A 144179-nucleotide genomic window follows, 5' to 3' on the forward strand; every position below is an offset into this window, starting at 1 on the left:
ACAGTAATAACTGGACATAATGAGGCTGCTAGTGGCTGCAATGCTGGAGAGTCACAGTAATAACTGGACATAATGAGGCTGCTAGTGGCTGCACTGCTGGAGAGTCACAGTAATAACCGGACATAATGAGGCTGTTAGTGGCTGCAATGCTGGAGAGTCACAGTAATAACTGGACATAATGAGGCTGTTAGAGGCTGCAATGCCGGAGAGTCACAGTAATAACTGGACATAATGAGGCTGCTAGTGGCTGCAATGCTGGAGAGTCACTGTAATAACTGGACATAATGAGGCTGTTAGAGGCTGCAATGCTGGAGAGTCACTGTAATAACTGGACATAATGAGGCTGTTAGTGGCTGCAATGCTGGAGAGTCACTGTAATAACCGGACATAATTAGGCTGTTAGTGGCTGCAATGCCGGAGAGTCACAGTAATAACTGGACATAATTAGGCTGTTAGTGGCTGCAATGCTGGAGAGTCACAGTAATAACCGGACATAATGAGGCTGCTAGTGGCTGCAACGCTGGAGAGTCACTGTAATAACTGGACATAATTAGGCTGTTAGTGGCTGCAATGCTGGAGAGTCACAGTAATAGCAAAAGGGAAAAAAAACAAAAAAACAACTCCACTACACTCCAAGAAAAATCTTACAAACTTGCTCATAAAATTCAAAAAACGGCAAATAACAAAAGTTAAAATGACAATACATGACCCCAAGGGGCTAGAAAATATTACAGAATAAATGGCCGCGCGTTTCAGGCGTTTCATGGTCTTTTGTCAGAGCTGAATATAAGCTTTCTGCCTGATTCTTATAGACCAGGATAGGTTTTGCCAGTCGTGATGAGCCTGCTGGAGTCAGACGCTCCTGGTTCATGGCTCTGCAGCATCTGGTACATGCAGTCCAGGTCCCGGAGGGAGATTTCTGGAGAACAGAGCGCCACAGCTCCATCCTATTCCCGCCACAGCTGTCACACTAGGTACGGGGAAAGACCAAGTGCATGGCAAAAGGGAAGGGAAACCCTGCATTTAGGGAGAGGGAAGATGGTGACTCCTGACCAAACCTACTGCTGGTCCCTTGGGTCCCTCACCACCCTAGATAGGTCCCACACCTATTCGCCGAGCCGGATACCCGACCCTAGGTATTCCTAGTACTGAGCCCTAAATAGGGAATGGATGGGATGAGCTCTTTGTCAACCTCACTAAAAGCTAAAGGAAGACACAATCATGAACTACTTATCATTGAATGACTCAGGAGAAGTTCAGCAGAGCCTTCAGTAACAATGCTACAGAGGAGTACAAGCCACCTGCTTGCAACCTCAGCTTGAAAGAACTGAAAATATCACCAGCACCAGTCCAAAGGAAGGAAGGGGTATTTAAACACAAAGGGTATACTGACAATCAACAGCTGGGTGGAAATCGAACTCTTGCTGGGTCCAAAAGGGAGAGAGAGGAATCCAGCAGGAAAGCAGCTACCTATACCAATGAATACTGACAGCAGGAACAATGGAAAGTCAAATCTGTGCAGCCAGACGCTGTGACCTTCTATGGCCAGAAACCATATGACTGTCACCCGTGACATCAGCTCTGGACATTTTGTTGGTGGTGAAGAAATTGGGGCTGAAAACATCAAAACTCGCTAAATGTAGACACAACTCCAAGTTGCACTTACATTTTTCAGATTTTCAAAGCTTTTATGCCAGAGTTCTGCTGTGAAAGCTTCAGAAATTGGGCCCATAGCTTCTTCTGGCAACAAGTGAAAAAGTGGAAACAGTGGAAGGAATTTTTCAGATTGGATCTGCACCAGTCTCCGATATCAATCTGCAGTGTTCTGTGACTTCATTGCTCTCCTGGGCGCCCTCTTCAGCCAGGACTCTGCCGCTGCCTGCACTTGGTGAACTCGCTGATCTGCCCGGTCAGAGATCCTTCGAGGTCGCACAGAATTCCAGCTCCGTGATGATGAAACGCCCAAGCCGGGGCTTGCAGGGCTCGCACGGTCACTGGGCCGGTGGTATTCGGGGTCAGGCTGTGAGTGGCCCGACCCCGGCTTCCGTGACCCCGGGTGGGTTTCAATAAAAGGAAAGTCCGACCGTCAGTCCGGTGTTACAAGGGGGATGGAAGGAGGGTAACGGGGTCCCTGGGGGGGGGGGCTTGCCATCGCTCTTCCCCAGGAAACGGTACGGGACGGGGACGGGGGGTGCTTGCAGCGCCACCAGTGGTTTGCGGCCAGGTGTTAAGCCGCCGCTGCGCGGTCTCTCTCCGGGGCAGGTGTTACGGGCAGCCGGATGGAATCACTCCCCACGGGTGGAGTGGGGGAGCCCCGGGAGGTTAATGAGACCCAGGGCAACAGTCCTCAGGGACACCGGGGGCACAGGGCGGCGGCATTACTCACAGCAGTCACGGTGTGCGGTTCCAGTGGTTCTTTATTTAAAGTCCGTTTCACATCGCACCCGGGTGCTGGTCCTCGGCGCCTGTAGCCTTTGGTCGGTCCCGGGCAGGTAGGAGGAAGGGGTGTCCGGTGAGGTGTTCTGGGGGTCTCTCCCTTTCGGTGCGTTAGTGCCGTCCCCGTGGCATAGAGCATCTTGGGAACTCGCCGCCTGTCTGTCTCTCTCATCCCCGGTAGCGTACATTACCAACCGCCACCGGGTACAACTTTCTCCAGGGAACCCCAGTCCTCAGCTCCATTCCCCTCCTCTAGGTGTTATCAGCCCTGGTCTCGTGGCATCTCCTCAACAGGAGCTGTTCTCTGGACGTCTGCACTCCTCTGCAGCCTCTGACGTTCTGCCCAAAACTTCTGTGTGCTCTGCACTAAGCTCACTCCTTCAGGCCCCTCCCCTTGGTTGTCATGGCGACCTGCCTGTGTCCAGCCACCTGCTCATTAAGGAGACGGGATGAGTCATGGACTCAAAACTACATGCTGCAAAAGCTGTTAACTCCTTCCTGCCAGTGTGATGTTAGTGTGTGTTGTGGGGACCCTTCTTCCTCCTGCCCGGGAAAAATGGGGTAACATTTAATACCCTGTAACGACCCGTTTACAGGGGCGTTACAATGATGTTATAGGAAAGTTTCTCCTGCGGTAGCTGCAGTTCAGACTAGAGACAAGGAGGTAGCTCGGGTAAGCCTGGCCCCTGGTATACATCCGTATGCATGGCATAACCTAAGCCTGGCCCCTGGCATACATCCATATGCATGGCATAACCTAAGCCTGGCCCCTGGCATACATCTGTATGCATGGCATAACCTAAGCCTGGCCCCTGGCATACATCCGTATGCATGGCATAACCTAAGCCTGGCCCCTGGCATACATCCGTATGCATGGCATAACCTAAGCCTGGCCCCTGGCATACATCCGTATGCATGGCATAACCTAAGCCTGGCCCCTGGCATACATCCATATGCATGGCATAACCTAAGCCTGGCCCCTGGCATACATCCATATGCATGGCATAACCTAAGCCTGGCCCCTGGCATACATCCATATGCATGGCATAACCTAAGCCTGGCCCCTGGCATACATCCGTATGCATGGCATAACCTAAGCCTGGCCCCTGGCATACATCCGTATGCATGGCATAACCTAAGCCTGGCCCCTGGCATACATCCATATGCATGGCATAACCTAAGCCTGGCCCCTGGCATACATCCATATGCATGGCATAACCTAAGCCTGGCCCCTGGCATACATCCGTATGCATGGCATAACCTAAGCCTGGCCCCTGGCATACATCCATATGCATGGCATAACCTAAGCCTGGCCCCTGGCATACATCTGTATGCATGGCATAGGGTAAGCCTGGCCCGTAGGGCAATGGGTCCACACCCACATACTTAGCAAAGGGTAAGCCTGGCCCGTGTAATCGCCTCTCTTGTGACTAGTGGGGTCAGGGGGTGAGACTCTACATTGGTTATCGTCACTATAAAGAGGTGATAAATGTTGTTTATGGATTAACCCTTTGAATAACTTGCTTTCTGACAGTCGTGTGTTGGCAGGTTTTGATGGTCAGATATCAGCGGACGTATGCTGGGTATCTGCCGCAGACTGATATGTGTATGGTATTCTGCGCTTCTAAAAATACAATAAGACAAAAGCAGAATGTCGTCCTGCCAGTCACCGCTGTCATATATACAGATCAGCCGCTGATGACGGACGCTTCCAGGACTTTGTGTTTCCTTCCTGGTGCTTTCACCATTAGATAAGTCTTCAGTATTGGAGTCATTGAGTCGTACATCTTCCATCATTACTGGCCCCGAGCAGCAGCATCCAGCAAAGGTAAGACAAGGCGCGGTGCGATCGGATCCGCCATCATCTGCGCCTGGGATTGCTCCGTCCTCCTCATTACTCTGTTTATTAGATGACGGTTACAGAATGGGATATCCAGTTATCTGCCCGGTGTAACTGCGGGGACTCGCAGGGAGCAAAAAATGACAATTCCCATGAAATCCCAGCCCCTGCGATGATGAGGAAGAGACGCACAATGATTCATGTTTCATTATGTAAATGACTTTAGTGGCCGAGACCCGGAATATCGGCTGCGAAATGTAATATTCAGCATTTAGAGACGCGTGACCCCGTCACTGAGATAAATACCCGCCTGATGGTGGAAACAGATCAGAGAAAAACGGAAATAATCTGCAATTATACGTGTATCTGTGCGACAGCGAGCACACGCCACCATTACCATGCCACATATACACACCGTGTGCAGAATTATTAGGCAAGTTGTATTTTAGAGGATTTTTTTATTATTGATCAACAACTATGTTCTCAATCACCCAAAAGACTCATAAATATCGAAGCTTAATATTTTGGCAGTTGGAGGGGTTAATATTTTGGCAGTTGGAGGGGTTTTAGATTTGGCTTCTTAGGAGGATCTGTTTGTGCAGGTGACTATTACTGTGCAGAATTATTAGGCAACTTAATAAAAACCAAATCTATTCCCATCTCACTTGTTTATTGTCACCAGGAAACCAATATAACTGCACAAAATATAGAAATAAACATTTCTGACATGCAAAAACAAAACCCCAAAAATGAGTGCCCAATATCGCCCCCTTTCTTTCTGATGACACTCAGCAGCCTCCATCCATAGATTCTGTCATTGCTTGATCTGTTTACCATCAACATTGCGTGCAGCAGCCACCGCAGACTCCAGCCACCGCAGCCCCCAGCCACCACAGCCCCCAGCTACCACAGCCCCCAGCCACCACAGCCTCCAGCCACCACAGCCTCCAAACACTGCTCCCAGAGGTGGACTGTTTTCCCTCACTGTAGATCTCACATTTTATGAGGGACCACAGGTTCTCTATGGGGTTCAGATCAGGGGAACAAGGGGGCCATGTCATTATTTTTCATCTTTTAGACCTTTACTGGCCAGCCACGCTGTGGAGTAGTTGGATGCATGTGATGGAGCATTGTCCTGCATGAAAATCATGTTTTTCTTGATCGATAGCGACTTCTTCCTGTACCACTGCTTGAAGAAGTTGTCTTCCAGAAACTGGCAGTAGGTCTGGAAGTTGAGCTTCACTCCATCCTCAACCCGGAAAGGTCCCACAAGTTGATCTTTGCTGATCCCAGCCCATACCAGTGCCCACCTCCACCTTGCTGGCGTCTGAGTCGGAGTGGAGCTCTCTGCCCTTTACTGATCCAGCCTCTGGCCCATCCATCTGCCCCATCAAGAGTCACTCTCATTTCATCAGTCCATAAAACCTGTGAAGAATCAGTCTTCAGATATTTCTTGGCCCAGTCTTGAGGTTTTATCTTATGTCTCTTGGTCAGAGGTGGTGGTTTTCAGCCTTCCTTACCTTGGCCTGTCCCCGAGTATGGCGCACCTTGTGCTTTTTGATACTCCAGTAACGTTGCAGCTCTGAAATATGGCCAAACTGGTGGCAAATGGCATCTTGGCAGCTTCACGCTTGATTTTCCTCAATTCATGGGCAGTTATTTTGCGTCTTTTTGGCCCAGCACGCGTCTTGCGACCCTGTTGGCTATTTGCATTGAAACGCTTGATTGTTCGGTGATCACGCTTCAAAAGTTTGGCAATTTCAAGACCGCTGCATCCCTCTGCAAGACATCTCACAATATGGACTTTTCAGAGCCCGTCACATCTCTCTTCTGACCTATTTTGCCAAAGGAAAGGAAGTTGCCTAATAATTAAGCCCCCCTTATACAGGGTGTTGTGTCATTACACCGCACCCCTCCTCATTACACCGCACCCCTCCTCATTACACCGCACCCCTCCTCATTACACCGCACCCCTCCTCATTACACCGCACCCCCCCTCATTACACCGCACCCCTCCTCATTACACCGCACCCCTCCTCATTACACCGCACCCCTCCTCATTACACCGCACCCCTCCTCATTACAGAGAGGCACATCACCGGCGTTACTTCATTGGTAGTTGGCTCTCACTATACAGCTTGGAGTAGGACGACATGTATAAAAGTATCATGTGACCACAACACTCATCTGCCAAATAATTCTGCACACAGTGTATACACAGGATATAGTTTCCTAGATGGATTTTGCTCCGTCCTTTCTTAGTTCCTCTGGTTTTTGTAAATGTGAATCTCAGGGTCATAAACAATAATTCATCTAGAAATGAACCTGCAAATTTGGAAAGATTCATTTATAACATTAGGATCGGCGGTCAGCGGTGGAGACACCACGATCTTCTCAGTCTGGTTTCTTCACCTTCTGTTTCTTATTTTCTTCGCTTTTCTTCGATCTTTTACCTCTTTTAATGAGGTTCATTCTTAATCGCTTCTTATGGTGTGAATGGTTTTGGATAGTCGCCTCGTTTGCTCCCGGAGTCGTTTGTAGTATCAGTAATGGCCTCGTGTTATGTCAGACGGCGGCTTCACACGGGGCGTCCTAATAATGGACTTCACTATTATAGAGGCGATCACTCTGCGGGATCCACTGTGGGTTTATTTTACAAAAGTGTCTTTTGTTTTTTTAAAATCTACAAATGATTGGAAAACATATAATAAAGATAGAAAATAATCAACCCGCGCCGTGACTAATGCAAAAATACTCAATAAACAGCGGCCGACACTTCCCATCCGCCCAATAGACAATCGTCCTCCTTAGTGAAAAATAAAGATTATCAATAAATTATATGAAGCCAAAAATATTATTAAAAAATTCAACTAATGCTGCAAAAAATAAGTCACCCCACCAATCCCACCAATCCCGGGATGGGAGAAATGGCTGTCCAAAAGGGCGATGCCCAGAGAATGACTGTATGGGGCGACCACCATACACCCTGCGCACATAGTAATGGCGGCACAGTGCTGTCTGTCTCGGGGTCACTGCAATGTATGGGGCAGGATAGAGAAAGCAATGAGATCATAAAACAGCAACAGCAATGACAAAATGAAGGGTGATACTGCCACTGTGTCCCCAATACCCAGATATAAAGTCCTACCCCAGACCCCACAATCATTTATAAGTCCTACCCCAGACCCCACAATTATCTATGTGACATACACCAGACCCCACAATCATCTATATGACATATTCCAGACCCCACAATCATCTATATGACATATTCCAGACCCCACAATCATCTATAAGTCCTACCCCAGACCCCACAATTATCTATATGACATATCCCAGACCCCATAATTATCTAGAAGACATACAGTCAGGGCCAGAAATATTTGGACAGTGACACAAGTTTTGTTATTTTAGCTGTTTACAAAAACATGTTCAGAAATACAATTCTATATATAATATGGGCTGAAAGTGCACACTCCCAGCTGCAATATGAGAGTATTCACATCCAAATCGGAGAAAGGGTTTAGGATTCATAGCTCTGTAATGCATAACCTCCTCTTTTTCAAGGGACCAAAAGTAATTGGACAAGGGACTCTAAGGGCTGCAATTAACTCTGAAGGTGTCTCCCTCGTTAACCTGTAATCAATGAAGTAGTTAAAAGGTCTGGGGTTGATTACAGGTGTGTGGTTTTGCATTTGGAAGCTGTTGCTGTGACCAGACAACATGCGGTCTAAGGAACTCTCAATTGAGGTGAAGCAGAACATCCTGAGGCTGAAAAAAAAGAAAAAATCCATCAGAGAGATAGCAGACATGCTTGGAGTAGCAAAATCAACAGTCGGGTACATTCTGAGAAAAAAGGAATTGACTGGTGAGCTTGGGAACTCAAAAGGGCCTGGGCGTCCACGGATGACAACAGTGGTGGATGATCGCCGCATACTTTCTTTGGTGAAGAAGAACCCGTTCACAACATCAACTGAAGTCCAGAACACTCTCAGTGAAGTAGGTGTATCTGTCTCTAAGTCACCAGTAAAGAGAAGACTCCATGAAAGTAAATACAAAGGGTTCACATCTAGATGCAAACCATTCATCAATTCCAAAAATAGACAGGCCAGAGTTACATTTGCTGAAAAACACCTCATGAAGCCAGCTCAGTTCTGGAAAAGTATTCTATGGACAGATGAGACAAAGATCAACCTGTACCAGAATGATGGGAAGAAAAAAGACTGGAGAAGAAAGGGAACGGCACATGATCCAAGGCACACCACATCCTCTGTAAAACATGGTGGAGGCAACGTGATGGCATGGGCATGCATGGCTTTCAATGGCACTGGGTCACTTGTGTTTATTGATGACATAACAGCAGACAAGAGTAGCCGGATGAATTCTGAAGTGTACCGGGATATACTTTCAGCCCAGATTCAGCCAAATGCCGCAAAGTTGATCGGACGGCGCTTCATAGTACAGATGGACAATGACCCCAAGCATACAGCCAAAGCTACCCAGGAGTTCATGAGTGCAAAAAGTGGAACATTCTGCAATGGCCAAGTCAATCACCAGATCTTAACCCAATTGAGCATGCATTTCACTTGCTCAAATCCAGACTTAAGACAGAAAGACCCACAAACAAGCAAGACCTGAAGGCTGCGGCTGTAAAGGCCTGGCAAAGCATTAAGAAGGAGGAAACCCAGCGTTTGGTGATGTCCATGGGTTCCAGACTTAAGGCAGTGATTGCCTCCAAAGGATTCGCAACAAAATATTGAAAATAAAAATATTTTGTTTGGGTTTGGTTTATTTGTCCAATTACTTTTGACCTCCTAAAATGTGGAGTGTTTGTAAAGAAATGTGACAATTCCTACAATTTCTATCAGATATTTTTGTTCAAACCTTCAAATTAAACGTTACAATCTGCACTTGAATTCTGTTGTAGAGGTTTCATTTCAAATCCAATGTGGTGGCATGCAGAGCCCAACTCGCCAAAATTGTGTCACTGGCCAAAGATTTCTGGACCTAACTGTACACCAGACCCCACAATTATCTATAACCTTCTTGTCAATAGGTGATAAATGTTGGTGAGTAAACAGCTTTCAAGCATTTTGGCCAGTGTGAAATCAGACATTTTCAGATTTTTTTTATGCACGGTAGCATGGAGAATGAAAATGAGATAAAACACAAACAATCATCAGCCCAAAAAAATCTTCAAAGGGTACTGCCATCTCCAAGAACCTCTCCCAATATGTAGTAGGTATAATAATAACATTAGCAAATGTCTCCAATTAGAAATGTAGTATAGTTCTCCTGATTAGCTATGTCTCTTACCTCATGTGCAGGGCATTGCAGCTCGGGTATCCATGGTTACATGCACTAATATAGTGAGTTAGTTGCTCATTGTGGTAACCATGGATACCTATGCTGCAATGCCCTGCACATGAGGTAACAGACAATCAGTAGGGCTACACTACATTTCTAATTGGCTGTATTTGCTAATATTATTACATGTACTACATATTGGGATAGGATCTTGGAGATGGGAGTACCCCTTAATGTAACGAATTAGTAAAGAGTCTCCGCTATAATGAACATATTGTCCGTCTTATTTTGTACAATTATTGATACGTCCGGTCTAGATGGAAACGGTAAAATCCTCATCCAAGTATAAACCTATTTTTCATAAATGATTGTAGTGCAGGTGCTGCCCCCGATGGCGGCACACGTACAGCCGCCATAACCCGCCGCTCTTGGCTTCTCTTGTTTCTTAACGTCTGTGATGCAGAAACCTAATTGCGACATTTCCACAATTACGTTTCAGTTTTAATATTTAATTTCTCTTTGGATTTTCCCAATGGAAATGATCGTAGCCGGATACGGCATTAAAGTTACCGCGTTACTGACATTAATTTACAGACTGGCGACATTTCGTGCTGTGAACATCCAGAGTTTAACCCCATATTTTCTCCACACGGAGCTCAAATTCAGGACAACATCCTTCCATTTGCTCCACTAGAGTAGTTTTACACATTGCGCTTTTTGCAAACAATGCTGTTTAGGGTTTTTCTTTGATGACCAAAAAAAAAATCCACTGTAACTACATGTGAGCGGTCCGTGGTAAAGTATGAAATGCATGATATACTTTGCTTTTCTGTGCCGTTTCCACACTTTGGCTTGGAGTTGTTTCTTCTGTGAGGCTGCACTCACTGAATGTAACGGGGGATACTCGCTTGCCTACTAGATTGAGGTGCACAGGAACAGTTTCTATTTAAACAGTCCAGTTGGTTTCATAAACCAGTAAACCATCTTTCAGGTGAAGGAGGCGCCAGGGGTTCCACCTAGGGCCGAAAGAGTAGTCGCGCCCCTGACCGTCTCTTTCTCCATGAAACAGGAATTGGTTGAATACTGAATTTAGCGTAGGGCCTGATCTAGATACCGCGTTCTTGTTACCTTTAGTGTAGTTCCTTGTCCCACTAAATCAGAGACAGACTGCCGGTTTTAATCCAACATTTGGTCTTTAATAACTTTAAGTACATCTTCTTTTCCAGAGGAAAGGCACAATTTCTTCACCGGGCGAGACATACATTCCTTCATGATCCCCACTATCATAGCTGCCAGAGATCCCTACTGGTTTCCTGGATTTCCAGCCCTTCTCCCTGCGGGTTTGGACATTTCGGCCATGCTGATCCCCACTTCAGGAGTCCCTCAGCAATCACCACACAGTGGTGGTCCATAGGACTTAGCCTCACTCTTTCTGCGTCTGTCGTTTTCCACGGCAGTCCTCAAGCCACAGAAGCAGCCTTCTATTCCTCTGGAACCGGAGTCTCTCCCACTCAGTCTGCACAGCCTCTCTCAACCTTGCCTTCTTCACTACTCCCTCCTGAATGACACCTCATCCTATTTCTACTCTCTGCCGGGCTCATCCACTTCCCCCCAACCGAACTATGGGGGTACTGTGCTATCTTGTGGTGGATGGCGAAATTACACCCCAACCCAGCCATTGCATTCTGTTACTTAACCAGTACCCTATATATCCCTTACATCAACAAGGCCAGGAGAGATTAAAGGGGCTCCTGTCACCCCTTTACACAGGAGCAAAACATGAGCCTTCCTTCGGCTTTACAGAAACGTATATGACCTACAGTCTGCTTCATCTGCGGGTACGCCGCATGGCTTCAGATACAATCCCTCATATCAGTATCCCAGTGGAGGTGCCGCAGTGTCCACTCACTGACCTCGGCCAGTATATGACTCCCTTTTGTGAGGTTACCTCTTTGAAGCTATGGCGGCTACACTCGCTTACTCCTGTCAGCACTGACGATTAGGAAACTGCCTTAGGTCTAAAACACATTTCCGCATAAAAAAAACGTACGTGTCTCCCGTTCCATTTTTCGGGTCCATGTTCCATTTTTTATGGGCGTTTCTCCGGTATGTATGACATCCGTGTGATGGCGTATGCTTGCCGTGTGTGCGTGTGGAATGGCTGTGTATGCGTATGTGTAATGTCCTTGTGAAATGATCCGTGTGTGATGCTCAATGTCGTTGATACATGTCGGCTGACAGCAGACAGAGTTGCACGATGAGAATGAACTCGGGTGAACTGTACCCGACTTCATTATCATCCCGCAGCTCTGTCTGTGTCACGTACTGATTAGCGGTCACCCGTGAAGGACTCACCGGTGACCGCTAATCCCCTGAGTGACTGAATTGAGCAGCGCGATTAGCGCTGCTGTCACTCATGCTATCCGCGGCTAGCTGGATCCTCCCCCCGAGACCGCAACTCACCTGTGACTTCATCACTGTCACTCGGGCAACTTGCTGTCACAGGTGGAGGATCCAGCGGTGGCCGCGAGTGACCTGAGTGTCATCATCGCTGATCGCGCTACTCACCTCAGTTGCTGCGTGAAGCTGACAGGAGCGGCGGTGTTCTTCTGCAGCTCTTGTCACCTTCATGTAGCAGAGCTGGAAGCGACGCGGGACCTCCGTGGATTACGCCGGTCATGGATGGGTTTTTGGGGCTTAATAAAGTGGTGAACGAGGGAATTTGTTAGTGTTTTTTATTGCAAATAAAGGATTTTTCGTTGTGTGTGTTTATTAACTTTAAATTACAGGTTAAGCATTGGGGGTGTCTCATAGATGCCTGCAATGATTAATCTAGGACTTAGTGGCAGCTATGAGCTGCTGCCATTAACTCCGTATTACCCCGATTGCCAACGCACCAGGGCAAATCGGGAAGAGCCGGGTAGAGTCCCAGAACTGTTGCATCTAATGGATGCGGCAATTCTGAGCGGCTGCTGGCTGATATTTTTAGGCTGCGGGGCTCCCCATAACGTGGAGCTCCCCATCCTGAGAATACCAGCCTTCAGCCGTATGGCTTTACCCTGGCTGGTATCAAAATTGGGGGGACCGCACTAAGTTTTTTTTTAATTAATTAATTATTTATTTTACTGCACAGTATATACCCGCCCACCAGCGGCTGTGATTGGGTGCAGTGAGACAGCTGTCACTCAGTGTGTGGGCGTGTCTAACTACAACCAATCATAGGCGCCTGTGGGCAGGGGAAGCAGGGGATAGTAGATTGATTAATGAGCGGCCGGCATTTTCAAATTAATTGAAGCCGCGTATCTTTGGCACAGCTGTTCTTCGCCGCGCTGATGATCGGGGATCGGTGAGTATGCGACAGGGGAAGATACAGACCGAGCGCCAAAGGGATGATGACTGAGAACAACAGAAAATAAGGTAAGTAGACTGACATTTAACAAAAAAAAACCCCGACATCGCTCGTTTAAAAACGCACACGGACGGTACGTGCTGAACACGGACATGCTACCAGTGCCGTCCGTGCAGGCACGGACCCATTGACTTTAGCGGGTCCGTGCCTGCGTGCTGACTGCCAAAAACGGACATGTCGGCCGTGTGGGAAAACGCACACACGTACTTACCACATGGACACACGTTCCGTGTGATTTTACGTGTGTGTGCCATCTACCATAGGGCAACATTGGTCAACGTGTCTCCGGTAAGTGCAAAAACGTACCAAACAGGTACCGGAGACACGGATGTGTGTTGTAGGCCTTACTGGAATCACTGACCAGGATCTGTGTCTGGCTCCACACACTGATGCCTGACAGTCCAGATCCTCAGAAGGTCACACAAAGCGGCCACAGGCTCCTTACACCTGGCCTCCTAGCCAGCCGGCCGCTTCCTAAACACAGAGCCACCGCAGGCTCCTTACACCTGGCCTCCTAGCCAGCCGGCCACTTCCTAAACACAGAGCCACCGCAGGCTCCATACACCTGGCCTCCTAGCCAGCCGGCCGCTTCCTGAGCACAGAGTCACCGCAGGCTCCATACACCTGGCCTCCTAGCCAGCCGGCCGCTTCCTGAGCACAGAGTCACCGCAGGCTCCATACACCTGGCCTCCTAGCCAGCCGGCCACTTCCTAAACACAGAGCCACCGCAGGCTCCATACACCTGGTCTCCTAGCCAGCCGGCCGCTTCCTGAGCACAGAGCCATCGCATGCGCTATACACCTGGCGTGGAGTGAAATCTAAGCAGTTAGTAAAGTATATTTTAATAAACACATTACAACCTGGCAAAACACGTGGCATCAGTATGAGGTCCTGGAAATCCTGCATTGTGCAACCGGAGGTGACCGCTCTATAGAGGGTGAAAACCTCCCGCTCTGATATCTGCTCAGTAATGACCGGTCTGATGGCGGCTCGCCGGCAGCGTGATCATACATGATAGATTTTTTCCACTTTCTTTGCGGCCACTGAACTTGGCACAAAGTGGCGATATCTGTACGGGCAGGTGGATAAATCAGGATCCTCAGATGGAGAATTGATACTGAAGCGGAAAATGAGACAAGTCAGCAGCTAAAATCCGATGTACAGCGATAATGTGTTACTGCGGGGTGATAACGTACTGAGGGTAATTCACTGCCGGGAGAAGCCGGAATAATGTGACGGAAAGTGGAGCCAGTGAAGGAGCGGCCGGCCAGCGCCGAGGCCAGGCTGATAAATGTGCTGGTGATCAGAGGCGGCAGATCCTCAGAGCACTACAGGCACCAGCATGACGAGTCGCCATCAGCAGCCGTCCGTGTCTGACGAACGAGTCCATCACAAGCCGCAACATCTACACGGTTCAAACCTCTGGCTGCACCAAGAAACACAAAGCAGAAACAAAGCAGAAATGAAACAGAAATGCGGCAAAAGTTCCATCTAAATCTGCAGAAAACCACAGGGAAATACAACAGCGGCAACGGAAGAGATGACGTAGAGAAAAGACGCATCCGCCGGATGTCAGTCCTTACTGCAGATGTGGGCGGAGATTTCCGCACTGTGCTTACGGCTCCGTCCCACACGCAGATTTTGGGGAGTTTTGGATTTTTGCAGAATTTCTGCACCTATTATGTAAACGAGGTCACTTGCATTTTTTATTGTGTTTTTCTCGTGTTTTGCTGCTGCTGTTTTTGTCCCTTGTCGGTGCGTTATGCTGTACAGCTGCTTTGTTTTTATACTTTCTGGTATTTGGCTTTTACACAACTTTATTGATATATTTATGTGCAGGTCGCGTATTTGATGTGTGATGCCCCCTGCGGTAACCAGGTGTCACAAAATGAGGTAACATCACTGTAACAGCTCGGGTCCTACATGACGGTGCCAGTCACTACACACACTAGCACACCAGGACACATGCACTCACAACTAGGGCGGGAGACCCCCCTTACAACCAGGTGACAGGGCTGGGCACTGTGAGCTAACAGGCAGCCAACTTGGAAAGGAGGGACCAGGCCTGGGGGAGGAGAGAGGGACCTGGGAAGTGCGGCTAGTCAGCGGAAGACAGAGAGAAGGAGAAAGGACCTGAGAGGAGAGGAGTCAGAAGTGAGCGGTAGTAAAAGGAAAGGTGTCCTGACAGACAACGAAATCTTGAGACACAGTGAAAGTAGCAAAGACCCCGCCAAGACCTGAGTACAAGGATCAACCACTCAGAGGAGAAAGTAGCTCGAAACCGAGAGAGCAAGCTCCAGGGACAGAGGAATCCTGTGGGAGTAGAAATCCAGGGCTCACAGTACTTTGCACGCACGGGGTGCAGATCCCAGAATAGACCAGGACTTCAAGCCATCCGTTAACTCTGCCAGGCGGGTGGGTTTTCAGGACTCATCTACCACCACTAACGTCCGAGGCAACAGCAGCAAAGGGACATATTCCCTTAAATAGTCCAAGCTGCCTGCGACAGGACCCAGACACAGACGGACCTCCAGGAGCTCCACGCCAGGGAGGACGACAAATACACCAGAGTGCATCGGTGAGAGAGTCGCACCGGGTTGGCTGGCACAGTTGTAGAGGACTCGGGCGCACCTGGGATCCAGCACGTCACCAGGGTGCGAACCCAGTAGTAAGTAAAGACAACCAAACTGCACTCCCTGTCTGGACTGATTTATTGCCCTGCGCCTTCACATTAACCCCTCACCTACCCCTGGGGAAAAGCCCTGCTCGCGGAGGGCTCCACCATCCACGCTGGCCCCATCCATTATCCCCAGCGGGAACCCGCAGAGGCGGCCCTACCATCCCTGGCCGCAAACTGCGAGTGGCGTAGTCAGACAATATTTTTTTTAATTTATTTTTCTTTACTTTTTATTTAGTACTAATAATAATAATCTTTATTTCTATAGCGCCAACATATTCCGCAGCGCTTTACAATTCAGGAGGATCATATACAAACAAGTAACAGTTATAGAAAATACAATATTTAGAGGGAAAAAAGGCAACCCTTCTCGTGAGAGCTTACAATCTACAATGAGATGGGGGGAGGGGCAAGGTACAAGTGCTTATTTACAGTGACAATCCAGCCATCTCAAGGAAATGGGGGATAGATAATGGCTGCCTGGACCAATTGGCCAGATCTTTGAGATGCATTTGGGTGCCATGGAGTTTGACGTGGAGTTATGTTGTGAGAAGTTGTAGAGGGACTATGTGATTTGGATTTGATTAGGGAGTGTGATAGGCCGCCCTAAAAAGATGCGTTTTTAGGGTGCGTCTAAAGCTGCGTAAGTTGTGATTCGTCCTAACTTCTTGGGGTAGAGCGTTCCAGAGGGTTGGTGCAGCTCGGAAGAAGTCTTAGATCCGGGAGTGGGAGGTTCGGAGTAGTGTGGATGTTAGTCGAAAGTCATTTTGCAGAGCGTAGAGAATGAGTGGGGTGACAGAGAGGAGGGTGGAGATGTAGGGGGTGCTGCACTGTGGAGAGCTTTGTGGTGATAGACAGAGAGGAGGGTGGAGATGTAGGGCTGCCGCCCTGTGGAGAGATTTGTGGTGATAGAGAGGAGGGTGGAGATGTAGGGGGTGCTGCACTGTGGAGAGCTTTGTGGTGATAGAGAGGAGGGTGGAGATGTAGGGGGTGCTGCACTGTGGAGAGCTTTGTGGTGATAGAGAGGAGGGTGGAGATGTAGGGGGTGCTGCACTGTGGAGAGCTATGTGGTGATAGAGAGGAGGGTGGAGATGTAGGGGGTGCTGCACTGTGGAGAGCTTTGTGGTGATAGAGAGGAGGGTGGAGATGTAGGGGGTGCTGCACTGTGGAGAGCTATGTGGTGATAGAGAGGAGGGTGGAGATGTAGGGGGTGCCGCACTGTGGAGAGCTTTGTGGGTGAGAACAAGCAGTGTGAATTGGATCCTGTGATATATGGGCAGCCAGTGCAATGGCTGGCACAGAGCAGAGGCATCCGAGTAGCGGTTAGCCAGATAGGTGACCCTGGCTGCTGCATTAAGGATGGACTGTAGAGGAGAGAGTCTAGTTAGGGGGAGACCAATTAATAGAGAGTAAAGGTGGTATCACACACAGCGACGACGACAACGACGTCGCTGCTATGTCACCATTTTCTGTCGCTGTCGCTGTGTGTGACATCCAGCAACGAGCTGGCCCCTGCTGTGAGGTCGCCGGTCGTTGCTGAATGTCCTGCTTCATTTTTTCGTCGTCGCTCTCCCGCTGTGAAGCGCACATCGCTGTGTGTGACAGCGAGAGAGCGACGAAATGAAGCGAGCAGAGAGCAGGAGCCGGCATCTGGCAGCTACGGTAAGCTGTAACCACTGTAAACATCGGGTAACCAAGGGAAGACCTTTCCCTGGTTACCCGATATTTACCTTCGTTACCAGCCTCCGCCCTTGCTGCTAGTGCCGGCTCCTGCTCTCTGCACATGTAGCTGCAGGACACATCGGGTAATTAACCCGATGTATACTGTAGCTAGGAGAGCAAGGAGCCAGCGCTAAGCAGTGTGCGCGGCTCCCTGCTCTCTGCACATGTAGCGTCGTTATGATCGCTGCTGCGTCGCTGTGTTTGACAGCTAAGCAGCGATCATAACAGAGACTTACAAGGTCGCTGTTACGTCACAGAAAATGGTGACATAACAACAATGTCGTTGTCGCTATGTGTGAACCCAGCTTTACAGTAGTCCAGGCGAGAGTGGATCATGGCAACAGTGAGGGTTTTTGTCGTTTCCATTGTGAGAAAGGGGCGGATTCTAGAGATGTTCTTGAGGTGCAAGCGGCAGGAGCGGGCAAGAGATTGTATGTGGGGGGTGAAGGAGAGATCGGTGTCAAGTATAACCCCCAGACAGCGGGCCTGCGGCCTAGGACTTATCGTTGTGCCACACACAGAGAGGGAGATGTGAGGTTTAGGAAGGTTGGGAGATGGAGGGAAAAGAAGAAGTTCAGTTTTTGAAAGGTTAAGTTTCAGATAGAGCAGACATGACATTGCAAACTGCAGTCAGGCAGTCACTTGTGTTCTGTAGTACAGCGGGGGTGAGCTCAGGGGAGGAGGTGTATAGCGGTGTGTCATCAGCATAAAGATGGTACTGAAAGCCAAATCTGCTGATGGTCAGTCCAATTGGGGCAGTGTAGAGGGAGAAATGAAGAGGGCCAAGGACTGAACCTTGAGGGACCCCAACAGTGAGAGGAAGAGGAGAAGATGTGGAGCCAGCAAATGATACACTGAATGAGCGGCCAGAAAGATAGGAAGAGAACCAGGAGAGCACAGTGTCCTTTAGGCCGATAGAATGGAGCAAAGAGAGAAGGAGATGGTGGTCAACAGTGTCGAAGGCTGCAGAAAGGTCAAGAAGAATAAGCAGAGAGTGGTCACCGTTACGTTTTGCTATCAATAGGTCATTGGTCACTTTGACAAAGGGCAGTTTCTGTTGAGTGTAAAGGGCGGAAGCCAGACTGTAAAGGATCTAGAAGAGAGTGAGAGGACAGGTAGCGGGTGAGGCGAGAGTAGACCAGGCGCTCCAAGAGTTTGGAGATGAAGGGGAGATTGGAGACTGGTCTGTAGTTGCTTGTGCAGGATGGATCAAGAGAAGGTTTTTTTTAATAATGGAGTAATGGAGTGTTTGAGGGAGGAGGGGAAGATACCAGAAGAGAGAGAGAGATTGAAGATTTTAGTTAGGTGAGTGGTGACAACCGGAGAGAGGGACTGGAGTAGGTGTGAGGGGAAGGGATCAGTAGGACATGTGGTAGGACGAGATGAGGAGAGGAGCCTGGAGACTTCCTCCTCTGTGACTGGGTCAAATGTGGAAAGTGAGCTGGATGGGATATGGGGAGGGATGGGATTCACAACGCTTGGTGGCTGGGAGCTGATCTCTTGGCGGATGTTTTCTATTTTCTCTGTGAAAATCGAGGCCAGATCATCAGCATGAAGGTCTGTGATGGGGGTCTGTGCTTTGGGACTGAGGAGAAGTGGAAGGTGTCAAAGAGCTTTTTTGGATTGTTGGATAGTGAGGAGATAAGGGTGGTTAAGTAGGTCTGTTTGGCGAGATGAAGGGAAGAGTTGTAGGTCCTTAACATGAACTTGTAGTGGATGAAGTTGCGGGATTTCCTCCATAGGCGTTCGGCACTCCTAGAGCATCGCTGGAGAAATCGAGTTTGTGATGTGAGCCATGGCTGTTTTACTCTGTGTTTGGAGGTGCTTAGGGTGAGGGGTGCTGCTTGGTCTAGGGTACTTCTGAGTGTGTCATTGTAGTGCTTTACAGCCAGATCAGAACAGGAAAGTGAGGAGATGGGGGACAGTGATGAGTGTAAGGAGTTTGTAAGTGTCTGAGAGTCAATGGCCTGTAGGTGTCTGAATGTGTGATAGGTGGGAGTGTGCGGTGGTGGACAAGGGATTGTGAGCTTGAAGGAGAGGATGTTGTGGTCAGAGAGGGGAAGAGGTGAGTTGTAAAAGTGAGAGATTGAGCAGAGGCGGATAAAGACCAGGTCAAGAGTGTTACCATCTTCATGTGTCTCAGAGGATGAGAGCTGTGAGAGGCCAGGAGAGGTGGTGAGAGATAGAAGCTGGGATGCAGATGGGGAGGAGGGGCTGGTCATGAGTATGTTGAATTCTCCTAGGATGAGGGTTGGTAATTCTGAGGACATGAAGTGTGGCAGCCAGGCTGAAAAGTGGTCAAGGAACTGGATGGGTAAGCCATGGGGACGGTATATGACAACTACTCTGAGGGGAAGAGCCTGATGGTGTGGACCTCAAAGGATGGGAATGAGAGTGATGGAGCGGGGGGGATGACCTGGAAAGTGCATTGAGGGGACAGGAGTAAACAGACTCCACCACCATGTCTATTCTCAGGTCTTGGAAAATGGGAAAAGTGTAAACCACCGTGAGAGATGGCAGCAGGGGAAGCAGTGTCAGAATCCTGAATCCAGGTTTCAGTGAGGGCTAGCAGATTAAGAGAGTTATTGAGAAAGAGGTTGTGGATGTAAGGAAGCTTGTTATATACAGACCGTGGATTCCAGAGAGCACAATTAAAAGAGGGGAGTTAGGGTGTACAACTAAATGTTAATAAGATTATAAGGGTTTATATGGGAGGTGGGGGAGGGGGTAAAGTTGGCATGGGGTGGACCGGGATTAGGAGAGATATCACCTGAAAGAAGTAGCAGTAGAAGGAGAAAGATCAGATGTTTTTTGGACTTGTGGCATGGATTTTTCTGCCAGACCCTGGAGCATGAAGGATTGAGATTAATCAGATAGGTGAAAAGAGCCTGGGAGCCGTACATAGGAGAGGAGAGAGGGACTGATGTGGATGAGTGGTGTTGGAGGGGGGACAGGGCGGTGAAAGTGGGAGCCGTACATAGGAGAGGGGAGGAGAGAGGGGCTGATGTGGATGAGTGGTGATGGAGGGGGGATGGGGCGGTGAATGTGGGAGCCGTACATAGGAGAGGTGAGGAGAGAGGGGCTGATGTGGATGAGTGGTGATGGAGGGGGCACAGGGCGGTGAAAGTGGGAGCCGTACATAGGAGAGGAGAGGAGAGAGGGACTGATGTGGATGAGTGGTGTTGGAGGGGGGACAGGGCGGTGAAAGTGGGAGCCGTACATAGGAGAGGGGAGGAGAGAGGGGCTGATGTGGATGAGTGGTGATGGAGGGGGGATGGGGCGGTGAATGTGGGAGCCGTACATAGGAGAGGTGAGGAGAGAGGGGCTGATGTGGATGAGTGGTGATGGAGGGGGCACAGGGCGGTGAAAGTGGGAGCCGTACATAGGAGAGGAGAGGAGAGAGGGACTGATGTGGATGAGTGGTGTTGGAGGGGGGACAGGGCGGTGAAAGTGGGAGCCGTACATAGGAGAGGGGAGGAGAGAGGGGCTGATGTGGATGAGTGGTGATGGAGGGGGACAGGGCGGTGAATGTGGGAGCTGTACATAGGAGAGGAGAGGACAGAGGGACTGATGTGGATGAGTGGTGTTGGAGGGGGCACAGGGCGGTGAAAGTGGGAGCTGTACATAGGAGAGGGGAGGAGAGAGGGGCTGATGTGGATGAGTGGTGTTGGAGGGGGACAGGGTGGTGAAAGTGGGAGCTGTACATAGGAGAGGGGAGGAGAGAGGGACTGATGTGGATGAGTGGTGTTGGAGGGGGACAGGGTGGTGAAAGTGGGAGCTGTACATAGGAGAGGAGAGGAAAGAGGGACTGATGTGGATCAGTGGTGTTGGAGGGGACAGGGCAGTGAAGGTGGGAGCTGTACATAGGAGAGGGGAGGAGAGAGGGACTGATGTGGATGAGTGGTGATGGAGGGGGCACAGGGCGGTGAAAGTGGGAGCTGTACATAGGAGAGGGGAGGAGAGAGGGACTGATGTGGATGAGTGGTGTTGGAGGGGGACAGGGTGGTGAAAGTGGGAGCTGTACATAGGAGATGGGAGGAGAGAGGGACTGATGTGGATGAGTGGTGTTGGAGGGGGACAGGGTGGTGAAAGTGGGAGCTGTACATAGGAGATGGGAGGAGAGAGGGGCTGATGTGGATGAGTGGTGTTGGAGGGGGACAGGGTGGTGAAAGTGGGAGCTGTACATAGGAGATGGGAGGAGAGAGGGACTGATGTGGATGAGTGGTGTTGGAGGGGGGACAGGGCGGTGAATGTGGGAGCCGTACATAGGAGAGGGGAGGAGAGAGGGACTGATGTGGATGAGTGGTGTTGGAGGGGGACAGGGTGGTGAAAGTGGGAGCTGTACATAGGAGAGGGGAGGAGAGAGGGGCTGATGTGGATGAGTGGTGATGGAGGGGGACAGGGCGGTGAATGTGGGAGCTGTACATAGGAGAGGAGAGGACAGAGGGACTGATGTGGATGAGTGGTGTTGGAGGGGGCACAGGGCGGTGAAAGTGGGAGCTGTACATAGGAGAGGGGAGGAGAGAGGGGCTGATGTGGATGAGTGGTGTTGGAGGGGGACAGGGTGGTGAAAGTGGGAGCTGTACATAGGAGAGGGGAGGAGAGAGGGACTGATGTGGATGAGTGGTGTTGGAGGGGGGACAGGGCGGTGAAAGTGGGAGCCGTACATAGGAGAGGGGAGGAGAGAGGGACTGATGTGGATGAGTGGTGTTGGAGGGGGACAGGGTGGTGAAAGTGGGAGCTGTACATAGGAGAGGGGAGGAGAGAGGGACTGATGTGGATGAGTGGTGTTGGAGGGGGACAGGGTGGTGAAAGTGGGAGCTGTACATAGGAGAGGGGAGGAGAGAGGGACTGATGTGGATGAGTGGTGTTGGAGGGGGCACAGGGCGGTGAAAGTGGGAGCCGTACATAGGAGAGGGGAGGAGAGAGGGGCTGATGTGGATGAGTGGTGTTGGAGGGGGACAGGGTGGTGAAAGTGGGAGCCGTACATAGGAGAGGGGAGGAGAGAGGGGCTGATGTGGATGAGTGGTGATGGAGGGGGGCAGGGCGGTGAATGTGGGAGCTGTACATAGGAGAGGAGAGGACAGAGGGACTGATGTGGATGAGTGGTGTTGGAGGGGGCACAGGGCGTGTGAAAGTGGGAGCTGTACATAGGAGAGGGGAGGAGAGAGGGACTGATGTGGATGAGTGGTGTTGGAGGGGGACAGGGCAGTGAAGGTGGAATGTAAAGGCATATAGGATAATAGAGATAAAAATAATGGTCATGGTTGAAGCAGAAGGTGTCAAAGAGTAGTTTACCTGCTGCCTCCTGCCCTGACTAACTGCTGTTGAAATAACTGTGCAGCACTTCGCAACGATGGCACGCATGCAGCACCCCACACGCGTGCACCCCTTAAAGCCCCAGATATATAGGGCAGACTAGAGTAATAGGTAAGGGGGATTGTGGGTGCTCAGCTTGTAAAGGAAAATTAACAAATGCTGATCACACCAGGAGATGATTAAGGAATCAAAAGGAACAGGACACTTTTGACACCCGCCTGGACTCCAGTCTACACAGAATCACACCTTTCACCATCAGATAAGATTTACAAAGATGAAGATACAGTCACACATCAGTGAGTATTAAGCATAATGTAAAGATGACATAGCATAAGTCACAGTAAGCAGAGTTATATACCAGGACAGAGAATTCAGCAGGAGAGGGGAGCAGACATTTCACTTCAGTAAGCAGGGTTATATACCAGGACAGAATTCAGCAGGACATTTAAAACTGGTCGACGGTGCCTCCAGATCCGGAACCCCTCGAGCCACGAACCGTCCGGATCCGAGCAGCCCGGCTGCCCAGGGGTGCGACAGATGCATCTCCACAGCGGACATACAATAAAAACACACGTGCGGTTTTTACCTGCAGATTTTCTGCATCTAATGTAACTTTATAGGGAAAATCTGCACAGAAAACTCAGTGTCTCCGCAGGAGAAACCAACAAACTGAGGATTAGAAACCTGAACCGCATGTCAGATTACTGCCAAAGAGAAGAAGCGTAGACCGCGCGAGATTCCTACAAATCCAAGATCTGGATGGAGGAGTGACCTGAAAGATCTGGAGAAGATCTGTATGGAGGAGTGACCTGAAAGATCAGGAGAAGATCTGTATGGAGGAGTGACCTGAAAGATCAGGAGAAGATCTGTATGGAGTGACCTGAAAGATCTGGAGAAGATCTGTATGGAGGAGTGACCTGAAAGATCAGGAGAAGATCTGTATGGAGGAGTGACCTGAAAGATCAGGAGAAGATCTGTATGGAGGAGTGACTTGAAAGATCTGGAGAAGATCTGTATGGAGGAGTGACCTGAAAGATCTGGAGAAGATCTGTATGGAGGAGTGACCTGAAAGATCTGGAGAAGATCTATATGGAGGAGTGACCTGAAAGATCTGGAGAAGATCTGTATGGAGGAGTGACCTGAAAGATCTGGAGAAGATCTGTATGGAGGAGTGACTTGAAAGATCTGGAGAAGATCTGTATGGAGGAGTGACCTGAAAGATCTGGAGAAGATCTGTATGGAGGAGTGACCTGAAAGATCTGGAGAAGATCTGTATGGAGGAGTGACCTGAAAAATCTGGAGAAGATCTATATGGAGGAGTGACCTGAAAAATCTGGAGAAGATCTATATGGAGGAGTGACCTGAAAGATCTGGAGAAGATCTGTATGGAGGAGTGACCTGAAAGATCAGGAGAAGATCTGTATGGAGGAGTGACTTGAAAGATCTGGAGAAGATCTGTATGGAGGAGTGACCTGAAAGATCTGGAGAAGATCTATATGGAGGAGTGACCTGAAAGATCTGGAGAAGATCTGTATGGAGGAGTGACCTGAAAGATCTGGAGAAGATCTGTATGGAGGAGTGACCTGAAAGATCTGGAGAAGATCTGTATGGAGGAGTGACCTGAAAGATCTGGAGAAGATCTGTATGGAGGAGTGACCTGAAAGATCTGGAGAAGATCTGTATGGAGGAGTGCCCTGAAAGATCTGGAGAAGATATGTATGGAGGAGTGCCCTGAAAGATCTGGAGAAGATATGTATGGAGGAGTGACCTGAAAGATCAGGAAAAGATCTGTATGGAGGAGTGACCTGAAAGATCAGGAAAAGATCTGTATGGAGGAGTGACCTGAAGGATCTGGAGAAGATCTGTATGGAGGAGTGACCTGAAAGATCTGGAGAAGATCTGTATGGAGGAGTGACCTGAAGGATCTGGAGAAGATCTGTATGGAGGAGTGACCTGAAGGATCTGGAGAAGATCTGTATGGAGCAGTGACCTGAAAGATCTGGAGAAGATCTGTATGGAGGAGTGACCTGAAAGATCTGGAGAAGATCTGTATGGAGGAGTGACCTGAAAGATCTGGAGAAGATCTGTATGGAGGAGTGACCTGAAAGATCTGGAGAAGATCTGTATGGAGGAGTGACCTGAAGGATCTGGAGAAGATCTGTATGGAGCAGTGACCTGAAAGATCTGGAGAAGATCTGTATGGAGGAGTGACCTGAAAGATCTGGAGAAGATCTGTATGGAGGAGTGACCTGAAAGATCTGGAGAAGATCTGTATGGAGGAGTGACCTGAAAGATCTGGAGAAGATCTGTATGGAGCAGTGACCTGAAAGATCTGGAGAAGATCTGTATGGAGGAGTGACCTGAAAGATCTGGAGAAGATCTGTATGGAGCAGTGACCTGAAAGATCTGGAGAAGATCTGTATGGAGCAGTGACCTGAAAGATCTGGAGAAGATCTGTATGGAGGAGTGACCTGAAAGATCAGGAAAAGATCTGTATGGAGGAGTGACCTGAAAGATCTGGAGAAGATCTGTATGGAGGAGTGGACTGAAACCCCTGTTGCAATGTGTGCAAACCTGGTCAAGAACTACCGGAAACATCCGATCTCTGTAACTGCAAACAAAGGTTTCACCAAATACTAAGTTCTGTTTTTTTTATTGTATCAGATACTTATTTCCTGCAATAAAAATAATTATTTATAAATCATACTATGGGATTCTCTGGATTTTAAGTTTCCTATGATAAATATTACAGATCTCTCCATTCTGTGTAGATGGGAAAACTGCAAAATCAGCAGAGGATAAAATCCTTATTTTCCCCCCTGGAATAATGTAAACTATTTCTAATAATACAATTATTCTGCATTTTCCGATCTATATGATTTCTAGGAATACTTCATTCTACCTACTGTATATACTGTATATACTATCATCGTCTTTATAATGTGTTTTGTCTTCCAGACATAAATGGCGCGGTGGTGGAAAGTCTCTCTGGCCATGCAGCTGATTGTGTTGCTCCAGTTTGGTAATTGCAGCATTGATTCATGCCCGACATCTTGCAGCTGTTTGCCGTTGAAGACGAGGGGACTAATCGTTAACTGCAGCTCGAGGCATCTCAGAGACTTGCCAGATCTCCCGCTGATCACTGTACAGCTTTATTTGCAAAATAACCTAATCAGATCGGTGCCTCCGGGAGCTCTTGATCACTTGGTCAGCCTCCAAGAAGTTGATGTGTCTGGAAATCCTTGGAATTGTGATTGCCAAATTCTGTATTTCAAAAGCTGGTTTGACTCCGTAGCTGATCAGAGGAACCTGGCAAACACGAGATGTGCAACACCAAACACAGTATCAATGAAGCCCTTCCAGACCCTCACCGGTAATGATATGCCTCCATGTGGAAGAACATGGCCAACTAAGTGTAGAAAGTTCTTTATCCGAGATCTGTATATGATCGGCCTCGCAGTGTTGGTCCTGATTTTAATGTCTTATGTGGTCAGAATGTCCAGAAAGCTGGCCTGTCGTGTCGCAGTCACTACCAGCTCTCGTCACATGAAGGCCGCAAATGAAAGCTACAAGTCAAAATAATACAAGTCCAGCTGCAATGATGGATCCGGACACGAAGGATGAGAGCCGGACACGAAGGATGAGAGCCGGACACAAAGGATGAGAGCCGGACACAAAGGATGAGAGCTGGAGACAAAGGATGAGAGCCGGACACAAAGGATGAGACCCGGACACAAAGGATGAGAGCCAAACCCGCAAGACGCTGAATACTACAGCTTTATCCATTTATCCAAAAGCATTTTAGTTTTGTTAACAATAAATGATACTGTTGAGGAGAGCCATTACATCAAATACTTGATTAACCTCTTGACAAGGGATTGTGGGAAATGTGTTAATTTGCCTTACATGAGCCAGTTTTTCAGGTATAACTAAGATGGCCACCGATGACATCACAGACTCTACCATCAGCATGGATCCACCAGATGACGTCCCTCCATCACCATCACCATGGATCCATCCAATGAAGTCATAGACTCGCCTACGATGACGCCCACCAATCAGCTCATGGACTAACACATTGTTCAAACCACTGACCAATGGACACATCCAAGTATGCTCACTGTAGAGCCGACCATGCCCCTTTCCTAGGTTATATAAAGGCATGCTCTTTAATAAATCAGGCAGTTCTGAGCCACCTCTGACCGAGGAAAGATGAATATCTGACTGTGTGTCTGATGTCATTTTCCAAGCATGCACTCGATCCACACCAATTAGGCGAGGCAGTAGGCAACAAGTGATCTCTGGTTAAGAGTTTACCCTAACAGTACACACCAGGCAAAAAATGCAAAAAAACAGGTGCATCTCAGGTAAAAACCCCTATCATGCAATACTTAGAGGCTGAAATTGTAAAATTAAACAGTCAGCTCAAAATTGGGAATAAATAAATATAAATTGAGCCTAATTGTTTTTACTGTATAGTTGGTAATTATAACTGGGGTCGTTAATCACTGCTTACAACGCCTCCCCGCCACTGTACACTTTGTTTACCTGCTACAATAAAAAAAGATGGATTTTATTGACTGGTGACGAGTTATTATTCCTTTAGACAAACATTTGTAACTGGGGTTGTACACGACTAAGGAGCTGGACCCTTATTCCTACAAGGGCCTAAGGGCGTTATCAATGGTAGTGGTAGGTGGGAGGCCTTGTTGGAGAACTTTCAGTAGGTCCCCAGGAGCTCACTGAAACAACTTCGCTTAGAAGTAGACATGGGCGAACCAGCTGATGTTTGGGTCGGGTGGGTCCGGACGGACTTAAAAAATGGAATTGGCCCAGGCCCCTTTGCTCCAGTGAAAGGAAACTTCATTCTTCAGTGTGAGACATTGTGGACAATTGCGGCTTCAGCTTTGCAGGAACAGTTTGGGGAACGGGCCTTTCTGTTCCCCATGACTGAGTCTTGGGCACAAGGTCAATACAGACATGGAGGGGGAGTTTTGTGAAAGAACTCATCTGGCCTCAGCCCCATGCAATACTTTTGGAATGTACCAAATTTCGGATTACCAGCTTCTTGGAGGCTTCTCCCAAACATGAGGGTTTGACCTCACGAATACTCTTTTGCATGATTGCACAAAAATTCCCACAGACGCCTCTAAAACCTTGTAGAAATCCTTCCCAGAGGAGTGGACATCAGGGGACCTCTCCCATCTTACTGGCTATGTCTTTAGACTGGAGGTAGAACACAGGATCCTCTGAGGTTTTTAGCCCAATTAAGACCTCATTGAGTAACGATCCTTGCTCCAGACCTTTACTATGTTGGACTCCTGAGAGCCTGAATATAATAACTGTGTGGAACTTTATAATGAATCTTGTTAAATGACTGTGTGCCTCGGCAGTGATGTTGGGAAAACAAAGGTCTTGTATCCGAGGCCTGTAGGCTGCTGAGTTCATTATGTGAAGCCCTAAGGACCATCCTACAGGGCTTCATTCTGCTCCTACTTTCCATACAAGCAATTACTTGCCTTGGCCCTATGATCATCAATGCGAGACACGTGAAGCCCCAGCCGAGGCTGTTCCCCGAGCAGACGCACGTCCAGGACCGGCTTCTACTTCAGTCGGTTATTACAGTAATGCGCGGCTGTATTGGTTTATTTGTGCTCATGTCCAGGCGCTAATTATACTGTATTCCTCCCGCTGAGCGCTCGTCGCGACACTGGACCAGGATTTGTTATAAGTTACAAGTTAATGGAAAGAAATAAGAGCTCGAAATCTGCTCGATCCCAGATCACAGAGAGATCACCGGGAGCGACAGAAGAAATTGCCAAAGCCGTCACGTCCGGAGATTGATGAATGACACGGTGGTCACACACAGGACACAACACAAACACACAGCGGGGAGGAAGGTCACATGGCTCAGCCTGTCCACCATAACAGGAAGGCTGGCCTGGTTTGTGTTTTGTTTCTAGTAGATTTTGGGGAGAGGGCATCCCCTTTGGGCTGTCCATCTTGTCTATTCAGCGTCAGGCCCAGGTCGTTGTCTATTTTCAGACCTGCAGGCACATAGGGAGGAGAGTTATCAGCATTACGGCCCATCCTGACAGACATCTTGTCACCATAGTATTACATTTATGCTTTTTTGATAAAAAGAAAATATCGACTAATTGCCCAATGTTTTCTCCTTGTGTCACTACAATCTGCAGAGGACCTAGTTATTGTTTTATACTAACAGGTGCGGGGAACCCAGATGGAGGCCACGGGGTGTTTCCAGAAGCTTCATCCATCGGCTTCAGCCCAGTGAACGGCTCCATGAGGACCGAGCATGTCAGGGTTTTCTTCAGAATGTTCTTATTCAGGGATTCTATTAGAAATTCTGGCAGAGTGATCAGTGGCGATCCCTAAATTAATGTGAATCCGGCCTAAGATGCATGAGAGGAGCAGGAGGCCCAGAAGACGCGGAGGTGCAGGAGATGTGTGGCGCCCCTGAGGCTCCAGTCGCCACAGAGTATTGCACCTTATTTAAGAGCATGTGGTTAATCACCGGTGTTCCACATTCACACTTTACATACAGCTTCTCACAGGGGGGGATGGCTCAGGGTAGATAGGGGGGTGGCCATCACAAGGCATGGGACTTCCCCGGTCACTGAAGCCCACTACCTGGGGGGCGGGTTCCACTTGGGGTAGAAGTAGGACCAAACTCACACAATCTTGAGTCAGTCTACCCGGGACACCAGTTCTGGGACACGAACCGTCATCACTAACTTCTCTCCTCCGGATGGGGCCTGCAGCTTGGAGCGGAACGCTCAGCCCAGGTTCCTCACGGCTGGAAGGGCAACTCTGACAAAGTCCTCTATGCCCCCTCTACACCCCCCTCCTGCCTGCCATGTATTTTGTTTGAATAAAATAAAATAAGTTGCATCGCAATGGTGAGTGCCCTCTGCTCATTTCATTGACATGCAACTCTGACAAAGGACTTTCTTTTTTCAAACACCGGTGACTGCTTCTAACTTATTAGAGCTCGACGGGGCCCATCACAGCGGGTGACTGGTACTACCTGGGCGAGCGGCACAAAGAGTGAGTAAAGGTGCCTGGAACCGCAGCATGTGACTTGGACTTTTATTATCAGTGCCACCGCCCTGAGCCTCGGCGCCAAAGGCCATTGCCATCACTACTCCTCTCGACATCATCCCCGGGGCCCGCTCCACCTGTGGGGAGTGATACCATCTTCGGCTGCTATTACCATCCGTCCCGGAGAACAGCGATAGCAGCGGCGGCTAATCTCTGGTGGCGTCACGACAATCATCCTCCCTCCTTATTGGTGTACACCTCGGGGCACGAAGCCGGGCAGGCCACCATGACATCCCAGACCAGCACACCGGCCCAATGACGAGTAACTCAGGTAAGCGATCCCGTGCCTGATTCCCCCTGCCCCCTGGGTGCCACAAATGCAGAGGCACAGGAGATGCAAAGGTGCAGGAGACGCGGAGGTACAGGAGATGCGGAGGCGCAGGAGACATGGAGGCGCAGGAGACACGTAGGAACAGGAGACACGTAGGCGCAGGAGACGCAGGAGGTGTAGAGGTACACGAGACATGGGAGACGCAGGAGGTGCGGAGGCGCAGGATGACCAGGAGACGCGGAGACACAGGAGAGGAAGAAGACACAGAAGCCGCAGGAGATGCAGAGGCGCAGGAGACATAGAGGCGCAGGAAGCCCAGGAGACACAGAGGTGCAGGAGACACGAAGGCATGGAGGCGCAGGAGAAGCAGAGGCACAGGAGGATCAGGTGACACAAGAGGTGTGGAGGTGCAGGAGACGCAGAAGGTGCAGAGTCGCAGGAGGACCAGGAGACATAGGAGGCGTAGGAGACGCAGGAGGCCCAGAAGACGCAGAGGTGCAGGAGATGTGGAGGTGCAAGAGACATAGGAGACACAGAAGGCACATGAGGTGCAGGAGGACCAGGAGGCGCAGAGGCGCAAGAGATGTAGGAGACACTGGAGGCGCAGGAAACGCAGTAGGCCCAGGAGACGAGGGGGTGCAGGAGACGTGGAGTCATAGGAGACACGGAGGCGCAGGATGCCCAGGAGACACGGAGGAGCAGGAGACGCAGAGGTGCAGGAGACTCAGGAGACGCAGAGGCACAAGCGACATGGAGGCGTAGGAGGACCAGGAGACACAGGAGGTGTGGAGGCGCAGGAGGACCAGGAGACACAGGAGACGTAGGAGGTGCGGAGGCACAAGAGGACCAGGAGACGCGGAGGCACAGGAGTGTGAAACTGAGAGGATACTTCCAGGATATAGCGGGTCACGAAACAAGGAACGAAACCAGACTAAGTTTAACTGCAAACTCTTTATACCCTGGTAAGGGAAACAGGAGGTGAACCTCGATATGATAATGAATATATAGACACCAATAAATGTACAAACACCCAGTTACCAAACCAGGATCAGTTCTGCAGCGGTATATGATAGACCTGGTTTGGCGCCAAACCCCTACTGAGTCAGTGTGCACACTTGTCCGCAAAAACAAAAAGATATAGGCCAGGCCTGAGCTCAGGACTCACTGTTACATTGTATTTATCCATGAAGGTCTCCGGGCAAAGCAGTATCCACTCCACGTCCAGCTCTGCAACAGTTCTCTACGGCACGGCAATCACGGGGACAGATCACTTCAAGGCTTCACTGCACAGCAGTGCTCTCTGGCACCGACAATCATGGGGACAGTTCTCAGGCTTAAGTCACCGTCTCAACAGGAAGGCCTCAGATGCAGATCAGCTTCCAGCACAGCTTTGTCTCTCCCTGGCAACAGTCTATGAACATAGGCACTTAGCTGGGTTGCCTTTCTTCACACAGCAATTAGCAGGCTGTCTCCAGCAGTCCGGGGACTTGAGGCCAAGGAAGGGACAAGGCAGCCACCACACTTCATTGTCTCTCTCCCACTACTTCTCACTTCCTGTATTTTTCTCCTCAAAGAATCCTAGGTTTGAGCAGACAGCCCTCTGGTGGACAGGAGGAGACACTGCAGCTGGAGTATCAGCAATATCAGCTCTCTCACAGGAGGACCAGGAGATACAGGAGGTGTGGAGGCGCAGGAGACACAGGAGGTGTAGGAGATGCAGGAACCCCAGGAGATGTGGAGGTGCAGGAGACGTGGAGGCGCAGGAAGCCCAGGAGATGCAGAGGTGCAGGAGACGCAGGAGGTACGGAGGCGCCAGAGACGTAAAAAACCCAAAAGACGCATTAAGCACATGAGGCGTAGGAGACGCAGGTGATGCGGAGGTGTAAGAGACACGCAGGCACAGAAGGCACGGAGGCGAAGGAGACAAAGGACCAGTGCAGCACAAAGGCTTCACCCCTATCACTGACACCATGGCTCCCAGCTTTAGGAGAATAGAAAGAGGTACAAATTATGAGGCTCGCACAGCGCACTGCAACAGTTTGGCCACGCCCCTAGCCACACCCATTTGGCAGTGAGGAATGTAAAGCCATTAAGGAATAACGTTTGGAACTCCATTCTATGTCTGAACTGGGTGCAAAAAACCTAAAAAACATCACTATGGGGAGATAAGGTATGCACACCAGTGACTATGGAAGGGGAATACATGGAATAGCAGAAACTGCTGTGTGAATACTGACATGAAAAATTCAATAGCTATTTGTAAGTATGAAATGTGAAAAATGGAACCTGCATTACTGCCATGAATATATGAATAAAGAGAAATTTAGCTACTGAATTGATCAATGCAGAAGAGCCCCAACACTACGCCAAAGTATTTCTCTACGTTGGGGTCCCTAGCTTGTGTGTGTCCTCTCATGCAGTTAAAAAACTTACCGTGTATGGGACGCTGAGACCCAGGCTATATATGCGTATAATGTGGATTGGCAATAGGTGTGTATGGGGAGGGTTCACAAACGAAAAACTACTAACATTAAGGAATAACGTTTGGAACTCCATTCTATGTCTGAACTGGGTGCAAAAAACCTAAAAAACATCACTATGGGGAGATAAGGTATGCATAAGGTAACTGCATGAGAGGACACACACAAGCTAGGGACCCCAACGTAGAGAAATACTTTGGCGTAGTGTTGGGGCTCTTCTGCATTGATCAATTCAGTAGCTAAATTTCTCTTTATTCATATATTCATGGCAGTAATGCAGGTTCCATTTTTCACATTTCATACTTACAAATAGCTATTGAATTTTTCATGTCAGTATTCACACGGCAGTTTCTGCTATTCCATGTATTCCCCTTCCATAGTCACTGGTGTGCATACCTTATCTCCCCATAGTGATGTTTTTTAGGTTTTTTGCACCCAGTTCAGACATAGAATGGAGTTCCAAACGTTATTCCTTAATGTTAGTAGTTTTTCGTTTGTGAACCCTCCCCATACACACCTATTGCCAATCCACATTATACGCATATATAGCCTGGGTCTCAGCGTCCCATACACGGTAAGTTTTTTAACTGCATGAGAGGACACACACAAGCTAGGGACCCCAACGTAGAGAAATACTTTGGCGTAGTGTTGGGGCTCTTCTGCATTGATCAATTCAGTAGCTAAATTTCTCTTTATTCATATATTCATGGCAGTAATGCAGATTCCATTTTTCACATTTCATACTTACAAATAGCTATTGAATTTTTCATGTCAGTATTCACACAGCAGTTTCTGCTATTCCATGTATTCCCCTTCCATAGTCACTGGTGTGCATACCTTATCTCCCCATAGGAATGTAAAGCCGACGCCTCGGATTGTTCATTCATCATAGTTGTAGCAGCCAGAACTTTCCCATATTTATATAAGCCTCACTATATGACATGTGGCTTTTTAGTGTCTATAAGGCCTTGTTCACACGCTGCATAAATCCTGGGTTTTTTGTTGCTGCACCAAATTACACAATAACAATCTTCTTTGATTATTGCATTTTTTGTGCCTTTTCCCCATTATTTCTTGTGTTTTTGGTGCAAAAGCAGCAAAACTGCATATTTCAGCGTCATCTTTTCATGGAATCACATCCACTTTGTTTGGACAATTAAACACAGCAGAATTTATGATAAAGCAGCAGAAAAAAATGCAGCATTTACACTACATGTGAACACGGGCTAAATGTCCAAGTGGATGTAACGTCATGAAATCTCCGCCCGCTGAGCGTCTTTAGAGGCTTTTGGTGTTTTTTTTCTCTATAGATTTCTTTGTGGAGCCTGAAAAAAACGCAAGCGAAAAAAATAAAGCTTTTCTGTAGAATTAAAATGCATTAAAAAACTAGATTCACATTTGCAACAAACATGGATGAAATATTGGGGAAAACGATTAAAAGACGCCGCAAACAATCAATAATCAGAGAGGATTGCTATTGCGTGATGCGGACAATTGGAGAAAAACCGGCAGCATTTATCGTACGTGTGAACACGGCCTCAACGAGACATTTTTATTACATTTTTTTATGGGTTTAATAGAGAAAAATAATCAAATCACATCATGTTTTTACGCCATTTACTGATCCCCAGACATATCTGATGGCTGTGTTGCAGGAGACGTGGAGTCGTTGGAGACACGGAGGCGCAGGATGCGCAGGAGACACGGAGGAGCAGGAGACGCAGAGGCACAAGCGACATGGAGGCGCAGAAGGACCAGGAGACACAGGAGGTGTGGAGGTGCAGGAGACGTAGGAGACACGGGAGACGTAGGAGGTGCGGAGGCACAAGAGGACCAGGAGACACGGAGGCACAGGAGTGTGAAACTGAGAGATTACTTCCAGGATACAGCGGGTCACGAAACAAGGAACGAAACCAGACTAAAGCCCGCTTTACACGCTGCAATGTATCTTACAATGTGTCGGCGGGGTCACGTCATAAGTGACGCACATCCGGCATCGTAAGGTACATTGCAGTGTGTAACAGCTACGTGCGATTGCGAATGAACGGTAAAATGTTCATCGCACGCACGTCGTTCATTCCTCATGAATTGAACGTCAGATTGTTCATCGTACCCGGGGTAGCGCACATCGCAGTGTGTGACACCCCGGGAACGATGAACAGATCTTACCTGCGTCCTGCGGCTCCCGGCCCACAATGCAGAAGGAAGGAGGTGGGCGGGATGTTTACGTCCCGCTCATCTCCACCCCTCCGCTTCTATTGGCCGACTGCCGCATGACGTCGCTGTGACGCCAAACGTCCCTCCCACGTCAGGAAGTGGACGTTCGCCGCCCACATCGAGGTCGTATGGACGGGTAAGTACGTGTGACGGGGGGTAACTCGTATGTGCGGCACATTCAACAAATTGAACGTGCCGCACATACGATGGGGGCGGTTATGATCGCATACGATATCGTATGCTGGATCGTAAGGTGTAAGGCAGGCTTTAGTTTAACTGCAAACTCTTTATACCCTGGTAAGGGAAACAGGAGGTGAACCTCGATATGATAATGAATATAGACACCAATAAATGTACAAACACCCAGTTACCAAACCAGGATCAGCATGCTGGACCAGATACCGATTCCAGTGGGACAGGAATCAGCAGGAACAATTTACAGTACCTAACCAGGAACTTCCGGAAGCACTAGAAGGTGTAAATCACTGGGTGTATTAAGGAGCTGTCCCTGGACCAGCACACCAATTAACAATCTTAACACAAACTATAATTCCTTGCCCTTAGCCCACACATTTAAGCAACTCAGTAAAGTACCCCAGGGTTATATGTGACGGGGTGTACAGCAGAGCAAGGAGAGACAACAGACCGAGGAGGATCCAACAGGTTTACTAACAGGAATACAGGAACAGCACATGACAAGTCCCAATAACACAGATTCGAGGGCACCTCCCGATAATCCAAAGTGCCAGATCACGACGTAATAGTCCTTTTCAGAGTCCCAGAAATCCCACACAATCCACTGGACGGCGAGATCTGTCCGCAGAATCAGATCTCGCTCCCTTCCTCTTCAAAGCTCAGCTCCCAACTGCACTTAGAAACAGGAGTGTATTGTCTGAGCTCGTGGGCCCGCCCCTCAAGGGTAGGGGTCTATGCAATGGTTGGGCCCACTAGAAGATTCTAGAAGGTTGGCTCCGAGATGTCTACAGGTTTGTGTAGTTGGCGTTATCCACTGCTTACGAAACAATGGGAAGTTCCCCTGGCTGTGTGGACAAGAGATAATTGCATTATGGGCCCAGAGACACAGGAGATGGGGGGAAGGTATGGTTACTTACATCCCAAGACATTTCAAAGTGTTCAGTAAGTACAACCAAAGGAAAGTTACATCACATCCTGACATAGTATTACAGCAAATACAGTGAGAAGGTAAAATACATCACATGGCATCTTATACAAAAAATATGGGATGGAGAAAAGCACATACAGCATGACATTATACACCTGCTAGCAGAAATACACAAACATTAAGATTCAGTACTGCAGCGGTATATAATAGACCTGGTTTGGCGCCAAACCTACAGTAGTAGCCGCCGCTGCCGGGTTCCTTTCCGTGGCAGGTGTTAAGGCAGCCGGGATGGTATCACTCCTCAAAGGCAGAGCGGGCCCCGGGTGGATGATGAGGGTTGTAATGGCCGTTGGCACCTAAGCGCTGGGCGGCGGTGCCGGTAAGGACGAGCCAACACAGTCTCTGCGTGTTCAGGGTGTAGTTTATTCACAACTGCAGCTGCCAGCCCGGTTTCAATGGTCACTGCCGTGATGGGCTCAGGTCAATCCCAGGTCCGGTCAGGGGTCACCACCGGCGTTGTGAAAGGAGAAGGAAAGAGAGAGTGTCCTATCTCTAGGGTGTCCCCCTCAGCAGTTAGTTACCCCGGTAGAGCTCCCGCTCCAAGCCACCGGGCTTAGTAAAGTCCAAGTTTTCCAGAGATGTCTTGCCAGAATTATGGTCCTGACGGGTCTGTTTTTTGATGTGCCTATGTTATGCTTATTTCTACTCCCAGTGGAACCCCCCCCACGGTGGCTGGCTTCAGTGACCGGGAGGTCCATGTTCGTATGGCCACCCCCTGCCTACCCTGAGCCAACCCACCCTGTGTGAAGACTCCTGAGCTGTATGTAGTGTGAATGTGGAACACCGGTCATTAACCCCCCCTCACCTGAGATAGATACCGCACCCTAATTGGGGTGCAGTACCCTATGGCGACCAGAGCCTCAGAGGTGCCACAATAGGGTGATCAGTGCCTTACTCCCCCTAGACTAATGTTGTGGCTTATGGTATTGCATTGTAATTTTATTGTATGGTAATCTCTCCTGTGTAGTACAGCCAGCTGCTACCAGGTGCCATAGGTTCCCGGGTTCCTTAGTGAGAAGGGATGGATAGGGAGTGACAGGGCAGCGAGGGTTAAGTGAGAGGCTGGCTCATCAGCACAGGAGGAGATATAGGGGAAGGAACGTCCTGGTTCAGCAGATGGGGAGACAGGAACAAAGAAAAGTCCAGAAGGACGGAAGTGCAGAGTGGAGTGCAGAAGGGTGGAGGTGGCAGGGCCAGGACTAAGGGGTACTTTGCACACTATGACATCGCAGGTGCGATGTCGGTGGGGTCAAATCGAAGTGATGCACATCCGGCGTCACTGTCGACATCGGAGTATGTGAATCCTTTTTACTACGATTAACGAGCGCAAAAGCATCGAAATCATATGATCGGTGTAGCGTCGGTCATTTCCATAATTTTGGAAGGACCGATGTTACGATGTTGTTACTCGTTCCTGCGGCAGCACACATCGCTGTGTATGAAGCCGCAGGAGCGAGGAGCATCTCCTTACCTGCTTCCCGGCTGCAATGAGGAAGGAAGGAGGTGGGCGGGATGTTTACGTCCCGCTCATCTCCGCCCCTCCGCTTCTATTGGCCGCCTGCCGTGTGACGTCGCTGTGACGCCGCACGGCCTGCCCCCTTAGGAAGGAGGCGGTTCGCCGGCCAGAGTGACGTCGCAGGGCAGGTAAGTGCATGTGAAGCTGCCGTAGCGATAATGTTCACTACGGCAGCTATCAGAAGATATCGTATGTGCGACGGGGGCGGGGACTATCGCACTCGGCATCGCTACAATCGGCTTGCAGTGTCATAGTGTGCAAAGTACCCCTAAGGATTGGAGGAAGCCTAAACCTCCACCATCCCCTGGTCCATGCTACAGGAACAGAAGCTGAAAGGGAAAGAGAGAAGAGAAAAGTGACAGAAAGGACTCCATTGCAGCAGACGTAAGTCCAGGGGTGCTCCTACCTTAAGCGTCATCTGCCGGTACCTGGGGGAAAGCAGTTGCGGTGGTAAGCCGAGTGTCCCACCACCAGGCTGGGAGAGTGTGTCTGAAGAGGAAGGGTCAGTCACTCCACCATGGCCGTCTCCGCAAGGCCGAGCCGGATGTTAGAACTGAAGTGTCTGAAAGATAAGGAGGATGACGATGTTAATGTACTGAAAAGTCGGAAAATGGCTGTTGGACGGTTGTGCAGTAAAACCGTTCAAGTTGTACCCTGCATCCGACTCTTTACTGAGCGCATGGGGCCTGAAGGCAATGGGAGTGAATGGGACCCAGAGAGTGAGTCGACCATCAGGGTTTTCGATAGGGGGGTACTCTGGCGCCGGGACTACGGATACTTTACTCTCAATGGTGTTATCACAGGTAGTCGGTCCCGGCTTCGTGCCCTGGGCGCTCACTCTGCGGCTGTGGAATGGGGTACAGGGATGATTTTGGGGATATACGTGACGCCACCTGTGGTGTCTGGTAAGCAGGATATACCAGCGCTGCCCGCGGCCGACCTCTGAGGATGGTGACGGCAGCTTAAGATCTCTCAGCTCCCCACAGGTGGAGCTATTTTACCTCAGGGCGGAGGGTCGCTGACCAGGAGGGAAGCGACCGAGCAGTGATGGCTGCCTTCTTCTCTGACGTCGCAGGGTCCTGTCGAACGGCGGAGAGATGACACACCGAGTCCACATCAGCTCAAACAAGTCATTTTTACTGGCTTCTGGTTTGTTTTGCACAGTACACAGCAGAAACAGTTTGGTTACCAGAAGGCCGATGGTCACAAGTTTCGGAGGAGATTTGATGACCGAGTCTCTCTCTGAGGTAACCTTTCTTTGTTTCTTTCTCGGTCCCTGCTCTGAGGGCTGTGACTCCCTCTTTAACTCCCTCGTTAGTCTCGTCACTGGTTTTCCCGGGGTCTGATGCTGCACGATTTCTTTATCTATCCCGCAACAGAGTCGTGAACTCGGCTTGGGGTTAGTAGTCAGACTCTTGATGGGTACCGGGACTCCTCTAATTTTAGATCCAAGGTTAATGGTCAATGGTTTGGGGATAAACCTGACAAACCTCCTCAGTTCCGTTATACCGGTGTCGACCTGAACTCTTCAGCCGCCTCTCGCCAGACCTAAAGCGTCCCCTTTCCGTCTGGGTTACCCCTTTTCCAGTGTCTTTCTTTTCTTTTGGGGTACCCACGCTCAGGACGTCGGGCCTATGTTATTTCTAGCCCTTCTTTCAGTTATCAATTTACTCTCGTCTCTTCTTGTCACTCCTTACTGACTGACTGTTAACTAACTAACTGTCACTGAGTTGTCCTGTCAATCACGTCGCGTCTCACGCTCAGCTAGGCTCCACCCCCCTATGGACCTACTATATAAACAGTCCCAGGAATATGAAGGTAGGGGCTGCTGAGGCAATGTTACTCAATCTAATATAAGACTCTGCATTTCTTCTCTCTTTCACCTGTGACCAAAGGGCACTGCACCTTGATGTTAAGGTGCTGTATTCCCATGTAGTGCCTAACCACAGGGGCACCACAAGAGTATTACCTCCACACCACCGCATAACACCTACTCCACTCTGACCCCTGTGTCTGTATTGTGTCGGGGTGGATTCAGGACCTCTGCAAAGACCCTCGCCCACGACTGCCCTTCCCTGGCACTTTACACCCACCCCACAGGGGACCCCGCCCACACAACAGCTGACTGTTGACCCCACCACACTGATCCCGCCCACACCACAGGGGACCCCGACCACACAACAGCTGACTCTGCCCCCACCACACTGATCCCACCCACACCAGTGGACTCCGCCCACACCACAGCTGACTCTGCCCCACCACACTGATCCCGCCCACACCACAGTGGACTCTGCCCACACCACAGGGGACCCTGCCCACACCACAGCTGGCTCTGCCCACACCACACTGATCCTGCCGACACCACAGTGGACTCCGCCCTCAGCACAGGAGACCCCGGACCACACCACAGCTGACTCTGCCCCACCACACTGATCCCGGCCACACCACAGTGGACTCTGCCCACACCACAGCTGACCCTGCCCACACCACAGCTGGCTCTGCCCACACCACACTGATCCCGCCCACACCACAGTGGACTCTGCTCACACAGCTGACCCTGCCCACACCACAGCTGAAGATCTGGGGTTAGTTCTCCAAGATGTTTGGAACAACCTCCTGTTGAGTTTCTTCAGAAAACTGAGTGCAGGTGTGAGTGTCCAGAAGAGTCAATGTTGGCGGACACCACACACTGATGGGAGTCACTTTGCATTTTGCACTTCTATTGCATACAGTCTTCTTCCTCTGCAGCCTCCTGAAGCTTTTCCCTTTGCTGTATTTGTTAGTGATGGATCCGGGTGTCGGCGTCTCGCAGGGTTCGGAGGGGACTGGATCCACAGATTGATATTCGCTGATTCTCTGCACATTCTCTCCTTTCCCACACATGAATATCTGTGCTCTGTGTCTACATTAATCATCCTCCATGATGCTGTGATTCATTATTGAAGTTCTATATTGCACCATTATCCTTTTGCATATATCAGTATGGCTGCCAGGTATTTACTGCGGATGTCAGGCTTGCTAAATGCTAACCTATGATGTAATAAATCACTAGATCAATAAACCATTAAACGCGAAGCTGCTGCACATTTATTACCGCCACATCTTTTCACAGGACTCCGACATTACACCCCTCCGGAGGTATAAGTGGAGATGACACTCAGGACTGTGGTGCAAGGATTGGGGGTGCTCTCATGGACTCGCATCCTGCTCTCGGGGGGTTCACCTCCTACTCTCGGGGACTCGCATCCCGCTCTCGGGGGCTCACATCCCGCTCTCGGGGGTGCGCATCTTGCTCTCGGGGGTTCACATCCCACTCTCGGGGGCTCGCATCCAGCTCTCGGGGGCTCGCATCCCGCTCTCGGGGGTTCCCATCCCGCTCTCAGGTGCTCTCATCCCACTCTTGGGGGTGCACATCCTGCTCTCGGGGGTTCCCATCCCGCTCTCGGGTGCTCGCATCCTGCTCTTGAGGGTTCACATCCCTCTTTCGGGGGCTCACATCCTGCTCTCGGGGGCTCCCATCCCGCTCTCAGGGGCTCGCATCCCACTTTTGGGGGTGCACATCCTGCTCTCGGGGGTTCACATCCCTCTTTCGGGGGCTCACATCCTGCTCTCGGGTGCTCACATCCTGCTCTCGGGGGTTCACATCCCTCTCTCAGGGGCTCACATCCTGCTCTCGGGGGTTCACATCCCGCTCTCGGGTGCTCACATCATGCTCTCGGGGGTTCACATCCCTCTCTCGGGGGCTCACATCCTGCTCTCGGGTGCTCACATCCTGCTCTCGGGGGTTCACATCCCTCTCTCAGGGGCTCACATCCCTCTCTCAGGGGCTCACATCCTGCTCTCGGGGGCTCACATCCTGCTCTCGGGTGCTCACATCCTGCTCTCGGGGGTTCACATAACTCTCTCGGGGGTTCACATCCCTCTCTCGGGGGCTCACATCCTGCTCTCGGGGGTTCACATCCCTCTCTCGGGTGCTCACATCCCGCTCTCGGGGGCTCACATCCCGCTCTCGGGGGCTCACATCCCTCTCTCGGGTGCTCACATCCTGCTCTCGGGGGTTCACATCCCGCTCTCGGGGGCTTGCATCCCACTTATGTCTAATAATGCAGTTTCCTTTGAGCAGATGATGAACGCTGCACTACAGAGTCCAGGAGCATTGCAGTGATGGGAGATTATACAGATGTTTCAAGAGTGCCATCTAGTGGTGAGAACAGCTCTTACACCTCCCAATCTCCACCATCAGGTTTTATTATCTTTGACCATTTGGGGATTCACATTGAAAAATCCATTAATGACTGATGCAGTGTAAAAGCCGCTTGAAACGCAACGACATCGCTAACGCGATGTCGTTGGGGGTCACGGAATTCGTGACGCACATCCGGCCTCGTTAGCGACGTTGTTGCGTGTGAAACGTACGAGCGACCGCTAACGAGCAAAAATACTCACCTTATCGTTGCTCGTTGACACGCTCCTCCATTCCCAAATATCGTTGCTGCTGCAGGTACAATGTAGTTCGTGGTTCCTGCGGCATCACACATCGCTACGTGTGACACCGCAGGAGCGAGGAACATCTCCTTACCTGCCTCCACCGGCAATGAGGAAGGAAGGAGGTGGGCGGGATGTTACGTCCCGCTCATCTCCGCCCTCCTCTGCTATTGGACGCCTGCCGTGTGACATCGCTGTGACGCCGAACAAATCGCCCCCTTAGAAAGGAGGCGGATCGCCGGTCACAGCGACGTCGCTAGGCAGGTAAGTAGTGTGACGGGTCCGTGCGATGTTGTGTGCCACGGACAGCGATTTACCCATGTCGCACAACCGATGAGGGCGGGTACACTCTCTAGCGAGATCGCAGCGTGTAAAGCAGCCTTTAGTCTATGTTCACACAGAGGAAATACAGATTGGAAATGTCCAACATGTCTGTGCTGTAGAATCTGCACAGATCTGAGGCTTCTGAAAACCACTTCAAGAAATTAAATATTTTTGAAGCAGTTTTAAAACCGGTGCTGAGAACTGTTGAGGTGACCCATGGGGGAGGGTCAGCTGGGATATGTAGTTCCACTGGCAGCAGGTAGTTCTGCCACAGTCACTGGACCCCTACACACTTTCCTCGTGTCCACAATCGTCAATAGTGGGGACTCCTCTGGAGGGGGTGTCTGGGGGCAGTAGCGCCCATAATGTTACAAGCAGCCAGACACATGGGTGATCCTGCAGACATCACACTTTACTGATGGAATACCAGCGTACAGTCTGTCTCTTAAAGTTTAAGTGGCGACAGGTCACTGTATAGAGACACTCGGTACTTTGTGTATAAAAGAAGGCCATCTTTCCCTTATGTAACACGAAGGATTGTGGCCTCTCAGGGTGGCTGGAGCACAGTTCTCCTCACTTGGCGGCTGGAGCACAGTTCTCCTCACTTGGCGGCTGGAGCACAGTTCTCCTCACTTGGCGACTGGAGCACAGATCTCCTCACTTGGCGGCTGGAGCACAGTTCTCCTCACTTGGTGGCTGGAGCACAGTTCTCCTCACCTGGTGGCTGGAGCACAGTTCTCCTCACTTGGTGGCTGGAGCACAGATCTCCTCACTTGGTGGCTGGAGCACAGTTCTCCTCACTTGGCGGCTGGAGCACAGATCTCCTCACTTGGCGGCTGGAGCACAGTTCTCCTCACTTGGTGGCTGGAGCACAGTTCTCCTCACTTGGTGGCTGGAGCACAGATCTCCTCACTTGGCGGCTGGAGCACAGATCTCCTCACTTGGCGGCTGGAGCACAGTTCTCCTCACTTGGCGGCTGGAGCACAGTTCTCCTCACTTGGCGGCTGGAGCACAGATCTCCTCACTTGGCGGCTGGAGCACAGTTCTCCTCACTTGGCGGCTGGAGCACAGTTCTCCTCACTTGGCGGCTGGAGCACAGTTCTCCTCACTTGGCGGCTGGAGGACAGTTCTCCTCACTTGGCGGCTGGAGCACAGATCTCCTCACTTGGTGGCTGGAGCACAGTTCTTCTCACTTGGTGGCTGGAGCACAGATCTCCTCACTTGGTGGCTGGAGCACAGTTCTTCTCACTTGGTGGCTGGAGCACAGTTCTTCTCACTTGGTGGCTGGAGCACAGTTCTCCTCACTTGGTGGCTGGAGCACAGTTCTCCTCACTTGGCGGCTGGAGCACAGTTCACCTCACTTGACGGCTGGAGCACAGTTCACCTCACTTGGCGGCTGGAGCACAGATCTCCTCACTTGGCGGCTGGAGCACAGATCTCCTCACTTGGCGGCTGGAGCACAGTTCTCCTCACTTGGCGGCTGGAGCACAGTTCTCCTCACTTGGCGGCTGGAGCACAGTTCTCCTCACTTGGCGGCTGGAGGACAGTTCTCCTCACTTGGCGGCTGGAGCACAGATCTCCTCACTTGGTGGCTGGAGCACAGTTCTTCTCACTTGGTGGCTGGAGCACAGATCTCCTCACTTGGTGGCTGGAGCACAGTTCTTCTCACTTGGTGGCTGGAGCACAGTTCTTCTCACTTGGTGGCTGGAGCACAGTTCTCCTCACTTGGTGGCTGGAGCACAGTTCTCCTCACTTGGCGGCTGGAGCACAGTTCACCTCACTTGACGGCTGGAGCACAGTTCACCTCACTTGGCGGCTGGAGCACAGATCTCCTCACTTGGCGGCTGGAGCACAGATCTCCTCACTTGGTGGCTGGAGCACAGTTCTTCTCACTTGGCGGCTGGAGCACAGATCTCCTCACTTGGTGGCTGGAGCACAGTTCTCACTTGGTGTCTGGAGCACAGTTCTCCTCACTTGGTCGCTGGAGCACAGTTCTCCTCACTTGGTGGCTGGAGCACAGTTCACCTCACTTGACGGCTGGAGCACAGTTCTCCTCACTTGGCGGCTGGAGCACAGTTCTTCTCACTTGGCGGCTGGAGTAAAGTCCTCACTTACTGCTGGAGGTAATATTCTGCCCAGTCCAGGTGATGCTTCCCTGATGGAGGGATCTTCATGGGTCGGCTCCCTGTGGCCATACACTGGTGATAGGGAGCTTCTCACAGTTTTGGCGCTACCGTTCCCTATTGCAGGGGGTTTGGCAGACAGGGTTTGTGGCATAGATGTGACATTACACTAGTTCTGGCTGGAAGCACATAGAAAACCAGTATGGAGGAGAGCACTGTGTTCAGCCTTAGCTCTCCTGGCTGTAGGAAGCTTCACTTCTATGTGGAGGTGATTATATGAAGAGAAAGAGCATGGACTGGGATGGAGATTCTGGAAGCTTCCTCCCGCTCTCCTGACTGGACTGATTTGATCCAGTTTACTGGACGTGTCAGCACTGAGGTGGAGGCTCCTCCCAGTTGTTTCCATGACAGCTTGTTATGAGGAGAATGAACACCTAACTTTCATACGCAAACACTGACCAGTAGATGGCAGCAAAGTACATTTACCAATCCCCAGTGTCCGTACATCACAGCACAATGCATTACACACTGCCTGACTCACAGTGCACACAGTAATCCTGACACACTGCAACAGATCTACTGCCACACAACAACTGTATAACACTGCAGCAGTAGAACGGGTACCGGGATACCACAAAGTGACAGCCAAAGGGTTATTTCCAAAATATTATGCCCAAATCATAGGAAATAACTAACTGATTGCTGGTGTCCAACCACTGGGACCCCCATGATCCCATGCATGAGACTCTGGAACATGGGAACCATTTTGAAAGAGTGATTGTGCGCATAGTGGTGCTCATGGTGGTGCACATTGTATTGCGCATGGTGGTTGACATTGTATTGCACATGGTGGTGTGCATGATGATGCAAATGGTGTTGCACATTGTGGTGTGCATGATGGTGCACATGGTAGTGCGCATGGTGGTGCTCATGATGGTGCAATTTATGGGGCACATGATGTTGCACATGGTGGTGTGCATGCTCAATGTCTCTATTCATTGTCTGCAATAACACAGTGCCCACTCCTTTACCGGGGCTTAAAAGGAACCTGTCACCAGTTTTTTAGTGTATGAGCTAATCCCACCACCTTCCTTAGCACCTATGCTGCATTCTAAAAAGGGGTATTTTATGCCCTGACAACCCCCCTGCATATTCCCCCCCAAAAAAACCCACCTTTTGAATAGCTCATTGATACTGTTTACTTTGTCACTTACCTGTTGGGAGCTCCCTCTAGTGGTAGCTGCTAGAATTATAGTTAAAACAATAGATCATCTCTGCTAGAACACAAGGGAAACTCTACTCTGATCCACACTCTGGGCCGCATGAATCAGTTCCTTCCCTGCCTGATTACAGCCATGTACATTTATCTCTGAAACGCCCCGGAGACAATCCAGCAAGGGACCAGAGCAAGAGACGGGACAGGCAGAACCAGAGACGAGACAGAGAGAGCCAGAGACGAGACAGCTAGAGAAGAGATGGCCAGAGGCACAGACGAGACGGCCAGAGCCAGAGACAATCCAGCCAGAGACCAGAGACGAGACAGCAAGAGTCAGAGACAAGACAGCCAGAGCCAGAGACGAGACAGAGAGAGCCAGAGACGAGACAGACAGAACCAGAGACGTGATGGCCTGAGAAGAGATGGCCAGAGGCACAGACAAGACAGCCAGAGCCAGAGAAAATCCAGCCAGAGTCAGAGACAAGACAGCCAGAGACGAGACAGCCAGAGCCAGAGACGAGACAGCCAGAGCCAGAGACGAGACAGCCAGAGCCAGAGACGAGACAGCCAGAGCCAGAGAAGAGACAGCCAGAGCCAGAGACGAGACAGCCAGAGACCAGAGACGAGACAGCCAGAGAAGAGATGGCCAGAGAAGAGATGGCCAGAGGCACAGACGAGACGGCCAGAGCCAGAGACAATCCAGCCAGAGACCAGAGAGGAGACAGCCAGAGCCAGATACAAGACAGCCAGAGCCAGAGACAAGACAGAGGGAGCCAGAGACGAGACAGACAGAGCCAGAGACGAGACAGAGAGAGCCAGATGAGACAGACAGGGCCAGAGACGAGATGGCCAGAGACGAGATGGCCAGAGGCACAGACCAGACGGCCAGAGCCAGAGACAATCCATCCAGAGTCAGAGACAAGACGGCCAGAGACGAGATGGCCAGAGAAGAGACAGACAGAGACAGAGACGAGACAACCAGAGAAGAGATGGCCAGAGGCACAGACGAGACTGCCAGAGCCAGAGACAATCCAGCCAGAGACCAGAGACGAGACAGCAAGAGTCAGAGACAAGACAGCCAGAGCCAGAGACGAGACAGAGAGAGCCAGATGAGACAGACCGAGCTAGAGATGAGATGGCCAGAGACGAGATGGCCAGAGACGAGACAGGGAGCCAGAGACGAGACAACCAGAGAATAGATGGCCAGAGGCACAGACGAGATGGCCAGAGCCAGAGACAATCCAGCCATAGACCAGAGACGAGACAGCAAGAGTCAGAGACAAGACAGCCAGAGCCAGAGACGAGACAGAGAGAGCCAGATGAGACAGACAGGGCCAGAGACGAGATGGCCAGAAAAGAGATGGCCAGAGGCACAGACCAGACGGCCAGAGCCAGAGACAATCCATCCAGAGTCAGAGACAAGACGGCCAGAGACGAGATGGCCAGAGACGAGACAGACAGAGCCAGAGATGAGACAACCAGAGAAGAGATGGCCAGAGGCACAGACGAGACGGCCAGAGCCAGAGACAATCCAGCCAGAGACCAGAGACGAGACAGCAAGAGTCAGAGACAAGACAGCCAGAGCCAGAGACGAGACAGAGAGAGCCAGATGAGACAGACAGAGCTAGAGACGAGATGGCCAGAGAAGAGATGGCCAGAGGCACAGACGAGACAGGCAAAGCCAGAGACAATCCAGCCAGAGTCAGAGACAAGACGGCCAGAGACGAGATGGCCAGAGATGAGACGGCCAGAGACGAGACAGACAGAGCCAGAGCCGAGATGAGCAGAGAAGAAATGGCCAGAGGCACAGACAAGACGGCTAGTGACAGAGACAATCCAGCCAGAGACGAGACGGCCAGAGCCACACAGAAGACAGACCAGAGTCAGAGAGGGGACGGGGTCTTGTGTTGTGCAGCCAGTTGCTGACTCATGCTGCCCGTGGTTTGGCAGGATATTTCAGTGTTGTCTACACTTTTTCTCCCTGATGCTGCTCTCAGCCACTTTCGCGGTATTTTGCACGGTATTTTACATTGGGTTATCGTCACATAAATTTCAATGTGAAATCATCTGCATGAAATCCGCTCGCAATGTGACTCCGGTGACATGTCAGTCAGTGATGTGTCCGCTCCCTGAAGTGAATTTCCATGCGGATTCAGACTGGAAATAATAGCGTGATGCCAGAAGGCCGGACCTGCAGATCTTTACATTTCTGCCATTATTTGTGGTTGGAGTTTTCTGACTTTTGAAGCTTCTGTTTGGTTGAGCCATTTTTTTTCCTTTGAAAGTCTAAACCAGGAATGGATCCACAGCACAGACGGGTGCAGACGTGAGACATAAAGTTATAGCTTCCATTCTGTTTATTTCCAATTCTGGAGAAGAAATCCTGATCCATAATGCTGAGTAAATTACCGCCGTGTGAGAGTGGATTCCCAGCAGTCTGGTGGAGAAAGAGTTAAGGGGAAGATGCAGAAAGATGTTTTTTTTTCTTTCTTTCTTCAAACTTATTGGCCATCTTATCTTCGGGGAAGTCCTTGTGTGTTTCCTTCTGAGCTTCAGCAATGACATAACTCCCACTAACCTGCAGAAGAAGGACGGAAGAGAATGGAAATGTTCCCTGTGGACGACCCGCGCTAACGCCAGTGCTGTGGACGGCCCGCGCTAACGCCAGCGCTGTGGAAGGCCCTCTCTAACGCCAGCGCTGTGGACGGCCCACGTTAATGCCAGCGCTGTGGAAGGCCCTCTCTAACGCCAGCATTGTGGAAGGCCCATGTTAACGCCAGCGCTGTGGACGGCCCGCTCTAACGCCAGCGCTGTGGAAGGCCCTCTCTAATGCCAGCGCTGTGGAAGGCCCTCTCTAACGCCAGCGCTGTGGACGGCCCTCTCTAATGCCAGCGCTGTGGAAGGCCCTCTCTAATGCCAGCGCTGTGGACAGCCCTCTCTAATGCCAGCGCTGTGGACGGCCCGCTCTAACGCCAGCGCTGTGGACGGCCCTCTCTAATGCCAGCGCTGTGGAAGGCCCTCTCTAACGCCAGCGCTGTGGACAGACCTCTCTAACGCCAGCGCTGTGGACGGCCCATGTTAACGCCAGCGCTGTGGAAGGCCCATGTTAACACCAGCGCTGTGGACGGCCCGCTCTAACGCCAGTGCTGTGGAAGGCCCATGTTAACGCCAGCACTGTGGAAGGCCCTGTCTAACACCATCGCTGTGGAGGGCTCTCTCTAACGCCAGCGCTGTGGACGGCCCTCTCTAACGCCAGCGCTGTGGACGGCCCTCTCTAACGCCAGCGCTGTGGAAGGCCCTCTCTAACGCCAGCGCTGTGGACGGCCCTCTCTAACGCCTGTGCTGTGGACGGCCCTCTCTAACGCCAGTGCTGTGGACGGCCCACGTTAACGCCAGCGCTGTGGAAGGCCCTCTCTAACGCCAGCGCTGTGGAAGGCCTTCTCTAATGCTAGAGCTGTGGACGACCTGCGCTAATGCCAGCACTGTGGACGGCCCTCTCTAGCAGCAGCTCTGTGGATGACCTGCGCTAACGCCAGAACTGTGGATGATCCGCTCTAACGCCAGCGCCGTGGATGACCCGCGCTAACGCTAGCACCATGGACAAATCGCTCCAATGCCAGCGCTGTGGATGATCCACTCTAACGCCAGCACCGTGGACTCATCTAAGGTTGGTACTTTCACTTTTTACGCTTTACCTTCAGGAAAAGCTTTGGTTTTGGTGCCGCTAGACCAGAATAAATCATTGAAAATAACAAATATTATGAACAGATAACTGAAAGCTCTGCTGATAGGGGTACTTTGCACACTGCGACATCGCAAGCCGATGCTGCGATGCCGAGCGCGATAGTCCCCGCTCCGTCGCAGCTGCGATATCATTGTGATAGCTGCCGTAGCGAACATTATCGCTACGGCAGCTTCACATACACTCACCTGTCGTGCGACGTCGCTCTGGCCAGCGAACCGCCTCCTTATTAAGGGGGCGGGTCGTGCGGCGTCACTGTGACGTCACACGGCCAATAGGAGCGGAGGGGTGGAGATGAGCAGGATGTAAACATCCCGCCCACCTCCTTCCTTCCGCATTGCAGCCGGGACGCAGGTAGGAGATGTTCCTCGCTCCTGCGGCTTCACACACAGCGATGTGCGCTGCCGCAGGAACGAGGAACAACATCGGACCGTCGCATCAGCGTAATTATGGAATTCGCCGATGCTACACCAATGATACGATTACGACGCTTTTGCGCTCGTTAATCGTATCATTTAGGATTTACACACTACGATGTCGAGAGCGACGCAGGAAATGCATCACTTTCGATTTGACCCCACCGACATCGCACCTACGATGTCGTAGTGTGCAAAGTACCCCATACAGTTGTAATGGGATCAACAATTCAGACTGCATCATCAATGTAGAAAGGGATTTGAACATTGCTTCAGCACTTGCCCACAAGGGGGCAGTGTCAGACTGTGCAATCACAGACACAGAGGTGGGAAATCCCCTACAGCTCATGTGTTCTAACCAGGAAGAAAAAGAGCGGCAAAAGAGTACAGACCCGGAGCTCAGCCAGGACAGAGCTACGTGTGGTCTCCCTGAACAGCGGGTTCTTTTGCAACCGGATTCTTGGAAGAATCACCCTGTGGAAGTGGTTTCTGCCATCCCCGGTCTGCAGGACTTTGTTTTCACCGAGGATCTAACCGGACTGCAGAGCATCGCGCCCGGAGTGCATATCCAGGGGCTGTGACAACTTGACTGCAGAGCATCACACCCTGAGTGCAAGTGCAGGGGCCGTTATCGACACAAGGGAGCCATCCGTGCAACCGTGACCTCCCTTCTTCTGCTCGGTGTGCCTCGGGACTAAGAGACTGACTAGAATCCGTTACCAGCGGGAGAAGATCAAAGGAGAAGACCGAGGAGCTGCATCCCTTCAGCGCTGCACCGGGACCCATCATCGTGAGACTCCAGGTCTGCGACGTGGGAGCGGCATCTTCTTCTGGGATAGACTGGTACGTGATCGTAGGGAAAGTTAGGGAAAGTTGCCGCCATTTCTTTGTTTTTTTTCTCTTGTTTTTTTTTTCCTTGCTGCGTACCCGGAAGGAGTGAAGATCCGGGGACTCCACCATACACATGTGCGCAGATAGTTCGGTTGACTGTGTTATAAATATGTTTCATAGTAAAGAAATGTTACTACCGGTAAAATCTGAGTATGGGGATTTTGTTGGAATAGAGCATACACACACACCCGCGGCCCTACCACCGGTCGCTTCATGTGGCGTAGTCGGCAGGATGTGTGACCAACAAAATCATCCCCCGGTAGTAACTTATAACCGGACAGCTCCCAGGACGTCTATTGTCAATCAGGTGAGAAAGTTTAATGGACGGAACTATCCTGTAACTGAATGGACTGAACAACTTAAGATAGTGGGGGAAATGTATAACACTGATCCTAAGACCTTAGCAGAAATGGCCATGCTAACATTAGAGGGGGAAGCGTGGACGACAGTCAGGCTGGAGATGGTTAGGGGCCAGCGTACGTTGGATGACTTGGTGCGGGTGCTGGAGAACACCTATGGGCCGACCACATATGCGGGAACATTGCGCTATATGTTCTTCCGGCGTACTCAGCTCGAGTCGGAGGACATTCCTCAATATGCCAATGCCCTTCAAGTGCTGCTAGAACAAGCCTGTAGAAAAGAAGAACAGATAGCTAGTACGGGTACCCGTGACCTGGTGTTGAGAGATCAGTTCGTGACCGGATTGAGAGACCCGTACCTTAACCGCTCATTGCAAGATCTACTCCGGATAAATCCGGCCTTTACGTTCGCTGAGGTCAAACAAGAAGCTATAGAACGTTCAAGGGGACCTGTCGTGGAGACACAGACATATACCGCGGCTTGCAGGTCCATATCTGGTATCGGGACCCCGAACAGCGACACGGAAGAACTGAAGCAGATGGTGGCAGAGTTGCAGAAACAGGTGTTACAGCTCACCCTAGACCAACAGGCGGGCCGGCAAGCGAGACAACAACCCAGCCGGCCGATGGGAAGATGCTGGACATGCGGCGACCCCCGCCATAGAGCAAACCGTTGCCCCCAGAACTTTCAAGTTCATCCACGGTCCGATCTACCAGAACCAGCAAGTCATGTCCCACAACAGCGGCCGCCTTTAAACTAGACACCCCTGCCAAAGAGGCTCACTCGGCAGGGGAGGCCAAAGAGAGGGGTGTAGGAAAACAGAGCCAGCCACGGAGCAAACTTGCATCAAATAGCCCCACCCTGGAAGTATTACTGGAAGGGATCGCCGTACAAGGGTTAATGGATACTGGGTCTCAGGTATCCACCATCTCCGAGCAGTTCTACGAAGAATGTCTAAAGCCGCGGGTTGCCTATGACCCTGATACCGCCATCAAGATCAAAGCAGCCAATAATCTACCCATTCCGGTGACGGGAGTTGCCTGGATGAACACCGAAATCTGTGGCCAAGATCTCGGGAAGAGAGGGATAATCGTGGTCAGGGAAGGCTTTGGATCAAAAACGCCCATGATTATTGGGATGAACATCTTGAAAGACCTGAATCTGGTGTTGTTTACCAAGAGGGGGCCCAAGTACTGGCAAGAAGTGACCGCACATAGGGCCACCCGCCGTGCCTTTCAGCAAGTGGTCCGGACCTGCAACCTCCAGCGAATGACCGAAGAACAACTGCCGCTGGCCACGATCACCGTACCCCGCCATACTAGGATCACCTTACCGGCTGGGAAAGAGACAGTTATCTCGCTACCCCTTAGCACCACGAGACAGCTTGAAGGCGTGTAGGTGCTGATTGAGCCGCGCACCCCGAAGGAAGGGAAGCTGAATCCACTAGTCGCTCGAACTCTAGCAGTAGTGAGAAAGGGAAGAATTCCTGTCAGGCTGGGCAACATGGCTAACGTGAGCGTTGACCTAGAAGCCAGGACACAGCTCGCCCGAGTCTACGTTCTAACCGAAGAGGGGAACCCTATGAGCCCCCTCCAGTTTGTACCGTCTACAGAGGGAGAATGGACAGTGACGGTCTCTGCCATGGCCGCTGTCGCGGGTGACACCAACGCGGGGCGAGAACTACGAGAGAAGTGTCAGTTGGACGTATCCCAATACTCCAAACGGGAGGTGTCCCAGGTGGAAGAGCTACTTCAAGAGCATCAGGCGTCCTTTGCCCGGCATGACACCGACTTTGGGTGCACCACCAGTATCAAGCACGAAATCCCCACCGGTGACACTGCTCCTATCCGTGAAAGGTACCGCCAAATACCTCCCCAGCAATACCAAGAAGTGAAAAATCTCCTGAATTCCATGCTACACGCTGGAGTGGTACGAGAAAGCCAGAGCCCCTGGGCTGCACCGGTTGTGATAGTCAAGAAGAAGGACGGGTCCCTGAGGTTCTGTGTGGACTACCGCCGTTTGAATGCTTGCACCACCCGGGACTCATACCCTTTGCCAAGGATCGAAGAATCCCTGACAGCCCTGAAGAAAGCCAAATACTTCTCTTCATTGGATCTGGCCAGCGGATATTGGCAGGTACCCATGCACGAGAAAGATAGAGAGAAGACTGCTTTCATCCTACCCATGGGCCTGTACGAGTTCGACCGGATGCCCTTTGGTCTGAACAACGCGCCGGGGACTTTCCAGCGGCTGATGGAGCGCTGCTTGGGAGACTTCAACTTCGACTTCACCCTCATCTACCTGGACGACATTGTAGTCTATTCGGCCACATTTGAAGAACACCTGCAGCAGCTGGGCCGTGTGTTCAGTAGGTTGAGAGAACATGGCCTGAAGTTGAAACTCAGCAAGTGCCGTCTTCTGCAGCCCGAGATCAATTACCTGGGCCACCGGATCTCAGCCAAAGGTGTTCAGCCGTCTTCAGAGAAGATAGCCGCCGTACGGGATTGTCCGCAGCCCACAAACGTCAAGGAGGTCAGGGCTTTCCTGGGGTTGGCCGGCTACTACCACCGGTTCGTCAAAAACTTCGCCCGGCTTGCTGCACCCTTGCATGACCTGCTTCGAGGGACCACCAACAGCCCCAGAGGACGACCCATCAGCTGGGGACCCAGCCAGGAAGAGTCCTTCCAAGCCCTAAAGGGTGCCTTAACGTCTCCCCCATCCTGGCATATGCGGACTACAACCTGCCCTTCCAACTACACACCGATGCCAGTCTACAGGGTCTAGGGGCAGTACTTTCACAGGTACAAGAAGGCAAGGAACGGGTCATAGCCTATGCCAGTCGGTCCCTACATGAGGGCGAGAAGAACCCCACCAATTATAGCTCGTTCCGGCTGGAGCTGTTGGCCCTAACGTGGGCTATGGCGGAGAAATTTGCAGGGTACCTCACGAGGACCGAAGTACTAGTCCTGACCGATAACAACCCATTGGCCCACTTAGAAAATGCGAAGCTCGGAGTCATGGAGCAGCGTTGGATGGCTCGGCTCTCCAAGTTCAATTACAAGATCAAATATAGGGCTGGAGCTGAGAATCAAAATGCGGACAGCCTGTCTAGAGTGTCATACCCCTTACTCAACCGAGACCGGGATGAAGAATTAGAAGGGGACGAGACGCCTGACTTTGCAAAGCTCGCCCAACAGATGATGGATTACCGCCAGTTCGTTGTGGGCGAAGCTGGAACTCCAGTGGGGGTCGCCTTGCCGCCCCAGGAGTGGTGCAGGCTCCAGGACCAGAACCCTGAATGGGCTCTACTCAAACAATGGGTGAAGCGGCAGCAGAAGCCTCCCGCCGATATACGGGCAAGACTGTCTACCGGGACCTTGACCCTGCTCAGTCAGTGGGACCGGCTGATTCTGAGAGAAGGAGTGCTATACTGGAAGGTTCTCTTGTCGCATATGCTGGAGGAATGCACACAAGTTGTGGTGCCTGATCAATTGGCCCGTGAGATGGTGGCCAAAGCCCACAAAAGGAATGGACACTTCGGGATAGACAAGACCTTTCGGTGGATTCAACAGTCCATCTATTGTCCGGGGCTCCGCAAGCTGGTTGAAGACGTCTGCCAAACCTGTCGCACCTGTGAACTACACAAGTCCCCTGAACAGCGTGCACCTGTCCAGACAATTAAAACATCCAGGCCCCTTGAGCTGTTGATGGTGGACTATCTGCTGATTGGGACAGCGAGCAGTGGCTATCAGTACTGCCTAGTCATGGTGGATCACTTCACAAAATTCGCTGTCGCTGTTGCTACCAAAGACCAGACGGCTGAATCGGCTGCACGGGCCATCTGTCGACAGTTCATCCACGTCTATGGGTGTCCGGAGAGGTTGCACTCCGACCAGGGGGCTTGTTTCGAAGGCCGAGTCATCGAAGAGCTGCATCGGATGTATGGGATTCAGAAGTCGAGGACCACTCCTTACCACCCACAAGGGAACGGTGCATGTGAACGCTTCAACCGGACTCTACTCCAGCTGATCCGCACCTTGGCCGATGATAAGAAAGACCAATGGCCCCAATTCCTTCCCGATCTAGTATGGGCCTACAACAACCAGGTCCACTCCATGACTGGTTACACCCCACACACCCTTCTCTTTGGCCACCCCGGAAAAGGGGTCCATGACCTGAACCTATTCCGCCCCGGAGATGATGTCTGCCATAACTACCCCTCCTGGCTAAATGCTCACCGACAGAAGATGGAGACTGTACACCGGCTGGTGAGCCAACAAATCCGGGGCCAGATACATGCTGACCCACTCCCCGTGCAAGAGCAACCCTTGAAGTTGGGACAGCTAGTCCTGCTCCGTATCAAGAAGCCACAAGGGAAACTTCGAGCCAAGTGGGAGACTGAGGTCTACCGGGTAATCGAACGCCCCTACCCCAACGGGCATGTATACCGAGTGCGGGGTGAAGACAGTCGCAGCATCCGCACTGTGCACCGAAATATGTTGCGTCCCTGCCGATCCCAGCCTGACTCCCATACCACAGTACCCGGAGGGGGTGACGCTGCCGACACGACTGACGTCACGGACGTTTCCCAGCATAGTGATCATGTCGACTCCGAGACCGGTGACCCACCTACACAACACAGTTCTTCCCCCGGAGTGCTGACTGAAGTGGGACGTAAAGACAGTGACGGGGAGGGTAACAACCGACCCTTGAGACGCACTGACCGCACCACTTCTGGGATCCCGCCCGGGCGGTCTTACAGGGACCAGTATGTATGGCCCACTTCTCAACCAACCCCTGTGACATCTGCAGTCATCACTGCCTGGGAACCGACGGTAGTTGACAGGGACTGCCAACCTTTAAGTGGGGGGGTATGTAATGGGATCAACAATTCAGACTGCATCATCAATGTAGAAAGGGATTTGAACATTGCTTCAGCACTTGCCCACAAGGGGGCAGTGTCAGACTGTGCAATCACAGACACAGAGGTGGGAAATCCCCTACAGCTCATGTGTTCTAACCAGGAAGAAAAAGAGCGGCAAAAGAGTACAGACCCGGAGCTCAGCCAGGACAGAGCTACGTGTGGTCTCCCTGAACAGAGGGTTCTTTTGCAACCGGATTCTTGGAAGAATCACCCTGTGGAAGTGGGTTCTGCCATCCCCGGTCTGCAGGACTTTGTTTTCACCGAGGATCTAACCGGACTGCAGAGCATCGCGCCTGGAGAGCATATCCAGGGGCTGTGACAACTTGACTGCAGAGCATCGCACCCTGAGTGCAAGTGCAGGGGCCGTTACCGATACAAGGGAGCCATCCGTGCAACCGTGACCTCCCTTCTTCTGCTCGGTGTGCCCCGGGACTAAGAGACTGACTAGAATCCGTTACCAGTGGGAGAAGATCAAAGGAGAAGACCGAGGAGCTGCATCCCTTCAGCGCTGCACCGGGACCCATCATCGTGAGACTCCAGGCCTGCGATGTGGGAGCGGCATCTTCTTCTGGGATAGACTGGTACGTGATTGTAGGGAAAGTTAGGGAAAGTTGCCGCCATTTCTTTGTTTTTTTTCTCTTGTTTTTTTTTTTCCTTGCTGCGTACCCGGAAGGAGTGAAGATCCGGGGACTCCACCATACACATGTGCGCAGATAGTTCGGTTGACTGTGTTATAAATATGTTTCATAGTAAAGAAATGTTACTACCGGTAAAATCTGAGTATGGGGATTTTGTTGGAATAGAGCATACACACACACCCGCGGCCCTACTACCGGTCGCTTCACAGTCCAGGCAGCGATGGATATTTCTGCCTCGTATCGCTGCCGCCCTCAGGTTTACGTAACTTGGTACAATACAGAACTCCGCAGCCGACTTTCTCGGGTCCAGTGACTTTGTCCTGTTGTCTGGATCAGCGGCGCTTTACATCTTTTATAATATTGACATGTCGGCTGATCGGACGTTTCTCATCAATCCCGATTCCGGGGGCAGCAGAATCTAAAGCCCGCTTTACACGCTGCAATGTATCTTACAATGTGCCGGCGGGGTCACGTCGTAAGTGCCGCACATCCGGCATCGTAAGGTACATTGTAGTGTGTGACAGGTACGTGCGATTACGATTGAACGGTAAAACGTCCATCGCACACACATCGTACCTGTCTCTAGAATTGAACGTCAGATTGTTCATCGCATCCGGGCAGCGCACATCGCAGTGTGTGACACCCCGGGAACGATGAACAGATTTTACCTGCGTCCTGCGGCTCCCGGCCCACAATGCAGAAGGAAGAAGGTGGGCGGGATGTTTACGTCCCGCTCATCTCCGCCCCTCCGCTTCTATTGGCCGCCTGCCGTGTGACATCGCTATGACGCCGCACGGCCCGCCCCCTTAATAAGGAGGCGGGTCGCCGGCCAGTAGTGATGGGAAATCTAGTTCATTTTGGTGATTAGTTCACAGAAAAGATTAGTTCAAAAGATTAGTTCATTTAGTTCAGTATTTCTCTCCTGTGAGGAGCTGCCAGGAAATGCATCATGTGACCTGTGACCTGAATGACCTATATGAGCTGCCGAACTAAATGTTCTACTGAGAATAAACCAAGACGGCCTAGATCAGTCTGATGCATCTCACTGAGCCCAGCAGCGCCCCCTGTGGTAGTGTAGAGTACTGACCCATAATGAATGTGTATGAGGGAGCCCAGCAGCGCCCCCTGTGGTAGTGTAGAGTACTGACCCATAATGAATGTGTATGAGGGAGCCCAGCAGCACCCCCTGTGGTAGTGTAGAGTACGGACCCATAATGAATGTGTATGAGGGAGCCCAGCAGCACCCCCTGTGGTAGTGTAGAGTACGGACCCATAATGAATGTGTATGAGGGAGCCCAGCAGCGCCCCCTGTGGTAGTGTAGAGTACGGACCCATAATGAATGTGTATGAGGGAGCCCAGCAGCGCCCCCTGTGGTAGTGTAGAGTACTGACCCATAATGAATGTGTATGAGGGAGCCCAGCAGCGCCCCCTGTGGTAGTGTAGAGTACTGACCCATAATGAATGTGTATGAGGGAGCCCAGCAGCACCCCCTGTGGTAGTGTAGAGTACTGACTCATAATGAATGTGTATGAGGGAGCCCAGCAGCGCCCCCTGTGGTAGTGTAGAGTACTGACCCATAATGAATGTGTATGAGGGAGCCCAGCAGCGCCCCCTGTGGTAGTGTAGAGTACGGACCCATAATGAATGTGTATGAGGGAGCCCAGCAGCGCCCCCTGTGGTAGTGTAGAGTACTGACTCCTAATGAATGTGTATGAGGGAGCCCAGCAGCGCCCCGTGTGGTAGTGTAGAGTACTGACCCACAATGAATGTGTATGAGGGAGCCCCGCAGCGCCCCCTGTGGTAGTGTAGAGTACTGACCCACAATGAATGTGTATGAGGGAGCCCAGCAGCGCCCCTGTGGTAGTGTAGAGTACTGACCCACAATGAATGTGTATGAGGGAGCCCAGCAGCGCCCCCTGTGGTAGTGTAGAGTACTGACTCATAATGAATGTGTATGAGGGAGCCCAGCAGCGCCCCTGTGGTAGTGTAGAGTACTGACCCATAATGAATGTGTATGAGGGAGCCCAGCAGCAGCACCTGTGGTAGTGTAGAGTACTGACTCATAATGAATGTGTATGAGGGAGCCCAGCAGCAGCACCTGTGGTAGTGTAGAGTACTGACTCATAATGAATGTGTATGAGGGAGCCCAGCAGCACCCCCTGTGGTAGTGTAGAGTACTGACTCACAATGAATGTGTATGAGGGAGCCCAGCAGCGCCCCTGTGGTAGTGTAGAGTACTGACTCATAATGAATGTGTATGAGGGAGCCCAGCAGCGCCCCTGTGGTAGTGTAGAGTACTGACTCATAATGAATGTGTATGAGGGAGCCCAGCAGCGCCCCTGTGGTAGTGTAGAGTACTGACTCATAATGAATGTGTATGAGGGAGCCCAGCAGTGCCCCTGTGGTAGTGTAGAGTACTGACCCACAATGAATGTGTATGAGGGAGCCCAGCAGCGCCCCTGTGGTAGTGTAGAGTACTGACCCATAATGAATGTGTATGAGGGAGCCCAGCAGCGCCCCCTGTGGTAGTGTAGAGTACTGACTCATAATGAATGTGTATGAGGGAGCCCAGCAGCAGCACCTGTGGTAGTATAGAGTACTGACTCATAATGAATGTGTATGAGGGAGCCCAGCAGCGCCCCCTGTGGTAGTGTAGAGTACTGACTCATAATGAATGTGTATGAGGAGCCCAGCAGCACCCCTGTGGTAGTGTAGAGTACTGACCCACAATGAATGTGTATGAGGGAGCCCAGCAGCGCCCCTGTGGTAGTGTAGAGTACTGACCCACAATGAATGTGTATGAGGGAGCCCAACAGCGCCCCCTGTGGTAGTGTAGAGTACTGACCCATAATGAATGTGTATGAGGGAGTCCAGTAGCGCCCCCTGTGGTAGTGTAGAGTACTGACTCATAATGAATGTGTATGATGGAGCCCAGCAGCGCCCCCTGTGGTAGTGTAGAGTACTGACTCATAATGAATGTGTATGAGGGAGCCCAGCAGCGCCCCCTGTGGTAGTGTAGAGTACTGACTCATAATGAATGTGTATGAGGGAGCCCAGCAGCGCCCCCTGTGGTAGTGTAGAGTACTGACTCATAATGAAGGTGTATGAGGGAGCCCAGCAGCGCCCCCTGTGGTAGTGTAGAGTATGGACCCATAATGAATGTGTATGAGGGAGCCCAGCAGCGCCCCCTGTGGTAGTGTAGAGTACTGACCCATAATGAATGTGTATGAGGGAGCCCAGCAGCGCTTCCTGTGGTAGTGTAGAGTACGGACCCATAATGAATGTGTATGAGGGAGCCCAGCAGCGCCCCCTGTGGTAGTGTAGAGTACTGACCCATAATGAATGTGTATGAGGGAGCCCAGCAGCGCCCCCTGTGGTAGTGTAGAGTACGGACCCATAATGAATGTGTATGAGGGAGCCCAGCAGCGCCCCCTGTGGTAGTGTAGAGTACTGACCCATAATGAATGTGTATGAGGGAGCCCAGCAGCGCCCCCTGTGGTAGTGTAGAGTACTGACTCATAATGAATGTGTATGAGGGAGCCCAGCAGCGCCCCCTGTGGTAGTGTAGAGTACTGACCCATAATTGAATGTGTATGAGGGAGCCCAGCAGCGCCCCCTGTGGTAGTGTAGAGTACTGACCCACAATGAATGTGTATGAGGGAGCCCAGCAGCGCCCCCTGTGGTAGTATAGAGTACTGACCCATAATGAATGTGTATTATGAGGGAGCCCAGCAGCGCCCCCTGTGGTAGTGTAGAGTACTGACCCACAATGAATGTGTATGAGGGAGCCCAGCAGCGCCCCCTGTGGTAGTGTAGAGTACTGACCCACAATGAATGTGTATGAGGGAGCCCAGCAGCGCCCCGTGTGGTAGTGTAGAGTACTGACCCACAATGAATGTGTATGAGGGAGCCCAGCAGCGCCCCCTGTGGTAGTGTAGAGTACTGACCCATAATGAATGTGTATGAGGGAGCTGAGGAGCAGTTCAGCAGCCACCATTTTGAGAACAGAACAGGAGCCAGTGGCAAAGATTTTAGCAAGACTGATCTTCTAGGCTACAGGAGGCCGATCCTCTACAGGAGGCTGGTCCTCTACAGGAGGCCGATCCTCTACAGGAGGCCGATCCTCTACAGGAGGCAGATCCCAGGAGTCTGATCCTCTACAGGAGGCTGATCCTATCACACAGACAGGTGAGGGGCATGAGCCACACACACACACTCTCTCTCTCATACACACATATGAGCTGTGTCTGTCTACTCTGCAATTTCAGTTATTAATATTACTGTTCTATGTGTATTTGATGTGTGGTAGAGTGTTACTACCTCCTTTTCCAGCATCAGGAGCAATAAGGAGCCAGTGTGAGCGCAGGATCTCCTGGAGCTGTAGAGGATCTCTGTCTCCTCACACTGCTGTTTACTTCATAATGAACTCATCTTTGTCAGGATGGAGATAGATGAACTAGTGCACCCATCACTACCGGCCAGAGCGACGTCGCAGGGCAGGTGAGTGCATGTGAAGCTGGCGTAGCGATAATTTTCGCTACGCCAGCTATGACCACATATCACTGCTGCAACAGGGGTGGGGACTATCGCGCTCGGCATCACAACATCGGCTTGCGATGTCGTAGTGTGCAAAGTACCCCTACGTACGTGTGACGGGGTGAATCGTTTGTGCGGCACATTCAACAAATTGAACGTCCAACACATACGATGGGGGCGGGTACAATCACATACGATATCATATGCAGAATCGTAACATGTAAAGCAGGCTTTACACTTATCTCTACACTATGGATAGTGATGGTATAGCAGATCATCCATCCACGGCGGGCATACTACTACCCACAACTACTACTCCCATCATTACTAGAGATTGTGGCGCCCTGGACAAGCCAGGGGCCACAGAGCACAACACCAATGTAATAACCTGCAGGTAACGGGATACGCAAGGACTGCACGGAACCACGGGGGTTAATCAATGCAAATTTAATAACATATTGCACAACACAGGTGGAGGAAAAGTGCGGGAACGGAGGGAGAGAAAAGGGGGAAGGTGCACAGCAGTAGATATAATGTAATATACATACAATCACTTTGAATAGCTTGTCAAGGGTGGGAAGCCTCAGATTGTACTCCCAAAAGCAAAACACAAAAATCCTTATTAAGCAAAAAAAAAAACCGCAGGGTCCTTGTTACCTTACTTGCATAAGGCCTGCGCCACACATCCGTGCCTCCGGCACGTGTTTGTCATTTTTTACACGTACCGGCGGCACGGAGACATGTACAGCAATGCTACCCTATGGTAGCAGGCACACACACGTAAAACCACACGGAACATGTGTCCGTGTGCGTTTGTACGTGTGTGCGATTTTCAAAGCGCTGACATGTCAGTGTTTTCTCCGGCAGCACGGGTGTTACACGGCCCGCACCCGTACCACACGGGTGTAGTGTGGATGCGGTCCCGTGTGACACGCGCCGGAGTAAACACACATGTCAGGGAAAAAAATAAAAAACATTAACTCACCTTCTCCAGCCCTCCTGTCTCTGCCGCTGCTGCCTCTTGCTGCCGACCGCCGCTCATTATTCTCATTGAATATTCACTTCACTGCCTGGCAGCAGCAGCAGCGGGGAGACAGGAGGGCTGGAGACCGAGGATCTGCACCACGGACAGCAGCGCGGACATCAGGAAGGACCAGGTGAGTATAATAATTACCGGTTCTACGTGTCCTATCGCGGATAGCACACGTAGAACACACGTGTCACGCACGTACCAGAGACACGTACTTACCTGCACGCAACACGCAGGGGAAATACGTGTCTCTCGGCACGTGCGTGAAATTCACGTGAGTGTGGCAGAGGCCTAACACAGTGCAGAGTCCTTGTTATCTTACTCGTATAACACAGTGCATAGTCTTTTCCTATCTGTCCCTAACTAAAAGTAGTGTGCACACTTAACTGCAGGTTTCAGCGTGGGGTACCTCGTCACCGTTGGGGCCCGTATTCCGCCGGCAGACACCTCTAAAGTTCAGTCTTTGTCCCGTCTCTGTAATTTGCCCGTGCTGTCTGGCTCCTCGCTCCACATCCAGCTTTTCTTGGATCTGTGTCTTGGGGAGATGTCATGCAACACTCAGGTACTTGGACCTTGTTCAGCAGGGCAGAATGCGGCCTTGCCTTCTTCAGCACATCCGAACACACACTTCTCTGCATAAAACAGCTACCAAAACAAAACCAGCTCCTCCTCACATCCTGTTCAGGACTGTACCAAGTAAATCAAGCAGCAGGGGGGTTTGTGCCCGCTGTTCTTTGTTTTGACAGCAGGTGGCAGCATAACAAGGAAAAGTCCACAGTGTTCTAACCTATATATGTAAATGTTAACAGGTCTTACATTTCCCCCCCTCTTTAACCTCGGCCGTCCCGGTCGATACTCTCCTGAGGCGCTCTGCACAGGGGCACACGGTGGCAACTCCTGCCCTGCTTCACAACCTGTTGCTTGGGAGCCAATGTCTTAAAACAGGATCCAGTGACAGAACACACAAATTCATCTGCCAAGTACTGATCAGGGGGAATACCAGCATTAGCCCGCTCAGTCCGGCGTGGTACTACGGCTAAGTCACCAGACGTTGGCGCCGTATCAGGGAGTACAGTATTCTCGTCCCCATCTCTGGCGATTGGTGACTCCTGCTCTGCAGGGGTGGCACCTGTGTCTTGAACGGATGGGGGCGTGGATCTCTCCCATTCTGCTGGGTTGGCCGGGGCCCGCCACCATTCTTCATCGTCAGAGCCCTCTTCGAGGGTAACAGGAACGGGCACGGGCATCGTCTCCGAGGTACTTTGTCTGGTCCTGTCTTCTGAATAGCAGGGCCTCAGCATATTACGATGCAGGATGAGGGTGTCGCCTCTTCGCTCACCTCTCACTTCGTATACTGATCCGTGGGGCGAGATTCTTCTGATCACAATGTATGGCTCTGTTTTCCAGCGCTCGCTCAACTTGTTTTTCGGGTGCTTCTCTGCAACTAGTACTCGGTCTCCTGGCAAGAACGGGGTTTCACACACAGGTTTCCGCTGTGGATGTGTCTTTTCTTGCAGTCGCTTGGTGACAATTCGATGGATAGTCTCCAGCCGTCGACGGTGACAGTCAACCCAGGAACCCACACTCTGACCTTTACTGATCTCGGGGGGAGCCAGGTTGAGCTCTTCTATGCCTCTTCCGGCTCTTCCAAACAGTAGCACGTACGGGGTGTACCCAGTGGTGGAGTGGACACGATTATTGTACGCCCACACGAGTTCTGCGAGATAGCCGGGCCAGTGATTCTTACGATCATTCTCTAACGTGCGTAGCATTTGTAGGAGGGTCCGGTTAAATCTCTCGCAGGCTCCGTTGCCCTGTGGATGATAAGGCGTAGTCCTTGACTTCTGCATTCCGTAAATCCTTTGCAGCTCTCTCATGACACCGCCCTGAAAGCAAGCCCCTTGATCGGAATGTATTCTTTTGGGGCAGCCGTACACCCGGATAAAGTCATCACTGATGGCTCGAGCAGCTGATTCAGCCGTCTGATCTCTGGTGGGCGTCACCACCGCAAATTTGGAGAAGTGATCTGTCATCACAAGGCAGAACTGATAGCCCCGGTGGGAGTGACCAATCTTCAGATAATCGATCATGAGTACTTCCAATGGCTCTTTGGTTGCAATAGTCTGTACTGGTGCTCGCTGTGGGGGAGCTTTACTTAACTCACAGGAACGGCACAGTTTACAGGCCTTCTCTACTGCCCGAAGCATCTGAGGACAGTATACTATTCTTTGCAACCACTGGTAAGTCTTGTCCGGTCCGAAATGGGCTCCCTTCTCATGTGCCTCTCGGGCCAATGGTACTGCCATCTTCTGGGGTATCACTACTTGCCACCATACTTCCAACTCTGTAGCTAGGTGCACCTTCCGATACAGCATCCCTTCCTGCACCGACAGCTTATCCCACTGGCTGAGAATCTGGAGGGCCACGTGCGACAGCGTGGCCCGTATTTCCTTTCTAGGCTTGCGCTGCTGGATCACCCACTCTTTCACTTGAAGCAGTTCTGGGTCAGATGACTGGATTTTCACCCATTCCTCTCTGGTTTGGCCAAGCAGGTGTGATGTCGTGCCCGACGTAATTTCCAGCATACGAGCCTCTACCAATTGAGCGGTGAATTTACTGAAGTCCAGAATTTCGTCTTCCTCCAACTGTTCATCTCTCTCCCCCACTGGGGCTTCGGTGGTAACACGAGAAAGGGCATCCGCATTCTGATTTTCATGCTTGGAGCGGTACTGCACATGATAATTGTATCTGGAGAGTCGTGCCAGCCACCTCTGTTCCATTGCTCCCAGTTTGGCGGTGGAGATGTGAGCCAGGGGATTATTATCCGTATAGACTTCAATTTGGGCTCCCGTGAGATATTCCGAGAACCTTTCGGTTATTGCCCATACTAGTGCCAGTAATTCCAGCCGAAAAGAACTGTAATTCTCGGGGTTGCGCTCGGCTTCCCGTAACGTCCGACTTCCATATGCAATCACCCGTTCAGTACCATTCTGTACCTGGGCCAGTACTGCACCCAGGCCGTAGAGGCTTGCGTCTGTATACAACCGAAAAGGGAGGTTATAGTCTGCATAGGCAAGCACAGGGGCGCTAACCAAGGCCTCTTTCAATCGGTGTAAGGCATCTGCTTGTCTTGGTCCCCAGCAAATTTTCTGTGCTTTTGGTCCTTTCGCAGTCCCTCGGAGCAATTCGTGCAAAGGTTCTGCCTCCTTCGCGAAATCTTTGATAAAGCGACGGTAATATCCGGCTAGCCCCAGGAAAGCTCGAACCTCCCGCACTGTGCTGGGTGTGGGCCATTGTAGCACTGCTCTCACTTTCCCATCGGAGGGCTGTACGCCGGCTTCCGACACCTTGTGTCCGAGATATTCAATCTCTTCCTGAAAGATCCGGCATTTTTTTGGTTTCAGTTTAAGCCCATGGGCCCGTAACCGCTGAAACACTTGACCCAGGTTTTCTAGATGTTTTTCGAAGGTTGCAGAATACACTACTTTGTCATCCAGGTAAATCAACGTGGCCTTGAAGTTCATGTCTCCAAGGCAACATTCCATGAGGCGCTGAAAAGTTCCTGGGGCATTATTTAGTCCAAACGGCATGCGATTGAACTCGAAGAGTCCCATGGGTACAATAAATGCGGTCTTGGCCTTGTCTTTCTCTGCCACAGGGACCTGCCAATATCCGCTGGCCAGATCAAGGGAGGAGAAGTAACGTGCCTTTCCCAGCGCCGACAGGGACTCCTCTATCCGGGGCAGAGGGTAGGAATCACAAACCGTGCATCCATTAAGCTTGCGGTAGTCAACACAGAAGCGGGTAGACCCATCCTTTTTCTTGACCAGCACGATTGGGGCAGCCCATGGACTCTGACTTTCTCTTACCACCCCGCTCTTCAGCATCTGCGCCAAGAGCTCTTTCACCTCTTGGTAGTACTTTGGGGGTATTTGTCTGTACCTTTCCCTGATCGGTGGGGCATCTCCCGTGGGTATTTCATGCTGGATCTTATCAGTACAGCCAAAATCTTCTGCGTGACGGGAGAACGTGGCTTGATTCTCCCAAATAAAGTCTTCTATGGCTTGGGCTTGCTCCGAAGCGAAGGGGCTCAGGTCCACTCCCATCTGCCCTAAGGTGACGCGACTGTTCCACTGATCAGTGCGTTTCTCTTTTCTTTCCATAGAAACAGCCCAAGTCCAGGCTTCCCCTGCCATGGGCTGCAATTCAATCGATTCTGCGGTCGCCACCTCTTCAGGCGCCAGGTAGACATGGGCCAGAACAACTCCCGAGGTCAAGGTGTAGGCCTGTTCACCGGTGTTCACGCAACGGAAAGGGACTCTTCCATTTCTTACTGTTGCTAAAGTGCGAGCCATCAACGGTTCATCTCCGTTCTCTTCACCACGGTAAGGCTCCACCAACACCTCCATCCCCTCGAGTGTACGGTGGGCTCCGACTGGCAAGGTGAGGACTGTCTCACGATTTGGAGGTAGAGTAATTGTTGTCTGTCTTGGGACTCGAACCCTCCCCACCGGGTAGCGGCTCCCACCATTCCTCCACAGTCCTCGGGCACGGATAAGGTGTTGGAAGACCTTTTGGGCAGGCCTGTTAGCAACTGTCGTTTTCCAGTAATCACAGCCCCCCTTGTTGAAGAGCAACTGGTCTAATTCTTTCAGGACGTTCATACCCACGATAGCCGGCACCTCTGTCGTACCGGCCCTCCGTTAACACAATCCCTTTTTTGCCTAAGTTCTGGCCACATGCACGTATGTTCATCCACACGACTTCTACAACCGGAATGGGAAGTTTGTTTGCAGCCCTCAGTTTGATATGTGCCCCTTTGTCAATGGATACAGTTTGTCCAAAATGTTGGTAGAAGAACTGTTCTGGCATGGTGGTCACTTGGGACCCAGTATCCATCAAGCATCTTACTTCTTTCCCTTCAAATTCGGCCATGATCGTCGGCGTGCAGGCTGCTATATCTTCAGGGCGTTGGTTTTCTCTAAGCTCAGTTGGTCTCCCCACCATGTGCCCATCCAGGGCCGGCGCCAGCACCCGGCAAACCCGGTCAAATGCCGGGGCCCTGAGCTGCCGGGGGGCCCACTCGCGGTGGCAGGAGTGGCGCACCGCTACTCAGGGGGGCCCGGTGGCCGCGCTGTCACCGCCCCCCGCCGAGGATCGAGCTTTCAATTGCTTCGGCATCGCATGTGCCGATACAATTGAGAGCAATGATGAGAGAGTGAGCGGCGCGCTCCCTCTCTTATCATTCTCCCCGCTGTGACTGTCGGCGTTCTTCTGACAGCTCTGCAGAGGACCGCGGTGACGTCATCACTGCGCGCCTGCTGAGAGGTCAGAGCGAGCGACAGCAATGGACGACGCGCCGAGGAGACCGGATCAGCGGGGGAACGAGGAGACGTGAGCCGCCCCTCTACTGACACTGGGCTCCCCTGACTCACAGGCCGGCCACTACACAGCGGCACTAGTACTCTGCAGAGCCGGCTGCCGGGCCCCTATGTGTAGTGCCGCTGTGTAGTGGCCGGCCTGTGAGTCAGGGGAGCCCAGTGTCAGTAGAGGGGCCCCTGACCTGGAGAGGCCACCAGCCGTGTCTGACCTGGAGAGGCCACCAGCCGTGTCTGACCTGGAGAGGCCACCAGCCATGTCTGACCTGGAGAGGCCACCAGCCGTGTCTGAGCTGCAGGAGTGCTAGTCTTGACCTGCACAGCAGACGGGATCTCCATCCTGCAGGACCTGCGATGACGTCACGCCCATGTGACTGTGTGGGAGGAGACACAGGAGGCCGGCAGAAAGCAAGATACTGAATCCTGAAGGAGACATGGACACATGATGACTGGTAATAAGAAAAGAGGGGACATGAGGGTGAGGGGGCTGCAGGGTGAGTGACATAGATATGAGGGCTGCAGACTGACAGAAGGATGTGAAGGGGTGCACAGTGTTTGAGAGGGGTAAGTTGGGGTACAGGCAGGGTGAGATATGTGGGCAGGGTGTGTGTGATATGAGGGTGTATTGTGTGTGATATGGGGGGTGCAGGCTGTATGAGGAGCAGGGTATGTGACATATGGGGGTGTAGTGTGTGAGATCTGGGGGGGTGCAGGCTGTATGGGAAGCAGTGTGTGTGGGATATGGGGGGTGCAGGCTGTATGGGGAGCAGTGTGTGTGGGATATGGGGGGTGCAGGCTGTATGGGAAGGAGGGTGTGAGAGATATGGGGGTGTAGTGTGTGTGATATGGGGGTGTAGTGTGTGTGATATGGGGGTGCAGGCTGTATGGGAAGCAGGGTGTGAGAGATATGGGGGTGTAGTGTGTGTGATATGGGGGTGTGTGTGTGATATGGGGGTGCAGGCTGTATGGGAAGCAGGGTGTGAGAGATATGGGGGTGTAGTGTGTGTGATATGGGGGTGTAGTGTGTGAGATATGGGGGTGCAGGCTGTATGGGAAGCAGGGTGTGTGAGATATGGGGGTGTAGTGTGTGTGATATGGGGGTGCAGGGTGTGTGACATTTGGGGGCAGGGGCGTAACTACCGCAGTCGCAGGGGTCGGAAGGAGAAGAGAGGTACTTGTTTTTTTATTTTGCTGGCTGCATGATACATGGAGGTCTATGGGACTGCATAATAAACATGAAGGACACCTTATACATGGACTAGGGGTGCATTATACATGGAGGAGTATGGGGCTGCATAATACAAAATGAAGGACACCTTATACATGGACTAGGGGTGCATTATACATGGAGGAGTATGGGGCTGCATAATACAAAATGAAGGACACCTTATACATGGACTAGGGGTGCATTATACATGGAGGAGTATGGGGCTGCATAATACAAAATGAAGGACACCTTATACATGGACTAGGGGTGCATTATACATGGAGGAGTATGGGGCTGCATAATACAAAATGAAGGACACCTTATACATGGACTAGGGGTGCATTATACATGGAGGAGTATGGGGCTGCATAATACAATATGATGATTTATGTCGCTACATTATAATACATATAGCACTATCGGGGCTACATTATAATAAATGGAGAAATATGGAGGCTACCTTACACATGGTCACACATGGGTGTGCATTATAAAACATGGAGGACTGTGGTGCAGTATAATATATGGAGTACTATGGGGTGAATTATAATACATGGAGAACTATGGGGGTGCATTATAATATATGACGGGTTATGTGGGACCCTTTATATTATATGGAAGGCTATGTGGGGGCCATTATAGTATTTGGAGATCTATATACAAGGAGGACAAAGATACAAGTATGGGATGGGAATGTTTTGTGCTGAGGGAAAAAGGCTCTTTCCCTCAGCACCCAGCTTTCCCATGCTCTGCTATACATCTCTCAGCACCCAGCTTTACTCTGTTATGGGAAAGCTGGGTGCTGAGGGAAAGATGGATATCAGAACATGGGAAAGCTGGGTACTGATAGAGGGATTTCAGATCATGGGAAACCTGGGTGCTGAGGGTAAGAGCCAAGTGTCAGCATCATTATCCTGTACCCCGAGTGTCAGTGTCATTATCCCGCACCCTAAGTGTCGGTGTACGTGGAGGGGGGCCCCGGTCCAAATTTTGCACCAGGGCCCATCAAACTCTAGTTACGCCACTGAGTATTAATCACTGTATTCTACATGAGGGTGCCTACTGCTATCTGGCTCTGCACTGTGCTATATACAGGCTATGCTATATACAAGCTGTATGCTACATGAGAGTGCCTAATGCTATCTGGGTTTCCACTGTGCTGTCTGGGTCTGCACTGTACTATAAAGGTCTGTGTACTACATGAGGATACCTAATGCTATCTGGCTCTGCACTGTGCTATATAGGTGCTGTGTACTACATGAGGGTGCCTAATGCTATCTGGCTCTGCACTGTGGTATTTAGGGGCTGTGTACTACATGAGGGTGCCTATTGCTATCTGGGTCTGCATTGTGCTATATGTGTGCTGTATACTACATGAAGGTGCCTAATGCTATCTGGGTCTGCATTGTGCTATATGGGGGCTGCATAGTGCATATGGGGGCTACATAATACTATATGGAGGACAATGGGGGCTTCATAACACAATATGGCGCTGCATACTACTATACCCCCAGAGTTGTATGTCCCCTCCACGCAGGTGCTGTATGTCCCCCCCCCCACCCCAGAGCTGTATACACCCAGAGCTGCATGTCAACCCCCACCTCACAGCTGTCCCCCCACCTCAGTCACTGCCCTCCTCTAGAGCTGTATACCCCTTTCCTCAGTAATATGTATTCCCCCAGTATTGTGTTTGTCCCCAGCCTCTCTTGTGATGTATATACAGCAGTGTTAGTGTGCCCTATGTGCGGCCATGTCTGTTAGTCAAGCCGGGAAGTGAATGAGGCTGTTGCCGGCTTCCCAATATTAGAAATATATATACAGGATAAATATATAAAAATAATGTGTGTGTGTATGTATGATGTGTATCTATGTATGTCAGTGTATTTGACTGTGTCTAGATTTATGTCTATTTATGTGTTTTTGTGAATTTCTCTTTAAGTATGTGTACGTGTGCCTGTATGTGTATGTATCTGTGCATGTCTATGTGTGGATGGGGCCCACTGAGACTCTTTCGCCCAGGGCCCACAAAAACCTTGAGCCGGCCCTGTGCCCATCCATGGAGGGAGGCAGTAGTTTAACGGCGGTCTTTCTTGAGACGTTTTCCTCTCCGGACAGTGTCGGAATAAATGGTTCCGATTTCCACAGTTCCAACACTGGTAGTCTCCAGCGGGTCTCGATCGTCTCTGCTCGATCTGTCCCCTCTCTTCTTGATAGGTATGCGTGCGGGTATTTGGCCGCGGTGCTGTCGTTCTTACTTCTGACGCCGGGGCTTGCATATTCTTCAGCAACTCTTGTAGAGCAGTAACCGTCTCTTGTAACTGATCCACTTTAGCCTCAAGTTGGCTCGGTTCTCGGTTTTTCTCACCCGGGACTATCTTATGCATACAAACTTCTCCCCAGGCGTTCTGCGGGTTGCAATTTTCAGTTTGTGCGCGGGAGACTGCTTCTTCCAATATCTCCTGGAAAGTTAGTTTTTTTACTACCCTTAGCCGTTCACGGAGGGCACCTTTGATCTTGGGGTTATGTAACCCACGGAGGAATTGATCTCGTAGGGTACGGTCAGCATAACCGGGGGTTTGTGCTAGCTCTGGCTCTGCTGTAAGCATTTGTCTCATCATTCTCTGGAGTGCATTTGCATACTGTGGCAGACCTTCTTCTTCACCCTGCAGCCTGTAGAACAGTTGCGCCTGTAAATCTCCTGCTTCTGGTTTCCCGCCATACACTCTCTAAAGAATCTTCACCACCTGCTCTAACGTCTTTCGTTCACTCTCAGGGCACAATAAAATAGTCTCTTGAGCATGGCCTTCAAGGGCAATCAACAATATCTCCCCTTGATTTTCTGCAGTCACTCCTGCTACTCTCAACATGCCCCTCATTCTCTGCGCCCAGTCATGGAGAGGTACATTGCTGCCAGTAAATTTTGGTATATGGGTCAGCATAGCCCCCAGGGACAGCTGCCTTGCTGGTATTCCCCCATCAGGTTGTATTAGAACACCTCCATCAGCGACACCCCCCTGTCCGTCCATTGTTCCGTACCAGCCTACGTATCCTGCCGGCTACGCCAAATGTAATAACCTGCAGGTAACGGGATACACAAGGACTGCACGGAACCACGGGGGTTAATCAATGCAAATTTAATAATGTATTGCACAACACAGGTGGAGGAATAGTGCGGGAAAGGAGGGGGAAGAAAAGCGGGAATGTGCACAGCAGTAGAGATAATGCAATATACATACAACCACTTTGAATAGCTTGTCAAGGGTGGGAAGCCTCAGATTGTACTCCCAAAAGCAAAACACAAAAATCCTTATTAAGCAAAAAAAAAACCGCAGGGTCCTTGTTACCTTACTCGTATAACACAGTGCAGAGTCTTTTCCTATCTGTCCCTAACTAAAGCTGGTGTCACACACAGCGACAACGACGTCGCTGCTACGTCACCATTTTCTGTGACGTTGCAGCGACGTCCCGTCGCTGTCGCTGTGTGTGACATCCAGCAACGACCTGGCCCCTGCTGTGAGGTCGCCGGTCGTTGCTTAATGTCCAGCTTCATTTTTTGGTCGTCACTCTCCCGCTGTGACACACACATCGCTGTGTGTGACAGCGAGAGAGCGACAAAATGAAGCGAGCAGAGAGCAGGAGCCGGCGTCTGGCAGCTGCGGTAAGCTGTAACCAGCCTAAACATCGGGTAACCAAGGGAAGACCTTTCCCTGGTTACCCGATATTTACCTTCGTTACCAGCTTCCGCCCTTGCTGCCAGTGCCGGCTCCTGCTCTGTGCACATGTGGCTGCAGTACACATCGGGTAATTAACCCGATGTATACTGTAGCAAGGAGAGCAAGGAGCCAGCGCTAAGCAGTGTGCGCGGCTCCCTGCTCTCTGCACTGTGACATGTAGCTGCAGCACACATCGGGTTAATTAACCCGATGTGTACTGTACCTAGGAGAGCAAGGAGCCAGCGCTAAGTGCGGCTCCCTGCTCTCTGCACTGTGACATGTAGCTGCAGTACACATCGGGTTAATTAACCCGATGTGTACTGTACCTAGGAGAGCAAGGAGCCAGCGCTAAGTGCGGCTCCCTGCTCTCTGCACATGTAGCACAGCGACGTTATGATCGCTGCTGCGTCGCTGTGTTTGACAGCTAAGCAGCGATCATAACAGCGACTTACAAGGTCGCTGTTACGTCACCGAAAATGGTGACGTAACAGCGACGTCGTTGTCGCTGTCGCTTAGTGTGAACCCAGCTTAAAAGTAGTGTGCACACTTAACTGCAGGTTTCAGCGTGGGGTACCTCGTCACCGTTGGGGCCCGTATTCCGCCGCCAGACACCTCTAAAGTTCAGTCTTTGTCCCGTCTCTGTAATTTGCCCGTGCTGTCTGGCTCCTCGCTCCACATCCAGCCTTTCTTGGATCTGTGTCTTGGGGAGATGTCACGCAACACTCAGGTACTTGGACCTTGTTCAGCAGGGCAGAATGCGGCCTTGCCTTCTTCAGCACGTCCGAACACACACACCTCAGCATAAACAGCTACCAAACAAAACTAGCTCCTCCTCACATCCTGTTCAGGACTGTACCAAGTAAATCAAGCAGCAGGGGGTTTGTGCCCGCTGTTCTTTGTTTTGACAGCAGGTGGCAGCATAACAAGGAAAAGTCCACAGTCTTCTAACCTATATATGTAAATGTTAACAGGTCTTACACCAACACACCCCACACTCCCAGCAGTTCCCCATGGACGTGGGCCCCCTGAAAAGGACAGAACCCGCTCGGGCAACTTGTGCTGGACTGGGGTCAAGGGGTGCTGCCTGTTTGCTTAGGGGCAGCATCAGGGCCAGGTTGCTTGGGTAGGAGAGAGCGGAAGCCGTGACCGTTTGCAACCGTAACGTTTTAAGTAAGAGTACCTCCCGATCTGGGAAGAAGTTATTATAATTGTATGTGTGTTACCGTTTTTCTATCTTTTTCAGTTGGTGAAAATAAAACCGGTGATGGACGGGCAGCCCGCGGACGGTCTGCATTTAACTAAGGGGGAATGTGGCGCCCTGGACAAGCCAGGGGCCACAGAGCACAACACCAACACACCCCACACTCCCAGCAGGCACACTGAAGTCAGACACAAAACCCTTGTTGCCTTCCTCCAGGGGCTGATGATCACACCAGGGGGGTGGGCCAGGCAGTTGGTCCCGCCCACCGAGGAGTTCACAGTCCTGGAGGCGGGAAAACCAGGCAGATGAGTTGTGGAGTTTGAAGTGGAAGGAGGAAAGTAGTAAGAGAGCAGCCTGAAGTTGGTCCGGGTGTGTGACCTGGACAGATCAGCAAGGTTGGCAGACGGTGGTGACCGTCTGCAGGAGTGGCCTATCCGAGTTACCGTAAGGACCGTGGACGAGCGGTGGCCCGGTGGTACCGGACCGGTACACAAAGAGAAGCCAGCACCATCTGGCAGGGGCTATTCGGACCCCGGCAAGGCTAGGAGTCGCCGTGAATTTGCCGAATCCGTTAGTGAAGGGGACCTCCTGGGTTTCCAAACAGTCAAGTCCCGACAGAAGGCAACAGTCCAACCAACAGAGGAAGACACCGCCACCGCCAAGGCAACCGTTTCTCAGGGCCAGCGCCTGCAGGCAAAGAGGGGCTCCTCCAGCCCAAATCCAAGCTGGGGAGCGGGTTACCGGTGGGAACCCATCGGAACCATCAACCGTACTTAGGTGCAGGGAAAGGCAGTCACCATCAACCTGCCGGGAGAAACAACACCGCAGCCGTCTGTGGGACCCGTCCATCCAGCCGAGTGTTTTACCGAGAACTGTGTCCTCATCCTTGGGCTGAGTGAGTACCACCGTGCTGTACGGCATAGCGCTGCCCCCGCGACCCTGCACCTCGCCAGGCCCCGTAACCCGCCTGCCATCCATCCCTACCCCTCACCGGGCCCCGGGACAACCAACCCCCTACCCACGGAGGGGAGAACTAACAAAAAAGCTGCTCCCTGTCACCGCTCCCGGGATCCCCGTCCAGAGCAGCGGTGGTGTCACCAACTTCACCACAACCGTGGGTGGCGTCACGGACAATAAATCCCCACAATCAATCCAATCCCCCCCCCTTTTCACTCACGGGCGAGGAGCGCCGCTCGAGTCCCCGGGATCCGGCCCACCGCTCGAGCCACCACCGAGCAGCAGCACCAGCGGCCAGACCCGAGCAGTGGGAGAGCGCAGCGTCCCCTCCTCCGCCCGCGACAACTTGGCGTCACGAACAGGATCCTACCGTTCTACCGACAGGTGGAAGTGCGCCTTGTGTGACCGCAGGAGGTGTCCGGCCGGAAAATTTGAAAAGCCGCCATCTTGGGCGCGAAGAGTTCCCGCTCGAGCGTCTCCTCGAGTAGTGAAGGCGCGAAGGCCTAAACCCCGCCCCGATGGAGGAGGAGGCGGAAAGAGGCTAAGGGCGACGGAAACAAGATGTCTGCGCCCGACGAAGCCGCTGGGGGAGCGGCGGACGCAGCCGCGGGAGCACCCGTAAATGGAAATGGGCCTGCCCAGGTCCCGGCCGGTTTGGCGGGGGGCGCCGCGGCCCCAGCTCTCGCTTAGGTGATGCCGTTCTCTTTGCCCTATGTACCCGGAGCTGCCTGGCTACCGCAGTACGATGGGAAACCTGATGCCTTGCAGGTCTTCCGGAAAAAACTTAGTCCGCTGCTAGAACTGTACCCCCTGACTGATAAGCAATGTGCAGCGCTAGTGCTGGGGCAGCTAACCGGCGTGGCTGAGCAAGAGGCGGAGACCTGGGCCGAGGGGGACCGGTCCTCTGTAGCCACCATATTTGAAAAGCTGCAGACTGCATTTGAGACCTGTACCGAGGCAGAGTTGCGGATGCAGTTCTATCAATGCCGACAACGGCCCGCAGATAGCATTCGGGACTATGCTCTGCGCCTGCAAACCGCACTCCGCACACTGAAGCGGGTGGACACCATCAGCAGTGTGGACAGTAACAAGATGTTAAGTGAGCAGTTTGTGCAGGGGATGAGGTCCTCAGAGGACCGTAAGCAGCTTCGGCTGTGGGCCCTAGAACACCCTGACGTGACTTTGCCGTATTAAAGGAACGGGCCATCAAAGCTCTGCAACCCCCCGCATTGGAAGCTCCTGAGCCAACGCCGTGGCCAGTTGAGACTGCTCCCGTTGTGGTGGCTCCTACACCACCGCCACCTCCAGTGCCTGCAGCCCCAAGCGAGACGATGGAGGAGCTCGCTGCTCGAGTTCGCCGCATGGATGGGGACCTTGCTAAGATTCTCGCCGCACTCCAGCCTCCAACCAGATCCCAGGCACCGGTGGAGATGCAGCTCGCCGACAGCCCGGAGGACGTCCCCTGGATGAAGCGGAGAAGGGCCAATGGCTCACGGAACGGGCCCCCAATCTGTTACAGGTGCAGCAAGCCCGGCCACTACTCCCGACGGTGTCCGTTAAACGAGCAACCCCTGGGGCCACGGGCCAATCCTCAGGAGTAGAACCCCATGGCCCCCCAGACTGGCGGGACCGGTACATCGGGGCCCAGCCTATCATCTCCGTGGCTGTGGACGGCATACCGGTGATGGCTCTCCTGGACACTGGATCACAGGTAACCACTATACCATACACAATGTATCAACGGTATTGGGGAAAAGAAGAGCTGGCTCCCCCAGATGCCAGTATAACACTGATTGCTGCTGATGGAATCCCATTGACCCAAGTGGGATACAAGCAAGTGGCCATGACTGTGGGACGAGCTGAACTGCAACACCAGGGTATGATTGTGATAATGAATGAACCCAGTGATCATAACCCGAAGATAGTGCTAGGAACTAATGTGATGGAGCACTGTATGAGTGACGTGCTGACCCTACTGCAGCAGCTGGCCGCCACAGCGGTGGGGAGCCGACAGAGAGCTGTGCAGCGTGAGATCCGAGCCCTGATGTATCGCCAGCATGTGAACTCGACAGGAGGAGAGATTGGTGGGGTGAGAGTGATGGATGTTGCCCCGTTGATTGTGCCCCCTAGGAGCGAGATGATGATTTGGTGTAGGGTAGCAGTAGGGCCCCAGGGGCGTAACTACCCTGCCATGATAGAGCCCATGCCCTCAGAGCACTGGCCCACAGTAATGGCCACCCGAGGGGTGGTAGATGTAAAGAAGGGGAGAGTACCTGTGAGGGTGCCGAACTGTGGGGAGGAAGAAGTCAGGCTTCCCCGGTATGCTACACTTGCCAAGTTGCTCACTCTGGATCCCCACACCATCCGCGAGGCAGTTCCCCCAACCTCACCACCGACTGCCAGCACTCGCCCACCCCAAGTGGAGTTAGATGAGTGGCACCAACAGTTACATGTAGGCACTGACGATATCCCTACACATCACAAAGAAGGGGTATACCGGGTGGTACGGGAGTATGAGCAAGTTTTTAGCAAACATCCCCTAGACTTTGGGCAGATTAAAGGTGTCCAACACCATATCCCCACCGGTGAACACCCCCCTATCAAAGAGCGGTACAGGCCTATTCCCCCTGCACACTACCAATGTGCCAATGACATGTTGAGGAACATGAGGGAGGCAGGGTTATCAGGGACAGCTGAAGTCCCTGGGCCGCCCCGTTGGTACTGGTTAAGAAGAAGGACGGCACCATGCGGATGTGTGTGGATTACCGGAAGATTAACCAGATAACGCATAAAGATGCTTACCCACTGCCCCGTATTGAAGAGTCCTTGGCCGCACTGAGAACCGCGAACTACTTCTCTACCCTTGACCTCACCAGCGGGTACTGGCAAGTGGCCGTGGCACCCAAGGACCGGGAGAAAACTGCCTTCACCACCCCAATGGGGCTCTGTGAATTCAATAGTATGCCGTTCGGGCTGTGCAACGCCCCTGGAACCTTCCAACGGCTGATGGAATGCTGTCTGGGGCATCTAAATTTCGAGACCGTCCTGTTATACCTGGATGACGTGATTGTGCACTCCCAGACATATGAAGCCCACATGGAGCACCTGGCCGAGGTGTTTGCGTCCCTTGCCAAATATGGGATGAAGTTGAAGCCCTCCAAGTGTCATCTGCTGAAACCCAGAGTGCAGTACCTGGGGCATGTGGTGGGTGCAGAAGGTGTCGCCCCGACCCCGAGAAGATCACTGCCATCCAAGACTGGCCGAGACCAACCACAGTGAGGGAAGTAAGGCAGTTTCTGGGTCTGGTGGGGTACTATCATCGCTTCATCAAGGGGTACACGAAGATGGCTGCCCCCATGCAAGACCTCTTCGTGGGACAGACCAAAGGTGGTAGACCCCTCGGAGCCCCGCTGGTGTGGGAAGAGAGGCCTGAGGAATCCTTCCGCCAGCTGAAAGCGGCCTTGACCGGAGAGGAGATCCTAGCGTGTCCTGATTACAGCCACCCGTTCATCCTCTACACCGATGCCAGCAATGTGGGCTTAGGGGCAGTCTTATCCCAGGTCCAAGACGGGAAGGAAAAAGTGATTGCTTATGCTAGCCGAAAGCTCCGACCGACTGAAAGGAATCCTGAGAACTACAGCTCTTTCAAGCTCGAGCTCCTGGCGCTGGTGTGGGCTATCACCGAGCGGTTCCGTCATTACCTGGCCGCAGCAAAGTTCACCGCTTTCACGGATAACAATCTGCTGACCCACCTGGACACGGCCAAGTTGGGCGCGTTGGAACAGCGGTGGGTGGCCCGGCTAGCCAACTACGATTTCACCATCAAATACAGGGCCGGTTGTGCGAACGTTAATGCTGATGCACTCTCTCGGATGCCCCACTTGTCGGAAGAAGGGTGCGAGGATGACGACCTCGAAGAGATCGAGTTGCCTGCATTTCACCAGCCACCAACTGAGAAGGTACATGTCCACCAACAACGGGTGAACCTGGACCCGCTGCCCAGTCAGGAGTGGCAGGAAGCTCAGAACCAGGCGCCCGCTGTCCGCCTAGTCAAGATCCTGGTGGAGCAAGGCGCTGCTGGAATAGACCCTGCCGCCCCAGCTGAAGCCCAACGCCTGTGGCGAGAACGGACCCGGCTGTATCTACACCAGGGGAAGTTGTACCATGAGCTGATTAACCCGAAGACTCATGAGAAAATCCGCCAGTTGGTGATTCCCCAAGCTAATGTGCCCACCGTTCAACAAGCGTACCATGATGGTGCCGGACATTTCGGATGGAAGAAGCTGGAAATGCTGTTGAGAGAGCGGTTCTATTGGAGCGGGATGCGGGAGTCTGTAGAGGCCTGGTGCCGAGAGTGCGGCCCTTGCACGCTGAGAAGGAAGGACGATGCCAGCCAGAAGGCGCCCCTACACCCGATCGTTACACATCAACCGCTGGAGCTGGTCGCCCTGGACCATGTAAAGCTCACCCCCAGCCGAAGTGGGTACACCTACGCTCTAACCATAGTAGACCACTATTCAAGGTTCATGGTGGTTGTCCCAGTCAAAGACCTAACTGGCCGTACCGCCGCTAGAGCGTTCCAGGCTTATTTCTGTCGACCACATGGATACCCTGAGAAGGTGCTTACTGACCAAGGCCCGGCCTTTGAAGCGGAGGTGTTCCATGGGTTTTGTCAGTTGTATGGCTGCAAGAAGATCCGGACCACGCCTTACCATGCCCAGACCAATGGCATGTGTGAGAAGATGAACCACTTGGTCCTGGGCCTCCTCAAGACGTTGCCGCTAGAAGAGCGGAACCTGTGGCCGGAGAAGCTACCTGACTTGGTCGACATGTACAACAATATTCCTTCCAGCTCAACGAAGTGCACCCCAGCATACCTGATGAGGGCTCGCCCCGGCCGGCTACCGGTGGATCTGGACATGGGATTGGAGGCCCCAGAAGCACTCCCTTCGACAGCTGAATGGGAAACTCGGCGGAGGGTGCAATACCGACATATTCAGGAATATGTTGAGAAGAACTTGAGTCGGAGTCGGGAACAGCAGGAGCAGCGCTTCAACCAGAGGGCGTCTGCTGGCCCTTTCCAGCCTGGAGATGTAGTGCTGAAGCGGAAGAGGAGGACCCACAAGCTGGATGATCAATGGGAACAAACCCCATACGTCATACAGCCCACAGGATGGGAAGATGGGAAGGCCTACCAGATCAGTCGTGACCAAGGGGGCACTTTGGCCACGGTTTCCCGGGACCATCTAAAGAGGTGCCCACCAGCATTGAGGGCAGCGGCTGAAGTTCCGGTTCCTCCACCAGCGGAAGAGGCAAAAGAGGTAATCCACACCATGATGGGTGACTTCCCAGCGGACTGGCCTACACAGAACGGCGCGGTGATTCTTCCAGTGATACTGTTCCCACAACCCGTGGATGAAGAAGTGATGGAGGCGGTCAACCGTGAGCCAGTGCCAGTGCCCAGGGATGAACCTGTGCCCAGCTCCCCTATGCCTCCGCCTGCCCCACACGATAACAGGGAAGAGGAACTGATTGTTCCCTCTCCCCCGCTGCCTGTCACCACTGACACCGGACCCCGGAGGTCCACTCGCCCCAACCTAGGTAGACCCCCACTTAGGTACAGGGAAACTACTATTTAGAGGGGGGAGAACATTGTGTGTTAAAAATGCGTTTGAAAAGTTTTGAAAATGAATGATAAGTGAATGATACCGTGGAAAAGTCACCTGATTGAAGCCTTGATTTGCAACCTTGATTTGAAACCGGTCGTTGCTAGCAACTGGTCCCCGTTGGGACCCCCCTTCACCATTTTGCATAAGGGACTCCTTATGAACAAGCCTGAGAACTAGCAGGGCAACCACAAACTAGTGGCATGGAAATAATGTTGTTGTGGCTTTCACCGTAGCCGCCTCCGGAGAGGCAGATTGAAGGAAGGGCCCGCAGCGGAGCAGGCTGGGGCCCAGCCACCACCGGAACCGGTGGCGATCCTCTGGGGGTTTCAGGGGTTCCCCATGGACGTGGGCCCCCTGAAAAGGACAGAACCCGCTCGGGCAACTTGTGCTGGACTGGGGTCAAGGGGTGCTGCCTGTTTGCTTAGGGGCAGCATCAGGGCCAGGTTGCTTGGGTAGGAGAGAGCGGAAGCCGTGACCGTTTGCAACCGTAACGTTTTAAGTAAGAGTACCTCCCGATCTGGGAAGAAGTTATTATAATTGTATGTGTGTTACCGTTTTTCTATCTTTTTCAGTTGGTGAAAATAAAACCGGTGATGGACGGGCAGCCCGCGGACGGTCTGCATTTAACTAAGGGGGAATGTGGCGCCCTGGACAAGCCAGGGGCCACAGAGCACAACACCAACACACCCCACACTCCCAGCAGGCACACCGAAGTCAGACACAAAACCCTTGTTGCCTTCCTCCAGGGGCTGATGATCACACCAGGGGGGTGGGCCAGGCAGTTGGTCCCGCCCACCGAGGAGTTCACAGTCCTGGAGGCGGGAAAACCAGGCAGATGAGTTGTGGAGTTTGAAGTGGAAGGAGGAAAGTAGTAAGAGAGCAGCCTGAAGTTGGTCCGGGTGTCTGACCCGGACAGATCAGCAAGGTTGGCAGACGGTGGTGACCGTCTGCAGGAGTGGCCTATCCAAGTTACCGTAAGGACCGTGGACGGGCGGTGGCCCGGCGGGACTGGACCGGTACACAAAGAGAAGCCAGCACCATCTGGCAGGGGCTTTTCGGACCCCGGCAAGGCTAGGAGTCGCCGTGAATTTGCCGAATCCGTTAGTGAAGGGGACCTCCTGGGTTTCCAAACAGTCAAGTCCCAACAGAAGGCAACAGTCCAACCAACAGAGGGAGACACCGCCACCGCCAAGGCAACCGTTTCTCAGGGCCAGCGCCTGCGGGCAAAGAGGGGCTCCTCCAGCCCATATCCAAGCTGGGGAGCGGGTTACCGGTGGGAACCCATCGGAACCATCAACCGTACTTAGGTGCAGGGAAAGGCAGTCACCATCAACCTGCCTGAAGAAACAACACCGCAGCCGTCTGTGGGACCCGTCCATCCAGCCGAGTGTTTTACTGAGAACTGTGTCCTCATCCTTGGGCTGAGTGAGTACCACCGTGCCGTGCGTTACAGCGCTGCCCCTGCGACCCTGCACCTCGCCAGGCCCCGTAACCCGCCTGCCATCCATCCCTACCCCATCACCGGGCCCCGGGACAACCAACCCCCAGACCCACGGAGGGGAGAACTAACAACCAAGCTGCTCCCTGTCACCGCTCCCGGGATTCCCGTCCAGAGCAGCGGTGGTGTCACCAATATCACCACAACCGTGGGTGGCGTCACGGACAATAACTCCCCACAATCAATCCAATCCCCCCCCCTTTTCACTCATCACGGGCGAGGAGCGCCGCTCGAGTCCCCGGGATCCGGCCCACCGCTCGAGCCACCACCGAGCAGCAGCACCAGCGGCCGGACCCGAGCAGTGGGAGAGCGCAGCGTCCCCTCCTCCGCCCGCGACAAGATCTCTACACTGTGGATAGTGATGGTATAGCAGATCATCCATCCACGGCGGGCATACTACTACCCACAACTACTACTCCCATCATTACTGGAGATCTCTACACTGTGGATAGTGATGGTATAGCAGATCATCCATCCACGGCGGGCATACTACTACCCACAACTACTACTCCCATCATTACTGGAGATCTCTACACTGTGGATAGTGATGGTATAGCAGATCATCCATCCACGGCGGGCATACTACTACCCACAACTACTACTCCCATCATTACTGGAGATCTCTACACTGTGGATAGTGATGGTATAGCAGATCATCCATCCACGGCGGGCATACTACTACCCACAACTACTACTCCCATCATTACTGGAGATCTCTACACTGTGGATAGTGATGGTATAGCAGATCATCCATCCACGGCGGGCATACTACTACCCACAACTACTACTCCCATCATTACTGGAGATCTCTACACTGTGGATAGTGGTGGTATAGCAGATCATCCATCCACGGCGGGCATACTACTACCCACAACTACTACTCCCATCATTACTGGAGATCTCTACACTATGGATAGTGATGGTATAGCAGATCATACATCCACGGCGGGCATACTACTACCCATAACTACTACTCCCATCATTACTGGAGATCTCTACACTGTGGATAGTGATGGTATAGCAGATCATCCATCCACAGCGGGCATACTACTACCCACAACTACTACTCCCATCATTACTGGAGATCTCTACACTGTGGATAGTGATGGTATAGCAGATCATCCATCCACGGCGGGCATACTACTACCCACAACTACTACTCCCATCATTACTGGAGATCTCTACACTATGGATAGTGATGGTATAGCAGATCATACATCCACGGCGGGCATACTACTACCCACAACTACTACTCCCATCATTACTGGAGATCTCTACACTGTGGATAGTGGTGGTATAGCAGATCATCCATCCACGGCAGGCATACTACTACCCACAACTACTACTCCCATCATTACTGGAGATCTCTACACTATGGATAGTGATGGTATAGCAGATCATCCATCCACGGCGGGCATACTACTACCCACAACTACTACTCCCATCATTACTGGAGATCTCTACACTGTGGATAGTGGTGGTATAGCAGATCATCCATCCACGGCGGGCATACTACTACCCACAACTACTACTCCCATCATTACTGGAGATCTCTACACTGTGGATAGTGATGGTATAGCAGATCATCCATCCACGGCGGGCATACTACTACCCACAACTACTACTCCCATCATTACTGCAGATCTCTACACTGTGGATAGTGATGGTATAGCAGATCATCCATCCACGGCGGGCATACTACTACCCACAACTACTACTCCCATCATTACTGGAGATCTCTACACTGTGGATAGTGAAGGTATAGCAGATCATCCATCCACGGCGGGCATACTACTACCCACAACTACTACTCCCATCATTACTGGAGATCTCTACACTGTGGATAGTGATGGTATAGCAGATCATACATCCACGGCGGGCATACTACTACCCACAACTACTACTCCCATCATTACTGGAGATCTCTACACTATGGATAGTGATGGTATAGCAGATCATACATCCACGGCGGGCATACTACTACCCACAACTACTACTCCCATCATTACTGGAGATCTCTACACTGTGGATAGTGATGGTATAGCAGATCATACATCCACGGCGGGCATACTACTACCCACAACTACTACTCCCATCATTACTGGAGATCTCTACACTGTGGATAGTGATGGTATAGCAGATCATACATCCACGGCGGGCATACTACTACCCACAACTACTACTCCCATCATTACTGGAGATCTCTACACTATGGATAGTGATGGTATAGCAGATCATACATCCACGGCGGGCATACTACTACCCACAACTACTACTCCCATCATTACTGGAGATCTCTACACTGTGGATAGTGATGGTATAGCAGATCATACATCCACGGCGGGCATACTACTACCCACAACTACTACTCCCATCATTACTGGAGATCTCTACACTGTGGATAGTGATGGTATAGCAGATCATCCATCCACGGCAGGCATACTACTACCCACAACTACTACTCCCATCATTACTGGAGATCTCTACACTGTGGATAGTGATGGTATAGCAGATCATCCATCCACGGCGGGCATACTACTACCCACAACTACTACTCCCATCATTACTGGAGATCTCTACACTGTGGATAGTGATGGTATAGCAGATCATCCATCCACGGCGGGCATACTACTACCCATAACTACTACTCCCATCATTACTGGAGATCTCTACTATGGAGCCTCTCGCTTTAATCACTTTATAGAAACCTCCGTCCGCTGCGTTCACGTCTCCGCGATTCACAATCCGTGTTTGGACCGCCGTCCTCAGACCGGCCGTGAATCTCCAGACCCAAAGCCCATACATTATACTATCAGGCTGCTAATTAGGGTCAGGAAAGCCGAGCTCGGTCCATGAAACGCTGATATGTGAAGGTAGCTTCTACCAATGCAGTGCACCATGTTCCTACAGCGCACGCCGATGAGGGACCCTCGTGTGATCTGTCAGGCACCAGTGTACCATGGATGAGGGGCACAGCCGCCATAGTGCACAGCAGCCATGGGGCAGAGGATAATAGCGGTGTCGTTATATGTGCGACATTAGAGGTAGCCACTTCTGTTTGTGCCTCCGCGTGAGACGTCCTGCCATGAATCATCACAACATAGTGAGGCACCAGAGGTGCCAGGATGCCCGCGGAGGACGCTGCCTCGGAGGACCAGGCTGGATGCTGGCGAAGCACGGACAGAATGACATCTCCATTACTCACATTGTAATATAGTTCACCGCACATGAGGAGTGAAATATTTGGCTTTTTAATGTTAGTGGTAAAGAGGCGCTGCAGCAGCACTTTCCATTACAGCCTGCGTATCGGTGATGACATTTCATCTTACACTTTCTTGCTCGCTCCTTATCGCTCCTGAACACTGGTCTGCTGATGATTTTCTCTGTCCTGACCACGGCTCTTATCTCTCCACAACAACAGGACAGTCACGTCCGCCATGTCACACGCATCATGAAGGCCCCGATGCCGGGATCCAGCGATATCTGCCCTCGTACATACGCACACTCATCGCCTCAGGGGTCGGGGAACCATGGACAGACGTGGACCGGCATGGATCGGAGCGACTAAAGGTGACGTAAGGATTTCACTAACCTCCATGATAACGAAATAATCAAACACCAGACGAGCCCCAATTATTATATACACCTTACTATAAGGAGGGAGCAATTAATGGAGCGCAGGGGCGCAGTCTGAGGGGAAGGAGGAAGGGCCTGAGATACTGAGGGGCCGGGAAACACGTCTGAGTGAGGACTGACCCCACAGGAGAGATGGAGGACGCGCAGGGAGTCCACCAGGGGCGCAGTCTGAGGGGAAGGAGGAAGGACCTGAGATAATGAGGGGCCGGGATACATGTCTGAGTGAGGACTGACCCCACAGGAGAGATGGAGGACGCGCAGGGAGTCCACCAGGGGCGCAGTCTGAGGGGAAGGAGGAAGGACCTGAGATACTGAGGGGCCGGGATACATGTCTGAGTGAGGACTGACCCCACAGGAGAGATGGAGGACGCGCAGGGAGTCCACCAGGGGCGCAGTCTGAGGGGAAGGAGGAAGGGCCTGAGATACTGAGGGGCCGGGAAACACGTCTGAGTGAGGACTGACCCCACAGGAGAGATGGAGGACGCGCAGGGAGTCCACCAGGGGCGCAGTCTGAGGGGAAGGAGGAAGGGCCTGAGATACTGAGGGGCCGGGAAACACGTCTGAGTGAGGACTGACCCCACAGGAGAGATGGAGGACGCGCAGGGAGTCCACCAGGGGCGCAGTCTGAGGGGAAGGAGGAAGGACCTGAGATACTGAGGGGCCGGGATACATGTCTGAGTGAGGACTGACCCCACAGGAGAGATGGAGGACGTGCAGGGTATCCACCAGGGGCACAGTCTGAGGGGAAGGAGGAAGGACCTGAGATACTGAGGGGCCGGGATACATGTCTGAGTGAGGACTGACCCCACAGGAGAGATGGAGGACGCGCAGGGAGTCCACCAGGGGCGCAGTCTGAGGGGAAGGAGGAAGGACCTGATATATTGAGGGGCCGGGAAACACGTCTGAGTGAGGACTGACCCCACAGGAGAGATGGAGGACGCGCAGGGAGTCCACCAGGGGCGCAGTCTGAGGGGAAGGAGGAAGGACCTGAGATACTGAGGGGCCGGGATACATGTCTGAGTGAGGACTGACCCCACAGGAGAGATGGAGGACGCGCAGGGAGTCCACCAGGGGCGCAGTCTGAGGGGAAGGAGGAAGGGCCTGAGATACTGAGGGGCCGGGAAACACGTCTGAGTGAGGACTGACCCCACAGGAGAGATGGAGGACGCGCAGGGAGTCCACCAGGGGCACAGTCTGAGGGGAAGGAGGAAGGACCTGAGATACTGAGGGGCCGGGATACATGTCTGAGTGAGGACTGACCCCACAGGAGAGATGGAGGACGTGCAGGGCATCCACCAGGGGCACAGTCTGAGGGGAAGGAGGAAGGACCTGAGATACTGAGGGGCCGGGATACATGTCTGAGTGAGGACTGACCCCACAGGAGAGATGGAGGACGCGCAGGGCATCCACCAGGGGCACAGTCTGAGGGGAAGGAGGAAGGGCCTGATATACTGAGGGTCGGGAAACATGTCTGAGTGAGGACTGACCCCACAGGAGAGATGGAGGACGCGCAGGGAGTCCACCAGGGGCACAGTCTGAGGGGAAGGAGGAAGGGCCTGAGATACTGAGGGGCCGGGATACATGTCTGAGTGAGGACTGACCCCACAGGAGAGATGGAGGACGCGCAGGGCATCCACTGGGGGCGCAGTCTGAGGGGAAGGAGGAAGGACCTGAGATAATGAGGGGCCGGGATACATGTCTGAGTGAGGACTGACCCCACAGGAGAGATGGAGGACGCGCAGGGAGTCCACCAGGGGCACAGTCTGAGGGGAAGGAGGAAGGGCCTGATATACTGAGGGGCCGGGAAACACGTCTGAGTGAGGACTGACCCCACAGGAGAGATGGAGGACGCGCAGGGAGTCCACCAGGGGCGCAGTCTGAGTGGAAGGAGGAAGGACCTGAGATACTGAGGGGCCGGGATACACGTCTGAGTGAGGACTGACCCCACAGGAGAGATGGAGGACGCGCAGGGAGTCCACCAGGGGCGCAGTCTGAGGGGAAGGAGGAAGGACCTGAGATACTGAGGGGCCGGGATACACGTCTGAGTGAGGACTGACCCCACAGGAGAGATGGAGGACGCGCAGGGCATCCACCAGGGGCACAGTCTGAGGGGAAGGAGGAAGGACCTGAGATACTGAGGGGCCGGGATACACGTCTGAGTGAAGACTGACCCCCACAGAAGAGATGGAGGACGCGCAGGGAGACCACCAGGGGCACAGTCTGAGGGGAAGGAGCGAGGACCTAAGGCCTGAATGGTGAGATACTGAGGGGCTGGGATACACATCTGAGTGAGGACTGACCCCACAGGAGAGATGGAGGACGCGCAGGGAGACCACCAGGGGCGCAGTCTGAGGGGAAGGAGGAAGGACCTGAGATACTGAGGGGCCGGGATACATGTCTGAGTGAGGACTGACCCCACAGGAGAGATGGAGGACGCGCAGGGCATCCACTGGGGGCGCAGTCTGAGGGGAAGGAGGAAGGACCTGAGATACTGAGGGGCCGGGATACATGTCTGAGTGAGGACTGACCCCACAGGAGAGATGGAGGACGCGCAGGGCATCCACTGGGGGCGCAGTCTGAGGGGAATTAGGAAGGACCTGAGATACTGAGGGGCCGGGATACATGTCTGAGTGAGGACTGACCCCACAGGAGAGATGGAGGACGCGCAGGGCATCCACCAGGGGCACAGTCTGAGGGGAAGGAGGAAGGGCCTGATATACTGAGGGTCGGGAAACATGTCTGAGTGAGGACTGACCCCACAGGAGAGATGGAGGACGCGCAGGGAGTACACCAGGGGCACAGTCTGAGGGGAAGGAGGAAGGACCTGAGCTACTGAGGAGCTGGGATACACGTCTGAGTGAGGACTGACCCCACAGGAGAGATGGAGGACGCGCAGGGCATCCACTGGGGGCGCAGTCTGAGGGGAAGGAGGAAGGACCTGAGCTATTGAGGGGCCGGGATACATGTCTGAGTGAGGACTGACCCCACAGGAGAGATGGAGGACGCGCAGGGCATCCACCAGGGGCACAGTCTGAGGGGAAGGAGGAAGGGCCTGAGATACTGAGGGGCCGGGAAACACGTCTGAGTGAGGACTGACCCCACAGGAGAGATGGAGGACGCGCAGGGAGTCCACCAGGGGCGCAGTCTGAGGGGAAGGAGGAAGGACCTGAGATACTGAGGGGCCGGGATACATGTCTGAGTGAGGACTGACCCCACAGGAGAGATGGAGGACGCGCAGGGCATCCACCAGGGGCACAGTCTGAGGGGAAGGAGGAAGGGCCTGATATACTGAGGGTCGGGAAACATGTCTGAGTGAGGACTGACCCCACAGGAGAGATGGAGGACGCGCAGGGAGTACACCAGGGGCACAGTCTGAGGGGAAGGAGGAAGGACCTGAGCTACTGAGGAGCTGGGATACACGTCTGAGTGAGGACTGACCCCACAGGAGAGATGGAGGACGCGCAGGGCATCCACTGGGGGCGCAGTCTGAGGGGAAGGAGGAAGGACCTGAGCTATTGAGGGGCCGGGATACATGTCTGAGTGAGGACTGACCCCACAGGAGAGATGGAGGACGCGCAGGGCATCCACTGGGGGCGCAGTCTGAGGGGAAGGAGGAAGGACCTGAGATAATGAGGGGCCGGGATACACGTCTGAGTGAGGACTGACCACACAGGAGAGATCGAGAACGCGCAGGGAGTCCACCAGGGGCACAGTCTGAGGGGAAGGAGCGAGGACCTAAGGCCTGAATGGTGAGATACTGAGGGGCTGGGATACACATCTGAGTGAGGACTGACCCCACAGGAGAGATGGAGGACGCGCAGGGAGACCACCAGGGGCACAGTCTGAGGGGAAGGAGCGAGGACCTAAGGCCTGAATGGTGAGATATTGAGGGGCCGGGAAACACATCTGAGTGAAGACTGACCCCCACAGAAGAGATGGAGGACGCGCAGGGAGACCACCAGGGGCACAGTCTGAGGGGAAGGAGCGAGGACCTAAGGCCTGAATGGTGAGATACTGAGGGGCTGGGATACACATCTGAGTGAGGACTGACCCCACAGGAGAGATGGAGGACGCGCAGGGAGACCACCAGGGGCGCAGTCTGAGGGGAAGGAGGAAGGACCTGAGCTACTGAGGGGCCGGGATACATGTCTGAGTGAGGACTGACCCCACAGGAGAGATGGAGGACGCGCAGGGCATCCACTGGGGGCGCAGTCTGAGGGGAAGGAGGAAGGACCTGAGATACTGAGGGGCCGGGATACATGTCTGAGTGAGGACTGACCCCACAGGAGAGATGGAGGACGCGCAGGGCATCCACTGGGGGCGCAGTCTGAGGGGAAGGAGGAAGGACCTGAGATAATGAGGGGCCGGGATACACATCTGAGTGAGGACTGACCCCACAGGAGAGATGGAGGACGCGCAGGAGTCAACCAGGGGCACAGTCTGAGGGGAAGGAGGAAGGACCTGAGATAATTGTAAGACCTGTTAACATTTATATATATATATATATATAAATATATATAGGTTAAAAGACTGTTTGGTGGACTTCCTTGTGTTATGCTGCCACCTGCTGTCAAAACAGAGAACAGCGGGAAAAAGTCCTGCTGCTGAAGTGACTTGATTGAGTCTGCAACAGGAGGAGGAGGAGTCTACATGTGGCTGTTTTGCAGAGAGAAGTGTGCTGGAGTGGGCTGTAAGATAGAAGGCCTCAGTCTGCCCTGTTTTTCCGAGGTCCAAGTACCTCAGAGTGTTGCGTGGTGTCCCCCCCAAGACACACATCCAAAGAGGCTGGATGTGGAGAGCGATCCAGGCAGCACGTGCAAGTTACAGACCCGGGACAAAGACTGAACTTTAGAGGTGTCTGCCAGAGGAATACGGGCCCCAACGGTGACGAGGTACCCCACGCTGAAACCTGCAGTTAAGTGTGCACACTACTTTAGTTAGGGACAGATAGGAAAAGACTCTGCACAGTGTTATGCGAGTAAGGTAACAAGGACTCTGCGGTTTTTTGTTTAATAAGGATTTCTGTGTTTTGCTTTTGGGAGTACAATCTGAGGCTTCCTACCCTTGACAAGTTATTCAAAGTAATTGTATGTATATTGTATTATCTCTACTGCTGTGCACATTCCCGCTTTTCTCCCCTTCCCACACTTTTCCTCTACCTGTGTTGTGCAATACATTATTAAATTTGCATTGATTAACCCCCATGGTTCCGTGCAGTCCTTGCGTATCCCGTTACCTGCAGGTTATTACATTTGGCGTAGTCGGCAGGATACGCAGGCTGGTACGGAACAATGGACGGACAGGGGGGTGTCGCTGATGGGGGTGTCGCTGATGGAGGTGTACTAATACAACCTGATGGGGGAATACCAGCAAGGCAGCTGTCCCTGGGGGATATGCTGACCCATATACCAAAATTTACTGGCAACAATGTACCTCTCCATGACTGGGCGCAGAGAGTGAGGGGCATGTTGAGAGTAGCAGGAGTGACTGCAGAAAATCAAGGGGAGATACTGTTGATTTCCCTTGAAGGCCATGCTCAAGAGACTATTTTATTGCGCCCTGAGAGTGAACGAAAGACGTTAGAGCAGGTGGTGAAGATTCTTGAGAGAGTGTATGGCGGGAAACCAGAAGCAGGAGATTTACAGGCGCAACTGTTCTACAGGCTGCAGGGTGAAGAAGAAGGTCTGCCACAGTATGCAAATGCACTCCAGAGAATGATGAGACAAATGCTTACAGCAGAGCCAGAGCTAGCACAAACCCCCGGTTATGCTGACCGTACCCTGCGAGATCAATTCCTCCGCGGATTACATAACCCCAAGATCAAAGGTGCCCTCCGTGAACGGCTCAGGGTAGACAAAAAACTAACTTTCCAGGAAATATTGGAAGAAGCAGTCTCCCGCACACAAACTGAAAATTGCGACCCGCAGAACACCTTGGGTGAAGTTTGTATGCATAAGGTAGTCCCGGGTGAGAAAAACCGAGAACCGAGCCAACTTGAGGCTAAAGTGGATCAGTTACAAGAGACTGTTACTGCTCTACAAGAGTTGCTGAAGAATATGCAAGCCCCGGCGTCAGAAGTAAGAACAACAGCCCCGCGATCAAATACCCGCACGCATACCTATCAAGAAGAGAGGGGACAGATCGAGCAGAGACGATCGAGACCCGCTGGAGAGTACCAGTGTTGGAACTGTGGAAATCGGAACCATTTATTCCGACACTGTCCGGAGAGGAAGACGTCGCAAGAAAGACCGCCGTTACACAAGTGCCTCCCTCCATGGATGGGCACATGGTGGGGAGACCAACTGAGCTTAGAGAAAACCAACGCCCTGAAGATATAGCAGCCTGCACGCCGACGATCACGGCCGAATTTGAAGGGAAAGAAGTAAAATGCCTGATGGATACTGGGTCCCAAGTGACCACCATGCCAGAACAGTTCTTCTACCAACATTTTGGACAAACTGTATCCATTGACAAAGGGGCACATATCAAACTGAGGGCTGCAAACAATCTTCCCATTCCGGTTGTAGGGGTCGTGTGGATGAACATACGTGCCTGTGGCCAGAACTTAGGCAAAAAAGGGATTGTGTTAACGGAGGGCCGGTACGACAGAGAGGTGCCAGCTATCGTGGGCATGAACGTCCTGAAAGAATTAGACCAGTTGCTCTTCAACAAGGGGGGCTGTGATTACTGGAAGACGACAGTTGCTAACAGGCCTGCCCAAAAGGTCTTCCAACACCTTATCCGTGCCCGAGGACTGTGGAAGAATGGTGGGAGCCGCTACCCGGTGGGGAGGGTTCGAGTCCCAAGACAGACAACAATTACTCTACCTCCAAATCGTGAGACAGTCCTCACCTTGCCAGTCGGGGCCCACCGTACACTCGAGGGGATGGAGGTGTTGGTGGAGCCTTACCGTGGTGAAGAGAACGGAGACGAACCGTTGGTGGCTCGTACTTTAGCAACAGTAAGAAATGGAAGGGTCCCTTTCCGTTGCGTGAACACCGGTGAACAGGCCTACACCTTGACCTCGGGAGTTGTTCTGGCCCATGTCTACCTGGCGCCTGAAGAGGTGGCGGCTGCAGAATCGATTGAATTGCAGCCCATGGCAGGGGAAGCCTGGACTTGGGCTCTTTCTATGGAAAGAAAAGAGAAACCCACTGATCAATGGAACAGTCGCGTCATCTTAGGGCAGATGGGAGTGGACCTGAGCCCCTTCGATTCAGAGCAAGCCCAAGCCATAGAGGACTTTATTTGGGAGAATCAAGCCACGTTCTCCCGTCACGCAGAAGATTTCGGCTGTATTGACAAGATTCAGCACGAAAAACCCACAGGAGATGCCCCACCGATCAGGGAAAGGTACAAGCAAATACCCCCAAAGTACTACCAAGAGGTAAAAGAGCTTTTGGCGCAGATGCTGAAGAGCGGGGTGGTAAGAGAAAGTCAGAGTCCATGGGCTGCCCCAATCGTGCTGGTCAAGAAAAAGGATGGGTCTACCCGCTTCTGTGTTGACTACCGCAAGCTTAATGGATGCACGGTTCGTGATTCCTACCCTCTGCCCCGGATAGAGGAGTCCCTGTCGGCGTTGGGAAAGGCACGTTACTTCTCCTCCCTCGATCTGGCCAGCGGATATTGGCAGGTCCCTGTGGCAGAGAAAGACAAGGCCAAGACCGCATTTATTGTACCCATGGGACTCTTCGAGTTCAATCGCATGCCGTTTGGACTAAATAATGCCCCAGGAACTTTTCAGCGCCTCATGGAAAGTTGCCTTGGAGACATGAACTTCGAGGCCACATTGATTTACCTGGACGACATAGTAGTGTATTCTGCAACCTTTGAGAAACATCTAGAAAACCTGGGTCAAGTGTTTCAGCGGTTACGGGCCCATGGGCTTAAACTAAAACCAAAAAAATGTCGGATCTTTCAGGAAGAGATTGAATATCTCGGACACAAGGTGTCGGAAGCCGGCGTACAGCCCTCCGATGGGAAAGTGAGAGCAGTGCTACAATGGCCCACACCCAGCACAGTGCGGGAGGTTCGAGCTTTCCTGGGGCTAGCCGGTTATTACCGTCGCTTTATCAAAGATTTCGCGAAGGAGGCAGAACCTTTGCACGAATTGCTCTGAGGCACTGCGAAAGGACCAAAAGCACAGAAAATTTGCTGGGGACCAAGACAAGCAGAAGCCTTACACCGATTGAAAGAGGCCTTGGTTAGCGCCCCTGTGCTTGCCTATGCAGACTATAACCTCCCCTTTCGGTTGTATACAGACGCGAGCCTCTACGGCCTGGGTGCAGTACTGGCCCAGGTACAGAATGGTACTGAACGGGTGATTGCATATGGAAGTCGGACGTTGCGAGAAGCCGAGCGCAACCCCGAGAATTACAGTTCCTTTCGGTTGGAGTTACTGGCACTAGTATGGGCAATAACCGAAAGGTTCTCGGAATATCTCACGGGAGCTCAAATTGAAGTCTATACGGATAATAACCCCCTGGCTCACATCTCCACCGCCAAACTGGGAGCAATGGAACAGAGGTGGCTGGCACGACTCTCCAGATACAATTATCATGTGCAGTACCGCTCTAAGCATGAAAATCAGAATGCAGATGCCCTTTCTCGTGTTACCACCGAAGCCCCAGTGGGGGAGAGAGATGAACAGTTGGAGGAAGACGAAATTCCGGACTTTAGTAAATTCACCGCTCAAGTGGTAGAGGCTCGTATGCTGGAAATTACGTCGGGCACGACATCACGCCTGCTTGGCCAAACCAGAGAGGAATGGGTGAAAATCCAGTCATCTGACCCAGAACTGCTTCAAGTGAAAGAGTGGGTGATCCAGCAGCGCAAGCCTAGAAAGGAAATACGGGCCACGCTGTCGCACGTGGCCCTCCAGATTCTCAGCCAGTGGGATAAGCTGTCGGTGCAAGAAGGGATGCTGTATCGGAAGGTGCACCTAGCTACAGAGTTGGAAGTACGGTGGCAAGTAGTGATACCCCAGAAGATGGCAGTACCATTGGCCCGAGAGGCGCATGAGAAGGGAGCCCATTTCGGACCGGACAAGACTTACCAGTGGTTGCAAAGAATAGTATACTGTCCTCAGATGCTTCGGGCAGTAGAGAAGGCCTGTAAACTGTGCCGTTCCTGCGAGTTAAGTAAGGCTCCTCCACAGCAAGCACCAGTACAGACTATTGTAACCAAAGAGCCGTTGGAAGTACTCATGATCGATTATCTCAAGATTGGCCACACCCACCGGGGCTATCAGTTCTGCCTTGTGATGACAGATCACTTCTCCAAATTTGCGGTGGTGACGCCCACCAGAGATCAGACGGCTGAATCAGCTGCTCGAGCCATCAGTGATGACTTTATCCGGGTGTACGGCTGCCCCAAAAGAATACATTCTGACCAAGGAGCTTGCTTTCAGGGCAGTGTCATGAGAGAGCTGCAAAGGATTTACGGAATGCAGAAGTCAAGGACTACGCCTTATCATCCACAGGGCAACGGAGCCTGCGAGAGATTTAACCGGACCCTCCTACAAATGCTACGCACGTTGGAGGATGATCGTAAGAATCACTGGCCCGGCTATCTCGCAGAACTCGTGTGGGCGTACAATAATCGTGTCCACTCCACCACTGGGTACTCCCCATACGTGCTACTGTTTGGAAGAGCCGGAAGAGGCATTGAAGAGCTGAACCTAGCTCCCCCCGAGATCAGTGAAGGTCAGAGCGTAGGTTCCTGGGTTGATTGTCACCGTCGACGGCTGGAGACTATCCATCGAATTGTCACCAAGCGGTTGCAAGAAAAGACACACCCGCAGCGGAAACCTGTGTGTGAAACCCCGTTCTTACCAGGAGACAGAGTACTAGTTGCAGAGAAACACCCGAGACACAAGTTGAGCGAGCGCTGGAAAACAGAGCCGTACATTGTGATCAGAAGAATCTCGCCCCATGGATCAGTATACGAAGTGAGAGGCGAGCAAAGAGGCGGCACCCTCATCCTGCATCGTAATATGCTGAGGCCCTGCTATTCAGAAGACAGGACCAGACAAAGTACCTCGGAGACGGTGCCCGTGCATGTTCCTGTTACCTTCGAAGAGGGCTCTGACGATGAAGAATGGTGGCGGGCCCCGACCAACCCAGCAGACTGGGAGAGATCCACACCCCCATCCGTTCAAGACACAGGTGCCACCCCTGCAGAGCAGGAGTCACTAATCTCCAGAGATGGGGACGGGAATACTGTACTCCCTGATACGGCGCCGACGTCTGGCGAGTTAGCTGTGGTGCCACGCCAGACTGAGCGGGCTAATGCTGGTATTCCCCCTGATCGGTACTTGGCAGATGAATTTGTGTGTTCTGTCACTGAATCCTGTTTTACGACATTGGCTCCCAAGCAACAGGTGGTGAAGCAGGGCAGGAGTTGCCACCGTGTGCCCCTTTGCAGAGTGCCTCAGGAGTGTATCGGCCGGGACGGCCGAGGTTAAAGAGGGGGGGAAATGTAAGACCTGTTAACATCTATATATATATATATATATATATATAAATATATATATATATATAGGTTAAAAGACTGTTTGGTGGACTTCCTTGTGTTATGCTGCCACCTGCTGTCAAAACAGAGAACAGCGGGAAAAAGTCCTGCTGCTGAAGTGACTTGATTGAGTCTGCAACAGGAGGAGGAGGAGTCTACATGTGGCTGTTTTGCAGAGAGAAGTGTGCTGGAGTGAGCTGTAAGATAGAAGGCCTCAGTCTGCCCTGTTTTTCCGAGGTCCAAGTACCTCAGAGTGTTGCGTGGTGTCCCCCCCAAGACACACATCCAAAGAGGCTGGATGTGGAGCGAGGAGCCAGGCTGCACGTGCAAGTTACAGATCTGGGACAAAGACTGAACTTTAGAGGTGTCTGCCAGCGGAATACGGGCCCCAACGGTGACGAGGTACCCCACGCTGAAACCTGCAGTTAAGTGTGCACACTACTTTAGTTAGGGACAGATAGGAAAAGACTCTGCACTGTGTTATATGAGTAAGGTAACAAGGACTCTGCGGTTTTTTGTTTAATAAGGATTTCTGTGTTTTGCTTTTGGGAGTACAATCTGAGGCTTCCTACCCTTGACAAGTTATTCAAAGTAATTGTATGTATATTGTATTATCTCTACTGCTGTGCACATTCCCGCTTTTCTCCCCTTCCCACACTTTTCCTCTACCTGTGTTGTGCAATACATTATTAAATTTGCATTGATTAACCCCCGTGGTTCCGTGCAGTCCTTGCGTATCCCGTTACCTGCAGGTTATTACATAATGAGGGGCCGGGATACACATCTGAGTGAGGACTGACCCCACAGGAGAGATGGCGGACGCGCAGGAGTCAACCAGGGGCACAGTCTGAGGGGAAGGAGGAAGGACCTGAGATAATGAGGGTCCGGGATACACCTCTGAGTGAGGACTGACCACACAGGAGAGATGGAGGACGCGCAGGGAGACCACCAGGGGCGCAGTCTGAGGGGAAGGAGGAAGGACCTGAGCTACTGAGGGGCCGGGATACATGTCTGAGTGAGGACTGACCCCACAGGAGAGATGGAGGACGCGCAGGGAGTCCACCAGGGGCACAGTCTGAGGGGAAGGAGGAAGGACCTGAGATACTGAGGGGCCGGGATACATGTCTGAGTGAGGACTGACCCCACAGGAGAGATGGAGGACGCGCAGGGCATCCACTGGGGGCGCAGTCTGAGGGGAAGGAGGAAGGACCTGAGATAATGAGGGGCCGGGATACACATCTGAGTGAGGACTGACCCCACAGGAGAGATGGAGGACGCGCAGGAGTCAACCAGGGGCACAGTCTGAGGGGAAGGAGGAAGGACCTGAGATATTGAGGGGCCGGGATACACATCTGAGTGAGGACTGACCCCACAGGAGAGATGGAGGATGCGCAGGAGTCAACCAGGGGCACAGTCTGAGGGGAAGGAGGAAGGACCTGAGATAATGAGGGTCCGGGATACACGTCTGAGTGAGGACTGACCACACAGGAGAGATTGAGGGAGGTCAGTGTGCCGTCCCTGCAGTGGTCAAACTGCTCGGATCCGGGGGTGATGATTACTCGTGGCTCAAGGGTCTCTGGACCCGGGGGCTAGGGGCCACACTCAAATGTAAAGGGGGTATTTACAGGGGAGATATAGTTTGTGACGCCACCCATGGTGTACAGTAATTGGGAGTACCGCCGCTGCCGTTGGGAGTACCCGGAGTGTTGGAGTGGGGCAGCTAGATGACATTACCCTCTACGGGTAGGGGAAGGCCCCGGGACTCTGGATGGTGGAGTGGGATGCAGGGGGAACGCAGACTCGCTGGTAGCAGGGGTTAATCTGGTACTCACTCAGCAATAAAGCAGACACTGACAACAGGGTAAACCAAATCTCTGAATGCCGCTGCCCTCTTGGGGAGCTCGTCCGGTTCCCGTGCCCTGCAGCACTGCTTGGTGGTATGTGACCTGCCTCCTGACACAAAATTTAGAGTGTCCTTTGTGGCCCGTCAACTTGGAGCTTTCCGGGCCCCGCTCCCCACTGTGGCTAAGTGAAGGAGCCTGCTCTCAGGGGCTCACACTTGGAATTTCAGTGGGCCGCTTGTTTGGAAAGCCCTATCCCCCTCGTTGAGCTAGTGCCCCCGATCTCTGAGCTGGGTGGCAACAGTCCATATAGGCCCTGTCCTCCGCAGGTTAATTGCCGGGTCGCCTGAAGCTTCTCCCTGACCTGTGCCTTCGATCCCGGACCGGTGATTAGGCCCAGCCTGCTGACCGTCCTCCAAGACAGGTCCCAGGCACCTAGCCTCAATCACCTGCGACCGGGGGTCCGACTCCTCTAGGTCCAGACCACCATCTGCGACCTAGTCCGCTTCTCCCCTGGGTGCTACAACTCCCAGCTTCCTCAGAGCTCCTCACAGCTCGAGGTCTACCACTCAACTAACGTAACACCTCCCACCTCTCTGCCTGACCCCTAAGTGGGCGGCCCTATTCCTGCTTTAGCAGCCCACTGGTGTGCCTGACAGGTGTGGTGCGAGGTGTATTTAGGATGGGGGTTGAGCCCTGCACTGAAGAAAAAGAGTGTGCAGTACCCTGTGACAACCTGAACAGTCGAGGGGCGTCACATCAGCATTGGATCCAGCCCTCTGACACGGCAAATGTTTCATGGAACGTTAAGGCAATGGCAGTGTAACCCAGCGACGTTGTGGGGGGACGTCCTGTATGTGCAGCCTGTAAGCAGCCCTGCTATAAGACCACTTTAGATCAGACTGGTCTGAACCTCCCATTATTAGCCAAATCAGCCGGCCATCTTATCGGTATGTGACCCCCCCCAATTCCTGCCTATATGGGTTGGGCCCTGGGAATCATCTAACTCTTTCGTCCTCCAGAAGGAAAACCACTGCCAGGAGCACATGGGATTTCTCCTCTCTCCCCATTGAAAACAGCTGAGTGTTTGTAGAGGATTGGCGACTGAACTAATAAATATTATTATGGGAAACACCAGTTATGGGGTTATGGGACACACCAGTTATGGGACACACCAGTTATGGGACACACCAGTTATGGGACACGTCACCAGTTGCTCTTTGTCGGTTAGTTTGAACCTTTCTCATAGAATCATAGAATGGTGGAGTTGGAAGGGACCTCCAGGGTCATCAGGTCCAACCCCCGATGAGTGCAGGTTTTCGTAGATCATCCCACCTATGATGTTCCTCCTGTGGACGGCCGCGTCATTTCTATAATTTGCTTGCGTCTGCAACCTCTCTTTTTTATTGTAATTTTCTTATTTGATGCTTGACGTATTTTCCCCAGGGCCGGTGGACTGCAGATATAAGAAACATTGGGATCCTTGTGCTCGGTCCTTTTTAATATTTTTGTGGCTATTCTGTAGATCAGGGGTGGGCAATTAATTTTCCCATGGGGCCGCATGAGAAGTTGGGATGGTTTTAGAGGGCCGGACTAATATAATTGACTCGGTTCTACTATATATATATATATATATATATATATATATATATACACATACACACGCATATATACTGTGTGTGTATATAATATATATACACACACACACAATGTATACATACATACACACACACACACACACACACAATCCCCATATACTACATCATGTTACGTCCGGGTGGTGGAAGCATTGGACCGTACACCGATTTCCCCTGAGGAGGCGGCCAGGCCGGTCACCCCGCCAGAGGGTCCTGATGCACGGCAGCCGGAGCACTATAGGTAGCTGGACAGTCCGTAGAGGAGCAGGAAAGGTGGATGATGCTGAACCCACGGAGTTCTGGACGGTAGTCCGGGTGACGAGGCTCAGGGTCCGAGGCCGGGTTGTAGGGTCAGGCGGGATCCGGAACCTGCTGAGCGATGGAACGGGTCACCGAACGGAGCCAGGGACTGGAGACAGGCGGAGCTGCAGAGGTGGTGGGACACCCGCCGAAGTCACCGTCAGGGTCCAGGGATGGACTTGGTTCGGAGCGACTGGCATGGCAGGACAGGCTCTACGAGACAGGACAGGGTTAATACAAGGCAAAGCACAGGGCAAAGCAATATGGGGACCTGAACACTAGCTTGCTAAACACGTAGAACAGGCCCCGCCCACCAGGAAAGAGAAACCTAATATACCCTGTACCTGTCTATGCAATATCCTGTTTCTGGGTGCTGGCCCTTTAAGAAAGGGTCAATGACCGCGCGCGCGCCCTAATGCGCATGCGCGAGGCCCGTGTGCCAGAAGCCAGTCCAGGAAGCGGTGAGGAGGAAGCAGGAGCGCCCGGCTGGGAGTCCCACGTCGCAGAGGAGCGCCGGGAGTGGGGAGCTGGACGCATGGAGGCCGCAGGCGGGGAAGAGGAGGCCGGGACCGGAGTGGTGAGCAGGTGACGCCGCCGGGGAGCGGGGAGCGGGCCACGGGGACCGGAGAACGGGACCAGGGGACCGGGAAGCGTGACACATTACTACACCCGCCACATATTACACCTGTAATATACATCCCTATACACTACACCTGTAATAAACTACACCTCTATATACTATACCACTATATACTACATCACTACACCCCTATATACACCTGTAATAAACTGCACCACTACATCACTATATACTACACCTGTGATAACCTACATCACTACACTTGTATTATACTACACCACTACACCCCTATATACACCTGTATTATACTACACCCCTATATACACCTGTATTATACTACACCCCTATATACTACACCTGTATTATACTACAGCACTACACCCCTATATACACCTGTATTATACTACACCACTACACCACTATATACACCTGTATTATACTACACCACTACACCACTATATAGTACACCACTATATACACCTGTATTATACTACACCACTATATAGTACACCACTATATACACCTGTATTATACTACACCACTACACCCGTAGAAAACTACACCACTACACCCCCCCATATACCACACCTGTAAAACTACATTCCCATATACTAAACCACTACACCCCAAATATTTGTCAACAGTTAACCATCATCCCCCCCACCCCCCCCCACTCCATTGTCTCCGCAGGTTACTAGTAACCTCTCACCTCTCTTCTTATTGTCCCCTCCTCAGGCTCCTCCGTACGAGCCCCCCGCTGAGCGGCTTCTCTTTCACATGCCCAGGCTGCGCCGACGCTGTATTCCTAGGAGCCGCTGCTTCTCTCCATACGGCCCTGCCGCTGCAGCTGCTTCCTCTGCCGGGTGGGAACTTTTCAAATGACACACGCGCGCCATACTGACGATATCAGGGTGCGCGTGTGTCATAGAGAAAGCTGCCGCAGAGCTGCAGGGTCTGTCCTCTGTTCCCTGTCTGGCACGCAGCGTGTGATGAGGGCAATCTGACCACGGGCCTCCTGGAGCCTGGAGCTCAGGACAACAGGTCAGATTACCCTCATCAGTGACCGGCCAGCAAGGACGCCCTGAGCCAGGCGGGCCGGTCACAGAGAGTAGGCGGGCCGGATGTGGCCCGCGGGCCGCCGCTTGCCCAGGTCTGCTGTAGATTGTAGGGGAGGGCGCTTTTCCATCTGCGATTTCCTGGTGCGAGTGCAATACGATAAAAAATCGGATTGCACTCACACCAGTGTTAATCAATGAGACAGTTTCCTCTGTCCCGTTTTTTCTCCACACGAATCGCGCTCTCGGTATAATTGCAGCGTGCTGTGATTTGCACCGAGTCTCGGCTCACGTGTGTGTAAAATTGCACTGCACTCGCATGTTATGTGACTGCAGTGCGGTGCACGCAGAGACAGACAGCGGAGGAGATGGGAGAAAGTGCTACCTCCATCTTCTCCGTTTCTGTGATGCGATCGCAAGATCACATCAATCGCATGACCCTCGGCTGACACCGCAGCACAGGGTCATTAGCATATCGCTTCCAATGCTCTCGCAAGTGGAAAAGAGCCCTTAAAGGGATTGTCTCATCTTGCTTGTCAGGAGCCCACCACTCCCCAGTCTCTCAGCTTTCTGCTTCTGGGGAGGGCGGACATATTGTTGGTGTAACCTCTACAGCTGCAGAGTGGCCCTGAACTGCAAAAGGTCCATGTACTGTTCATACACAGGGGCCTCTTCTGTCTGTGTCACCCAGTGGGGAGGGGGGTGTTCTCCTTAATGATTGACAGCTTGATCCAGGGGCAATGTCCCACCAGTCCCCCGAACTGTGGCCTCTATGATGCTGCGAATAGAAGCAGCGTTACCTCTTCAGCAATAGATGACCACGGGTTCATGGAAAATGATCGATGTGGGAGCGACCAGCGCGGTTCTGTCATCCCAGCACATAACAGTTCTGTAATTGAAAGCAGGTAAGCATTACGCTCTTTGCCTGGGAGACCAGTCACCGCTGCAGAGGTGGACGGTAACCTAGGCAATGAGAATGAAGAGGATTTTTAATAAGTAAAATGCAAAATTGCTTTTTTGTGTTTTTTTTTAAAGAAGTTGAGGATAGCCCTTTAAAGAATGAACAGGCTCCCCCATATATTACAGGTGATGATTGGGCAAGGTTCCCATTGATGATTGGGCAGGCTTCCTGGTGATGATTGGGCAGGCTTCCTGGTGATGATTGGGCAGGGATACCAATGATGATTGGGCAGGGTTCTCGATGATGATTGGGAAGGGTTTCCCAGTGATGATTGGGCAGGGTTCCCGGAGATGATTGGGCAGGGTTCCCGGTGATGATTGGGCAGGGTTCCCAGTGATATTGGGCAGGGTTCCCATTGATGATCGGGCAGTTTTCCTGGTGATAATTGGGCAGGGTTCCTGGTGATGATTGGGCAGGGTTCCCGGTGATGATTGGGCAGGGTTCCCGGTGATGATTGGGGCAGTTTTTTTTGGTGATGATTGGGCAGGGTTCCCGGTGATGGTAGGGCAGGGTTCCCAGTGATGATAGGGCAAGGTTCTCGGTGATAATTGGGCAGGGTTCCTGTAGATGATTGGGCAGAATTTCTGGTGATGATTGGGCAGAGTTCCTGGTGATGATTGGGCAGGGTTATTGGTGATGATTTGGCAGAGTTCCCAGTGATGATTGGGCAGGGTTATTGGTGATGATTGTAGAGCGTTCCCAGTAATGATTGGGCAGGGTTATTGGTGATGATTGGGCAGAGATCCTGGTGATGATTGGGCAGGGTTCCTGGGGTGATTGTGCAGGGTTCTCAGTGGTGATTGGGCAGCGTTCCTGGTGATGATTGGGCAGTTTTCCTGGTGATAATTGGGCAGAGTTCCTGGTGATGATTGGACAGGGTTCCTGGTGATGATTGGGCAGAGTTCCTGGTGATGACTGGGCAGGGTTCCTGGGGTGATTGTGCAGGGTTCTCGGTGGTGATTGGGCAGGGTTATTGGTGATGATCGGCAGCGTTCTTGGTGATGATTGGGCAGGGTTCCTGGTGATGATTGGGCAGAGTTCCTGGTGATGAATGGGCAGGGTTCCTGGGGTGATTGTGCAGGGTTCTCGGTGGTGATTGGGCAGGGTTTCCGGTGGTGATTGTGCAGGGTTCTAGGTGGTGATTGGGCAGGGTTTCCGGTGGTGATTGACAGGGTTTCAGGTGGTGATTGGGCAGGGTTTCTGGTCATGATTGTGCAGGGTTCTTGGTGGTGATTGTGCAGGGTTTCCGGTGGTGATTGGGCAGGGTTCCTGGGGTGATTGTGCAGGGTTCTCAGTGGTGATTGGGCAAGGTTCCTGTGGTGATTGTGCAGGGTTCTCGGTGGTGATTGGGCAGGGTTTCTGGTCATGATTGTGAGGGTTCTCGGTGGTGATTGGGCAGGGTTTCCGGTGGTGATTAGGCAGGGTTCCTGGGGTTATTGTGCAGGGTTCTCAGTGATGATTGGGCAGGGTTTCCGGTGATAATTGGGCAGGGTTCCTGGGGTGATTGAGCAGTGTTCTTGGTGGTAATTGTGCAGGGTTCTCGGTGGTGATTGTGCAGGGTTTCCGGTGGTGATTGTGCAGGGTTCTCGGTGGTGATTGGGCAGGGTTTCTGGTGATGATTGGGCAGGGTTTCTGGTCCTGATTGTGCAGGGTTCTCGTGGTGATTGGGCAGGGTTTCCGGTGATGATTGGGCAGGTTTCCTGGGGTGATTGTGCAGGGTTATAGGTGGTGATTGGGCAGGATTTCCGGTGGTGAGTGGGCAGGGTTTCCGGTGGTGATTGGGCAGGGTTCCTGGGGTTATTGTGCAGGGTTCTCAGTGGTGATTGGGCAGGGTTTCCGGTGATGATTGGGCAGGGTTCCTGGGGTGATTGAGCAGGGTTCTCGGTGGTGATTGTGCAGGGTTCTCGGTGGTGATTGGGCAGGGTTTCCGGTGGTGATTGTGCAGGGTTCTCGGTGGTGATTGGGCAGGGTTTCTGGTGATGATTGGGCAGGGTTTCTGGTCATGATTGTGCAGGGTTCTCGGTGGTGATTGGGCAGGGTTTCCGGTGATGATTGGGCAGGTTTCCTGGGGTGATTGTGCAGGGTTATAGGTGGTGATTTGGCAGGATTTCCGGTGCTGATTGGGCAGTGTTCCTGGGGTGATTGGGCAGGGTTCCTGGGGTGATTAGGCAGGGTTCCTGGGGTGATTAGGCAGGGGTCCTGGTGATGATTGGACAGGGTTCTCAGTGGTGATTGGGCAGGGTTCCTGGTGATGATTGGGCAGAGTTCCTGGGGTAATTGTGCAGGGTTCTCTGTGGTGATTGTGCAGGGTTCTTGGTGATGATTGGGCAGGGTTCTCGGTGGTGATTGGGCAGGGTTTCCAGTGGTGATTGGGCAGGGTTCCTGGGGTAATTGTGCACGGTTCTCGGTGGTGATTGGGCAGGGTTCTCGGTGGTGATTGTGCAGGATTCTCGGTGGTGATTGGGCAGGGTTTCCTGGGTTGATTGGGCAGGGTTCTCGGTGGTGATTGTGCAGGGTTCTCGGTGGTGATTGTGCAGGGTTCTCGGTGGTGATTGGGCAGGGTTTCTGGTGGTGATTGGGCAGGGTTCCTGGGGTTATTGTGCAGGGTTCTCAGTGGTGATTGGGCAGGGTTTCCGGTGATGATTGGGCAGGGTTCCTGGGGTGATTGAGCAGGGTTCTCGGTGGTGATTGTGCAGGGTTCTCGGTGGTGATTGGGCAGGGTTTCCGGTGGTGATTGTGCAGGGTTCTCGGTGGTGATTTGGCAGGGTTTCTGGTGATGATTGGGCAGGGTTTCTGGTCATGATTGTGCAGGGTTCTCAGTGGTGATTGGGCAGGGTTTCCGGTGATGATTGGGCAGGTTTCCTGGGGTGATTGTGCAGGGTTATAGGTGGTGATTTGGCAGGATTTCCGGTGCTGATTGGGCAGGGTTCCTGGGGTGATTGGGCAGGGTTCCTGGGGTGATTAGGCAGGGTTCCTAGGGTGATTAGGCAGGGGTCCTGGTGACGATTGGGCAGGGTTCTCAGTGGTGATTGGGCAGGGTTCCTGGTGATGATTGGGCAGAGTTCCTAAGATGATTGGGCAGGGTTCCTGGGGTAATTGTGCAGGGTTCTCGGTGGTGATTGGGCAGGGTTTCCGGTGGTGATTGGGCAGGGTTCCTGGGGTGATTGTGCAGGGTTCTCGGTGATGATTGGGCAGGGTTCTCGGTGGTGATTGGGCAGGGTTCCTGGGGTGATTGTGCAGGGTTCTCGGTGATGATTGGGCAGGGTTCTCAGTGGTGATTGGGCAGGATTTCCGATGGTGATTGGGCAGGGTTCCTGGGGTAATTGTGCACGGTTCTTGGTGGTGATTGGGCCGGGTTCTCGGTGGTGATTGTGCAGGGTTCTCGGTGGTGATTGGGCAGGGTTCCTGGTTATGATTGGGCAGAGTTCCTGGGGTGATTGGACAGGGTTCCTGGGGTGATTGGACAGGGTTCCTAGGGTGATTATGCAGGGTTCTCGGTGGTGATTGTGCAGGGTTCTCGGTGGTGATTGGGCAGGGTTCTCGGGGGTGATTGGACAGGGTTCTTGGTGACGTGGACCCCTTTTCAATCATTTTTACACTTTCCGGGTGGTTCTGCTTATTCATTGCTTAATTACATTACGCTGCAAGATATTCATATCAATGAGGAAAAAAATGCAAGAAACCTGAGAAGTAATCTTCATATATTATGTGATATTTGCCTTATCACAGTCTTGGCTTTTAATTTCACGCCTTATGAATTTTGCTTCCATCTTCACTTCCTATGATTTACCAGGCTTTTGGAATAAAACCCACGTACAAGCAAAAATGGGAGAATTAAAACGCAGCGTCATTGGATTTCTCTGAAAGATTCAGTAAGAGGACGGGAAAGAATCCACAGCGAAACGTGGAAGTCAAAGAAGGTGGAAAGGAGGACGAAACTCCTCCACGTTCTGTGACTTCATTACTGCGGAGGATAACGCTGCTCCGGTGGGAAGGGTTTATGGGGAGTAAATATCGGGGGAACTTGTTCCCTCCAGAAAATGGATCCCGTGAGCCACTAAGGGGCACTTTGCACACTACGATATCGCAGGTGCGATGTCGGTGGGGTCAAATTGAAAGTGACGCACATCCGGCGTCACTGTCGACATCGTAGTGTGTAAAGCCTCTTACATACGATTAACGAGCGCAAAAGCGTCGTTATCGTATCATCGGTGTAGCGTCGGCGTAATCCATAATTACGCTGACGCGATGGTACGATGTTGTTCCTCGCTCCTGCGGCAGCACACATCGCTGTGTGTGAAGCCGCAGGTGCGAGGAACATCTCCTACCGGCGTCACCGCGGCTCCCGTAGGATATGTGGAAGGGAGAAGGTGGGCGGGATGTTTACTTCCTGTAGTAATTCCCCCTTCCTGTAGTAATGCCCCCATTCCTGTAGTAATGCCCCCCTTCCTGTAGTAAGGCCCCCTTCCTGTAGTAATACCCCCCTTCCTGTAGTAATGCCCCCATCCTTTCATAATGCCCCCCATCCTGTAGTAATGCCCCCCATCCTGTAGTAATGCCCCCCTTCCTGTAGTAATGCCCCCTTCCTGTAGTAATGCCCCCCTTCCTGTAGTAATTCACCATTCCTGTAGTAATGCCCCCCTTCCTGTAGTAATGCCCCCTTCCTGTAATAATGCTCCCCTTTCTGGTCCCATCCTGTAGTAATGCCCCCTTCCTGGTCCCATCCTGTAGTAATGCCCCCTTCCTGTAGTAATGCCCCCCATCCTGTGGTAATGCCCCCTTCCTGTAATAATGCTCCCCTTCCTGGTCCCATCCTGTAGTAATGCCCCCTTCCTGGTCCCATCCTGTAGTAATGCCCCCTTCCTGTAGTAATGCCCCCTTCCTGTAGTAATGCCTCCTTCCTGTAGTAATGCCCCCTTCCTGTAGTAATGCCCCCTTCCTGTAGTAATGCCCCCCTTCCTGTAGTAATGCCCCCCTTCCTGTAGTAATGCCCCTTCCTGTAGTAATGCCCCCCTTCCTGTAGTAATGCCCCCCATCCTGTAGTAATGCCCCCTTCCAGTAGTAATGCCCCCTTCCTGCAGTAATACCCCCATCCTGTAGTAATTCCCCCCATCCTGTAGTAATGCCCCCCTTCCTGTAGTAATGTCCCCCTTCCTGTAGTAATGTCCCCCTTCCTGTAGTAATTCCCCCTTCCTGTAGTAATGTCCCCTTCCTGTAGTAATGTCCCCTTCCTGTAGTAATGCCCCCTTCTTGTAGTAATGTCCCCTTCCTGTAGTAATACCCCCTTCCTGTAGTAATGCCCCCCTTCCTGTAGTAATGCCCCCCTTCCTGTAGTAATGCCCCCTTCCTGTAGTAATGTCCCCCTTCCTGTAGTAATGCCCCCGTTCCTGTAGTAATGTCCCCCTTCCTGTAGTAATGTCCCCCTTCCTGTAGTAATGTCCCCTTCCTGTAGTAATGTCCCCCTTCCTGTAGTAATGCCCCCATTCTGTAGTAATGCCCTCATTCTGTAGTAATGCCCCCTTCCTGTAGTAATGCCCCCTTCTTGTAGTAATGCCACCTTCCTGTAGAAATGCCCCCCTTCCTGTAGTAATGCCCCCTACCTGTAGTAATGCCCCCCTTCCTGTAGTAATGTCCCCTTCCTGTAGTAATGCCCCCCTTCCTGTTGTAATGCCCCCTTCCTGTAGTAATGCCCCCCCTTCCTGTAATAATGCCCCCTTCCTGGTCCCATCCTGTAATAATGCCCCCTTCCTGTAGTAATGTCCCCTTCCTGTAGTAATGTCCCCTTCCAGTAGTAATGCCCCCTTCCAGTAGTAATGCCCCCTTCCTGTAGTAATGCTCCCCTTCCTGTTGTAATGCCCCCTTCCTGTAGTAATGTCCCCTTCCTGTAGTAATGTCCCCCTTCCTGTAGTAATGCCCCCATTCTGTAGTAATGCCCCCTTCCTGTAGTAATGCCCCCCTTCCTGTTGTAATGCCCCCTTCCTGTAGTAATGTCCCCTTCCTGTAGTAATTCCCCCCTTCCTGTAGTAATGTCACCCTTCCTGTAGTAATGCCCCCTTCCTGTAGTAATGCCCCCCTTCCTGTAGTAATGCCCCCTTCCTGTAGTAATGCCCCCTTCCTGTAGTAATGCCCCCCTTCCTGTAGTAATGCCCCTTCCTGTAGTAATGCCCCCCTTCCTGTAGTAATGCCCCCCATCCTGTAGTAATTCCCCCTTCCAGTAGTAATGCCCCCTTCCTGCAGTAATACCCCCATCCTGTAGTAATTCCCCCCATCCTGTAGTAATGCCCCCCTTCCTGTAGTAATGTCCCCCTTCCTGTAGTAATGTCCCCCTTCCTGTAGTAATGCCCCCTTCCTGTAGTAATGTCCCCTTCCTGTAGTAATGTCCCCTTCCTGTAGTAATGCCCCCTTCTTGTAGTAATGTCCCCTTCCTGTAGTAATACCCCCCTTCCTGTAGTAATGCCCCCTTCCTGTAGTAATGCCCCCCTTCCTGTAGTAATGCCCCTTCCTGTAGTAATGTCCCCCTTCCTGTAGTAATGTCCCCCTTCCTGTAGTAATGCCCCCCTTCCTGTAGTAATGTCCCCCTTCCTGTAGTAATGTCCCCTTCCTGTAGTAATGTCCCCTTCCTGTAGTAATACCCCCCTTCCTGTAGTAATACCCCCCTTCCTGTAGTAATACCCCCCTTCCTGTAGTAATGTCCCCTTCCTGTAGTAATACCCCCCTTCCTGTAGTAATACCCCCCTTCCTGTAGTAATACCCCCCTTCCTGTAGTAATGCCCCCATTTTGTAGTAATGCCCTCATTCGGTAGTAATGCCCCCTTCCTGTAGTAATGCCCCCTTCTTGTAGTAATGCCACCTTCCTGTAGAAATGCCCCCCTTCCTGTAGTAATGCCCCCTTCCTGTAGTAATGCCCCCCTTCCTGTAGTAATGTCCCCTTCCTGTAGTAATGCCCCCCTTCCTGTTGTAATGCCCCCTTCCTGTAGTAATGCCCCCCCTTCCTGTAATAATGCCCCCTTCCTGGTCCCATCCTGTAATAATGCCCCCTTCCTGTAGTAATGTCCCCTTCCTGTAGTAATGTCCCCTTCCAGTAGTAATGCCCCCTTCCAGTAGTAATGCCCCCTTCCTGTAGTAATGCTCCCCTTCCTGTTGTAATGCCCCCTTCCTGTAGTAATGTCCCCTTCCTGTAGTAATGTCCCCCTTCCTGTAGTAATGCCCCCATTCTGTAGTAATGCCCCCTTCCTGTAGTAATGCCCCCCTTCCTGTTGTAATGCCCCCTTCCTGTAGTAATGTCCCCTTCCTGTAGTAATGCCCCCTTCCTGTAGTAATGTCCCCCTTCCTGTAGTAATGCCCCCCTTCCTGTAGTAATGCCCCCCTTCCTGTAGTAATGCCCCCTTCCTGTAGTAATGTCCCCTTCCTGTAGTAATGTCCCCTTCCTGTAGTAATGCCCCCTTCCTGTAGTAATGCCCCCCTTCCTGTAGTAATGTCCCCCTTCCTGTAGTAATGCCCCCCTTCCTGTAGTAATGCCCCCCTTCCTGTAGTAATGCCCCCTTCCTGTAGTAATGTCCCCTTCCTGTAGTAATGTCCCCTTCCTGTAGTAATGCCCCTCTTCCTGTAATAATGCCCCCTTCCTGTAGTAATGCCCCCCTTCCTGTAGTAATGCCCCCTTCCTGTAGTAATATCCCCTTCCTGTAGTAATGCCCCCTTCCTGTAGTAATGTCCCCCCTTCCTGTAGTAATGCCCCCTTCCTGTAGTAATGCCCCCTTCCTGTAGTAATGCCCCCCTTCCTGTAGTAATGCCCCTCTTCCTGTAATAATGTCCCCCCTTCCTGTAGTAATGCCCCCTTCCTGTAGTAATGCCCCCTTCCTGTAGTAATCCCCCCCATTCCTGTAATAATGCCCCCTTCCTGTAGTAATGCCCCCCATCTTGCAGTAATGCCCCCTTCCTGTAGTAATGCCCCCTTCCTGTAGTAATGCCCCTTTCCTGTAGTAATGCCCCCTTCCTGTAGTAATGCCCCCCTTCCTGTAGTAATGTTCCCTTCCTGTAGTAATGTCCCCTTCCTGTAGTAATGCCCACCATCTTGCAATAATGCCCCCTTCCTGTAGTAATGCCCCCTTCCTGTAGTAATGTCCCCTTCCTGTAGTAATGCCCCCCTTCCTGTAGTAATGTCCCCTTCCTGTGGCTCTTCCCATACATCTTCTTCTCCCCTGTCTTTGCTCCCGCGTCCTCTTCCACAGCCAGGGTGGTGCATGGCCGCGTCTGATAGGCCATAGACTGGTATCGGTATCGTGGTGTGGTGCAGGGAGCCATCGGCAGGTTCCCTTCCCTGCACCGCATCATGTTTGTCTTGGGAGCTTCGGTGCCCTCCAGCCGCAGAATGCATTCTCAGTGACCGCATGTGTGGCACCCTGGACTAGCCAGGTCGTCACAGGTACTGCAACACACCCCCCACCCCGAGACAGGCACATCAGCCACACACAATATCCTTGTTGCCTCCCTCCAGGGGTTGATGTCCACACCAGGTGGGGTGGAGCCAGGCGGTTGGTCCTACCCACTGAGGAGTTCACAGTCCTGGAGGCGGGAAAGGAGTCAGTCAGTGAGGAAGTCAGTGAGGAAGTCAGTGTAGAGTTAGGGAGTGAGAAGTAAGAGTGAGGAGCAAACTGACCGTGTCCGGGTGTGTGGCCCGGGCACCAAGAGCAAGGTTGGCAGACGGTGGTGGCCGTCTGCAGGATAGGCAGATCGACGCGGAACCGTAGGACCGGGGACGGCGGTGGCCCGCCGGTACCGAACCGGGGAGTGATGTGAAGCCAGCACACACAGGCAGGGCCTACGGACCCCGATCAGGCTTGGAGTCGCCATTAAGGTCAAATCCGTCAGTGACCGGAACCCCAGGGGTTTCTTAACAGCCAAGACCCGATTGAAGGCAACCGTCCAACCAGCAGAAGGAAATACAGCTACCGCCGCAGCTAGAGTTCCAAGGGCCAGAGCCTGCGGGCAAAAGGGCTCCTCCGGCACATATACACTCTGGGGAGTGGGTTACCGGTGGGAAGCCATCGGGACCGAACATACACAAAGGTGCAGGGAAAGGCAGCCACCACCAACCATCCGGGAGAAACTACAGCAGCCGGCTGCGGGACCCGTCCATCCAGCCGTTTGGTTTACCAGAGACTTTGCGTACATTTGAGGCTGAGTGAGTACCACCGTGCCATCCGGCACCGCGCTGCGCAGTCCAGGCGACCCTGCACCTTCCCAACCCTGCCTCCCCGTCACCTCCCCGGGCCCCGGGACCACCAACCCCTACCCACGGAGGGGAAAAACAACATCCCAGCTGCTCCCTACCATCGCTCCCGGGATCCCCGTCACCAGCAGCGGTGGTGCCCAACCTCACCATAACCCGTGGGTGGCGTCACGGACCAAATCCCCAAACCAAACTACCCCTTTCACTCACGGGCGAGGAGTGCCACTCGAGTCCCCGGATCCAGCCCACCGCTCGAGCCACCGACCAGCCATCGCAGCAGCGCCGGACCCGAGCGTTAGCGAGCGCAGCGCAGTGGCGTCCCTCCCCACCCGCGACACATGCAGCTTGTGGGCCATTTGCTTGAGGTCCCTGCCATAGAGGCATAGATAGCGGCAAAATATTCTGCAACGCTTTACAATTCAGAGATCATAATGTGGTGTTATAATATTGTACTTCATATCAATACCCTCATATAACCCATCCCTAAATCTCCCTTGTTAGGCACATATCCCCCATGGACGCTCCTCCAGGCTGTATTTACCCTCAGTTACCATTGCATCCTTCCTGCTGTGGTAAGTTCCTCTGCTCCTGGTTGATCGTGTGCAGGACCCGGCCTCACTGCTGCCATCATCTGGCGTCTGGTATTGCTGCTGTGTGGTTTTACATCATTGACGTCTTAGCTGCTTTCTAGCAAGACTCAACTCTCCTGCACTTCTCCACAACCGAGCTGGTAATACCGGGGCAGAGCTGAGCTTGTAATAACGGGGCAGTGCAGAGCTGAGCTTGTAATAACGGGGCAGTGCAGAGCTGAGCTTGTAATAACGGGGCAGTGCAGAGCTTGTAATAACGGGGCAGTGCAGAGCTTGTAATAATGGGGCAGAGCTGAGCTTGTAGTAACGGGGCAGTGCAGAGCTTGTAATAACGGGGCAGAGCTGAGCTTGTAATAACGGGGCAGTGCAGAGCTTGTAATAACGGGGCAGTGCAGAGCTGAGCTTGTAATAACGGGGCAGTGCAGAGCTTGTAATAATGGGGCAGATCTCAGCTTGTAGTAACGGGGCAGTGCAGAGCTTTTAATAACGGGGCAGAGCTGAGCTTGTAATAACGGGGCAGAGCTGAGCTTGTAATAACGGGGCAGTGCAGAGCTTGTAATAACGGGGCAGAGCTCAGCTTGTAATAACGGGGCAGTGCAGAGCTTGTAATAATGGGGCAGAGCTGAGCTTGTAATAACGGGGCAGATCTCAGCTTGTAATAACGGGGCAGATCTCAGCTTGTAATAACGGGGCAGTGCAGAGCTTGTAATAACGGGGCAGAGCTCAGCTTGTAATAACGGGGCAGTGCAGAGCTTGTAATAATGGGGCAGATCTCAGCTTGTAATAACGGGGCAGAGCTGAGCTTGTAATAATGGGGCAGATCTCAGCTTGTAATAACGGGGCAGTGCAGAGCTTGTAATAACGGGGCAGAGCTCAGCTTGTAATAACGGGGCAGTGCAGAGCTTGTAATAACGGGGCAGTGCAGAGCTTGTAATAACGGGGCAGTGCAGAGCTTGTAATAACGGGGCAGTGCAGAGCTTGTAATAACGGGGCAGTGCAGAGCTTGTAATAACGGGGCAGTGCAGAGCTTGTAATAACGGGGCAGTGCAGAGCTTGTAATAACGGGGCAGTGCAGAGCTTGTAATAACAAGGCAGTGCAGAGCTGAGCTTGTAATAACGGGGCAGAGATGAGCTTGTAATAACAGGGCAGTGCAGAGCTGAGCTTGTAATAACGGGGCAGTGCAGAGCTTGTAATAACGGGGCAGTGCAGAGCTGAGCTTGTAATAACGGGGCAGTGCAGAGCTGAGCTGTACTTGATGCCTGATTTGCAGATTCACATCATTGATCTATCGGTAGCAGCACCAATCACATCTCAGCTCTGCATTACCTAGTTATGACAAGCACTGTTGTGGAGGAGTGCAGAAGAGTTGAGCTCTGCTAGAAATCAGCTAAAAATTCTGTAAAATCATACAGGTAACTGTATACTGATAGAGATGGCAGAAGTTAACATCGATGGGGTGGGGTCGTATACAGGAGCATACACTGCGCAGAACAATACAGTGAATTAGCTTGGTGATAACTGTGAGAAGTGGGGCTTGTCAGGAGCACACAGAAGAGGGGTGGAGGCCTGCAGCACTGAGGAGAAGCAGGGTGCTCCTGAGAATGTAGTTTTAGCAGTGTAAGGCGGGCTTTACATGTTGCGACATCGCTAGCATTGGCTAGCGATGCCGAGCACGATAGTACCCGCCCCTGTCGCACATGCGATATGTGGTGATTGCTGCCGTATCGCTACGGCAGCTTCACACGCACAAACCTGCTTGGCGACGTCCTTGTGACTTCCAAACTATCCTTCCTTCAAGGGGGAGATGCGTTCGGCGTCACTGCGACGTCACTAATCGGCCGGCCAATAGAAGCGGAGGGGCGGAGATGAGTGGGACGTAACATCCCGCCCACCTCCTTCCTTCTGCATTGCCGTCTGGACGCAGGTAAGGAGATGTTTGTCGCTCCTGCGGGTTCACACACAGCGATGTGTGGAGCTGCAGGAACGAGGAACAACATCGTTCCTGCGGTCGACCCGGCATTATGAAAATGAACGACGCTACACAGATCAACGATTTTCGTCGCTTTTGCGATCGTTTATCGTCACACCTAAGATTTACACATTGTGATGTCGCTACCGGTGCCGGATGTGCGTCACTAACGACGTGACCCCGACGATATTTCGGGAGCGATGTCGCAACGTGTAAAGCCCCCCTAAGTCTAGGACCGACCATTCAGCTATGTGAAGCTTGAGGCACAGAAGGATTGAGGTGAGAGGGCACAATGGTACAAGAAGGCCACTTTCTGCTGGGCTTAGTTGGTTTCTTAACTGTAAGTATACATAGACTGTGCTTTACAAAATGTAATGTGATTGTGGGAATAACCCTTAAATCCTCTTTTTCAGGATGCTGATTGGTCCACGCCTAGTGCTTCTTGGGATCTGGTTCCTGACCGTTGCTGATGGCAGTGATTGCCCCGTACAATGTAAATGTCTACGTCTGACTGATGGCACATTGCGGGTGGACTGCAGCTCCCGGGACCTGAAGGACTTTCCGTCCCTGCCGGAGGACACCGCGGAGCTGTACCTTCAGGGCAATCTGCTCACACAGGTCCCTGCCGGAGCCTTCGATAATTTAATAAGCCTGAAAAAGTTGAATTTATCTTCCAACCCGTTACACTGTGACTGCAGGATCTGGTATCTAGTCATGTGGCTCTCTGATGGAGACATGGAGGACGTGAGCGAGAAGAAGTGTGTGCACCCCGCTCCGCTGTGCGGGAAGGCGGTCCGCCAGCTCACACACATCACCGCCTGCTCCAGGCGCACACGCCGCTGTTCAGACTTCCTACTTCATGATGCGTTTCTGTTCGCTCTCCTCTCCCTCCTCTTCTGTCTAATGATCTTATGCTGGAAAACATCTCAAATGATAAACTTTAAAATCAAAGTAACTGATAAAGACATCGAGCTGCGGACACGTCCGACTCCCAAAATCCGCGTCCCGAAGAGGAGGACGGTGAGCTACGTAAAGACGTATTAACTGCTGGAGCGTCCGCCATCCTGATACTTACTAATATTGTAACTACAAAGACGCGGCTGCGGGCCGAGCGCTGCTATGTGCTGAGCCGGACCCTCTGTACAGGACCCTGAGTGCGGCCAGGGGGCCAAAACCGCCAAATATAACCCACCAGGGGTACTCCCATCTCATATTCACTGGATACCGCATAAATGTATAATGGAGGTACATCCCCGGTCATCATAGGTGGAACATACAGTATATTAGACATTAATATCCCTCTATTATCTATCTATCCATGTAGTCTGTATCTGTCTGCAGGAGGTGGTCTACACCCCCCCCCCCATCACACGCAGTTTTTTATGCTATTCGTCTGTGTTGTGAAGATAATGTGTTTCGGGTACCATGTACACTATTAATGTATTTGATAAATGAGCACTGCTGCTAGTGAAGTGCGGATCCCCGATGTAGCAGAGCTGGGACCGTGTAGCGGCTGACACCACCTAGCGTTCCTTCAAAAGCAGCGATGGATCAAATAACAGATAAGATAGGGAAGAGGGACAGATGGCCGGTGGTTTGGTTAGAGAGACGGGCCAGGTGAGAAGGAGTAAAGCGGCTTTACACGCTGCGATATCGTTAGTGAATTATCGTCGTGGTCACGGTGTTTGTGACGCACATCCGGCCTCATTAACGATATCGCAGTGTGTGATACTTACCAGCGACCTTAAACGAACTTATACGAGGTCAAAATCATTTGCCGCGGAGAGGTCGTCCTGAAACAAAAAAACGTTTTCTGCGTATTAGCAATGTTGTTCCTCGTTCCTGCAGCAGCACACATCGCTATGTATGACACCGCAGGAGCGAGGAACATCTCCTACCTGCCTCCACCGGAAATGCGGAAGGAAGAAGGTAGGCGGGATGTTACGTCCTGCTCATCTCCACCCCTCCGCTCCTATTGGACGCCTGCTGTGTGATGTCGCTGTGACGCCGCACGAACCTCCCCCTTAGAAAGGAGGCGGTTCGCCGGCCAGAGCGACGTCGCAGACTAGGTTTGTGCGTGTGACGCTGCCGTAGCGATAATGTTCGCTACGGCAGCGATCACCACACATCGGCCATACGATAGGGGCGGGTGCTATCGCGCTCGACATAGCCACCAATCGCTAGCGATGTCGCAGCGTGTAAAGCCCGCTTAAGGTTTCAAAGCGTAAGACTTGGCACGGTGTCTGGAGCTAGTCAGGGAACCCTGAGATAACCTCTTAATGGGCTGGAGCCTACGGCTCATGCTAGCGGGCTCAGGGAAGTATTGAGACTAGACAACTGTCAGGGTGCAGAATTGGACAGTGTTGAGGAGAAGCGTGGCGGAATGGAGACACAGCTTGTGGATGAGATCCAAGATAGTGGGGATAGGTGGAGTGAGAGTACCCCAAAAATACAGTAACGCAGATCCATCAGGAGTGAGGCCATGTCTGTCATAGTGTGAAAGAATAAACTGTTCAAGTTCTGGTTACCAAGAGAACTCCAGTGTCACGTGTTTTTTCTACTGCGTTTACGATGGGGACCAGCTGTGGGACACCAACCTGAATAAAATAGTAAGTGTTGAATACCCCGCCCGAAGTCATATACACACCGACTCTCTAAAGGAGTGCAGACCCCACAGCCTGGTGTCTGTTCCATCCTTCATATCTCTCTGTCTATCTGTGAGGATTATGCTGAGAAATATTATGAGGATAATGACAGTCAAAGGTCAGTCAGCTGTCACTGTTCATTCACCCATCCCCCTGCCCTGCAGCAAAGAATCCCCCAGATGACTCCCCAACTGGCCAAGGTGACAAAATTCCATTAAGTCCAAGGAAGCCAGCAAGTTCCCCTGCTGAGCTGAGTGTCAGCTCAGGATATAGGTGGGAATTTACAAGTTTCCAACCAAGCTTCAGAGAATTTTGGGCAGCCGGGATGGCTCCTATGTAAGAGTTACAATATTGTGGAGCACGTCAGTCCCACAAATTCAGCAGACATATTTCCAGCTTCCTAAATTGTGAGACGTGCGTAGCAGTCGATAATTAATAACTGGCCGTAGGATTACCATAGACACCCCGAGTTTCCTATCTATGGATAGATAAAATCCTGAGGGGAAATATAATGGTCATATCTTCAGTGTGAGACGCTCAGGGGCAGTGATATGGGGAAAACTGAAACTCCATATCTTTCTGGAAGGTAAGAGGCACAACCCATTTCCAGCCCAGTCTTAGGTCACAGGTGGAAGGGGACATGGAATATGTGGGGATTCATAACATCAGAGAGGACATTTTGTGAGTGTTCTTCTCTGAGAGGTCACGTGCAATACACGTGTGAGAGGTCCCAGAAACTCATGGCTTCACAGCGCCCCCCTGTATTAGCCTGCACCAGGTGTATTCATAAGGAGTAAGGTAGCTGATCCATCTGTGTATCTGTTTGTAACCATGTCTTATCTGTACCTGTACTTCTGACATATATTCTGTAAATCCCATCTTCTATATAGTGTAACATCTAGTGTGCCCTTAAGGTGATTGAATATATAATTTAATCTTGGTCTGTTTCTTTTATCTCGATTCCTGAATCCCATGTCTGTGAGTTTGGCTTAGGGGCATTTTGCACACTACGACATTGCAAGCCGATGCTTGCGATGCCGAGCGCGATAGTCCCTGCCCCCGCCGCAGCTGCGATATCATGGTGATAGCTGGTGTAGCGAACATTATCGCCACGGCAGCTTCACATGCACTCACGTGCCCTGCAACGTTGCTCTGGCCAGCGACCCGCCTCCTTATTAAGGGGGCGGGTCGTGCAGCGTCATAGAGACGTCACACGGCAGGCGGCCAATAGAAGCGGAGGGGCGGAGATGAGCGGGATGTAAACATCCCGCCCACCTCCTTCCTTCCGCATAGCTGGCGTGAGCCGCAGGACGCAGGTAGGAGATGTTCCTCGCTCCTGCGGCTGGAAGAAGGTTGAACTAGATGGACCTAGGTCTTTTTTCAACCTTAGTAACTATGTAACTATGTAACTAAACAGATCACCAATTTTCGATGCTTTTGCGATCGTTTATCGGCGCATCTAGGATTTACACGTTGCGATGTCGTTACTGGCGCCGGATGTGCGTCACTAACGACGTGACCCCGACGATATTTTGGAAGCTATGTCGCAACGTGTAAAGCCCGCCTAAAGGCCACTTTACACACAGAGATAAATCTGCGGCAGATCTGTGGTTGCAGTGAAATTGTGGACAATCAGTGCCAGGTTTGTGGCTGTGTACAAATGAAACAATATGTCCATGATTTCATTGCAACCACAGATCTGCCAAAGATTTATCTCTGTGTGTGATAGGGCCTTAAGTCTTTCAATCCAGTTTATTGGCTGAATAGATTTGTATAAATAGTCATGTCACCACGCAGATTGTCTTCATTAAAGAGAATCTGTCACCAGATTTTTGCCCTCTAATCTGAGCGCAGTATAATGTAGGGGCAGAGATCCTGATTTCAGCGCTGTGACACTGTAACATCTGCCCGGGACAACAGTCTCAAGATGGCGGTCACGGACAGACTAGAGGAAAGCCGCCCACTAAGCAGGATCCCGAGAACCCCAAAACTATACAGGGATCTGGAATTACTACAGGGCCGAAGAGGTCGCTGCCTATGGAAGGCTGCAATCCAGGAAAGAATAGTCATCAGGCAGGGTCAAACCAGGAGGTGCAGAAAAAGGACAAAATCAGCAGGCAAGAGCGTAGTCAGGAAATCAGGCTAAGGTCAAACCGGAGATGGCAGCAAAGTACAGAAACAGCAGCAGGAGCGTAGTGAGAGAGCAGGCAGGGGTTAAAACACAGGGATCAAATACACAGAGCAGTGTGTGAACCAGAGACAAGCAGTAATAACTAGAATGTGTCTGGCAGGGAGCAGCAGACCACTGAGGGTATAAGAAGGGTGTGGTGCCTTCCAATGGGCTGGAGCTGCAAGCTGATAACTTCACCTAGAAGGCACACACCACCACAGTCAGCCAGGGGTACTGCAAGTCCCAGGCCTGCTAAACATTGTGGATGAGCAGAGACTACGCCCACCAGCGCTACTGGTACTGACTCCGCTTCTATAACCACCACCGCCCACACCCAGCTCCGGAGCACAGCACTACACACCCCAGCTCCAGAGCGCAGCACCACACACTCAGCTCTGGAGCGCACCACCACACACCCAGCTCTGGAGCGCACCACCACACACCCAGCTCTGGAGCGCAGCACTACACACCCCAGCTCCAGAGCGCAGCACCACACACTCAGCTCTGGAGCGCACCACCACACACCCAGCTCTGGAGCGCACCACCACACACCCAGCTCTGGAGCGCAGCACTACACACCCCAGCTCTGGAGCGCACCACCACACACCCAGCTCCGGAGCACAGCAGTACACACCCCAGCTCCAGAGCGCAGCACCACACGCTCAGCTCCGGAGTGCAGTACCACACACCCAGCTCTGGAGCACAGCACTACACACCCCAGCTCTGGAGCACAGCACCACACACCCAGCTCTGGAGCACAGCACCACACACCCAGCTCCGGAGCACAGCACCACACGCTCAGCTCCGGAGTGCAGTACCACACACCCAGCTCTGGAGCACAGCACTACACACCCCAGCTCCAGAGCGCAGCACCACACGCTCAGCTCCGGAGTGCACCACCACACACCCAGCTCTGGAGCGCACCACCACACACCCAGCTCTGGAGCGCACCACCACACACCCAGCTCTGGAGCGCAGCACTACACACCCCAGCTCTGGAGCACAGCACCACACACCCAGCTCTGGAGCACAGCACCACACACCCAGCTCCGGAGCACAGCACCACACGCTCAGCTCCGGAGTGCAGTACCACACACCCAGCTCTGGAGCACAGCACTACACACCCCAGCTCCAGAGCGCAGCACCACACGCTCAGCTCCGGAGTGCACCACCACACACCCAGCTCTGGAGCGCACGACCACACACCCAGCTCTGGAGCGCACCACCACACACCCAGCTCTGGAGCGCAGCACTACACACCCCAGCTCTGGAGCACAGCACCACACACCCAGCTCCGGAGCACAGCAGTACACACCCCAGCTCCAGAGCGCAGCACCACACGCTCAGCTCCGGAGTGCAGTACCACACACCCAGCTCTGGAGCACAGCACTACACACCCCAGCTCCAGAGCGCAGCACCACACACCCAGCTCTGGAGCGCAGCACTACACACCCAGCTCTGGAGCGCACCACCACACACCCAGCTCTGGAGCGCACCACCACACACCCAGCTCTGGAGCGCACCACCACACACCCAGCTCTGGAGCGCAGCACCACACACTCAGCTCCGGAGTGCAGTACCACACACCCAGCTCTGGAGCGCACCACCACACACCCAGCTCTGGAGCGCAGCACCACACACTCATATCCGTAGTGTAGCACCACACACCCAGCTTCGGAGCGCAGCACCACACGCCCCAGCTCCAGAGCACAGCACCACACACAGCTCCGGAGTGCACCACCACACACCCAGCTCTGGAGCGCACCACCACACACCCAGCTCTGGAGCGCAGCACTACACACCCCAGCTCTGGAGCGCAGCACCACACACTCATATCCGTAGTGTAGCACCACACACCCAGCTTCGGAGCGCAGCACCACACGCCCCAGCTACGGAGCGCAGCACCACACACTCATATCCGGAGTGCACCACCACACACCCAGCTCCGGAGCGCAGCACCACACACCCCAGCTCCGGAGCGCAGCACTACACACCCCAGGTCCGGAGCGTAGCACCACACAACCAGCTCTGGAGCACAGCACCACACACACAGCTCCGGAGTGCACCACCACACACCCAGCTCCGGAGTGCAACACCACACACCCAGCTCCGGAGTGCAGCACCGCACATCCAGCTACGGAGTGCAGCAACGCACACCCAGCTCCGGAGTGCAGCACCACACACCCAGCTCCCTGGAGTGCAGCACCACACACCCAGCTCCCTGGAGTGCAGCACCACACACCCAGCTCCGGAGTACAACACCGCACACCCAGCTCCGGAGTGCAGCACCACACACCCAGCTCCGGAGTGCAGCACCACACATCCAGCTCCGGAGTGCAGCACCGCACATCCAGCGCCGGAGTGCAGCACCACACACCCAGCTCTGGAGTGCAGCACCGCACACCCAGCTCCGGAGTGCAGCACCACACACCCAGCTCTGGAGGGCAGCACTACACACCCAACTCTGGAGTGCAGCACCACACACTCAGCTCCGGAGCACAGCACCACACACCCAGCTCCGGAGCACAGCACCACACACCCAGCTCCATAGTGCAGCACCAACACCCAGCTCCGGAGTGCAGCACCACACATCCAGCTCCAGAGTGCAGCACCACACATCCAGCGCCGGAGTGCAGCACCACACACCCAGCTCTGGAGTGCAGCACCGCACACCCAGCTCCGGAGTGCAGCACCACACACCCAGCTCTGGAGGGCAGCACTACACACCCAACTCTGGACTGCAGCACCACACACTCAGCTCCAGGGCACAGCACCACACACCCAGCTCTGGAGCACAGCACCACACACCCAGCTCCAGAGTGCAGCACCACACACCCAGCTCCGGAGTGCGGCACCACACACCCAGCTCTGGAGTGCGGCACCACACACCCAGCTCCGGAGTGCAGCACCACACACCCAGCTCCATAGTGCAGCACCAACACCCAGCTCCGGAGTGCAGCACCACACATCCAGCTCCAGAGTGCAGCACCACACATCCAGCGCCGGAATGCAGCACCACACACCCAGCTCTGGAGTGCAGCACCGCACACCCAGCTCCGGAGTGCAGCACCACACACCCAGCTCTGGAGGGCAGCACTACACACCCAACTCTGGACTGCAGCACCACACACTCAGCTCCAGGGCACAGCACCACACACCCAGCTCTGGAGCACAGCACCACACACCCAGCTCCAGAGTGCAGCACCACACACCCAGCTCCGGAGTGCGGCACCACACACCCAGCTCTGGAGTGCGGCACCACACACCCAGCTCCGGAGTGCAGCACCACACACCCAGCTCCATAGTGCAGCACCAACACCCAGCTCCGGAGTGCAGCACCACACACCCAGCTCCGGAGTGCAGCACCACACACCCAGCTTCGGAGTGCAGCACCACACACCCAGCTCTGGAGTGCAGCACTACACACCCAGCTCCGGAGTGCAGTACCACACACTCAGCTCCGGAGCACAGCACCACACACCCAGCTCCAGAGTGCAGCACCACACACCCAGCTCCAGAGCACAGCACCACACACCCAGCTCCGTAGTGCAGCACCAACACCCAGTTCTAGCCCGCTGAGCTTGTGTTACTTGGTGTAATCTAATTTGCTGTTCATGTTTCGAATCCACAACATTTCAAATTCTCTGGCAGAAATGCTGAATTTTTCTGCAGACTGGAGTTGGACGCACTAAGCTGGGCACGTCACTGGTAGGGAAGGGGCGGCCTCTCTGTGACTGACAGCAGCCTGGTCACTCTTCTCTCAGCCCCCACCAGTGACGCGCCCGGCTCAGTGCGTCCAATTCTGGTCTGCAGCCGGAAGGATCAAACCTACAACAACAATGAAGGTATTTACGAGCCTCTTAGAGATGAACTTCCAGGAGTAGCGTAGATAGGAGAAGAATATTAGGAAAGTGTTAGATAGGAAGAGTTAGGATAAAAGAAAGATCCTCACGCTAGTTGAAAAACACTTAACACTATAGAAAATGGCCTTATTTTGCATTCATAAAATGAACAATAAAATATTGTTGGTGCAGAGATAGGATGATTCAGATGTGAGCGTCGGCCGGAGTAATTGGACTTCTCCAGTTATGTTAGGACCTTTGTGTTTGTGTTGGGGGAGGGGAGGGGGATATTTTTCGTTTTGCCTTTTTTAATAGACCTTAAATCTCCCCAGTGATTGGTGTTTGCTGCGGAGACCAGTAAGTGCATGTGAAGCGCTGATTCATCCTTTTTCGCAGCGCTGGCTATATTTAGCCTTTTTTGCATACATTTCTGCAATATACAATAATTCTGCTGCTTTGTTGGAATCGCTGCCAAAATAACAAGATAATTGCTCTGAGATTTATTTATCTGTGCAATGAAAACGCAAACACAACAAAAGATAAAAAAAACCCTAAAATTAAGTAATAAAAAAAAGCGAAAAAGAAAAAACATCCGACCTGGACAGCGAGTGATCTGTGCGTATAAGAGAAAACATAAAAATATTCATAAAAATAAATAAATAAATCTTTATTTTTTATATAGCGCTAACATATTCCGCAGCGCTTTATATACATCAGGAATACTGTCCCAAACGAAAATGGCTTCAAAACCGTCCAGATTCTGACGCGTTCCTGTGTGGTCTCTGCCAGTCACTTACAGACGTCTGCAAACTGTCTCTTCAGAGAAGAGGAGCTGGACTCATGTACTGGAATCAGCGATCCTGACAGTCAGTGTCGCCCTTTATAAGTCACGTCCTCGTGATCACTCCCATGTGACAATTGCATCTTTCATTTCCCACAAGATCATTGCATGGCCTATAAGTCTCCTTACACTAGATTGGCCTACAAGTCTCCTTACACCAGATTGACGCTCTATACAAAAAAGATGTTACCTCTCAGCCCCTGTCATAGGCCTCTCATCTAACCAAATCAAATCTCCTCCTTTCCACTGATGAGGGGTAAACACCCTGAACCACGTATCTACAAGTCGACTCTCTTGTTTGTTTTCTTTTTATAAATCATGTGGCAGGGATTGATAATTGAATTGTTACTTACATTAGGTGGCGTTACAGTTCACATCCTTTTCCTCTCTGAAGAGGTACTTTGCATATTTAATTTCTTTCCCAGAGGAGTATTGTTTGGCCTATAAGTCTCCTTATATGGAGAGAAGGTATGCACACCAGTGACTATGCAAGGGGAATACATGTAATAGCAGAAACTGCTGTGTGAATACTGGCCTGAAAAATACAATAGCTACATGCAAAATGAAAAAATGAGAGTGGAATCTGCATTACTGCCATGAAGATATGAATAAAGAGAAATGTAGCTATTGAATTGATCACTGCAACAGAGCCCCAAAACCTCTTCACGGTATTCTCTTATTTTTGGGGTCCCTAGCTAATGTGTGTCCTCCCATGCAGTTAAAAAAACTTACCAAGTATGGGAAGCTGAGACCCAGGCTATATATGTGTAATGTGGACCGGCAAGGTATTGGTGGGGTCAGGTTCTCTTTCCTCGTCTGTCTCTTTCCCCATCTGTCTCTTTCCCCATCTGTCTCTTTCCCCGTCTGTCTCTTTCCCCGTCTGTCTTTTTCCCCGTCTGTCTCTTTCCCCATCTGTCTCTTTCCCAGGTCTGTCTCTTTCCCATCTTTCCCTGTCTGTCTTTGTCTGTCTCTCTGTCTGTCTCTTTCCCTGTCTGTCTCTTTCCAGGTCTGTCTTTTTCCAGGTCTGTCTCTTTCCCTATCTGTCTCTTTCCAGATGTGTCTCTTTCCAGGTGTGTCTCTTTCTCCATTTGTCTGTTTCCACATCTGCCTCTTTCCCTGTCTGTCTCTTTCCCCGTCTGTTTCTTTCCTCGTCTGTCTTTGTCTGTCTCTTTCCTTGTCTGTCTCTCTGTCTCTTTCCCTGTTTGTCTCTTTCCCTATCTCTTTCCCTGTTTGTCTTTGTCTGTCTCTCTGACTGTCTCTTTCCCCGTCTGCCTCTTTCCCCATCTGTCTCTTTCCCGTCTGTCTCTTTCCCCGTCTGTCTCTTTCCCCGTCTGTCTCTTTCCCCGCTTGTCTCTTTCCCCATATGTCTCTTTCCCCGTCTGTCTTTGTCTGTCTCTCTGTCTCTTTCCTTGTCTGTCTCTTTCCCTGTCTGCCTCTGTCTGTCTCTTTCCCCATGTGTCTTTCTGTCTGTCCTGCTTTTTTTCCTTATCTGTCTCTGGGTGTCTCTATGTGTCTCTGTTTGTCTCTATCTCTTTCCCTGTGTGCCTCTTTCTCTGTCTGTGCCTGTCTGTCTGTCTCTGTCTTTCTGTCTCTCAGTCTGTATGGGGAGATAAGGTATGCACACCAGTGACTATGTAAGGGGAATACATGGAATAGCAGAAACTGCTGTGTGAATACTGACATGAAAAATCCAATAGCTATATGCAAGAGTGAAAATGTGAAAAATGGAATCTGCATTACTGCCATGAACATATGAATCAAGAGAAATTTAGCTACTGAATTGATCAATGCAATAGACCCCAACACTACGCCAAAGTATTTCTCTACGTTGGGGTCCCTAGCTTGTGTGTGTCCTCTCATGTGTTTTGTAACTGCATGAGAGGACACACACAAGCTAGGGACCCCAATGTAGAGAAATACTTTGGCGTAGTGTTGGGGTCTATTGCATTGATCAGTTCAGTAGCTAAATTTCTCTTGATTCATATGTTCATGGCAGTAATGCAGATTCCATTTTTCACATTTTCATTCTTGCATATAGGTATTGGATTTTTCAAGTCAGTATTCACACAGCAGTTTCTGCTATTTCATGTATTCCCCTTACATAGTCACTGGTGTGCATACCTTATCTCCCCATAGTGATGTTTTTTTAGGTTTTTGCACCCAGTTCAGACTTAGAATGGTGTTCCAAACGTTATTCCTTATTTGTCTCTCAGTCTGTGTCTATCTGTGTCTGTCTCTCCACCGACATCATATTACCTGACACAGAAGCTTCTTATACTATGAATGTCCTTTGTTCCTATAGCAACCAATCATAGCTCCTATTAATAGCCTGTATCTCACAGCTCCATTCACTTTAATGGAGGCATGTTTTTTGGAGAGTAACTGTAAAGCGTGGGGTTAAATTTTCTTGTTAAAACATAGTCTATGACGTTCCCTGAGAGACATGGAGTGTCTGTGCAAAATTTTGTGATTGTAAATGCGACGGTGCGGATTCCTTTAGTGGACACACACACACACACACACACACGTACATACATACATACATACTGTGAGACTGTGACCGGGGTTATCTATGACGGCCGGTATGTCTCGCCCCGGTTGTGCTCACTCCATGATAGAAAGTAAATCCACTCTAGGGTTAATGCTGTTTCCCTACAGGCTGAAGGAAGGGTTAAATAGAATCAGGAACAAGGGCAGGTGTGCCGGGTGTGAGGGAGTGAACAGAACTCCCTGAGTCTCTGCTGGAGAGGCACATGTATTTTGTTATGGACTTTTGTTTGGACATTAAAACCGTGTGCTGTGAACCTTAATGCCTGGATCCCGTGTCTTCTGCTGCGCAGCCGACCGTGCTACCTCACATATGGTGGAGAATGCGGGCATGACAGCCGGTGAGGTGTAGCATCCATCCCGGGTGACCCGGTAGCACATGTCCTGGATTCGAGCGGCTATACTACAGCCCAAACCCAGCGACGCCATGGAAGACATACTAAGGCTGCAGCAACAGACTAATGCACAGCTACAAGAGGCTAATGCACAGCAACAACAGGCTAATGCACAGCAGCAACAGACCAATGCACACCTGCTCCGGGCGTTGGAACGTCAGCAGCAATCCTTGCAAGTGCAGGAAAAAAAACTCCAAGAACAGATGGATCAGGCCAATGCACGTCAGCAGCAAGCCTTGCAATTGCAGGAAAAAAGGCACCAAGAACAGATGGTTCTCCTGGCCAAGTCGATCCGTGCCGGACCGGCAGCAACAACCCCGGGACCGGGTGACGACGGCAGCGTCCGGAAAGCGGTGAGACAAGCGTTGCAAAAGATGACCCCGGGTGATGATGTGGAAGCGTTCCTGGCGGTGTTTGAGCGGGTGGCCGAGCGGGAAAAGCTGCCGACCCCGCAGTGGGCTGAGGTATTGTCGCCCTATCTGACGGGGGAACCCCAAAAAGCGTACCTGGACCTCTGTACCGAGGACGCCATTGACTATGTGACCCTGAAAGCCGAAATACTGGCTCGGTTGGGGGTGAATACCTATGTACGGGCTCAGCGGGTAAATCAGTGGTTCTATGAGGAAGCCAAACCCGTACGCTCCCAGGCCTATGACTTGTTGCATCTTGTAAAAAAGTGGTTGCAGCCTGACAATCTGAGCCCGGCGCAAATGGTGGAAAGGGTAGTAGTGGATCGTTTTGTGCGCACTTTACCCGTCACCGTTCAACGGTGGGTCGGACAGGGTGACCCGAGTACCCTGGACCAATTAGTGTCCCTGGTAGAGCGGCATGTGGCTACGCAGGACTTGATACGGGACACTGAGACTTTGCGTACCGCCCGTCGGTCTGGCCCCTCCAAGCCTAGGGCCAAGGACCCACCGCTGACAACGGTGCAGGAGTCCCCTACCGTCCCGTCTGAGGCCACGGCCGCCATTCCTGAGGTCCGGAAGGTTCTGTACCCTAAACGACAACCCGTCAAGGGGGTTTCCGTACCCATTAGATGTTGGCGGTGCCAGCGGGTGGGACATATGGAAGCCCAGTGTCCACTCACCACGGAGCCCATGGATTGTGGGGTTACCCGGCGGGGTTCAATGTATGCTCAGGTGGTGTGTACCGCTGACCTGGTCTCCCCAGAGACGGAGCCCCACTTGTGCCAAATACAGGTGAATGGATGTCCGGTTACAGGATTGTTGGATTCCGGAAGCTTAGTGACCCTTGTGCGATCCACCTTGAGGGCTAAAGTAAAGGCCACAGGACGCACCGTGGGGGTGGTTTGCATACATGGGGACTGCCGCGACTATCCCACGGGGATTGTCACCATCACAGCACCTTGCGGTCAGGTGCAACATGAAGTGGGACTTCTTAACACTCTTCCTTATGACGTGATCCTAGGAAGGGATCTGCCCTATTTTTGGACTTTATGGAGGGGACCCCCTAAGTCCCCTCAGATATTGGTCGGTCCGGGACCTGAGCCCTACAATCCTGAATCCGGGACACCTGCCGTAGGGGTCACCATGATAGGGACAGAGTGTGAACCCGATAGGTCGCCCCTAGAGGTATTGGCAGGAGAGGCTGAGACGGTCGAGCCCATCCCGGAGTTGGAGGCGTCCCCGGATACGTTTGGGACAGCCCAACTCCAGGACCCTACGTTAATACATGCCCGGAGTCGGGTGACAGTAGTTGACGGGGTGGCACAGCTGCCCGGTGCCCAGGTAAGGTACCCCCATTTCGCTCTTAAGCAGGATTTACTCTACCGGGTAGATGAAATACGGGGCGTGGGGGTAGAACAGTTGGTGGTGCCCCAGCCGCATCGCCGGCGGGTCCTCGACTTGGCTCATAAACACCTGATGAGTGGCCACGTAGGGGTCAAGAAAACGCAGGAGCGAATATTGCAAAGGTTCTATTGGCCCGGGGTCTTTGGGGAGGTAAAACGGTTCTGCGAAACCTGCCCGGAGTGTCAGCTTACCGCACCCCTGACCCCTTTTCGCAGTCCGTTGGTACCGTTACCCATTATAGAAGTCCCTTTTGAACGGATAGGGATGGATCTGGTGGGGCCCCTCGTAAAGTCCGCTCGAGGGCACCAACACATCCTAGTGATCGTTGACTATGCCACCCGGTATCCCGAGGCGATACCTCTCAGACATACTGCAGCAAAGCTTATAGCTCGGGAGTTGTTTGCTGTGTTCTGCCGGGTGGGATTGCCCAAGGAGATCCTTACGGATCAGGGGACCCCATTCATGTCTAAAGTGACCAAAGAGCTATGCCGGCTACTCCAGATCAAGCAGTTGCGTACGTCTGTATATCATCCTCAAACGGACGGTTTAGTCGAGCGTTTCAATAAAACCCTGAAAACCATGCTAAGAAGGGTGATTTCAAAAGACGGGAAAGACTGGGATATGATGCTTCCCTATTTGATGTTTGCCATACGAGAGGTGCCACAGGCATCCACGGGGTTTTCGCCTTTTGAATTGTTATACGGGCGACATCCCCGGGGATTGTTGGACCTGGCAAAGGAAACATGGGAACAAGAGCCCACCCCCCATAAAAGTGTGATCGAACACATTTTGGGTATGCAGAACCGCATAAGCGCGGTCATGCCAATTGTAAAGGAGCATTTACAGGAGGCTCAGGCCGCGCAAAGCGGCCGCTACAATAGACAAGCCACCGTGCGGACCTTTAAACCCGGGGATCGGGTGTTGGTATTAATCCCCACGGCGGAGAGTAAATTCCTGGCTCAGTGGCAAGGCCCCTACGAGATAAAGGAAAGAATCGGGGTGGTTAACTATAAAGTATTGCAGCCCGGTAGGCGGAAACCTGAACAAATATACCATGTCAACCTATTAAAACCTTGGCAGGAACGGGAAAGCCTGATGGCTGTTTTTTCCCCACCTCCCTCCTCTTCGGGTCGTTCACATTCGGCTCCAGCGACCTCCGGAGAGGACGAACCGGAAGTAAGGATTGGAGAAGCCCTCACCAAGCAACAGAGGCGAGAGGCCAGACGTTTGGTTCAGCAGAACCCCGATGTCTTCTCCGAGCTGCCCGGTAGGACCAGTCTGATACGACATGATATTGTCACCGAGCCCCACCTGAAGGTACGCCTGAAGTCATACCGGGTGCCGGAGGCTCGAAGACAAACCATATCGGAGGAAGTAAAGACAATGCTACGCCTGGGGGTCATCGAAAAATCCCGGAGTGAATGGGCTAGTCCGATTGTCCTAATACCAAAACCCGATGGCTCCTTAAGGTTCTGCAATGACTTTAGGAGATTGAACGAAATATCCAAGTTCGATCTCTACCCCATGCCCCGGGTGGATGAGCTGATTGATAGGCTGGGACAGGCGCGATATTTTACCACGCTCGACCTGACCAAGGGGTACTGGCAGGTGCCACTAACGGAGTCCGCCAAGGAGAAAACCGCTTTTGTTACGCCGGAGGGTCTCTTCCACTATGTTGTCTTGCCTTTTGGGTTACATGGCGCTCCGGCCACGTTCCAGAGGTTGATGGACTTAGTGCTGGAACCCCACCAGGTGTATGCATCAGCGTACCTGGATGACATCATTATTTACAGCTCCGATTGGCAGACCCACTTGGAACAGGTACAAACGGTGGTGGACGTGCTTCGAACAGCCGGATTGACAGCCAATCCCAAGAAATGTGCATTGGGACTCACGGAAGCCCGCTACTTGGGCTACGTGATAGGCCAAGGAGTGATTAAGCCCCAAATTAACAAGGTTGAGGCGATCCAGAAGTGGCCTAGACCCCTGACCACGAAGCAGGTTAGGGCCTTCCTGGGTATCGTGGGGTACTACAGGAGGTTTGTAAAGGATTTTGCGGGACTATCAGCCCCCTTGACGGACCTTCTCAAAGGCAAGAAGTCCGTCATGGTGCGCTGGACTCCGCAGGCCGAGGACTCCTTCCGGGCCCTGAAGGAGGTCCTGTGCGGACAGCCCGTTCTAGTACACCCTGATTTCCGGAAGGAGTTCATAGTACAGACTGACGCCTCAGAGGTCGGCCTGGGGGCAGTGCTGTCTCAGGTGGTTCAGGGGGAGGAACACCCCGTCACCTTCTTAAGTAGGAAGCTCACCCCTCCCGAGCGGAATTATAGCGTAGTGGAGAAGGAGTGCCTGGCGATCAAGTGGGCCTTGGAGTCCCTACGCTATTACCTGCTGGGACGGCAGTTTCGCTTGGTGACGGATCACTCTCCACTGGTCTGGATGAGGTCCGCCAAGGAACGGAATGCCCGGGTTACCCTGTGGTTCCTTTCTCTGCAGAACTTCCGGTTTACGGTTGAACACCGGGCCGGTGGGTTGCAGGGCAACGCCGATGCCTTGTCCCGCGGCCCGTGTTTGATGGCTGGAGTTCAACCCCGCACGCTTGAACTGAGGGGGGGGTATGTGAGACTGTGACCGGGGTTATCTATGACGGCCGGTATGTCTCGCCCCGGTTGTGCTCACTCCATGATAGAAAGTAAATCCACTCTAGGGTTAATGCTGTTTCCCTACAGGCTGAAGGAAGGGTTAAATGGAAACAGGAACGAGGGCAGGTGTGCCGGGTGTGAGGGAGTGAACAGAACTCCCTGAGTCTCTGCTGGGGAGGCACATGTATTTTGTTATGGACTTTTGTTTGGACATTAAAACCGTGTGCTGTGAACCTTAATGCCTGGATCCCGTGTCTTCTGCTGCGCAGCCGACCGTGCTACCTCACAATACATACACACATACATACACACATACATACATACACACATACATACATACATACATACATACATAAATACACACACACACATACGGTACATACACACACATACATACACACATACATACGTACACTCACACACACACACTTACGGTACATACACACACATACACACACATACATACGTACACACACACACAAGCACACACACATACACACATACATAAATAAATACACACATACATAAATACATACATACATACATACACACACACACATACATACATACATACATACATACACACACATACACACACACACACATACGGTACATACACACACATACATACATACACACAGACACACATACATACATAAATACACACACACATACATACATACACACACACATACATACATACACACACACACATACATACATACACACACACACATATACGGTACATACACACACACACACATACATACATACACACACATACGGTACATACACACACACACACATACGGTACACACACACACACACACATACATACATACACACACACACACACATATACGGTACATACACACACACACACATACATACATACACACACATACGGTACATACACACACACACACATACGGTACACACACACACATACATACATACACACACACACATATACGGTACATACACACACACACACATACATACATACACACACATACGGTACATACACACACACACATACGGTACACACACACACATACATACATACACACACACACATATACGGTACATACACACACATACATACACTCAGCTTTATATATTAGATATACCTTGGGTGGAAGCATAAAATGAGATGTGAACGTCGCCCTAAATTCTATGGATAAAATGGCTGCGACATTCGGTGAAGATGCTATAACTTATGCCCTCAGTATTTTGGACAGAGGAATTGGCGCCTCCATGTGTGTTTGCGGTCATGGCCGCACGGTGTCATCACAGGGGACAATGACGCTTTCATCACAGTTTGTTACAGCATTTTCTATTCTGTGTTTTAAAAAAAGAAAAAATGGCGTAAAGTCCCCCCTGTCCTGTGCACCTAAATAACTGTATAAGTGCCGTAATAAAACTGGTCACAGCGCCCCCATCAGTGCCGCAGCCTCCTCATAACATGTGCAAGGGGCTCTGTATAATGTGACCCGCACCCGAAGCTCCACTGCCTCGTGGCCCCCAAGAGGTGGGAGCGCCCAAGAGCCCCGGGCACCAGAGCGTTACATAGCTACATGGCTGGGACGGCCAGAAGAAGACACCAATTACAACAGAGGAGGGGGAAAGAGTAAGGGGGGGTACAGGTGGGGGGTAGAAATGTGCCCCCCCATATTCATCTGCTGGAAAACAAAGGCACTGCACAGGGAAAAGTGGCAGCGGGGAGGATTCACAGGCGTGATCATCACTGTCCCCATCGGGGCTCACAATCTACATTCCCTATCAGACTATGGAGTGTGGGAGGAAACCAGTGAACCTGGAGTTAACGCACAAACATGGGGAGAACATACAGACTCCTGGCAGATGTCGTCCTTGGTGGGATTTGAGGTCTCAAAATTGCTGTTGGGAAAAGACGTCTTCAAATGTGAGAGACCTGGAGACGTTTATAAAGAAGAGTCCGAGATTCCAGGTGAGAGGAGGAAGAAGCTGTGGACGGGGACAGGAGGCGACTGATGGAGGGACTTATTCCAGAGGGAGTGCAGTCTGGTGCCGCACACAGACACAACGCAGAGACTGAGGGAACTTCTCCCCTTTTTACCTGGTTTCAGGTGGGATTTCTTATTGCCCACACCTGTTATTTGCCACAGCAGAGTCTGATCGGGCATCACATGCTTAAAATAAAATTTTGGAAAGGTGCCAACATTTGTGTCCGGCCCATTTTGGGGGGTTTGTGTGAAATTATGTCCAATTTGTTATTTATTTCTCCTTTTTTTTGGGTTGTTCCACAGAGTAAATAAATCTGTGTATAACAAAATGTGTGTAATTACAATCATTTTCCAGAACAATCTCAAGGGTGTCAACACTTTCAGCCAGGACTGTGCAGACACTGTGACTGGTACGTTGAGGGTGCCATCACTTTCGGCCATGGATATGTCGTTACCCCCTGCAGCTGTTCTGCGCTGTGATAGCTCCACAGACTATTCATTACCCCCTGCAGCCGTTCTGCGCTGTGATAGCACCACAGACTATTCATTACCCCCTGCAGCTGTTCTGCGCTGTGATAGCACCACAGACTATTCATTACCCCCTGCAGCCGTTCTGCGCTGTGATAACACCACAGACTATTCGTTACATCCTGCAGCCGTTCTGCGCTGTGATAGCACCACAGACTATTCGTTACCCCCTGCAGCTGTTCTGCGCTTTGATAGCACCACAGACTATTCATTACCCCCTGCAGCCGTTCTGCGCTGTGATAGCACCACAGACTATTCGTTACCCCCTGCAGCTGTTCTGCGCTGTGATAGCACCACAGACTATTCGTTACATCCTGCAGCCGTTCTGCGCTGTGATAGCACCACAGACTATTCGTTACCCCCTGCAGCCGTTCTGCGCTGTGATAGCACCACAGACTATTCATTACCCCCTGCAGCTGTTCTGCGCTGTGATAGCACCACAGACTATTCATTACCCCCTGCAGCCGTTCTGCACTGTGATAACACCACAGACTATTCGTTACCCCCTGCAGCTGTTCTGCGCTGTGATAACACCACAGACTATTCATTACCCCCTGCAGCCGTTCTGCGCTGTGATAGCACCACAGACTATTCATTACCCCCTGCAGCCGTTCTGCGCTGTGATAGCACCACAGACTATTCGTTACCCCCTGCAGCTGTTCTGCGCTGTGATAGCACCACAGACTATTCATTACCCCCTGCAGCCGTTCTGCGCTGTGATAGCACCACAGACTATTCGTTACCCCCTGCAGCTGTTCTGCGCTGTGATAGCACCACAGACTATTCATTACCCCCTGCAGCTGTTCTGCGCTGTGATAACACCACAGACTATTCGTTACCCCCTGCAGCTGTTCTGCGCTGTGATAACACCACAGACTATTCGTTACCCCCTGCAGCTGTTCTGCGCTGTGATAGCACCACAGACTATTCATTACCCCCTGCAGCCGTTCTGCGCTGTGATAGCACCACAGACTATTCATAACCCCCTGCAGCTGTTCTGTGCTGTGATAGCACCACAGACTATTCATTACCCCCGGCAGCCGTTCTGCGCTGTGATAACACCACAGACTATTCGTTACCCCCTGCAGCTGTTCTGCGCTGTGATAATACCACAGACTATTTGTTACCCCCTGCAGCCGTTCTGCGCTGTGATAGCACCACAAACTATTCATTACCCCCGGCAGCTGTTCTGCGCTGTGATAGCACCACAGACTATTCATTACCCCCTGCAGCTGTTCTGCGCTGTGATAGCACCACAGACTATTCGTTACCCCCTGCAGCTGTTCTGCGCTGTGATAGCACCACAGACTATTTGTTACCCCCTGCAGCTGTTCTGCACTGTGATAGCACCACAGACTATTCGTTACCCCCTGCAGCTGTTCTGCGCTGTGATAGCACCACAGACTATTCGTTACCCCCTGCAGTGGTTCTGCGCTGTGATAGCACCACAGACTATTCGTTACCCCCTGCAGCTGTTCTGCGCTGTGATAGCACCACAGACTATTCGTTACCCCCTGCAGTGGTTCTGCGCTGTGATAGCACCACAGACTATTCGTTACCCCCTGCAGCTGTTCTGCGCTGTGATAGCACCACAGACTATTCGTTACCCCCTGCAGCTGTTCTGCGCTGTGATAACACCACAGACTATTCATTACCCCCTGCAGCTGTTCTGCGCTGTGATAGCACTGTAAGACCTGTTAACATTTATATATATATAACAAACTATGAAGAAAAAGACATGGATCGCACATCCCAAAAATACAATGATCTAAAGCCGCTAGGCAAAAAATTAAATAGAACATGAGGTTCTTTTGTTACCATTCTGATCAGATTGTATTAAGCCCACTGCCACGTCACGGCAAACCTCTTGAGTGGGTCCCTAACCTGACCTTTTAGTGCGGCACTGTGCACTGACCACCGCCGCAGCGACAAAGCGCCAGCAGGGCGGGCGACCTGGTGCCTCACAGCACCCATGCTGCAAGGCGAAGCCCCCAAGGCTCCAGGCCGCGCCGCCCCACCGACACCACACCACCACAACAGCAGCAGCACACAGTGAGAGGAGCTGTGCACTCACCTCCCACTGGCTCCCATATGTGAACTGGGAGCAAAAAGAAGGCTGACCCCTCTTGCAGTCTCCTGCTGATTAAAATCACCTGTGCCAAATGGGGAGAGTGCAGATCCAAGCAAAAAAGGGGGATAGACTGTTGTATAACAAACTTTTCTTCATAGTATGATATATATCATTCTATCCCCCTCTTTACTTGGATCTGCACTCTCCCCCTTTGGCACAGGTGATTTTAATCAGCAGGAGACTGCAAGAGGGGTCAGCCTTCTTTTTGCTCCCAGTTCACATGTGGGAGCCAGTGGGAGGTGAGTGCACAGCTCCTCTCACTGTGTGCTGGTGCTGTGTGGTGGCTGCTGTTGTGGTGGTGTGGTGTCAGTGGGGCGGCGCGGCCTGGAGCCTTGGGGGCTTTGCCTTGCAGCATGGGTGCTGTGAAGCACCAGGTCGTCCACCCTGCTGGCGCTTTGTCGCTGCGGCGGTGGTCAGTGCACAGTGCCGCACAAAAAGGTCAGGTTAGGGACCCACTCAAGAGGTTTGCCGTGACGTGGCAGTGGGCTTAATACAATCTGATCAGAATGGTAACAAAAGAACCTCATGTTCTATTTAATTTTTTGCCTAGCGGCTTTAGATCATTGTATTTTTGGGATGTGCGATCCATGTCTTTTTCTTCATAGTATGATTTATATATATATATATCTATATATATATATATATAGGTTAAAAGACTGTTTGGTGGACTTCCTTGTGTTATGCTGCCACCTGCTGTCAAAACAGAGAACAGCGGGCAAAAGTCCTGCTGCTCAAGTGACTTGATTGAGTCTGGAACAGGAGGAGGAGGAGTCTACATGTGGCTGTTTTGCAGAGAGGAGTGTGCTGGAGTGGGCTGTAAGATAGAAGGCCTCAGTCTGCCCTGTTTTTCCGAGGTCCAAGTACCTTAGAGTGTTGTGTGGTGTCCCCCCCAAGACACAGATCCAAAGAGGCTGGATGTGGAGCGAGGGGCCAGACAGCACGTGCAAATTACAAAATTACAGATCCAAAGAGGCTGGATGTGGAGCGAGGGGCCAGACAGCACGTGCAAGTTACAAAATTACAGATCCAAAGAGGCTGGATGTGGAGCGAGGGGCCAGACAGCACGTGCAAATTACAAAATTACAGATCCAAAGAGGCTGGATGTGGAGCGAGGGGCCAGACAGCACGTGCAAATTACAAAATTACAGATCCAAAGAGGCTGGATGTGGAGCGAGGGGCCAGACAGCACATGCAAGTTACAAAATTACAGATTACAGATCCAAAGAGGCTGGATGTGGAGCGAGGGGCCAGACAGCACGTGCAAGTTACAAAATTACAGATTACAGATCCAAAGAGGCTGGATGTGGAGCGAGGGGCCAGACAGCACGTGCAAGTTACAAAATTACAGATCCAAAGAGGCTGGATGTGGAGCGAGGGGCCAGACAGCACGTGCAAATTACAAAATTACAGATCCAAAGAGGCTGGATGTGGAGCGAGGGGCCAGACAGCACGTGCAAATTACAAAATTACAGATCCAAAGAGGCTGGATGTGGAGCGAGGGGCCAGACAGCACGTGCAAATTACAAAATTACAGATCCAAAGAGGCTGGATGTGGAGCGAGGGGCCAGACAGCACGTGCAAATTACAAAATTACAGATCCAAAGAGGCTGGATGTGGAGCGAGGGGCCAGACAGCACGTGCAAATTACAAAATTACAGATCCAAAGAGGCTGGATGTGGAGCGAGGGGCCAGACAGCACGTGCAAATTACAAAATTACAGATCCAAAGAGGCTGGATGTGGAGCGAGGGGCCAGACAGCACGTGCAAGTTACAAAATTACAGATCCAAAGAGGCTGGATGTGGAGCGAGGGGCCAGGCAGCACGTGCAAATTACAGACCCGGGACAAAGACTGAACTTTAGAGGTGTCTGCCGGCGGAATACGGGCCCCAATGGTGACGAGGTACCCCACGCTGAAACCTGCAGTTAAGTGTACACACTACTTTTAGTTAGGGACAGATAGGAAAAGACTCTGCACTGTGTTATACGAGTAAAGGCCCCGTCACACTAAGCAACATCGCTAGCAACATCGCTGCTAACGAACAACTTTTGTGACGTTGCTAGCGATGTTGCTGTGTGTGACATCCAGCAACAACCTGGCCCCTGCTGTGAGGTCGTTGGTTGTTGCTGAATGTCCTGGGCCATTTTTTAGTTGTTGCTGTCCCGCTGTGAAGCACAGATCGCTGTGTGTGACAGCGAGACAGCAACAACTAAATGTGCAGGCAGCAGGAGCCGGCTTCTGCGGAGGCTGGTAACCAATGTAAACATCGGGAAACCAAGAAGCCCTGTCCTTGGTTACCCGATATTTACCTTTGTTACCAGCCTCCGCCGCTCTCACTGTCAGTGCCGGCTCCTGCTCTGTGCACATGTAGCTGCAGGACACATCGGGTAATTAACCCCATGTGTGCTGTAGCTAGGAGAGCAGGGAGCCAGCGCTTAGTGTGCGCTACTCCCTGCTCTCTGCACGTGTAGCTCCGTGCGCTGGTAACCAAGGTAAATATCGGGTTGGTTACCCGATATTTACCTTAGTTACCAAGCGCAGCATCTTCCACGCGGCGCTGGGGGCTGGTCACTGGTTGCTGGTGAGCTCACCAGCAACTCGTGTAGCGACGCTCCAGCGATCCCTGCCAGGTCAGGTTGCTGGTGGGATCGCTGGAGCGTCGCAGTGTGATATCTCACCAGCAACCTCCTAGCAACTTACCAGCGATCCCTATCGTTGTTGGGATCGCTGGTAAGTTTCTTAGTGTGACTGGACCTTAAGGTAACAAGGACTCTGCACTGTGTTATACGAGTAAGGTAACAAGGACTCTGCGTTTTTTTTGTTTAATAAGGATTTCTGTCTTTTGCTTTTGGGAGTACAATCTGAGGCTTCCCACCCTTGACAAGTGATTCAAAGTAGTTGTACGTATATTGCATTATCTCTACTGCTGTGCACCTTCCCGGCGTTTCTCCCCTTCCCACACTTTTCCTCCACCTGTGTTGTGCAATACATTATTAAATTTGCATTGATTAACCCCCGTGGTTCCGTGCAGTCCTTGCGTATCCCGTTACCTGCAGGTTATTACAGCACCACAGACTATTCATTACCCCCTGCAGCTGTTCTGCACTGTGATAGCACCACAGACTATTCATTACCCCCTGCAGCTGTTCTGCACTGTGATAGCACCACAGACTATTCGTTACCCCCTGCAGCTGTTCTGCACTGTGATAGCACCACAGACTATTCATTACCCCCTGCAGCTGTTCTGCGCTGTGATAGCACCACAGACTATTCATTACCCCATGCAGCTGTTCTGCGCTGTGATAGCACCACAGACTATTCGTTACCCCCTGCAGCTGTTCTGCGCTGTGATAGCACCACAGACTATTCATTACCCCCTGCAGCTGTTCTGCGCTGTGATAGCACCACAGACTATTCATTACCCCCTGCAGCTGTTCTGCGCTGTGATAGCACCACAGACTATTCATTACCCCATGCAGCTGTTCTGCGCTGTGATAGCACCACAGACTATTCGTTACCCCCTGTAGCTGTTCTGCCCTGTGATAGCACCACAGACTATTCATTACCCCCTGCAGCTGTTCTGCGCTGTGATAGCACCACAGACTATTCGTTACCCCCTGCAGCTGTTCTGCGCTGTGATAGCACCACAGACTATTCATTACCCCCTGCAGCTGTTCTGCGCTGTGATAGCACCACAGACTATTCATTACCCCCTGCAGCTGTTCTGCGCTGTGATAGCACCACAGACTATTCGTTACCCCCTGCAGCTGTTCTGCACTGTGATAGCACCACAGACTATTCATTACCCTCTGCAGCTGTTCTGCCCTGTGATAGCACCACAGACTATTCATTACCCCCTGCAGCTGTTCTGCGCTGTGATAGCACCACAGACTATTCATTACCCCCTGCAGCTGTTCTGCGCTGTGATAGCACCACAGACTATTCATTACCCCCTGCAGCTGTTCTGCACTGTGATAGCACCACAGACTATTCATTACCCCCTGCAGCTGTTCTGCGCTGTGATAGCACCACAGACTATTCATTACCCCATGCAGCTGTTCTGCGCTGTGATAGCACCACAGACTATTCATTACCCCATGCAGCTGTTCTGCGCTGTGATAGCACCACAGACTATTCATTACCCCATGCAGCTGTTCTGCGCTGTGATAGCACTACAGACTATTTGTTACCCCCTGTAGCTGTTCTGCACTGTGATAGCACCACAGACTATTCATTACCCCCTGCAGCTGTTCTGCGCTGTGATAACACCACAGACTATTCATTACCCCCTGCAGCCGTTCTGCACTGTGATAGCACCACAGACTATTCATTACCCCCTGCAGCCGTTCTGCGCTGTGATAGCACCACAGACTATTCATTACCCCCTGCAGCTGTTCTGCGCTGTGATAGCACCACAGACTATTTGTTACCCCCTGCAGCTGCTCTGCGCTGTGATAGCACCGCAGACTATTCATTACCCCCTGTAGCTGTTCTGCGCTGTGATAGCACCACAGACTATTTGTTACCCCCTGTAGCTGTTCTGCGCTGTGATAGCACCACAGACTATTCATTACCCCCTGCAGCTGTTCTGCGCTGTGATAGCACCACAGACTATTCATTACCCCCTGCAGCTGTTCTGCGCTGTGATAGCACCACAGACTGTTTGTTACCCCCTGCAGTGGTTCTGCGCTTTGATAGCACCACAGACTATTCATTACCCCATGCAGCTGTTCTGCGCTGTGATAGCACCACAGACTATTCATTACCCCCGGCAGCCGTTCTGCGCTGTGATAGCACCACAGACTATTCATTACCCCCTGCAGCTGTTCTGCGCTGTGATAGCACCACAGACTATTCGTTACCCCCTGCAGTGGTTCTGCGCTTTGATAGCACCACAGACTAATCGGTAACCCCTGGAGCCGTTCTGCGCTGTGATACGGATCTCAGAAACCTTTATTAACATAACTTTCTATTAAAAGAAATTCAATTTTCCAATTTAAGAGCTAAACTAATGAAATAGGTTGATCAATAAATCTATGTATAAGATGCCGGCTCAGAATGCGCAGCTCCTGATTGTCCCCAGATGAAGAAGCTGCGCGCGGCCCGAGGATACGAGAGCGGAGACATCAAAGGAAAAGCAATTATGAACAAAACAGTCCTGTGTCTGATTAATGAGCAGCTGCGCGGCGTCCATGCTTACAAGTCATAGACACAAGTGCTGCAGTGCGGCCCCGGAAGTCCCCATCATAGTGTTAGGGTGAACTCTTAACCAGAGATCACTAGTTGCCTACTGCCTGGTCTAATTGGTGTGGGTCGAGTGCATGCTTGAAAAATGAGATCAGACACAGTCGGATATTCATCCTTCCTCGACAGAAGTCAGCCCATGCTCTGCTTTATTACAACTGAGCTTGCTCTGATATAACCTTGCAAAGGGGCATGTCCGGATGTGTTCATTGGTCAGTGGGTCGAACAATGTATCAGTCCATGAGCTGATTGGTAGGCGTCATTGTAGGCGGGTCTATGACATCATTGGATGGATCCATGGTGATGGTGATGGGAGGGACGTCATCTGGTAGATCCATGCTGGATGGTTTGGTCTGTAATGTCATCTGATCTTTGGGTTGGTATTCTCTTATATGGTATCTTCTTACACCTGGACATTCCTTGCATTCAAGGCAAGGTGTGGAGAAACAGATAATGACAGCCACCTTTATATCTGTGTCATGTATATGATCTGAAACCTGAATTATGCAAGGCAAATCGACATATTTCCCACAATGCTCTATGTCCAGAGGTTAATTAAGTATTTCATCTTATGGCTCTCCTCAACAGTCCCCCTTAAATACTTTATTAACCTTCTGACCCTACCATGGTCCTCTAAAACATCAGCTCTAATGCTTTAACTGCAACTTTTTCATTTTTCTATCCACTATACAAGCAATGCTAAGCCTTTGCCCCCGCTGGTACAGACTGCTGATCAGAGAGTTGATCACATCCCGCACACACAGTTCACAGAGGCACAGGTAACGAACCAGTCCTTAGAACAGACTATTTAATACTGACGAGCTCACTCAGATTTCGAGATTAATCGATTAGAAAGAGTAAGGCAATTGTAAGAATAAGCTTCTTACTGTTATGCTGCAGCTTTTAGCGTTACTGTTTCTGAAAGACTGATTCTCAGTCAATATCCAAGTGCTGTCCGTGTCTTTGAGACTTTTCTACCTTAATACACCTAATTGTATCACAACACTATTGGATCTCTTCTTGTCTCGGGTCTATAATCTACCACCAGGAGGCCTTTAACAAGATTTCCCTTACACATGGATTTGATTACCTTCAGTAACACAGAGTAGCACTTTTACAGCTTCAAATACCAACAAATAAAACAATACCAGTTACGTATAAGTGTATGTTATCCTTAAAGGTCCAGTCACACATAACGAGATCGTGAACGAGATCGCTACTACGTCACACTTTCTGGATCGTTTATGAGTCGTTGTTGAAATCGCATGTTGGGTGTCACACATAACGAGTTTATGAATGAGCATGCGTCCCGTATAACGATCTTTCAAATCGCTGGGACCCTGTCACACAGCAACTATGTTAACGATTCCAATCCCATTAGGGGCGTAGTAAAATGCAGTGAGTCACGTAGGCGTGCATTTGCGTCGCCTTTTCCATACCCCCCTCCGCTTTCATTGGCGGCCAATACTGCGTTCTGATTGGGCATGCAGGGGGCGTATCTAGCGGTTAAATTTTGGATCGCGTCACCCTTTGTCACTTCTTTTGCGCTTTGCTTTGAGATAGAACCTGCGTCTCCACCCTGATTCCTTCGTCCATTGTACCCGGTCGCTTTGTTGGTGTGTTTTTCGGATCGAAGCCGCACCTGCACCTGGAGCTAACCAATCGGTGCAGAGAGGGGCGCGGAAACGGGGACGCAACAACACGCCTTCGTGCATCTCATCTAGGTCGTCAACGAAATCGTTAATAGGGTGTCAAACATACAGATTCATGCAGCCCAGCAGGACTCCAACGAGCCAAAAATGGCCCAAGCTGTTCGGCATCGATCAGCGATTTCGCAGCAGGGGGTGAATCGTTGGTACGTGTCAAACGTGACGAGATCGCAATTGAAGTCGTTCTTGCGTCACAGAAACTGTGACGTAGTAACGATCTCGTTTACGATCTCGTTATGTGTGAAGTGGCCTTTAGTCACTTAAACCCTTAAAATAATTGATTGGTTCAGGTCAGATAATGTCTTTCCCACCATGAGCCCTTATTTGTGTAATGTTCCTGTACCCATTGTTCCCTTATGGTTATTTCTCATGTATCATCCCCAATCTAGAAATTCTCCATAAAGTTCTATGTGAGATAATCCAGCACTATGTGTGTTGTGACCCTCATTCTGCTGGTACAATGGACTCTTTACAGTGGTTGTTGTCTCCAGATGGGTTTTCCCTCAAGCTTCATGGAAGTTGCTGTGGTTGGGATAAGCTGGACCGGTCCACCTGATTCTGACTCAGGGATCATTCTGACTTGTCTTTTTAGGATCACCCAGTCTCCTGGCTGGAGACCACGTGCTCCTAACACTGATTTAGGATCTGGAATTGGAGGATACACATGTCTAACACACTATATAGGCAGTTGTAAACGGCTCGTACATCACTGGTCAGGACATCACACTGTATCTGAAGTATCTGTGAGAAATATAATCACGTTCTAGGTACTAAACCAAAAATACCTTATATAAAGATCTAATTATTAAAGGAAAACGAACATTTGTTACATGATTTGCAGCGTCCACCATTATCTTGTGGATCGTTACATGTTTATGTTATAATCATTAAAATTCCAAACATCCACCCATGTGAGTATAGACACAATTAAATATTCCAATAAAGGAGGGGCAGGGATTGGGGCAATAGCCCTAAACTCTCCCTACCTCACAGCGGAGGTCGGCACCCTATAAGGCGAATTGGCGCCCCCGCTCACCGACGGCTCACCCTCCCTATCCCTACACTGCTAAGCTAAGACATGCTGCTAATGTCAGTGAGGGAATATAGAAACCGTGAGATACCGGGGATAAAGAGGCGTCAATATGCAATTATATATATCCAATTCATTCCCAAAGATTAAATATTCACACTCTGTATTTTACATAGCTGTTTGTAGCTTAAATCAATATGATACAGCAAATTCAAGAACAAACCCTAAAATAAATTAAATATCTCACATGTATAACATGTAGCCACTGCATAAATACAATAATAAGGCCAGGTAAAGTCATGAGGAGATCTCGTCCAATCACAGACCCTCGCTGTACAATTCACACTCAGGCTAATAAAATAAACGCATATTTATCAGACACTTAGCATGAAAGAAGCGCAACGCATTTCTCCCCTCTTCACAATGGCAGACAGGGGTTCATCAGGGGCATCCCCAGGTACTGACCTCTATAATGACCTCTGCTATAGAATATGTTCTTTTACCACTTTTTAGGAACTCCATCTTTACATACCACCAG

The 144179-nt window shown here is 51.9% G+C and overlaps 2 protein-coding genes across 4 annotated transcripts; both read left to right on the top strand.

Moving 5' to 3' along the window:
• The first annotated feature begins 4222 nt into the window (after positions 1-4222).
• GP9 (glycoprotein IX platelet) lies at positions 4223-27272 on the top strand. The gene is made up of 2 exons (XM_075320634.1): positions 4223-4264; positions 25669-27272. The coding sequence occupies exon 2, from the start codon at positions 25675-25677 to the stop codon at positions 26290-26292; it is 618 nt and encodes a 205-aa protein (XP_075176749.1). The 5' UTR covers positions 4223-4264; positions 25669-25674; the 3' UTR covers positions 26293-27272.
• A 22020-nt stretch (positions 27273-49292) lies between these two features.
• Positions 49293-116655, top strand: LOC142249050 (platelet glycoprotein IX-like). Of its 3 annotated transcripts, none has more exons than XM_075320636.1 (3): positions 49293-49314; positions 85230-85383; positions 114533-116655. In XM_075320636.1, exon 3 carries the CDS (start codon positions 114534-114536, stop codon positions 115161-115163), a length of 630 nt encoding a protein of 209 aa, XP_075176751.1. In that variant the 5' UTR covers positions 49293-49314; positions 85230-85383; position 114533; the 3' UTR covers positions 115164-116655. The 3 variants fall into 3 exon arrangements, with proteins under 3 accessions (XP_075176751.1, XP_075176750.1, XP_075176752.1); XM_075320635.1 differs by having other exon boundaries at positions 49294-49314; positions 85230-85378; XM_075320637.1 differs by lacking the exons at positions 49293-49314; positions 85230-85383 and adding an exon at positions 112017-112131.
• The last annotated feature ends 27524 nt before the right edge of the window (positions 116656-144179 follow it).

Source organism: Anomaloglossus baeobatrachus, chromosome 8 (genome assembly GCF_048569485.1).
Source record: "Anomaloglossus baeobatrachus isolate aAnoBae1 chromosome 8, aAnoBae1.hap1, whole genome shotgun sequence".
NCBI classification, from domain to species: Eukaryota; Metazoa; Chordata; class Amphibia; order Anura; family Aromobatidae; genus Anomaloglossus; species Anomaloglossus baeobatrachus.

Excerpts from the sequence above, each read along its gene's own strand:
- GP9 (XM_075320634.1), top strand. The coding sequence starts at position 25,675 with ATGGCGCGGTGGTGGAAAGTCTCTCTGGCCATGCAGCTGATTGTGTTG.
- LOC142249050 (XM_075320636.1), top strand. The coding sequence starts at position 114,534 with ATGCTGATTGGTCCACGCCTAGTGCTTCTTGGGATCTGGTTCCTGACC.